Source organism: Myodes glareolus, chromosome 22 (genome assembly GCF_982192425.1).
Source record: "Myodes glareolus chromosome 22, mMyoGla1.1, whole genome shotgun sequence".
Classification (NCBI taxonomy): Eukaryota; Metazoa; Chordata; class Mammalia; order Rodentia; family Cricetidae; genus Myodes; species Myodes glareolus.
In genome coordinates, this window is record NC_142047.1 from 50,843,410 (window position 1) to 50,985,512 (window position 142,103).

General features: G+C 51.4%; 2 protein-coding genes and 1 non-coding gene across 5 annotated transcripts; 2 read left to right on the forward strand and 1 right to left on the reverse strand.

Moving 5' to 3' along the window:
• The first annotated feature begins 17,978 nt into the window (after nucleotides 1–17,978).
• Jph3 (junctophilin 3) lies at nucleotides 17,979–77,819 on the forward strand. Its single transcript, XM_048437429.3, has 5 exons — nucleotides 17,979–18,658; nucleotides 40,041–40,818; nucleotides 68,141–68,265; nucleotides 70,774–71,657; nucleotides 76,122–77,819. The coding sequence occupies exons 1-5, from the start codon at nucleotides 18,277–18,279 to the stop codon at nucleotides 76,200–76,202; spliced, it is 2,250 nt and encodes a 749-aa protein (XP_048293386.1). The 5' UTR covers nucleotides 17,979–18,276; the 3' UTR covers nucleotides 76,203–77,819.
• Nucleotides 77,820–83,264: 5,445 nt separating this feature from the next.
• Klhdc4 (kelch domain containing 4) lies at nucleotides 83,265–109,926 on the reverse strand. Of its 3 annotated transcripts, none has more exons than XM_048437430.3 (12): nucleotides 109,745–109,926; nucleotides 107,603–107,694; nucleotides 106,128–106,206; nucleotides 105,027–105,125; nucleotides 101,651–101,787; nucleotides 92,350–92,442; nucleotides 90,634–90,793; nucleotides 87,981–88,056; nucleotides 86,471–86,679; nucleotides 84,855–85,257; nucleotides 83,859–83,984; nucleotides 83,265–83,681 (listed from the first exon to the last, which is right to left on the reverse strand). In XM_048437430.3, the coding sequence occupies exons 1-12, from the start codon at nucleotides 109,841–109,843 to the stop codon at nucleotides 83,485–83,487; spliced, it is 1,770 nt and encodes a 589-aa protein (XP_048293387.3). In that variant the 5' UTR covers nucleotides 109,844–109,926; the 3' UTR covers nucleotides 83,265–83,484. The 3 variants fall into 3 exon arrangements, with proteins under 3 accessions (XP_048293387.3, XP_048293389.3, XP_085537948.2); XM_048437432.3 differs by lacking the exon at nucleotides 109,745–109,926 and adding an exon at nucleotides 109,228–109,292 and having other exon boundaries at nucleotides 106,151–106,206; XM_085681822.2 differs by lacking the exon at nucleotides 109,745–109,926 and adding an exon at nucleotides 109,228–109,292.
• A 1,043-nt stretch (nucleotides 109,927–110,969) lies between these two features.
• LOC146890191 (U6 spliceosomal RNA) lies at nucleotides 110,970–111,072 on the forward strand. Its single transcript, XR_014999231.1, has one exon. It is a non-coding gene; the product is annotated as a U6 spliceosomal RNA (small nuclear RNA).
• The last annotated feature ends 31,031 nt before the right edge of the window (nucleotides 111,073–142,103 follow it).

Sequence of the window (142,103 nt, forward strand, 5' to 3'; positions counted from 1 at the left end):
TCTCATTCTGATTTCTAACGAGCTAATAACTTAAATATTCTAAGTGTCTCATGGCATCTTGAACATTTACATATTCTAATGAGTCCTAAGCATTTGGGAGGATTTGGTTGGGAGTAATCCTATATTTGGGGTTCCCTTGTAAATATTTATGCACAAATGCCATTTATTTAGAAAGAGGTTTGCGTCAACTTGGGTGAAAAAGTTGCTTGTTGGGTTTTGTTTGTTTTGTTGTTTCATTTTGGAGTTTGAAATAGGGTCTCATATTGTAGCCCAGGTTGACCTGGAACTCATAGCACTCCTCCTGCCTCCGCCTAGCCTCCATCTTGTTTTTGTTTCTTGATGCTGTGGTAAAATACCTTTTCTTAAGGGAGAAAGGGTTTGTTTGGTTCACAATCCCATGTTACAGTTCGTCATTGCAAAGTAGTCAAGGCAGCAGGAACTCGAAGCAGCTGGTCACACCACAGTGCGGAGCAGAGAGGGAAAGTGTGCACACCAATGCTCAGCCAGCTCTCCTTTTCACTCCGTCCAGAAACCCACGCCCAGGGACTGATGCTGCCCACAGTGGGCAGGCCTTCTCGTATCAATTAACACAATTAAGATAATCCCTTGCAGATGTGCTCAGAGGCCTTCTCTTAGCTGATACCAGATGAAGTCAGATTGACAATTAAAAACAAATCGTTACCACTCCCAAGGACGGGGTTGACAGGAATGACCCCATTTTAAAACATGGGGTCACAGTTCACAGTTACTGAGCCCACGTTTCGGTGGCTCAGGAGGAGTCACTGAGTGGAGGCCTCAGGGAGGACTCCGAAAGTCCAATTTCAGCATTCGTTGGTTCCTCCACAACTTTGGAAGGAAAGTAAGGTTTTATCTTTCCACTAACCGTGTGTGCGTGTGTGTGTGTGTGTGTGTGTGTGTGTGTGTGTCTGTTTGGGAAAAAAAATCTAAGGAAGCACAATGAAATATAATACAGGCAATCACTTGGGGACAGAGGAACTTTGTGGTAAAATATTATTAAATATTTTAATTAATGTACATGTAGAAGAGTAGCTGAATCAAGAACATATAGCTGGATAGAGTCTTACAGGAGAAGGTTGGGCATGGTAGTGCATGCCTTTGATCCCAGAACTAAGGAGGCAGAGGCAAGAGGATCTCTGTGATCTACAGCCAGGGCTTTGTGAAAAGACCTTGTCTCAAAAAAACAAAACAATCTTGCTGGTGAAAATCCTCCCTGTGTATAATTAGTACCAGCTGAAGCCATAGAATGTTCCAGTTCCCCAGCTAGCCCTGACTCTTCCCCTTCGGGTAACCACCATCCTAGTTCTAAGTCCGTTGTACCCAGTCTGTGCTCTAAACAAACAACAGAGCCACCCAGTGCCTGGCTTCTTGCCCCCCTTCACTGTGTTTGAAGGAGGTTCTGTTTCAGGAAAGACACAAAGAAATATCTTTTCAGTCCAGACAGGGAGGGCATCCACAGATCGAAGAAAGGGTGCCACCCAAACATGGTGACTCATGAGCTTCCTGGAGTTACTTACAGGAGAATGGGCATCCAAAGGCAGCTGTGCCATCTAGAAGTGCCCCTGTCAAACCTCCAATCCACCATTCACCCCCGAGCCTCTGCCCGCCCTCCCGAAGGAATGTCAATAGGTCTGATGTTGGGAGGGTTTCCATCAGCAATCACAACCGCTCTGCTTCAAGATGGCCATGGCCACACCCAGCCAGGAGGGACAGCTCTAGCAGCCATTCTTCCTGCCTGTGAAGATGCGCTCAAATCCTCCCCGCGTAGCTGAGCAGGGAGGACTTCAAGTCCTGGCTTCTTCACGCACCTCCCTCCTCTACGGTGGATACAGATTTCTTACATATTGAGACAATTGTCTAAAATTCCAATAGGCAGCCAGGTATGAGGGTGCATGCCTGTGATCCCAGTACCAGGAGGCAGAGGCAGGAGGATAGCTGCAAGTTCCAGTCTAGCCCAGTATATATATCAAGTTTGAGGCCAGTCTGGTCTACATAGCAAGCTATATAGTGAGAGCCTGTCTTCTCCAATGAACAAAATAGAAACAAAAATAAGCTAAGGCAAAACAACTGGCTCTTAAGGAAAGTTCACAGGACTAAATGAGGTTCTCTCCTGAACTCCTGGGGCAGAAAGCTCTTGGGACATATGACTTCCGGCTGAGGCCAGGCCGTGTGTGGGCAGCTGTCATGGCAGGACCTCTACGTCGGGTGACATTGTGGGAGTAGATGAGCCTGGCTGAGGCCCTTCCTACTCCAGACTACGTCTATCCACCTTTGCTTTTCTAGAGACTTCCACAAAGACAGACAAAGGTCACCACCACACTCCCAAGGAATGGAGCCAGGCATGCGGTACCCTGGAGAATGGGTATCATACCAGCTGACCTCACTTGAGCACTCTTCCCATGAAAAGACACTCAGGCAGGTGGCTTGTTTCTCCCTGAGGCCGCTGGCCAGGAAGACCCAACCAGGATGAGTGACAATCTAGACCAAGACACACAGTGGAGGACTGGCGGCTCAGAGAGCCACCCCAGCAGGTCAGCGCTCTGGCACCAGTTAGGCAGCAAGTCAGATACGCTAGCCAGTCTACCAGCCCTGTGGTTTTGGGAAAGCCAGTCTGCTTCTCTGAGCCTCAGTTCCCTCAACTGGGAGGTGAGGATACCGACAGGCTACACCTTATGGGGTTGCTGTGAGGACTGAAGGGCTTAGCAAATAAAAATCCCTCAGAGCAATCTTGGGCTTGAGATCAACCCTCAGTCATTTTTATAAGATGCGAAAGCACATACACGTTAGTACATACATGTGTCCACACACACATTCACACCCATACACACAGATGTACACATACACACTTGTACACGTGTGTTACACACATGTGAGCCTGCACACCAGTCTACACACAAACACATGACTATGTACATACACATGCAGTATACACATGGACATATTGACACAACTCTCATGAGTGTGCACATGGCCCCTCTCTTAGGTTGGGGTCATCAGGACCTGGTGATTGCCTTCACTCTCCACCCCCACACAGTGAGTACCCGCAAACCTTCAGCCCTGCCTTGTTGCCTCCCTGAGCCTGACCTTGGTCAGGATCTCTCCTAAGAAAACAGGATGGCCGAGACAGCAGTGGCGTCTGCGCCGTGCTGTGGCTCCCACACTGGAAAATGGTTAACATGGTAAATCTGCCTGTAAGTTCTGTCTAAGTGAAAAGGAGCCAGGGTGGGGGTTTGCAACTCCAGTCTCTCAGGAAGCCACAGTGGCCATATGACTGGCAAGCCATCAAGGAACATGCTTGTGGCTCCTGAGCCCTAGGCTCCCTGATGCCTCCGGGTCATGGGCCTCCATGGGGTTGGCACGCAGTCTTCTGGTATTGTATCCCACAGATGACCATGTCTGAGGTGGCCTGGGCACTGAGGGCTCTTGCGTGACCACTCACACACTCAGCCCTCCTCCCTCTTGACTAGAGGAGAGAAGCAAGGCTTGGGGACAGAAGAGAAGGGGGAGCGGGTGGGACGTCCTGTCCCCCTAAGCCATCCCCCTCTGCTGCTTCTGAGGGACTGGCTGCTGGGGCTGGAGGAGCAGTGACACCCAACAGGGACGCTCACCCAGACGCTGGCTCTGCTGCCTCTGAATTCATTTCAGGATTGCAGTGCTGGCCGGATGTATCTATGATCTACTGCCCCCTAACAAATAGCCCCAGAGTCTGCGCTTAACACAATAGCTTATTATCTTGCAGTGTTTGTGAGGTAAGGAAGCAGGAATTGTCCTGAGCGTGTCTGGCCCAAGGAGTCTCTGGCAGAGAAGGCACCGGCCAGGGCTGCAGTCTGAAGCTTCAACTGGCTGAAGACTCCACATCTAGGGGGGCTCTGAGGGAAGCCTGTTCCCTGCTCTGTGGGAAGCTCGCAGCAGGCAGCTGGCTTCTCAGAGAGTAGAGAGAGTTCCCACAAGGAGGAGGAGGAGTGCGGGGGTGGGGTGGAGAGGGAAAGAAGAGAGACAGAAAAGGAGGCAGGAGGAGGGAGCCCCATCTCTGGAGGGGCAAAATACCCAGGGCTTTTCAGACAGCTCTTTAAAGTCAGAGGAGTCTTGATCATGGCTTCCAAGCAGTGGCTTTGCATCCTTCTTCGAAAAGCAACAGCCATTTTAAGAGGAAGCTGCCAAGAGGTGTGACCCAGGTGATGCCCTGTGAGCCCCTTGGGACAGCTTCTGGAGGCAGGCACATGGAGCGGGGGCAGGGATGTGAATGGGAGCACCGCACTGTCACTTCAGGGATAGGTTTCCTTGGTCGACCTGAGGCCTGGGGACAGTGCCAACGCTCTCCAAGTTTGCTCTCCTGAAAGAACACTCAAGAGCAAATGTGGAGAGACGAACATTTGTTTGCTCTGCTCCATGGTACATGCGTCAGTACATGTTGAACTCGTTCTGCACCGTGGTACATGCCATCCGTACATGTTGAACTGTGCATGATGGGACACCTTCCCTCTGTTTTGACAACAGGCCTCCCTGAGGATGCTCCATGGAGGCATGGCAGAGAGTGCCCCCCAACCCCCACCCCACACTGATCTTAGCCTCCCCAGCTGACACACATGTGTCATGTCTCAGCATGACAGCATATGTTCAGCATCCTGTTCAGCACCCCCGTGTGTTCATCTGAGACCAGGAAGTGGGCATGCAAGATTTAACACCTGGACGCTGGAGCAGGTGCAGCTCAGGCCCTGCACAGGTGCAGCAGGTCTAGGCAGGAAAGCTCTTTCACATACATGGAACCCTTACTCAGGCCACACCCCAGTGCAGCCATAGCTGGCTTCCTGTCTTTGATCCCTGACTTACATCAGGTGGGAGGCCATCCTGCTTCCTCACAAAGCCTTCTGTGGATCTGAACCCTTTCCTTCCCACTACGTCCCATATCTGAGTCTGACTTTGTTTCTCTCTTGTTTTGAGACAGGGTCTCATCCTTTAGGGCAGGCTGGCTTCAGACTCATAATAATCTTCCTGCCTTGTCCTTCGAAATCCTGAGAGTACAGGTTTGAGCCACTATGCTTGCTGAGTTCAACTTTGGCGAGAGTTTCCTGTGACCTCAGTGTGGTCACTACCCTGGGATGCCTGGACATTAGGTGGGCGGGTTACCCATCTGCCGGCCTTATCATCCATCCTTTGAAATCAGCCAAGCTCAACTCCCCCCTGGGGCTGACATTCTCCCAGGATTGGAACTCTGGCCTTGTCCTTCTACCCCTAAAACTCTTCCCCAGGACTGACCCTCAGAACTTCTGAAGAGAAAGAAAGAAAACCAGGGCCAAAAGGGCACTCAGCCTGCAGCACATGTGAGGACCCAAGTTCAATCCCCAGGTCACCTGGGAAAAAGCTGGATGTGGGAGTGCATGCATATAATACTAGCACTGGGGAGGCAGACACAGGGGACTCTCTGTGGCTCAATGGTCAGCCAGCCTAGCCTAATTGGAAATCTCCAGATCCCAATGAGAGAACGTGGCTGTGCTCTGACCTTCAGTTGCACAAGGACTTGCACACTCATTTATACATACCCCTTCCCAACACACACACCATGAGAACATCAGGTCTGCTCCTCTCTCCAGAAGACAGGGGTTATGTCTTCATAGCTCGTCAGTCCTGCCTACATGTGCTGCTGTGTGCCAGAAGCCCCTCGTGGTCCTTCCATCGCTCCTCAGCCTATCAGTCTATCCCCTGTCCAAGGATGAGGGGTCCTGCGCCCTCCTGCGTGTGACGTCTCAGATTCAGTGGCGTGTGGTAAATGTCATCTGTCACACGAGCAATGTGTGTGACTGTGCACCCTTGCATCAGCATCACACCTCCCAGGGATCGGGAGCTCACAAAGCTGCCTCGGAGGTTTGCTGGAAGTCGGGTGTTAATGTTAAACGCTGTGAAATTTCTCTTTTGGAGACAGAAAATGCCCCAGAGCCAAAAATAACAATGGTTCAAGTGGAAAGTAAAACAACCTAAGTAATACCCTCCCCCAACCTTTGCCTGAGCATAAAGCCGGTTGTGGTGGCACACGCCGGTAGGATTTGCCGAAGGAGGTGGAGGCAGGAGGATCACGAGTTTGAGGCCAGCCTGCACTACACATAAAGCCTTCCAAACGCAGAGCATGCAGTGGGATGTGCAGTGGGGGAGGGAGGAAGTCAACTGGCATAGCACTCAGAATGCTCAGGCTCCCACAAGGCTGTGCCTTCAGGACAATGTGGCTGGAGCTGCAGTGTCACTCCTGGGCCAGAGGGGGTCTCCCTCGATCTGTGATCCTCTGAGAGCCTGATCAACAAGCCACCAGAGAACCAAGGCCACGGGGCTCCAGCTCCTACTGACCTCATGGATTCTTCCACCACCCAGCCTCAGTCCCTGTGCCTCTCTGGAACTGGTCAAGTTCAGACATTAGCTACACAAATAGTCAGGCCGGACTGGAAGCTGATGGCAGAGTTTCAGGCATCATGGAGAGGGCAGGAGCTGAGCCCGGACATGAGCAGTGTCCAATACTGGCAAGCACATGTCTGGCCTGGCTATTGACATGCTGCTCTGGGCTGCTGCCTGGACCAGGCTTCCTGCGTGACAGGTGGTGGGAAAGAAGCCGCCCGTACTGGACACACTGGGTGCACAGAGGGTGCAGTCTGTGGATGGACTGCAGTGGTGCAGGAACTTGGGTCTCAGCAGAACCAGGGAATCTGCGATGAAGCCACAGGGTCCAGCTGACCCTGGAGTGGGTTGTGCTAGTTTATGGCAAGTGGACCACAGACAACAGACAGCAGCTGTACAGACTGCTCACGCCCTTTGGCCTGTGCGTTTGTGGTTTAGAATTGGTGGAAGCAGAACAGACGAGGTGACTCAGTGGGTAAAGAAGCTCGGACTTGTCACCAAGTCTGAGGTCTGAGTTTGATCCCCAGAACCCACATGGTGGAAGGTGAGAACTGACTCCTCAGGTTGCCCTCTGACTGCCACACACCCACCACCCTGTTGGAAAGGAGCAATTGTGTGTACGTGTGTGTGAGTGTGTGTGTGTAGTGTGTGTGTGCGTGTGTGCATGTGTGGGGTGTGTGTGAGTGTGTGTGTAGTATGTGTGTGTGTGGTGTGTGTAGTGTGTGTGGGGGTGTGTGTAGTGTGAGTGTGTGTGTGTGTGGTGTGTGTGGTGTGTGTAGTGTGTGTGTGGGGGTGTGTGTAGTGTGAGTGTGTGTGTGTGTGTGTGTGTGGTGTGTGTGTGTGTGGTATGTGTGTAGTGTGTGTGTGTGGTATGTGTGTGTGTGTGGTGTGTGCGTGTGTGTGTGAGAGCCTTTGGGACAGTAACTGGGTGCGATGGGGCTATTACTGTCCTCTACAAGCACAGCAGATAGTCCCATTTCACCTGAGAGGTGGCTGCTTTGATAGAGAAGACACAGAGGCTCTGATTTGGCAGAGATTGTAGTTAATTGTTTCCATGTCTTCTGTCCCCTGCCAACTATCTCCACTACATCCCTGGACAGCATGCCCAATGCAGTACAGGTTTGCACGTGAACAAATATCATGTGACACACATACTTGATCGCCTCTCCTGTGCAGCAGCCTGATGGCTAGCCTCTCCCCCCACCCGAAGACTAGCCCCTTCCCTGATGACTAGCCCCTTTCCCTGATAACTAGCCCCTCCCCTGAAGACTAGCCTCTCCCCTGATGACTAGCCCCTCCCCTGAAGATTAGCCCCTCCCCTGAAGACTAGCCCCTCCCCTGAAGGCTAGCCCCTCCCCCGAAGACTAGCCCCGCCCCCTGAAGACTAGCTCCTCCCCCTGATGGCTAACTCCTCCCCTGGTGACTAGCCCCTCCCCCTGAAATCTTTCCCCTTCCCCTGAGATCCTTCAGAGAGGAAGACAACTGCTCTGCCCACAGAGGTTGCCCTATGTCTTGAGCCATCGCTGTCTCCACTGAAAAGCACACTCTGTGCCAGCCTACTCTGGCATCATGAGTAGCTGGGAGAGTCTCATTCCAGACCTTAGTGCTTGGGATCAAGGACGGAGAGGAGTTGAGAGCAGAGGAGGATACTGCCCCTGCCTCGGTGTCTGCAGATACAAAGACTTTGAGCTTATTTGGTTCCCTGCCTGTCCTTTGGATATACATGTCCATACGGACAGGCATGGCCTCCACCACCCTCACCTCTATGCCAACCCCTGCCCCTCAGCCCTGGGACTGTGGTGGCTGGTATGCACACCCCAAAGCTGGCTAGCTGCTTTCTGTCCACCAGAGACCCACAGTAGAGGTTTGTCTGTCTCAGAGCTGCCCATGCCCACCTCAGTGTAACCCCCTCCTATGCTGTCCTTTCCACTTTGCCCACAGTGAGACCACATGGACTCCAGAGGCCAGTTGCCCAGGTTCAAGTCCTACCTTGAGTCTTAGCTGTGTGAACCTGGGCAAATGCCTTGCCTCTCTGAGCTTCCTCCTCCCCAAAGAAGTCAGTAATTAACTACTTCACATGCTGGAGCTGGGAACCGGAGTTGACTGGTGCACATATGGACAGCAGTTAGACAGTGTAAGCAATCACGTACACATCTCAAGTACACGCAATGGGGCTTGGAGGCACTGAGCAAGTGATAGAGATTAAAAAAAAAAATCTGCCATTTCTGCCTCTGTGGAAAGATGCAAGTCACCGATAAATTCAGCTGAAGATGATGTGATGAAGCAAGGAACGGGGAGATAAAGGACCAGGAGCACCACAGATCAAGCCATCCTGAAGGAGATTGGGTATGCCAGGGTTCTCTGGAAGCCCCAGAATGATAGAGGAGACACAGAGGCTCTGACTTGGCAGAGTTTGGAGTTGTTGCCATGTCTCCCATACCCGCTATAGGGCAGTGAGATGGCTTTGAAAGTAAAGGCGCTTGCAGCTAAGTCTGATGACCTGAGTTGACCCCCAGAACTCACATAGTGGAAGGAAAGAACCAAGTTCTGCAAGCTGTTCTTCGATTTCCACATGGACGCCATGGTGGATGCACATGCACAGTGGATCCCTCCAATAAATGTAATTTAAAAACTCCTTCAAAAAATGAAAAGAAAAAGCTCGTGTTGCAAATAATGTCATGAAGAAAGCCGAGTTCCAGGTGCTATGTGCCCGTCTGTGATTCCAGAAGAGGGAAGACTGAAGCAGGAGGATTGCCATGACTTCTGGGCCACCCTGGAATACAAACCAAGATCTATCTCAAATAAATAAATAAATAAATAAATAAATAAATAAATAAAAAGAGGAAGAAGAAAGAAAAGGTAGGGAAGGGAGGGGAAAGATAGTTCACAAAATAGGTTTTGCAATCATACATTCAGTGAGACTCTTATATACAGAAGGTGTAAAGAACACAACAGAAATACAAATTAATGCATTTCAGTGGGAGAAGGACCTGAACAGACATTTCTCCAGCGAGGACACACAGATGGCCAGGAAGCACAGGAGGAGATGCTCAGTGACTGATTGCCAGGGAAGCACAAATCACAGTCTCACAGAGGTACTGTGCCGCACGCTGCAGGGACAGCATCATCAAAAGGACCAACAATGAGTACGGAAGGTACCGAAGACACAGGAACCTGCTCTCGTGCCCTGCTGGTGGGAATGCAACACGAGACCGCCATGGTGAAAACTGCTGGGCAGTATGTCCAAAGACAAAACACAAGCTTGTCATGGGGACAGCAGCTCCTCTCCCAGGTCATACAAGAGACATTGAAGTTCTGAGTCCATGTAAAAACATATGCATACCCGTGCTGAGCAACCTCAAAGCAGAAATAGCCGAATGTTCTGCCTCTGAGGGATGGACAACGGGCAGAAAGTGCATCATATCCACATGACCGACAAATGCATACTCGAGCTTCGAGAAGGAGAGAGAGCACAACCTGTCCTCACGACAGCATGCTATGCAGTTATGGAAAAGAGTAAAGCATGCCCAGTGTAAATGAAGCTCAACCGCACTGTGCTGAGCAAAAGCAGCCAGGCTCCCAGGCTAGGTGCCACTCGGTGCCACTTATGGGAAGTGTTCAGAAGACCATAGAAAGAGAAAACAGCGTGGTGGGTTCTTGGAATGAAGAGGAAGGAACACGGGGAATGGCTGCTCACGGAGACAGGGTTTCTGCCTAGGATCATAGAAGGGCTAAGCGTTGTGACATGGTGGCTCATGCGGAATGAATCACCATAAACATCAACAGTGCCCTCGAAACGGGCGACAGATACAGCAGGTGGGTCACATCTGCCTTGGTTAGGGTTTCTGTCTCTGTGGTAAACATGATGACCAAAAGCAACCCAGGGAGGACAGGGTTTGTTTGGCTTACACTTCCGCATCACAGTCCATCACTGAAGGAAGTCGGGACAGGAACTCAAGGCAGGAACGTAGCGGCAGGACTGAAGCAGAAGCCGTGGGAGGACTTGCTTTCTGACTTGTTTCCCGTGGCTTGTTCAACTAGCTTTCTTATATCATTCAGGACAACCTGCACCACCTGCAGTAGGCTGGGCCCGCCCCACATCAACCAAGACGATCCCCGGCAGACTTGCCTACAGGCCGATCTAAAGCAGGCATGTTCTCAGTTAAAGTTTCCCTGTTTCAGATTTGTCTAGTTTGTCAAGTTGGCAATATGCCAACAGCACGTCTCCAGGAAGAATTCCCTAAAATATCCTTTTAACTGACACAAAACCCCCTAGGAACGAAAACAGGAGACACTATTGGTGTTGAATGAAGTGCGGGGTGTACTTTCAGAAGTCAGTTGACTTGGGGTACTGATAAATCCAGGCTCTGAAACGTGGGTAAAGCCCACCCAAGCTGTGAGCTGAGGACGGAGAAGTCTGAATGAGTCATCTTTGCCTAAGGGGCTTGGGTCCCAGCACCCTTTGTGTCCTGAAGATTGGGCAAATGGCACAGGATAGGCAGAGGGGATGCCTTCCTCAATGTGCAGGCAGAAGGCAAGGTGGGGAGAGGTGTGACACAGGAAGGGGGTGTCCCCAGCCCCTCATTCCCTCTCAGTAGCTCTGTTGTCACCCACTCAGAGGCTCACACACAGTTATTGATACTGAGTTGGAGACAGATGTAAACATGGGGACTCAGACTGTGTCTTTAGTCTCCCAATGCTGATGGTGACCAGACTGGGCCATGCAGAGAACCCTGTACTGTGATATGGAGACACTGGGCAGGAAGAATGGAGAGGTGGAGGGTAGGCAAGCTTCCTGGAGGAAGGGGGCTACAAGATGGAACCTGAAAGGAAACACCAACAGAAGGAACCCAGTAAGAGAAGGCAGAAGCTGGCTGGAGTCAGGGGGAAACAGGAATTGAAATATAGAGGGAGTGCAGGGGTCACGTTAAGAGGGCCAGATGTCCTAGATCCAGGGAGCTGTGGGTCCTTCCCTGAAAAGCTCCCCTGGGCGCCTGTATGTGTGATGGAGCTGGTTCGTGCCAACCAGGCCCCAGTCTGCCATTGGGATTCCTGACTCTTGGGCCCACTTTGCAGCCTACAGCAGCCACGGTCCCCTGCAGTTCTCTCTCAAACCAGCCTTTCCACATGTGTGATGAACCATCAGGCTCCTGGGTCTCTTTCTTACGGTCCCCTCCCTCAGATGGATCCAATCCACAGTGGACAGGAGAGTGGACAGGAGACTGGCATACAGAGCCTCTGGCCGCTGGTCCTCATGATCACACTGATGGGCCGTGGGAGCAAGGCAGAGGGAGTACGTAAAAGTCACGTGCTTGAGAGCAACCGCAGGGAGGCGGTTCCTCAGATGGCTTGTATGTCCCCCACACCATCTGCTGAGCAGGAGGGGTGAGCAGGGCCCCCATAGTCTCCCCACAGTCCGTACACTGTGTCCCCAAGTGTCTTGTTGACGATACCAGCTGGAGTCTACCAAGTATGAAACGTGGTTCAGAAGTAGCCTGCGAAGCACCTGGAGCTGTGCCTTTCACTCTAGGGCAAACTTCGGTTCCGACTGTTTTCAGGGATACAGGCTGTTGGCTTGTTTGCTGTTCATCTACCATTCAGGCTAAACCATCTGTGCCAGGCGTGGGGCTCAGTGCCATGTGACAGATCTACTTGGCCATGCTCTCCAGTCTCCATGGGAGTGGACGAGACCCTGACTTAGAAGACGGTCACATGACAAAGTGATAGACGTGGTTCAGTGCGCTGACCCAGCTCAGCAAAGAGAGACCAGGCTGACCTGGATCCCTCTTGGCACTGGAGGTGAACCCCAGTGTGTGATGAGTGCCCAAGAGCTGAGCACTTGAGCAAGGCTATGGGAGTGGTGTGAGCAGAACAGCAGTGGCCTGAGTGTGCGCCTCCCCAGGGTTCTTTGCGGTTGAAGGCTTAGTGCCCAGCGTGAATCTGCTGGAAAGCATCAGGACCTTTGTCAGGTGAGGTCCAGTGAATGGTCCTTGACCACTGGGAACGTGCTCTTTGGAGGGGAATTATGACTCAGTCTCTCTGGTTACACATCTGGCAATTTAAATTCTTCCACGCATATCCATGCACCTCTGCTGGTATATAATGGCTGAGAGAAAGGGTCCTCCCCAAAACTGAGCAGAAGCAGGCACTATGTCCCTGAGCTTCTAGCACCTAGAGCTAAACAAACCTTTTCACTTGATAATGTTAGCTGCCTCGGGTATTATGCTATAGTGGTTTTGTTAAAGCTTAGTAGTACAGCCGCAAACACTAGAAACAAATATATATTTGTGGCAGAATGGGGGAATCAAGAGGTACAGCTGTGCAGATGAATCTTAAGCACAAGGTTGGGCAAAAAAATTGGATATGACATGATTCCACATGCATGAAATTTGGAAGCAAGCGAGACAAAGTCAACTAGCACAGGCTGTTGAATGATAAAGAAAAGCAAAGATCACTAATTTAGGTTCATGGTTTTGTCTGAGAGGAGCAAAAAGTAGGCTATGAAAGTAGGTTATATTGGGTTTGGGATCTCGAAGATAAGGTTCAATTCCCAGACCTGGGAGGTCCTTCCATGGGCATTCACTCTACAGTGATTTACTAATTATACAAAAATGATTTTGGCCAAGGGTGACACTCGCCTTCCCCAGGGAGTAGACACATGAGACAGGAAAGTGGTGGCTGCAGAACTGTGTTGTGATGCCCATGGCTCATGTCTGCCTTGGGCCAATGATTTGGCCTGTCTGAGCCTCAAGATTCCTCATGTATAAAGGGGGAAATGACAGTAATAATAATAATGATAATAATAATAATACCTGCCCCATAAAGTTATTTTAGGATTAAAGATAACAGCAAATGTAAAGTACTGACTATAGTCAAGGACATAAGCTTAAATTTCCTCACCACCATCACCACCATCATCATAATCTCTATCACCACCACCCTAGTCATCACCACCATCACCACCATCATCATCATCACCACCACCACCATCACCATCACCACCACCACCATCACCACCACCATCATCATCACCACCACCATCATCACCACCACCATCATCATCATCATCACCACCATCATCACCACCACCATCATCATCACCCCCATCATCATCACCACCATTATCATCATCATCATCATCACCACCATCATCACCACCACCATCATCATCACCATCATCACCACCACCATCATCATCACCACCATCATCACCACCATCATCACTACCATCATCATCACCACAACCACTACCACCATCACCACCAGCATCATCACTACCATCTCCATCACCATCACCACCATCACCACCATCATCACCGCTACTGTCAACTTGTAATCAACCCTGCTGTCCACAGGACGCCCATCCTGATTTGGTATTGCACTTCCTCTAGGTGCACTAAAGGAGCGGTCACACTTTCTTCCTGCTATCACAGGCAAGACACTATTCCTTGACTGGGGTTCCTGGGCCAGGAGTAGACATTTGGCTTTCACTGGCCCACACTGAATCTGTCTCACATGATTCCATTCAGGAGTCTGTATAAGCAATGCTTATGATGGGGAGAGAAGACTGCAGCAGAGAAAACAAGAGCACAGAGGGCACAGAAATTAAATGTTCACTTCAGGATTCAGAAGAAGGCAGACTTAGGCTCCAACACAGTGAGAAGGTGGCCATGACTGCAAGTCAGGGGGAGAAACTGAGTCAGTTGGGACCTTGACTTTGAGCAACAGATACCACTGCATAAGCCCCTTGGTCTGTGATCATTAGTTATGGCTGACCCACAGCCCAGTCACTTGGCAGATTAGCAGAGTGTTTGCCTTGCATGTGAGAAAGCCTGGATTCAATCCCCAGCAGCACGTAACACAGATGTGTGCACACCTGTAATCCCAGCACTCAGAAGGATCAGGAGTTCAAGGTCAGCCTGGGCTATGTAAGATCTTGTCTGAAACAAACAAGCAAAAATCACTCAAGTAGGAAATGACATCAGCTTTGTGAACGCTGTAGTGTCTAATAGCACTGCTCAATTAGCCTGCTTGAGTGTCCGTGTTGATAAAGAGTTATGGAGATCCTAAGTGGATGGCCATAGCTGTGTTACAACAAAACAAAACTGTAGAAAAACAAGTTAGAGTTTGTGTGACCCCTTTCTTAAAACAACAGCTCGATTTATTCAGAGACTACGAATCCGAAGAGATTGGAATAGGAAGATTTCCTCTCAGGACAGTGTGTGTGCATGGTTCTTCCTGGATACTGGCTGTCTCTGGGACACTCTCTCTTCCTCTTTGGGCTGTCTTACAGCAATGGCAACTGTTCTGAGCCCCAGCAGCTTCTCAAGAGTTCAAGGCTGCTGCTCACTGCTCGAGACCTAACTTCTGTTGTGTGTGCAAACTAGTGGGGGTTCAGGGGACAGGAAGGCAGAACCCACCCCTGGAGGGCTGACCACACACCAAAGAAGAATTCATAGGGGAGATTTTGCTTCGAGGGTGCAGAGTATGGACATGGTAAATACAGGAGACACTAGAGGGTGGCTGAGTTCTTTTCTAAAATATTTATGCTTTTATTTTGTGTGAGTGTGTGTGCATCTGAGTGTCTGTATATATGTATATATGTCACATGCGTGCAGTACCTGTAGTGACCAGAAGAGGGTGTCTGATTCACTGGAACTGAGGTTGCAGGTGGCTGTGAGCCATCCCAGTAAGGATACTGAGAACTTAACTTGGGTGCTCTGCAAGAGCAGCAAGAGATCCTAACCTCTGAGCCATCTCTTCATACCTGTTTCTCGACAGTTTGAAATAATTTCCAGTCAGTTCTCAGTTCTACCTTAATTAGCATCTCCTTCTGGGGATGAGCAGGTAACAGATACCAAACCCATGACCTCCTGCATACTGGACAAGCATTCTACTACTGAGCTAACCCCTCAGTCCCTCGGCTGAGTTCCTTCAAGGAGGCAAGAGGCTCATGTGGAGATGAAAAGGGGACTTTCTCTACACAGAGAAGCCAGAGTGCCCACCACCAGGTTACAACCAGAAAACATCCTGGGCATGGGAGAGACCAGAAAATAAACAGTGATGCTTGAAGCTCGGGAGGGCTGGGACCTCACTGTCATTATTTTCCCATTAGCAAAGCTCTCACCCAGAATGGCCAGGCAGTCTTCTAGACAGTGTGTGACTCCACAGGAGGTCACAGAGGCTCGGTTTCCAGCCAAGCTCAGCACCCAAAGAGTCCTTGGAGGACTAAGGCCACAGCTCAGTGGGAGAGCACCTGCCTAGCACAAACACACAGAGCCCTGGCTTCATACCCAGTGAGAGGCTGCAGAATCCTGCTTGCGAGGGGGAGCTTTGCCTCTTCCTTGGCTCTTGTCTGAAGTTGCTGGGTGGTATTGTGTTTAAATCACTTTGGCAAAATTCCTCTTAGATGCAATCAATACCTCCAGCTCTACTTTATGGGGGGAAACGGTTTCAAAGTGCACAAACATGCCTCAAAGATCTGCACTCCAGAGAGGAGAGCAGGTCACTGCCTGAGCGACCCTGGGAGTGGGGGAGGAAAGGGGGTGTGCAGGGAAGGGTAGACAGAATGGCAGGGAGCAAAAGGCATGCATGATTGGGGGAGCAGTGCCCTGCATCTGGCTTGAGGCCATCACCTCTTCCCAGAGGGAACGTGTTTGCCATGCAGTGCTGTGCAAGCAAGGGCTGCCGAGTCAGCAAAAGGGGGCAGGAAATAAAATGAAGAAGACGCAGTGTGTTGCCAGAGTGGCGGCATGGTTTATTCCTACATTGGAGGGGAAGGGAGCAGGCTGAGAGTCAGGTCTCTCCATCCCAGCACCACAGTGACATACTCCTTCATACTTATTAGATGCTGGACACCTGATCCTCACAGTGACCCTATTGGAACTGTCATTAGCCCCCATTTTACAGGTTAGGCGACTGAGCACAGAGACATAAAGTGGCTACCCCAAGCCACACAGCCTGGAAACTGGAATCAGAATTTGAACCCGTGCCTCCTTTGACCACATATTCACAATCGACGGTTTTTCATTTACATCTAACAGACTCAGCATCCTATTCCGTACCCACTTAGGTGAACAAAACACACAGAAGCAAAGTTAAGCCTGAGGATGGATAGCAAGCACTGTCTGGAAGAACGGCGATTCTGTGCCCCCCAGGCGTATGGCAGGACGTTGCCAACCTCCGATGAAGTCCAAGATGTGCTGCACCCAGCCGCCCACCATAGGCATTCAGAGGACCACCTGAAGGGGAACCCTGAGCCAGGGACCAGAGGGACAGAAAACTATGGACCCAAAGCTGGAACTGGCGCTTTCCCAAAGTCTTGGGAAGAAAAGAGACTGCCCCTTGGCTGGTGGTCTTTAAGGAGAGGATGTTGTGCCTAAAGCAAGAGGTTGGGGTTGAAATCTGGGGTTCTGGAAGTGCCCCTATGATCCTGAGAACTCTTTTAGCCGCTGGCGACTCTCCCAGTAGAGACCCTGGCTAACTGCAAGTGCCACTCTACTGCTTCTGCTCTCAACCTGGGACCCCACCGCCTGGGCCGCGATTCTGAGCTTACCGCCTATCACCACCAGTCCCTAACTAACCCCTACTCTGTGCAGCTGTAAAGCCATTCAACCCCACTCCTCAGCCCACTGCACCACCCGCGGCCATTCCCTGTACGCTTTCCGGGAGTGCAGGGGATGCGGGCTCCTGTCTTCGGATTGATGATCCAGGAAATGCACTTTCAATTAGTCCCAGGATGCTGAGGTCCAAGAATCAGACATCATCTCTTGATGGGGGTGGGTAATGAGTGGAGAGAGACCTAGTAACCGCGGCGTAGGGACCCCAAGGAGCGACTGCTTCTGGAGTGGGGGGAAAGACCTGTTGGCCAGGGCACAGGGCGCACAGGATTTGGGTGGCTTTGCTCCAAGATGCAAACGTGTGGCCCAACTTTCTATTAATCTTTGGAGGGGGCTAAACGCTGTTCGCTAAAGGCGTGTTTTCCTAGGTGAGCGCCACCCTAGGGACCACCAGTGGCCCTGAAGGAGGAAGGAGGGAGTTGTGTGTCACAGGGAGAAACCACCTGTGGTTTCCAGGAGCCTCGCAGCCAAATCGTGGCCAGCGCGGGCCGCGGTGCTGGCATCTCCTGAGCTGACGGGGTGGGGACCGCGCGGCCCTCCACTGCCTGCGGCGCCCGCGACTCCTCCCGGTTCCCGGCCACGGCGTGCGCTCGCGGTGCCCGGTTCCTTCCCGTTACGCAGTTCCTGTCCCTTTAAATCCCAACCCCTGCCAGGGGAGGCTGGGGTGCGCCAGCCGGACCCCGGGCCGGGGGAGGGGCAGGGCGCCCCGGGGTCCCCGCGTGCGCGCGCGCGGCCGCCAGCGCCCCTCTCTAGGCGGCCGCGCGCTTGCCGGGGCCCCGAGCGCACGCCGCCGCCGCAGTGCCGCCGCCCGGCCCGGCCGGGATCGGTGCAGCAGCGCGCGCCGCCGCCCGCGGGCCCCGCCGCCCGGGCCTGAGCCGCGCCCCGCGCCCTCCCGCTCCCGGGGCGCGCGGCGAGGGGCCCTGGCGGCGAGGTGGAGCCGCGGGCACCAGCCGCTCCCCCGCCCTGCGCCGCCCCTCCCCCGCCTCCTCCCGGTCCTGTCTCCAGCGGGAGCGCGAGACGCTGGTCAGGCTCCGGCGCAGCTCGAAAATGAACAATCGCCGCGGGCGGACCTAGACACCGCCGCCGGTCCGCGCGCGGGGTCGCGGGCGTGCTCCGTCCGTCCCCACCCCCTCTGAAAAGAGCATCGCAACAAAAAGCCAGCCAGCCAACCAAGACTCCGGTTTGTTGATCGCCTTGTTTTTGGTGTTTTTCTTTTTTTCTTTCACCGCTTGCGGGATTCGCAAACCGCGTTACATGCATGTCCAGTGGGGGTAGGTTTAATTTTGACGATGGAGGGTCCTACTGCGGAGGCTGGGAGGACGGCAAGGCGCACGGCCATGGCGTCTGCACCGGCCCAAAGGGCCAGGGCGAATACACCGGCTCGTGGAGCCACGGCTTTGAGGTGCTGGGCGTCTACACCTGGCCCAGCGGCAACACGTACCAAGGCACCTGGGCGCAGGGCAAGCGCCACGGCATCGGCCTGGAGAGCAAGGGGAAGTGGGTGTACAAGGGCGAGTGGACGCACGGATTTAAGGGGCGCTACGGTGTGCGGGAGTGCACGGGCAACGGGGCCAAATACGAAGGGACCTGGAGCAACGGACTGCAGGATGGCTACGGCACGGAGACCTATTCGGATGGAGGTAGGTGAGGGCAGCGGGGGCGGGGGAGGAATGGGGACCGTCCGCCTCTTTCTCCCTCTGTTTATCTCCCGGGAAGTTGAGCCTCGCCTTCCAATTGGGCTATGGGCTCCTGGGGCATCTCTTAGGTTCCCAGGAGGCCTCAGCGGGCCCCTGGCCACAGGTTGCCCCACGCTTGATGGGGACAGTGGCCCGTGCCAACCCAAGGGTTGGGGGCTCTCCAGCAGCAGGGCCAGGCCCCTGCTGCAGCAGCTGAGCCAAAGTCTCAGCATATCCTGAGGAGCAGGCCTGAGATGTGCACCTGCGGGAAGGCCAGGCCGGGCCCTCTGCCACCTCTGGGACCCGCTAAGGCAGGAAGGGTCTAAAGATAGACCCTTCCCCTCCCTGTAGTGTTGCCCGCCTGGTGTCCTCAGAGTCAGGCCCCGGTTTGCTTCTTATTTTCCTGCGGTGCCCAGGGCCTCCCTCAGTCCTAAGCAACCCAAGCCAATGGAGAGGGAGCGCTGGGAGCGCCGGAGGCGGGGGATGCCGACCAAACCAAACAGCAAGGCAATAAACTTCTAGGTGGTTGGACACAGACTGTGAAGCAGGCTGCTGGAGAGAGGGAGGGAGAAGGCCCATCTGTTTAGCGGGAGCCCAGGAATCTGGCCGTTCAGTGGCTGAATCATTTTCACCTTTAGTTTGGGGATTCGCTCTGCGCCTCCGGTGTAAGATGCCACCACAGTCCGGGTAGAGCCAGTGCTGAAAGCCAGGAAACTGCTAGTGTGATGATTTCTGTTCAGAAGTCCTGGCTGGCTTGGCAGCCACCACCTTATCTGGACACTCCCGTGCCCACTCCTCAGCAGTGCTGAGACCTCAGCCATAGTTAGAGGTCCTGGAAGTCAGACCCCCAAAGCCGACTCTGCCTGGAGCCCGCCCCCACCCCCTGGCGCTCATCCCAAGAGGCTGTTCTCTTGCCTCCCTCTGGGGCCTGGGCGGTTCGGATTTTTCGGGCATGGATGCCTGGGAAGGGAGTGAGATGCAGCAATGACTTGGGCTTCTGCCGGGGGATCCATCCGATGGAGCCTGTGTGTGTTCTCGGTGCCTGAAGCCAGCTCCTGCCTGAAGCCAGCACCTGCTCCCGGACACATCTAGGAGTGATCAGGGCTGGAAAGTAATTATTATTTTGGCTTATGCAACTGAAAGGCAGGGTTCGTTATTACCCGAAGAGGAGGCGGAGTCTGGGCAGTTAATTATATAATGCTCCTGCCTGTCTGCGCCTTGCCCAGCCCTGGTCCCAGGTGGCCTTTTCTGTACTGTTGTTTTCGTGGATAAGGCTGAAGAGTTTCCCTGACCCTAGGGCATTGAGGCCCTCCTGAGGTTCCAGCTGTGTGTGTGTGCGCGCGCGCATGTGTGTTGTGTGTGTGTGTGCACATGCACGTGTACTCACACAGTCTTGGTTAGGTCCTTGCAGCAGGTGTGGGTGGCCAAAGTGGGTGGCCAAGCAACCTAGTGTTCCCAGCAGGAATCCCTGACAAGCAGTTGTGGCCCAGGGCAGTCAACACTCAGGGCTTTGGATAGACTATTTTGCAAAACTGTCTTCTAGAGGTTTCTGCTCTGAAACAGTTGTCTTGGTGCCCTGGGGTGACTGGACCCATCAGAAAGGGAGAATCCCAGAACACTTGAGGGTGGGGCCCTGTACCCAGGCCTGCCCACACCCAGACATCTGTCTCCATTGGCTTAAAGAATTCTTACCTCCTATCAACAAATGTTTATTGAACACTTAACTATGGCCAGATGCTGTAAGCTCTGAGAACTCAGAAGTAGGCAAAGCAGGCATGATCTTTCCAAGTGTTCACTTAGGAGGATGGTAGTGATTCTCCATGGGGAGTTGGGAGCAGGTGCTGGATCCTCCAGGGACTCAGAGTCTGGTGGGCTGAGAATATCCCATAGATGACTTCCTGAGGATCTTGGCCCTCTCCTGGGAGCTCTCCAAGCCATTGGCCTCTTGTAGTCCTTCCCTGCTCCCAAATCCTGCCTGATCCAGCCTGCTTTGGAGGTGAAGTCAGTTGGGTCAGGGTTGTGTGTGAGCGGAGGTTCACAGCCTAGCCTTGTAGCAGAGCCCCATGGGTCTGGGACCACGATCCCTTGTTTCTCACGACCCAACCTTGCCCGGATGGCTCCTTTTGTCCTGCACCCCTCAAGAGGATCCCTTTCCCTGGAGTGCATGGCAGGCACGTGGGTCTGGGCTTCAGGGCCAGTTCCCCAGCTCTTGGATGCTGACAGCGCATGACCGACATCAAGCTGGCCCTTCTTGCTCAGGACATTCAGGCACAGGTGTCCAGATCTGTTTTTCTGAGCATGATCAACTTTTTATTAGGAAGGGGTCATTTTTGAGACACCCCCACCCAGTTTTCCCTGTGGAAATCCTTTTGTGAACCCTGGCTGGGGGGTGATTAACTACGGGGGCAGGTCAGGGCCTGGGAACCACATCCCCTTACCTGGTGGGCACACGGTCCTCAGCTGAGGATGACTGGCTCTCTTGAGTGAGTCGTCCCAACTTCAGCGCACCTCGGGCTTTCTACAGAGGTGAGAGTTTGGGACAGAGAGCCACGTAACTCCACAACTTCTGCTCTGTGTCCAAGGCTGACTTGGAGAAGCGGTGATTGCCACGAGCAGAAAATGTACTCTGCATTCAGCTGCGCTTGGTACGGAATCCGCTTCGACGAGGGACACTTCTGCCAAGTCCTCCTCCGGCTTGCTCTCCCCCAGGCACAGTTAGGCACTGCTCCTGATGTGAGCCCAGGGAGCGACTCCTGAAGTCCATATGAGGCCCCAGGGACAGGGTGGGGGGCCACAGGAGGACAAGCTTTTGGGGCATTGGCCACCTGGCCTTGCGTCCTGGCCTTTCCAAAGATCTGCTTTGTGACTCTGGGCAAGTGGCTTAACCTCTCTGAGCTTCTGTCCCTTTGTCTTGACAAAAGGATAGTACCAAGGAGTGGGCAAGGATGAGCTGAGGGTGGAGTCCCAGGCTCTGCCAGGGACCAAGTGGGCATTCTTTTTATCTTTCCAGTTCATGTGTAGAGAACATATCTGCTAAGAGCTCCTGGGAGAACAACAGACAGGCAGGATTGAGGTGACCGTACAGGTGACAGTCGGAGGTGACAGGAGATATTTACCGTGTCTCTTACACTTCCCATGTCACACACTGGGCAGCAGGGACTCGGAGCCAGCAGCCTTGGGGAGAGCTGGGACTCTGAGTTAGCTTTTATTTGCTTTGCCTTTTTATAAACTCCCTTTGTGAACTGCCTGCTGCCTCTCCTACATCCATGTTTCCCATGCTGGGGGCAGCACCCTGGGTACATGCAGATGCCTGCTCTGGCACCCGTCACTGGTCGCATCGAGACCCTGGGACCTCCTTTCTTTCTGAAGATAAACAAGGCTTCCTCTGGATGCCTTGGACCAAAAAGTCAACCCCCCCCCATAAACCCTCCCACACTGAGAGATGAGTCATCGTACGCCCCGGCCTCCCCACTCCCCATACGAGCAGGTCCCGTTCACCGGCCCAGATTCCACAGCCCACACACATCACACACACCCACAGTAAGAACTCAGATCCACCCAGGCGCCTGCGCACGCACACACACACGCGCACAATACACCTGCCACCCTCGGATCTTCCACCCCGTCCCCCGAAGCAGCCACATGTATCTCCTGGCTTTGTTTGCTCTGCCATAGCTGAGGGCTGGGAGTCCCTGCCGCCCTGTAAATGTGGAGTTCTGTTGAAAAGGTGGTGCAGCTGCTTCCATTTTAAACGTAAGCCTCTGGCATTGCTGCCCCTTGTGAAGAGAAACTGTTATCAGACGATCCAGACAGAACCCAGGGCCTTGCTGTGCTGGGTGGACACTGCCGCCAAGCTCTATCTTCAGCCCTTTTTCACTTTTCTTTTTTAAAATTTATTTTGGATAAGGTATTGCTAAGTTGTTTAGGCTGGCCTTGAACTGATGATCCTCCAACCTTAGTCTCCTGAGCGCTGGGGATTCCAGGTCCATGTTACCATGCCCAGCTACGTAAACTACCTTCCATTCTGGACTGTGAGGGAAGCCTTGATTGAAAACTTCCAGATACCTGGAGTAAGCCCATCAGCCCATCCACACAGATGTTCCACCCCGGACTCTGTGTCTCTCTTCACTGCTGAGGCAGGGGGATGGTGACAGGCTCTGTCAGGTGGAAAGAGGAAGAGAGCCAACGACTAGTTCTGTGTTCCAGTTATAGCTGAGAAAGAGGAGTCGGTGGGAAGTGTTCCCTCCCCCACCCCAGCCCCAGCTGCTGGCACTGGGGTCCTGATGTCAGCCTTGAAGGTCAGCATTTCCCTTGAGAGTGGTATCCAAGAGCACCTAGTGTGGACTCTCGGGTGACCTGAGGTAAGGTCCTCTGTGAGGACCTGGGCTAGAGAGAGGGTGACTCTGAAGGAGGTAGCGCCAGTGTCCTGAATGAGGGCATGTCCTCCTCAGCACGCTAGGACTCCACAGTTCTCGGTGTAGCTCCTGGGCTGTGCTTGCCAGTGTTCTCCATAGGAGTCCCTCCCTGCTGACCTGGAGATGCCACTTTATAGGATTTTGGGCATAGTTGCTGTGTTTTATTTCTTTTGGGACGGGCTCACTGAGTAGCCCAGACTGGCCTGATGTTCACTCTCTAGCCTAGGCTGGCCTGCATCTTGCAGAAATCTTTATGCTTTAGCTTTTAAGTAGCGATCCCCCTTTTTAAAAATGATTAGCAAGTTTTAAATTTGTCATTATTGTGTCTGTATGACATGTGGGCAAGTTTGGTTGTGAACCTACCACGTCATGTGTGTAGAAGTCAGAGACAACCTTTTTCTTCAGGCTCACACAGAAGGTGCCTTTGCCGACTTGTCTAGCTCATTGGCCCTTTGGTTGTTGTTGAGACAGGGTCTTGTGTAACCCAAGTTGGCTTTGAACTCTCTATGCACTTGTGGATGACCCTTTAACTTTTTTTTAGTTTCTCGAGACAGAGTTTCTCTGTAGCTTTGGAGCCTGTCCTGGAGCTAGCTCTTGTAGAGCAGGCTGGCTTCAAACTCACAGAGATCCGCCTGTCTCTGCCTCCTGAGTGCTGGGATTAAAGGCGTGCGCCACCACTGCTTGGCGACACTTTAACTTTTTATCATCCAACCTTGACCTCCTGAGCGCTGGGATTATAGGTGTGGGTCACCACACACAGTGTATGTGTTGCTGGAGATCAAATCCAGGGCTTCTTGTATGCTATACAACTGAGCTACATCCCCAGCTCTGGGGTCCATTTTTTAAAAATAGGATTGATGTGTTTGTTTGTTTGGGCCCCTGTGTGCCAAGCTCCATGTGTAGAGGTCAGGGGACAACTTGCAGGAATTGTTTCTCTCCTTTCAATATGTGGGTCCAGCAGAATGGACACAAATCATCAGGCCTATCAGCAGGCCTGTTTACCCAATGACCCATCTCTGACCTGGGTTTCAAATTGAGCTGGCTGACGTCTGGGTGGGTGGCTCCTATGAGATGGACCGAGGACCTTCAGCACCTTGGAGAGTACCCCGGCTCACCTAATGCTCAGGACTCAGAAGTCAAGCAGGTGACTTTCTGGGGCCAGACCCACTGGACTCAAGAGTAAACCCTTGGCCCTGAACTCTCCTGTCCGTTGTGTGCCTAGTCAGTGTGTCTGCCACTCTGTCCACTGTCTGTTGCTCCAAGAAACATGACCAGGCCAGCTGCTGTTCTGTCTCACCCCATGCTACACCCTGCTCACCTTCTAGTGCTGTTGGAAGGCTGACTGCCCTAAGTGCAGTCCAGGGTTTGCTACCCTCTTCAGTTGCCTCCTGGGGTCGTGGCATGTGGCCGGTGTGCAGCTGAAGGCAGACGGAGGAATGGTTCTGTCTGGTGGCTGACGAGAGAGCGTCTTGTGCTTTCTCTTTAGATTGGCCTTAATGGATTAATCACCTAGGCCAGTCCTGCCCACCCCACTGGCCTTGGCCTCTAGCCACGTGCAACCATTTGCATTTGAATCTAATTAAATGCAATGCCATGTAAGGAGTCAGCTCCTTGGTGCAGCAGCCACATCTCAAATGCTCTCTGGTTTGTGGAGCAGTGGCTGCTGAGGTGCACAGCAGACAGAGGGACTGTTACTGTCACTGCAGAAAGGCCTGCAGGATATGACGGCCTGGCGTGTGCCCCCCTTGCAGGAAAGAGGGTTGCTGGTGGGCACTGCCTTGAGGCCAGGGACTAAATATTGCCAGCATGTGGTGGTCATTCCGTGAACTTGAAAATGACGGTAACATTTACTTTCCTCATTGTTCCCAATATCCATTTCCTCTGGACAGCTGGAAAAATCTTCATGCGATGTGTGTCTGTAGTCAGCCTCCCATATGGCCTCTTTCTACCATATCCCTGCTATAGTATTTTGTTACTGGCTTGGACAACCAGCATTTGAGACAAGTCAGTGGTACTGGGTGAACAAATTATCATGATACTGGCCTAACAGTGAGATGCACTCATGTCTGGAGATGGTTCTGGACCCCCGCTGAGGAAGCACAGTCCCTGTAGGGTGCTGGAAAGAGGAGGCCCGTGGCCCTCTCTCTGCCTGTGTGAGAACCACCTCTCGGCTGCTGTCCTCCTCAGCTGGAAGCATCTGGTACATCAAGAGACTCACAGAGCACCTACTGTGTGCAGGACACAGTGCAGCCACAGGGCCTGCCTTGCAATGGCCTGTGCTTGTTGCCTGGGCCTGGCTGTGTGCAGGGCCTGGTTTGCAGGAGCAGAGGAGACCAGATAAAAGAAAGAAACAAGAAATAGGGTGACATGGTCTCTTGGGAAAGCAGGCCGTCTGGATACAGATGCAAAAAATATGTACTATAACTTGGTGTCTGTTGTGCCGGACTTTAGGGACACTGAGGGCAAGTCCCACAAGCCAGTGTTTCACGTGCACCCTGAAGGAGCAGCAGAGACCTCCCAGGGCAGGGAGGCTACAGCTATGTCTGGAAGCCCACCCCAGGTTCCTAGCTTCATGAGAATCCTCTGCTCTACCTCAGTTTCCTAGTCTCTGGGGTGGGCATTGACCTCGTTCTGCACAGCAGGCGCTGTCTCCCCACTTCCCAGCAATGTTGCGGGTAGTCACCCGAATCTAGGAGGGGCTCTAAGGTGCAAACGCCGTCCTGAGAACTAAGACCTGGTGTTTCCTGCCAGCCAGCAAGGCATGGGCTGCCTCTCTGAGTCTAGGCCAGCATCTGTGACAGAACCATCCAGAAGGAGAGCCTGAACACAGATTGTCAGCCTTCTTGAATTTCTGGGCTGGGATGTCACTCAGGAACATAGACATCTTCCAGACTCAGGTGAGGCCGGTGCCAGTCCAGGGAGTGCTCTGAGAACCACATCTTGACTGGGTCCCTCCCAACCCTGCTGCATACTAGAACCACTCTGTGTGGTCCTGGGGTACCCCTATCTCATCTGAGTAGTGTCTGGAGCACTTTGTGGGACACCTGAGTTCACCCAGAAGTGCAGGTGAAGGAGAAGCTGAGCCCTGGGCTCAGGGCTGCCCCATGAATTCCCCGTGTGAGGCTGATTCTTGCCTCCAGAGAAGCCCTGTTGATCCAGAACATTCCAGCTTGCATCAGACCCTGAGTGTGCATCCTTCTCTGCTGGTGCCCTGGTCCTATTTCAAGTATTTCAAGGCCGTGGAAACGAGACTCTTAGGGAGTGGCATCCCAGGTTGGTGTTTGGGAAAAGCAGATGGACCCCAGAATGGTTGTGGCAGAGGCGGATGTCAAACCCTGGGTCAGTGCTTCTGGAAGCTGCTCAGGGGCCTCCTGAAATATATGCAAAGCAGACTAGGCATTTCCAAGCTCAGTGCGATGTTGTAGTCTCTGCCACCATCTTCAGGTGGCCTTCTCTGTGGCTATGATGGTTAATTTCGATTGGAGACTTGATTGAACTAGGACACTGGTGAGACCACCTTTGGGTGTGTTTGCGAGAGCATTTTCAGAGAGAGATAACCGTGTAGAAAAGATACCTTGAATGTAGGAACCATCAACTTGTACTGAATAAAAAGGAAAAGGGGAGATGAAAGTGAACCTTCCTCTCTCTCTCTCTCTCTCTCTCTCTCTCTCTCTCTCTCTCTCTGCCTGAACTGTGAGCAAGCAGCCCCCCTCTGCTGCCACAGCCATGACCTCCCTCTCTCAGACCTGTGACCATGTGCACTGCCTCACCCATAGTGGGACCGAGTTGACAGTCACAGCCTAGAGCCCCCCAAACTGTAAGCCAGAATGCATAACTTACATACTGCTCTCTTCAAAGAGATTAGAATAGTGAGGGCAGGGTGTGTGTGTGTGACTTGCTGAGGTCATGTGATTGGTAGACAGAAGAACCCAAATGGTTTCCACACTCTTGCCACCATCCCCTAGTTTCCTGATGGAAGGTCATGTGTCAGCCACCCCCTTCCTTAATAGATAAGGGACCAGAGCAATGAGGAGCTATGGCTGTGGTCTCAGCTTAGCAGCAGCAGGCTGATCTCTAATGGGGCTTTGCCCAGTAAGTGTTAAGCCCCTTGACAAAACCACTCACTCTCTGGCAGAAACATAAAGGCTCCTGCAATCTCGTGGTGCTCTGTGCCCTTCTAGGTGTTCATAGAGCCCCAGAGAGGAACACTGTGCTCACCACAAATGCTTGGACCTGTTCTACTGGTTCTCATCTTGCACAGCAAGGACAAGAACAGGTAGATGGCCAGAGCCAGAAGGGCTCTTCAGGAGCATAAGTCTGAAAGTAGGGGCTGAGGCCATGTGGCAGAGGCAGATTTTGCCTCCCATTGCATCTGCCTTCTCCACTGGACACCCCACCCCCACTCCCTCTCCACAGCATAGGGTACCCAGCATCTTTCTTGGGCCCGAACCTGGCCCCCAGCTTGGCAGCATGGACTTGAATGTTCCTTTGGGTTGCATTAGCAACTTCCCAGACCTTGGCTGCTCAGTCTCCAGGCAGGGAGAGCGGAGCTTCCCCCACCCCACTGGGCAAATGAGCAGCAGTTGCTCCGAGAAGCCGTGGAAGTGAGGGAGGCTGGGTCAGGGACACAGTCTTTCCCGTTTGGGGGATCTGGACAGGCTGCTTGTACTGTGCAGGGTCGGGCAGTGGAGACTCTCTATTATGGCAGTGCTGAGGTCCCAAGGACCGTCACCCCTCAAGAAGCACCTGTCTCCTGCCTGTTGTCCCTGGGAAGGGGAAGTGTTCATTTCAGGAAGAGCCATGACTGGTTTCCCCAGGAAGGGTTTCCAGCACAGAGGAAGGCCAGGGGAGCCCTCCCAGGAGTTCCGAGTGGAGTAGCCTCTGAGGCCAGCGTGATGGTTCGTTTTTGTTGTCCACTCTAACTAGCGTCACCGACAAGAGGAAACCTCGATTGAGGACTTGCTGCCGTCAGGTTGTCCTGTGGGCAAGTCTGTGGGCCAGCTTCTTGATTGACGATTGATGTGGGAGAGCCTAACCCACTGGGGGCAGCGCCATTTCTGAGCAGGTGGTCCTGGGTGCTATAAAAAGGCAGGCTGAGCCAGTCATGTAGAACAAGCCAGTAAGCAGTGTTCCTCTGTGGGTTCTGCCCTGACTCCCCCTAGTGATAGATGTGGCAAGGAGGTGGGAGCCAAATGAAGCCTTTCCTCCCGCAAGCTGCTCTTGGTCAGTTATTACCACAGTAACAGAATGGAAGCCAAGGCAGTCGGTATCACAGCCCTGCGGGCATGCTCAGAAGCTGGTGTGTGTCGCGCTTTGCACCTGAGTGGGAGAAAATGGCATTTTGATAACATTTTTGGCGATAACTTTATTGAGATATAATTCACATAAAAGTTCATTCTCTTCCAATGCATGCATTAGTGTTTTTATTTTGTTTGTTTTTGAGTATATTCATAGTTGGGTTCTCTATGTCTAACTTTTTCCCTTCACTTTTGTCTCTGTGTGTACATGAAGGTGCATGTATGTGGCAGTCAAAGTCAACCCCAGGCGTTCCTCTTCAGGGACCGTCCTTGTTTCAGATGAGATGGGGTCTCTCACCGGCCCAGGCATTGTTAGCTAGGCTAGGCTGGATGGCCAGTAAACTCTAGAGATCTGCCTGTCTCTACCACCCACAGTGGGCATTACAAGTGGGTGCTTCCATGCCTGGCTTTTCTCTGTGGATTCTGGAGAGTGAACCCTGACCTTTGTTCTCCCAAGGTCAGCATTCCACAACTGAACATTCCAGATATGTGGGGTCATACCTGCGTGCCCCAGTGTGACCAGCCCTTTCATGGGGCATGGTGTTCTCACTCCTTGGTACTGGTACTTTGTTCCTTTTCCTGTCTGAGTGTTACTCCATTGTTTGGTGGACACACGGTCCTTCCTCTCTTGGGCCTTTACATTGGTCCCTAGGGCAGCATGTGTGCTGCTGTGACTCTCTGTGTGTGTATTTTCAGTTCTCTCAGGGGTGCCGGAAGTGGACTCTTGGGGTTCTGTGGGGTGACTGGATCTTACCTTTGGAGGAACCAGCTGACCAACCGCACAGCCACTGCTCTCTCTCCCATTCCTGCCCGCAGTGTGTGAGGGCTTCAGTTCCCCGTATCCTCCCCCCAGGCTCACCCACACCTGTTATTCCTGCCCCTCTGTTTGCAACCATCCAGGCCCACTGGAGTCCTACTGTGGTCTTATTTATGCTGCCTACAGTGCTGGGTGCTGGCGACTCTTGACACGCAGTGTGTGCTCTTGCCTGGGTTTCTGTCTGGTTAGCTCTTGCTTCTTTTTAAACTGTATTGCTTGTTTTATTATTGGTTTCTACGGTTTTCTGTAGATTGTCTCTGTGGGTGCTGGTTGGGAGGAAGGTAGACTGCCAGGGATCTCCTCAAGGTTGGTGTCTTTTTCCCAGAGCTCCTGGCACCATGCCAGGCACACAGTGAGTGCCCAGCAAGAGCGTACAGTGACAGGCTCAGGGTTACTGCTCAAGGCTTGTGGTTCTTGTCATTAGAGGCTGTGACACACAACCAACTGGCTCTGGGGATGAGTGGACAGAACCCAGGATGGTTTGACTGTTAGTCGCTTTGGGGTCCGTGTCAGTTCCTTGCTTGGTGTTGGTGGAGCAGAGGGCGCAGGAGACAGGGTGGTGTCTGTGACCTGTAGAAAGCCCATGGGGAAGTAACTTTGGATAGAGAATCAGGGCGGCAGGAGCAGGGTTGTTGGGAGGGACAGGTGGTCCTGCTAACTTGCAGAAGGAGCCTGTGGCATCTCAGGGACTGTCTGGGACTCACTTGTTGGGCCACAACTGTCAGGGCTCCTTCCTGACCATCTCTGTGAAGGGCTCGAGGGACCGCACCGTGTCTGGGGCACTAGACTTAACTATGTGTCTCTGAGAAAGTGCGGCAGAGGAGCCACAGGCAGTGGGTGATTGGGCTGGAGCTGGCTTCAGCAATACCAACCCAACCGTGAGGTGGCTTGCAGGAGAAGCATCCGGTCCTGTTAACTGAAGAAGATGTGTGAGCCCTGCGGAGTGGGCAGCAAGTCAGGGAACAAGAGCTTGGGAGGGGAGGGAGACAGGTGGGCCCCCCAGTCCTCCTGCCAGGACCCAACTTCTTGTGTCTCCCTCCACTCTATCTCTTCCAGTGCACCTGTACCTGGAAGCCCAGGCAGTATCTTGGCCTGCTGTGCAGGAGCAAGAGATTCGGAGACGAAGCTGTGGCCCAGAGTGTCATAGGATGTAGGGACAACCTAGGATCTGGGTGTTTTGTGGCTTCAGGAAATTGCCTGCCTGCCTCAGTTTCCAGCCCCTGGAAGGGCCCATCTGGACTATTAGCACTCAGTAGAAACTGGGTCCCTCAGTACTGGGAATTGTAACCAACTCCCCTCAGGGCTAGCTGCCTCCAGCTCTGGCCCCAGGAGGTGGTGGGCCTGGGTCTCTAGAGAGGACTTCATTTGCTGGATCCCAGGTGCAGCTGGCACCCTGGGGAGATGGCTGCCCTGAGGCAGAATGAGGTAGGGGAACTGAGCTAGTCCCTCGGGACCAGGCCTAGGATAGGTTCTTGGCTTCTATGAGTCAGAAGCTGGTTGGCTTAGCTCTGTAATACAGTTCCATGTCCCACCCATCGGCAGGTCTACTGACCTACCCCAAGCTTTCCTCTTCACTAGCTGTCTCTGACAGATGACCAACTCTCCCATGGCCAACAAGGTCCATCCACAGAAAACCCCAGAATCCTCCCAGCCCCTCCCTGCCTTGCGGACATCACCATGGGTGAAGGTTTGACCTCATTCCTGAAGTGAGGATGTGTTGTAAGGAGCCACTGAAGGACTTGGGCTTTGAGGGGCAGGTGTTGGGGAGGCCCTAAGCATTAGGGTCCTGTCTGAAAGACAGGAAGCTTTCTAGAGAGGGGACTGTGGGAACAGGGCTGTGACTGGCTGGAAGCCTCTATCCTTTGTTTTTTCTAGAGAGGGATGGTTGGCATTTGTGGGTGGCACAGTGACCTGCATTTGCTCATTATCCTGCTGGTGGGGTGGCCTTGCCTGCAGTTGACATTCTAGAAGGCAGTTCACACCCAGAAAGACATTGATGAGGGTCAGGGGCACGGGGGTGGGGGTAGCACGGACATGTAGGTGGCCAGTTGATCTCTTTCACTGATGGCGTTAGGGCCACCTCAGGCCTGCGCTCTGCCTCCCGTCTCCTTGCTGCCCTGTCCTCTGCCCCTTTCTGGCATCCTCAGTGTCTGCGTGTTCTGATTTCATAACTGAAAGAAGTTCCCAGAAAGTCCACCTGTCTCCTCCTCTCTTCCTGGCTTGAGTCTGAGCTCAGCTGCCCAATGAACACTCAATCCCCCTTGCCTGTCAGGCAGCAGCCAGAAAGAACCTCTGTACCTGGAGACCTCTGGGGGACCCAAGAAGGCTGACCTGGGCTTCCTGAGAGCCAGGCTTTCTTCTGCCCTCCCTCATCGAAGTCGCCCTGTCCCTCAGCTTCTCCACATGGATGTCCCTTTCCCTGATTGGTGTCCCTGGGGGCTGCAGGGGCAGATGTAGGGTACAACCTCTGCTGTCCTTGTCCCTGGGCCTCCTTGGCTGGACACTCCAGTGTCCGGCAGAGTGCGTGGGAGGCTGATCCCCAACTTCACAGCCAGGGCAGGCCACCTGTGCAGTGCTGTCCAGGATTGTTTGTGTTCACTGGGAATGGACATGCCATCTCCATGGGGGACAGTCACAGGTCTGGCTTCAAGTTGAGGCCAGTGAAAACAGAATGTGATCTTTGCCCACTTCGCTTGATCAGCCGCTGCCCATCCTACCTCTCCTGACGAAAGGCCAGGTCCGGAATCAGAGACCAAGGCTGGCCTTAGCCCCAGCCTCCTCTCTGCATGAAGCTGATCCTCTGGGTGGGTTTTGGGTATTTCGTGGAGGTTTAGAGGTGGGACTGGGCCACACCCCTGGCCTGCAGCACAGCTTTCTGGAAAGTCCTTGCCCTGGGTGGTCTCCACAGAGCCCCAGAACGGATTGAGTAGTTGTGAGCATAATGATAATAGAACATCACTGTTTGTTCCCACTTCTAGGATAGATGGAGGACTTTGATGACCAGCAGAAGGGAGCCGGACCCCTTCACCCCTTTGGTCAGGGAAAAGGAAGGCTGTTGCTGCCTCCCCAAACTTGGTGAAACCCACCCGAGGCCCAGCATTCCTCTAGGTGCAGATGAAGGTTTTCCACTGACCCATGGCCTAAAAGCAAAACAGACACAGAGGATTCAGGTTCAGTTCCTGGCACCCAGGCAGCAGTTCATAATCGTTTGTAACCCCAGTGCCAGAGGGTCTGACACCCTTTTCTGACTTCCAGAGGCACTAGGTACACCTATGGTACACAGACAGACATGCAGGAAAAACACTCGTGTGCATAAAATAAATTAATCTAAAAAATAAACTCAATTTTATTGACATAAAATCTACATCATCCATAGTTCACGTACTATGTGAACTTAAAATGTGCTGCTTGCTGGGCGGTGGTGGCATCCATCTTTAATCCCTGCACTCGGGAGGCAGAGGCAGGTGAATCGCTGTGAGTTTGAGGCTAGCCTGGTCTACAAAGTAAGTTCCAGGACAGCCAGGGCTACACAGAGAAATCCTGCTCAAAAAAACAAAAACAAAAACAAGCAAACAAATAAACAACAACAACAAAAAAATGAAGCACATGTATCTTGGTGGTTTCTACAGTGTCCTGAAGTCCCAGATCATCAGCACAGGCTGTCGCCCAGCAGTTTGTCCGTCTCAGGAAGAAACCTGGCACCGAAGGATCATTTCTCTGCTTTTCAATCTCAGCCCCCAATGGCCACCTGCTCTCTATCCTCTGGATCTGCCCAAGCCGGGGGTGGCTTTGAGCAGCTGGTTTCTGTCACCAGTGTTCATGTGTCCAAGGTTCATGCACTTGGTAGCACGCGTCAGAGTGGTGTTTCTTTCCATAGCTGAGTAATATTCTGTTGCCAAGACAGACCACACTGTTTTTGTCCTCCAGTGGTGTACATGTGGGTGGCTTCTGTCTTTGGGCTGTGTGGACATCATCGCTGTGGACCGTCATGGTGAACATTCATATGGAAGATGTGTGCATTGTGCTTTCTTTTCTCCGGAGTAGGTCTCCAAGTGCGGTGGTTCACTTCCTGTGACTGTAATGAGTTTCTGAGATTAATCAAAAAATATATATAGGGGGGGGGGGGGGCTTGGAGATCCCAGGCCAGGATTGGCCTCCATGCCTTTGGGCTTGTGGGAAGGCATACAGCATGGTGGGAATACCATTTGCCTCATAGTGGACACACGGGAGGAAGGGGCAGCCTTCGAGGGCACACCCCAATGCCTTAAAGGTCCTGCCACCTCCCTATAGCTCTCTGCTAGGGATTTGACCTTTAACACCTGGCCTCGGTCGTATCTGATGCAGACCGTGACACTGGAGTGGAAATGAGTACCACGGGGTGACTGAGGCTGAATGGTTTGAAGAGCTTCTCCAGTCACATCTCATGTTCTGGAAACTGAACCTGCCCCAGGACCATGTTTGGCAGAAGCTGTAAGATGATGGGCTGGCTGGGGTTGCCAAGCACGTGGTGCATGGTAGGGAAACCCGTTTTGAGTGCTCAGCTCCCTCCTCCTGGCATGGGCCTCTTCCTGTCCTCCCTCCATGCCCTGCAGCCCAGCCCTTGAGGCAGGTCAGCTACCCACTGAGAGTCCCTGGACCTTGGGTGCTGAGGACCACAGCCTGCCATGTGCACGATGAGCTGAGCCAAGGTCACTGTGGGTCACATCTCCATCCCCGAGGTTCTGAGTTGCCAACGACCTGCTCTCTGTCAGATAGAGGGAAGTTGGGGAAGGGCGATAAGGATACAGGACACATGGAGTCTCTGGGGTCCTCCATAGGGACATACAGAGATCCTGGGGACCTCCACAGGGACACATGGAGACCCTGGGAACCTCTGTAGAGACAGAGAGACTTTGGGGACCACTGTGGGGAAACACTGTACTTCTCTAACCCCGAAACTGCTGTGAAAGTCACGTCAGTTACTTTACTAGGACTATGAAGAACATCCCCATGCTTCCCCAGTGTGGACAGTGGTCAGCCAAGAGAAGTATTACTGTGAAACCCACATGCTCAGGCCACTGGAGTGTAGCCTGTCATTCAGAAAGCTAACTGCATCAGGCTTGTCCTTCCCCAAGCTGAGGTGGACCACACAGGTAGCTCCTCAAGCCACGTTGACCCTACGCTGTTCATGGTACCTCTCGTCCAGGCAGCGTGGAGGTGAAGATGTGGTTGTGTTCACACTCCGCTGGATTCTGGTTTTGCTCTTGACCTCTCCCGACTCCATGTTTGTGTTATGCAAATGTGATGCACGTGTCCTCCAAAGTGGCCACCTTCTGGTCACCTTCCTGCTTCTTCCATCTGCTGTCTGACTCTTCCCTGGTGGTTGCTTTCTCTCTTGTCAGTTCTGTCTTCTCCTGTCCCTAATCCCTTCTGAAAACACATGTGCCCACAGCTTAGGAAGACCGTATGTGGTAGACTCAGAGTTCAAGCAAGCCATGCCACCCAGGTATGCCACATTCCACGACCAGATACCACATTCCTTCTGAGGCTGACCTTGCCCCTGAAAGCGTGCGCGGTTGGTGTCAGATCTTCAACATCCTACCCCAGAAGACGGAGAACCTTGGATTCTTGTCCCCATCCCTTCCCCTGGCCACCCCAGCGTTAGAGCACAACTTTAAAGCGGAATCCATACTTGGTGTTTTTCATCCTTGCGAGTGCAAGCTTGATTACTGCTGAGCCAAGCAATGTTCCCCAATGTACATTTTCCATGCACAATTTGAGTTAGCAATCGACTGTTTTTTAATTGTATTGTTTTATTTAAATCATTGGTCAGTTTTCCCCCCACCCTCCAGATGCTTAATAAGAAAACCTCTCAATGCAGCTCCTCCTGTCAGGTCTCTGTCTGTAACCATGTGGGTCCAAGTCTGTTTCGAGGCCAATTCCTCGTCTCGGGACCCCTCCAGCATCCCCACTGATCACCCTGCCTTCCTCTTTCTTAGGTTCTTCCTTCATTTTGGTGGACTGCGTCCTGCAGTAGCTTTCTGAGAAAGGATGCCTAGAAGGTCACGTTTTTGTGTCTTGATCGCTTGATTGACATGTTGGTGTAGACTGCAGATGAAAAATCATTTTTATTCAGAGTCTGTGCCTTGTGGGGGGCTCAGTTTCACATCAGGGAAGCCTTGTTGTTGTGCAGTCCTGTGTCATTCTGTCTGTTGGATAGTGTTTCTTTTGTTTCGTTTTTGTTTTTCGAGACAGTTTCTCTGTGTAGCTCTGGTGTCCTAGAATTCCCAATGTAGACCAGGCTGGCCTTGAACTCAAAGATCTGCCTGCCTCTGCCTCCCAAGTGCTGGGATTAAGGGTATGTGCTACTGATATACGTATCTTGTATGCTCCATTTTTGTGTTTTTCTGGAAACTTCCTGCTGCCAAGTCCTTCCATTCATTCTGCAGGGATATGGGTCTTCAGTCAACACCTAGGCCCTTCCTGTTCTGGGAGACCATCATCTCAGTATTTGGTTTTTCCTTTTAGTACTTTCTTGGAACTTCATTTTAGGGCTTCCTGGATGAAACCTTTGGTGCCTACCTCAGTGTCCTGTCCACTTCGTTTCCACCTTCGTCTCCTGAAAGAGCGTGTCCACACAGTTCCATCCCTGGGTTGGAGGGATCAGGTGAACACACTTCTCCAGTAGCCGTCGCTCTCCAGAGCCGCGCCAGGCTTTAGAATGTCACTCTGTGGTTGGTGATAACAAGGATGTGGTCATTCTCATGGCCTTTTCTAAGGATAACTTGCCAAAGATCTTGAGAAAACCTTCCTTGTGACTGAGAAATTTAGTTCTGGGGATGTGTCATAAGGACAAAGTTTGATACCGTGTATGAATATCAGCCCTTATAAATAGGCAACGCATGGGTGAGGGTTTAACTTGGTTTGTAGTCTGTGTTTGGTATGTGCAAAGCCCGGGATTCAGTCCGTAGTGCCATAAATAAATAAATATGAAGTAAGTAAAACAAGAAATAAGGCAAGACCCACAGATCGGACCCAGTGGTGAGTTCTGTGGTAGGAGAGACCCATGCAATGCATTATTACACTGCCATTATTAACAGTGGGAAGAGGTCCTCTGTGAAGTACAGAAGGTTCTAGAACATGCTGTTATTATGTGCTATGCTAGACACGGTCTCCCTACCTCCCTGTCCTGCCTTTATGCCTAAGACACCGGGGCATACTTTTGCGATGGTAGGATCCACACCATCGAGGCCTTGGACTGTTGTGCTTCTCGTCTCAAACACAAGCTCAGCAGGTGATTTCCATCCTCAGGGGCAGCACTACGGTGTCCACAATGGTCACTTGAGAGGCCTGCCTGGCACCGTCCCCTACTGTGACAGTGCCCCAGTATCTTCTTTACTCTGGGTGACATGGATTCAGCCTGCTCCCCAGAATGGTTGGGAAAATCACTTCTTGGCTGAAGCCCACGAGGCACAGCTTGAACCCTCGGTGCCATGCACTCGCTGGCCAAGACAGCTGACACCCCCATCCTCCCAGCTTCCTAGAGCATCCCATTGGCCGCTGTGGGCAGAGGGCTGCCAGGCAGCAGGCTCCCTGTCCTTTATGGATGAGAATGGCTACAGAGCAGGTTGGAGGCCCTTGTAGGGGGACTGCAGGAGGGATAGTCACATAGCCTTGTCCTCAGGCTTCCAAACTTCCGGGGAGGGTGCCCGCCCCGGTCCTCAGACCAATGACCCCCAACCTTTGTGGCAATGGACTGAAGGGCTGGTCCCTGAGTCAGCTGCTTTCCCTGCAGGTCTCCATCCCAGCCCAGCTTTGAGACTACATAATGACCCATGTGCGAGTACAGAGAGGTCTGCCCCTGCATCCAGGTGGGGTGGATTCCAGTGTGTGCTCCGCGTCTTGTCCCTTCTCCCTGACCCCACCTATGTGAACCATCACGAATAGCTGCATCTAAGGCTCTGCTCTGGAGTAATCAACCTTGCTATATTGTTATTGTTGGCCACTTTTTCTTCTCTTCCTTTCTCCTTCTGTTTGGTTATTTTGGCTTGCTTTTGTCAAGGGGTCTCACTTAGTAGTCAGGCTGGCCTCAGGTATGCGCTAATCTTTCTTCTTTAGTCTTCCCAGTACTGGGATTGCAAGCATGAACCACCATGCCTGACTTTTTCTTTTTCTTTCTGTATAATGTTTGGGTTGGATCCCAGGCCCTCGCATGTGCTAAGCATGTGTTCGGTCACTGGGTTGTGCTGTTGGCCATCAGTTATGTTTCACCAAGGATGCCACAGCTCTGGGCAGATTTTTCCAAAGCTCTGAGCATCTGTTACTGCAGAGAGCCACACATCAGTAAAAGCTATGTGCCTGCAGTGTGGAGTTGGTGCCTGGGTAGCCAGGAAGGTCCACTCTGGGCCCTTTAGGAACCTAGTATTAGTCTGGGCCAGTGTAGTATGTGGACGGTTGGTCCAAGTGACTGGTGTGTTGCTAGTGGCTAGGGAGAAACATGAGCTGGGTTGACCTGGAGGGCTTGATTAGGGAGACACTCTGTGAACTCAGTCTCAGTTAACCTGATCTCAAGTCTGATCTGGCTGGGACCACTTGACTTGGGGGCTGTGAGGGGAGAAAACAGCTGAGAGTGATGATGGCACGCGCGTGGACCCTGAGTGGGGTTGCCTGGCATGCATTTATCTCAGGGGTCTGTAAATGAGGAAGGGGTCCTGGGTGATGTGTGTGGTGGGGGAGAACAGACCAGAGGAGTCATCTACTATGGACTCCTGGTCATATCACATCTGAAAAGAAAGGTCCTGGCCTGCTGTGTCTTTAGAATACATGAGAGAACCAAGTTTGTGCTGAAATCATTTGGTTTGACACCTTGTGCCTCAGAATGATACCAGTGTCCGCCTCGGGGCATCTGCTGTCATGGGCTGGAAGAGCCCCTCGCAGGATGATGAACCCTTCTGCTGGGTCTGCAGAGAGGGAAGCTGAAGGGGTCCCAGACCTTGCCTCCAGTCAGACAGTCATAGCAGAGCAAGACAGGAACGGGAGTGGGGGTCTGAATGTCCCCTTGTCCCCTTGTTGTTTTTAGTGCCTTCTTAACATCTTGGGGCTCGGGAGATGGCTCAGTCAGTACAGTGCTTGCCATACAAGTGCGGGGACCTGCGTTCAATCCGAGCACCTATGTAAAAAGCCAGGTGTGTGGCACATGCCTGTAACTGCAGCACCGAGCCGGTGGATCCCTGGTGCTTCCTGACCAGCCAGTCTACCTGAATTGGTGAGCTCCAGGTTTAGCGAGCTCTTGTCTCAAAGGGTAAGGTGGAGCATCTGGAGAGACGGCTCAGTGGCAGAGAGTGTGCCCTGCGCTTCCAGAGGTCGCAAGTTCAGTTCCCAACACCCACTTTAGGTGGCTCTCAACCTCCAGTTCCAGGGGATCTGATGCCCTCTTCTGGCCTCTGCACGGCATGCATGTGGTGCACAGAGTACACACGGGGAAACACACATAAATGAAATTAAAAGTTAAATCTTTTAGAACATTTTAGTTAAGATACTTTAACTAAAAATCTTAAGTCTTAATAAAGTGGAGAACAGCAATCGAATCAGCCACCAACAACTCACCTCTGCTCAGATGTGCACACTTGCACACATCCATGAATATGTACACACACACACACACACACACACACACACACACACACATTCTTACATTTTTGTTTTGTTTTTTCGAGGCAGGATTTCTCTCTGTAGCTTTGGAGCCTGTCCTGGAACTTGCTCTTGTAAGCCAGGCTGGCCTCGAACTCACAGAGATCTGCCTGCCTCTGCCTTCCGAGTGCTGGGATTAAAAGCATGCACCACCACCACCTGGCCCTTAACCACCCTTCCTTATTTAGAGAAAGAATTTGGCTGTGTTGCCCAGGTTGGCTCTGAGTTTCTGGGCTCAAGTAATCCTCCTGCCTCAGCCTCCGAAGCACAAACCGTGGCACCTTTCAGCATGCTGTTCAGTGGTATTAAACATGCCACCATGTAGTCACTATCTACTCTAGAACTTCTCCATCACCCAAGTGGAAACATGGTCCCCAGTGAGGGGCATTAGCCATGATCCTGTTCCAGCCCCTGGGTCTTTACCCCTGTAGGTGGAACCAGGAGGATTTGCCCTTTGATGCCTGGCTGCTTTTACTTTCATGGTGCAAAGGTTGTGCCTTGGTATGGTGACATCAATACATCCAACTTTTCTTGGCTAATTTTCCATGTCATGACTTTGCCACGAGGCTGACCATTATTGACACGGAGTTGTTTTAGACTCCTGTGGACAGTGCAGTATAGAGGTGGCATGTTTCTTTGCTCCTGATTCTGATGTGTGTTTGTGGTCTGCTAATTTTAATGTCCCTTCCCCATGCACCTGATGCTCTTCTAGGTGTGCCCACCGAGTAGACTGGCTAGCCTTCTGGACACCTCCAGTAGCAGCAGCGGGGACCTCACTCTCCCTAAGTGGTGCCCTCAATAGACTCGTGGCCTTCAGCATTCTACAGGCCATGCTTCCCCCCCTCTTTTACCTCCCTCTGAAGGCTCCCCAGGGTCACTCTGGACTCTACCTCTCTGTATTATACCCTACTGCAGTCTCAGAATCCAGCCATGGGATACAGGACAGGGGCGCCTTTGAACATGACCACCAGTGAGGTCAATTTGCAGCCTCGCTGTGGCTCCTCTGCCTGCCTCTGTGCCCAGGTAAACCCACTTGGGAGTCACCCTCAGTGAAGAGGTTCTGAGGGGCAGGTGGATGTGGGTGTTCCACACACCTGTCGCCCACACCCTGCTCCAAGAGCTCACCCCTCTCTCTTTTGTCTCCCCAGGGACGTACCAGGGCCAATGGGTTGGTGGCATGCGCCAGGGCTACGGTGTGCGGCAGAGTGTCCCCTATGGCATGGCCGCAGTCATCCGCTCGCCCCTGAGGACGTCCATCAACTCCCTGCGCAGCGAGCACACCAACGGTGCGGCGCTGCACCCGGATGCCTCCCCGGCAGTGGCCGGCAGCCCAGCCGTGTCTCGCGGTGGCTTCGTGCTGGTGGCCCACAGTGACTCGGAGATCCTAAAGAGCAAGAAGAAGGGGCTGTTCCGGCGCTCCCTGCTGAGCGGCCTGAAGCTGCGCAAGTCTGAATCCAAGAGCAGCCTGGCCAGCCAGCGAAGCAAGCAGAGCTCCTTCCGCAGCGAGGCGGGCATGAGCACCGTGAGCTCCACGGCCAGCGACATCCACTCCACCATCAGCCTGGGTGAGGCCGAGGCCGAGCTGGCCGTCATCGAGGACGACATCGACGCCACCACCACTGAGACCTATGTGGGCGAGTGGAAGAACGACAAACGCTCAGGCTTCGGTGTGAGCCAGCGCTCCGACGGGCTCAAGTATGAGGGCGAGTGGGTCAGCAACCGGCGGCACGGCTACGGGTGCATGACGTTCCCCGATGGCACCAAGGAGGAGGGGAAATACAAGCAGAACGTACTCGTGAGCGGCAAGCGCAAGAACCTCATCCCGCTGCGTGCCAGTAAGATCCGGGAGAAGGTGGACCGGGCCGTGGAGGCAGCCGAGCGGGCAGCCACCATCGCCAAGCAGAAGGCTGAGATCGCCGCGTCCAGGTAGGGTTGGGCAGAGTGTCCTACAGTACCTGTCTTTGGTCACCAAGCAGGTGTTCATGATCTGCTCTGCCCATAGGTGCCTTGCCCCATGTGAGGCCTGCACAGTGGTCCTCTCTCTGTCCCCCACAGAGTTTTGGTGTTCCTTGGAGGTGCTCGGGTGATTATGGGCAGAGGTGGGGCAAGGAGATGGTCTGAGAGGGCTTGGGGACCTGCAGCTTCCTATTCAACAGGCTAGGAGGGAGTCCAGAGGCTGCAGAAAGGGAGGAGATGCCTCTTATCTTTTATATATGTCTAAGTGTGTTTTGTTCCTGTGAACCACTGATGGACGGAGAAGGCTGCTGTTCTGTTGGCATGCCTCCTGCTGGCTGGTGCCCTCTGCCTCAGGGACATGGGAGGAGACTGGAAGCTACTTCAGTGGCCCAGATCTGTGGCTGGGGGGTCCACAGGGCCCCAAGAGACATCTCTTCCAGGGGGACAGAACAGCTGAGGTGGCAGTGAGGGGCTGCCCCACTCAGACCATGCGGCATTAAACTTGGGGTTCAGGGGGGCCATCGGACCCCAGGAAACATCCTGTGGTTTTTATTGCTCGGTGTCAGTGCATTGTGTTAGCCTCAGGGCTGGGGAAGGTGCCCCAGGCTGGCTCCCTGGAACCCACAGAGGCAAGTATAGGAGCCTGGGCTGGTCTCAGCCAGTCTGTGAGGGTCAGGAGGCAGCAGACAGGGGAGCCAAGGAGCCACAGTCTCAGGCTTGAGGATTGTGGGAAGCCCAGAACTTGCCCGTGTGTGCCTCTGTGCTATGCAGTGACGTACCTATTAGATAGCTTTGTGAGGGTGTTGTACAGGGTTATCCACTGAGCCAATCTACCACCGTCTTCACCAGATCACCTGCGCCCACTTGCAGGAGATCATCACGGCTCAGTTTATTGGTTGTTGACTTTCTCTTAGAAGTGGGGTGAGGAGCCCTCACCTGAGTAGCCAATTCCCCCATTGCAAATAGCTGTGTGCTCTTCTGCCCTGATTGCACGTGCTCTGTAGGTCTTGGGGGAGGGCTAGAGGATGTAGGTGGGGGAAGGATTAGGGGGGCAGAGGCTCCATCTGTATGGCTATGGGGAAGCCAACAGCTGTTCTGGGTAAAGACTTTTCAGAGTGGCCTTTTGGGGAAAGCACCCATATTCCTGTCAGTAACCTCCACCCAGGCTCTGTAAGGAAACCCAATAAAGTTGTTGGTTCCCCAAGGTAAACTTTGGTGGTATGTACCTTTGATCCACAGTCCAGAGCACAGGTGTCAGCTAGTGGGACACCTGTCCGCCCGTGGTGTCTGTGGTCTAGAAGGGAGCACAGTAGCTTTAAAATGCTGAAAAAATTCTACCTGGCAGAATTCTGCTGGCAGAATTTCTACCTCAGTATTGCGGTCGGACCCTACCCTGTGTTAGCCCCTCCCACTGCCCCCAACACCACCAGGAAGTGGCTGTGAGTGGCAAGTGTGGCTGCTCATCAGGGATTTTAGGAACCTGCTCAGCTCTAGGAGTTTTTACTGTTGTGAACATAAGCAGCGCCTTTACCGCATACAGAAAGTTGGGAAATAACAGCCAGAAGGCCACGGTGCTGGCTGAAAGCTGATATGTGCACCCCAGCACCCCCAAGCATCCAAAGAACTAACTTCTGGTTGTTTTGTTTTACTGTCTCCCTTGTATTTTGGAACCCTGGTGGATGAGGGACAGCTCAGAGGCTAGGGTTGCTGGCCACAGCCCTGTCAGGCCCCAGATGAATTCTTTGTTGTTGTTTGGTTGTTTGCTTGAGACAAAGTCTCTCTATGTAGCTCTGGCTATCCTGGAGCTCACTGTGAAAGCCAGGCTGGCCCTAAACTCAAAGAGATCTGCCGACCTTTGCCTTCTGAGTGCTGGGATTAAAGGCACATGATGCCGTGCTTGGCTTTAGAAGACTTCATGAATGAGGATTTGAGAAGCAGGAGCAAGTATTACGGGATACCTTCCACAGACCTGATGCCCCATGTAACCCACCACCAGATCCCCAGTGTTAGGCATGAGAACAGGGGACCCAAGGTAGTTTCTATATAGATGCCATGGGAGCCTGGGTGAAGCTGGTCTCCCTGGAACAGGGAGGCGGAGTTGGACCCAAGCCCATGCGGGGAGAGCCCTCAACCCTCGTAGTCGGTGTTTCTCTCTGAGCCTCAGTTTCCTCAGCTATGGCAAAGGAGCCATGCTGTTCCCAGCACCTGCCCCTGGCCTGCTTTCCTCAGAGTGTGAGAATGCCAAGCTATACAGAGGTTGGCACACAGTGGCCTCCACACCTCAGGAAAGCCCAGAGGCAGGCATATGAGGACAAGGAGGACTCAGAGAAGTTGGGATCAACCTGGGTGTGAGTGAACTCTGAGTCACTCACCAGGGCCTTGGGTCCTGGCCAGTCAGCTACTGTTTCTGTCTCCTGTGGTTCCTCTGTTGTGTTTTCCCTAGTGGGCAAAGGGACGAGTGGAGGGAGGAGGCAGGGAGGAGACATGTGTATCCTTGTGCACCAGGGCACCAACAGACCTACATGCACACCCACGGGCTCCAATCTAGTCTGTTGAAACCATGAAGCACATCCATGTGCTCCACTCCCAATGAATGCCTGACCCTAGGCTTGTTTTCTGCATGGCTAAGGTTATAGAGATGGCCCGGTCCTGTTTCCTTATCAGTGGCATGACCATGAGATGAAATGGACCCTGGTTCTGCATTTACACAGATGCAATTTCAGAGTCTTTTGAGAAAGAAGCCAGTTGATGAAAGTGTCCCCCATTCTACCCCCACACAGTATGGGACCCATATCGTGTATTATGTACAGGTATGCCCGTTCCCTGGGTGCCCTCCAGGCTAATCTTAGGTTATTGGCATGTGCCATGCTGTGGAGTCTGGCCTGGATGTGGCTAATAGGAAAGACAGGAGGCATCAGACCCTCACCAGCCGTCAGGAACCAGCTTCTTAGACTCTGGCCTTGAAAACAGCAGGGACCTGTGCTCAACTCTATTGTCACTGCCAAATGGTCAGGGCAGGCTGCTCTATAAGCAAGCGTTCCCACTAGAGTGGTGGTTATCAACCCATGGGTCATGACCCCTTTTGGGGTTACATATCAGATATCCAGCCTATCAGATATTTATATCACAGTTTACAACAGTAGCAAAATTACAGTTGTGAGTAGCAAGGAGGTAATTTTATGGTTGGGAGTGGGTCACTACAACACAAGGAACTATTAAAGGGTCACCGTACTAGGAAGGCTGAGAACCCCTGCACTAGAGGGTGGTGGAGCCCATGATGTGGGGCCCGGTTTACGGCTGGTCCCATCATCATCGCTGGTGTCATCCCAGCACTGCTCCGAGTGCTGACTCCTGGTACCCAGAGTCTTGTGTTGGAGGTGGGGAGGCAGTGAAGCATCATCTAGAAGGCAAGCCACCACCCCAGGCTGTGAGCCTGAATCCATGTCTCCTGCATCTTCCCAGTGAGCTTAGAATGTGAGAACCAAGGCGGGGAACCAGAGGCTAGTGCTGATAGGGTGCAGATGGCAAGGGACTCACAGAGCTTTGAAGATGGCCAGTGACTCACGGAGCCTTGAGTCCAGCAAGAGCCATAAGCAGCTGTGCTGCCACTGCAGAGTGTCCATCCCTGGGATCATCATGGTTACCATCAAGATGACAGAGTCACGGGGCCATGCTGCTCCATTCTCAGCCTGCATGTCAGGGCTCCTTCGGTAAGTGTAGTGAGAAACTGCCCATGGCATCCTTATCAGACATTCCAGGCCATCTTGGCGACAGCTCCAGCAAGGCTGGGGACAGGCACAAGGAGAGTTAACTCTGAGAGATGCCTTCACTCTTGGAGAACCCCTCCTGAGGCCCATCTTAGTGGAGGCAAGGGAGCTCTGGCACCTTGAAGTACCCTTTAAATACAGCGCTGGGGCTGGGGAAATGCTTGGGGGTTAGGGGGACTCAAGTTCAGTTCTCAACACCCACATCAGGCATTACCCACCCACCTATAGCTCCAGCTCCAAGGGCTCAGACGCCCTCCTCTGGTCTCCATGGGTACCGCACACACAAATACACATTAACACATGGACACAAAGCCATTAAGTGAGAAATAAAATATGAGTCTTTATGCAACACTACCTCTGGGAAAGTGGGTGTGTAAGCCTGTGAATAGGCCCACTCAGGAGAGTGTCCAGCCCCTGCCAGTCCCCATTATTGTACTCAAATAACATGTCCTTGTTAAGGGATAGGAAGTCCCTGTGTACCATCTTGAGCTAAGCCTGTCCCCTCAGCACTGCATGCAAATGCCATGGTCCTTCTCATCCATGCATCTTCCTGTGATCAACTGTGGTCTCTCCGAAAGTATCTTACGGAAAATCCCATAAGTAAACAATTCATGAACCCCCCCCCAACCTTTGGGTCAGGCTTTCCCTGTGTTCTCCCAGGGCTTTCGCCAGGCACCATTCTGAGGTGAGCGGTGCTGTCTGGCACCACCCCACTCCACCCTTCCCAGGCTGTGACTCATCCCATGACTTGTTCTTGTCCATCCTATCTATGCCATGGGTGATGCTCACCCGTGAGCCTCCGAGTTGCTGTCTTCAAGTGACCCCGTTTGACTTAATAGAGTGGCTGTCCTGTCACTAATAGTTGTCGTGGGTGCCTGGAATAAGTGGACAGACAGGTTTAGGGCTGGAACCTGAGATCTCAGCCCTCTTTGTGCCAAGGAGACCTGCTGTACATGTGCCACACTTGCCTAGTGAGGCTGGCATTGCACTGTGACTGGTTCTCTGAGCTTGTCCCTTCTTGTCCTCTCGTCCCAGGAGTCTCCCCACTGGTGCAGCCCAGTGTACCCATTTCTTCACTGCCTGAGATGTGGGTGTTCATGTGGCTGGAGCCCTTGCTCTGGAGCCCTTCCTCGGTCGGAATGTTCTGGGCATTTCTAGTCTTGCAGTCTAGGAGTACGGCTGCAGAGGACATCCTGCTACCCTTCCCATTTCTGCACCGCCCTCCCCTGTAGCATTATGGTCTGCTGAGAGATGCAGGCTGTGAGCCTGTGGCGGATGCAGCTCCCAGGAGGAGGCTGAGGGGTCCTGGGATTATGGATGTGTTCCAAGGGGCTGAACAGAGACCCCTGAAGTGCACCCACTTCTCAAGCCCAGAACCTGTGACTATGTCACCTCTCATGGCAAGAGGACTTTGCAGATGTTGTTGAGGATGTGGAAGTGGGTGATTATCATGGACCTCCCCCCTCAGATGGCCCGGTGTCATCACAGGGTCCTCGCACGAGGGCGGCTGTGAAAGCAGAGGTTAGAGCTGTGAAGTACAAAGCTGGAAAAAGAGCCCAGGAACAAGGAATGCAAGCAACGTCTAGACATTGGACAAGTTAAGAGAAGGGGTTCTTCTGGAGTCGATCTGGAGGGGCCCGATGCAGACCACACCTCGATTTCAGCTCTTCTGTGTTTTGGCAAATCTATGTAGCTGGTGGAGCTCGAGGTTTACATGCTTACTAATCTGGCCACAGGCCCTGCCTGCCTCTGAGCACCCCAGAGAATACTCAAGTCCCCTTGTTCCCCCACTGGCAGCTCTGCCCCCCAGTATAGCACTTCCTGGTCCAGGGTTAGGCTCCTGCCCCTGTGGGAGGCCAGTCACACCTCTGGTGGGCAAAGGCCCATCTGTTTGTGCTCAGACATGCAGCTTGAAACTGAACGGGGGGGGGCATGTTTTGGGGTCCTGGGAAGTGACTAGATGCAGGAGCAGCTGAGGGGACACTGGAGGCGAATGGCTGGTGTACACCATCCAGGGTTCTGGGTTTACCCAAAAGCCTCAGTTCTGCCTCGGTGAGCTGGGATATCGTGACCTTGGCTGTCTGGCACCTTCTGTGGTATTTCTCATAGGCCCATAAGCTTGGGAATGTGGGCAGGCTATGCCCATGCCAGCACTGCCTCCTGGTCCCCACCGCAAGGGCTCTCACCTTGCTGTAAACAAATAGACCCTGTGGTTGGAAGCCACAGTTAGGACAGCTGTCACATGCCCTTCCTATGGAACTGCTGGTCACATGGTAGTCTAGGATCGCTGCACAGTCTCAAGCAACTGTCACCTGGATTCTCAGGGGCTCAGCAGGATTCAGAAGAGAAACAAGTCAGCTGGGGCCTGCTGTGTCCACAGCTCACTGGGCCTGAATCCTGCAGTCCCGAGCAGGTGAAGGAGCTGTGTCCACAGCTCACTGGACCCGAGTCCTGCAGTCCTGAGCAGGTGAAGGATCTGTGGGACTCAGGCCCATAGCACTCTCCTTTTCCTAAATGAGCCTGTTGCTGTTTAGAAGATCCCTGGGATGGGCTTCCATGGGATCTTAGTGGTCTGTCCTGGGATTTGGTAACATCATGGTGTCTCTTCTGAATCCATTCTGACCTTCTCACTAAATGCCCTTTCCCCATCTTCTTGCAGAAGTGCTAAGTGGCTCAGCTGTCTGTGACCTCGGCAGGTGTCTAAACTCTGTAGGATGGCAAGTGGAGTCCTGTACCACATGCCATACATATACCATGTCACTAGTGTGTCCGTATGCTCATCCCAGGGGTCAAGCTGACCCCAGTGGACTCAGCCTGGGGTATCGAGACATCAGCTCCTGTGCCCTTTGTTCCCAGGGGCGGACGCTGTACTGGGTCTCTGCATCTTTCAGTGACAGGCTGTCGTCACAGCGGGCTGTCTTTGTTCTTCCTCTGCCTTTGTTAGGCCTACCTGTACCTTTTGCAGGGAGCTCACAGTGCCTCTGCTTGCTCAGGCAGTTCACATGCCTGAGAAAGGGGCTGTGTTCGAGCCTACTGCCGTAGCCTGAGTCTCCGGAGTGATGGGTGGCCACTGTCAGGCTCGGCTCACCCTCTACTTTGCACTGGTTCTTTGTGAGGTTGATGCTAGACCTTGCTGTGACATCTGACATAGCTGACCGACCGGTCCTGTGGTCTCCTCACACACCACGGCTCCAGCCACACTGACTCTTCCGAGAACCTCTTCCTCCTGCTAACAGAGCCCCATGGCCACTATGACAAAGTGCCCACTCCCAGAACAACCTCATCACCTCAGGTGCAGCACTACCCACTCTCTGTTCCCAGTCCTCAGCGCAGAACTTGAATCTGCTTCCTGTCTCTGGACTTCTCACATAACCAGCGTCCCACCCCACGAGGCCTTTTGTTCCTGTATTAGCTTTCCGTTCATATCACGCTCTCAGCGGCCATTCCTGTTGATGCTCAGGTGATAGTCCATATGTTTAAGTACCCACTCATTATCCCATGGACGCTTGGCGTGTCTCCACTCTTGTCTGCTGTGGATAAGGCTGACTTGGATGCTCATGGACCTGTGTGCCGTTTTCCCGAGTCCCGTGGTGACTTTGCTGATCTGTTTGTACAGCTGCTGGGTGACGTGGTGTGGATCTCTCTATTCCTTGCCAGCGCTTGGTGTCAGCCATCTCCTCTATTCTACCATTCCAGCGGGTGGGACGTGGTGTCTCTCTGGGGGTTTGTAGTTCAGATTGGCCTTGAACTGTGATCCTCACCCCTCAGTTTTCCTCCGTCCTCCCTAATAACCGTTGGCGCTAAGTCTTTCCCTGGGTTTATGGTTCACTTTATACCTTATCTGAGGGAATCGCTCAGTTTGGTTTTTCAGTACATATTTGCGGCCTTTGAACGTTAAATCCATGCAAGTTGCAGCTAGGCTCCCTGGCGTGAGGCTGAGCTCTCCGAGAGCACAGTGCTGCCCAAGACGGTGCCCTGGAGCACACACGAGGGCACTGGCAGGAGGGCTCCTTCAGGAGCAGAGCCATACAGTTGGTCCCGTGTGTTGACTCACCTAACTCAGAACCCTCCCTGCAGGCCTGTCTTTAGTGACCTCTGAGACACGAGGCAAGGGGAAGGAGGCAGATGCTCCAGCAGGCAGAGCTGTTCCTTCAGCAACCCAAGGTTGCTTCACCTCAGGACCTGTTCGTGCTGGGCAGAGCTGTTCAGTGAGGTTGAGCGCCCAGGTCTCCAGTAGCCCCCCACTAAGCATGGCCTCAGTTCATGCCGTGATCTCAAGAAGGAGGAGAGAGAAGGCGCGGTCACATTGTGAGCACACCCAGTTGCAAGAGAGGCTGGGAAACATGGTCCTAATCCAGGTCACAGGGGTCCAAATCAGTGTTGGTGGCTTTAGTCTAACGAGAGAGAAGGGGTCAGCACAATGGGGAATCGACACCCACATTTGCCACCCTGACCGGGGCAGTCACTCTCAGGGCCTATGTCCCTCAGCCCACAGTCTCCCCCTGGGTCTCTGGCTGCCACACCTCTGCATGGCAGCTGCTCTGTGGAGCCCACTTGTTCTCTGAGCCAAGAGTCTGCCCATATGCCCTGGGGCCTCCAGGTTGGTGTCAGGGTAGATGTTCCACAGTGAGGCATGATTGTGGTGGCTGTATTAGATTTCTCCAAATCACAGAGGTAAGGGACAGCCAAGGCCTGCTGTTCCCAAACCCAGGGCAGATGAACAGCTGAGGCCTTCTGTACTCTGTCTTTTCCCTCTGAGTATGGAGGTGAGGGTGTTCTGCCTGTCACCAACCCTGTCTCTGTTGCTGTATCTCTTCATGTCTGCCTCTGCCTCTCTCTCCTTTTATCTCCCTACCTCCCTTACTTCTTCACTCCTCATCTCGGCTTCCTTAGCTTTCTCTGTCAGCCCATCCCCTCCATTCCCTCTCCCTTTCTCCTTCTTTCTTCACCTGTGGATTCCCGCCATGGAACCAGGATGGACACAGTGAACTAAGTCAGGGCCTTTACCACCCGGCTGACAGACACATGTGGGGCCTTTAGAAGGTACTAGCTCCCAGCACGTGGAGGGACGTGTCACCCCTGAATTGGCTGAGAGACGGCCTCACTTCCCCAGCCCCCAAGCTGAGGCCCATTGACAGGACTGGGCTGCCATGGGAGCCCACTACCTTCCACAGTCCCGAGGCCTCCCCTTCCCAGCCCCAGGGCTCTGTTAGTGATTTTCCCAGCAGGGCGGCCCTGATGGCTGGTGCCTTGAGAAGCAATTATGTGAAGTGGCTGAGCAAAGGAGCTATTACCGGCAGGGCGCCACAGTTGCTGTGACCTCAGTTGCCACTTAGCTGTGCCCAGCTGGAGCACCCACAGCAGGCCCAGACACCCCGCCCTGGCGTCGCAGCCTGCCTCTTGTGGAGACCAGCTGTTGGGGAGGCTAGGGTGCTGGGCTCAAGGCTATCACTGATTGGACGGCAGTGGCTGCCTAAGGCATTGGGTCGAGAAGGGTTAGAAGGTAGAAGGCCAGATCTGGGTGGGAGGTGGGTCTCCGTTGATTAGGAGCTTCCGTTATAGGCTCACCTGTTTCTAGGGGAGGGTTGTTTGTTGTCTGAACTTTGTTAACTTAAAGCTCTAGAGGTAGGTTTTCCCAGATGCCCCAGCATTGTGTGTGTGTGTGTGTGTGTGTGTTATCATGTGTGTTCACATGTGTGTGCAAGTGTGCTCATCCATGCCTCTGTGTGTGTGGAGGTCAGAGGTCAATGATAACTTCATTGCTCTTGACCCCTGAACCATCTCACTAACTCTATGGTATTTTGTTTGCGATTTTTAAAGATTGTGATGCAAGCGGCCAGGGAGATGACTCAGCTGGCCAAGCGCTTGCCTCGCAAGCTCGGGAACCTGAACTCAATCCCTAGAAGCTCCATTAAAAAGGCAGCCGTGGTGGCTCATACTTGTTCCCAGCACTGGGGTGGTGGAGGCTGAGGTCTCTGAGGCTCACTGGCCAGCAAGTCCAGTTTAATCTGCACTCTTGGGCCAGGGAGAGAACATGTTCAAAAAAACAAGGTGTCTGGGCAGTGGTGGCGCATGCCTTTAATCCCAGCACTTGGGAGGCAGAGGCAGGCGGATCTCTGTGAGTTCAAGGCCAGCCTGTTCTGCATAGCTAGTTCCAGGACAGCCAGCGCTATTACAAAGAGAGACCCTGTCTTGAGACAGACAGACAAACACACACAAGGCAAGGTAGACAGGAACTGAGGAAGAGGCCCAGGACTGATCTTTGACCTCCACATACGTGTGCACATGTGTGAACACGTACACATAAATATTTTTATAAAACCCACAGAACAAAATTATCATCTTGTTAAGTTCATGATGTCAAATACATGCAATCATCGCCAGCGTCTTTCTTCAGAATGGCACCTCTGTGCCCAGCAAACATGGCTCCCCTCTCACTCCCAGCCTGCTGGCCATCATAAAAGCTGGTTCTTGAGGGATAGCAGGGTTGAGGAAAATGTGCTCTCCCCTCAATCATGACTGGTGGGACACCTGCTCAGACAGAAGAGAACCCCGGCCTTCCTCATCTCCAAGTTCCAGCAGTCCCTCACTACCCATGTCAGAAGACATAGAATGCACCTCTGCACCCCGGCTTCCTGCACCCTAGGACTCGCCACCCAGCCCAGCCTTTCCTCTAGACCCGTCACAGCAACTTCCCAGCAGCCCCCAGAAACCAGTGTCATTTCCAAGTTCAGGGGATGCTTTCGTGGGTGTGTCTGTGTTCTAACCCTGCTAGATTTTTTTGGTTATTGTTTTGTTTTTTCCTTACAGGGTCTCTCTGTGTAGCCCTGACTGTCCTGGAACTGTAGACCAGGCTGGCCTTGAACTTACAGAGATCTGCCTGCTTCTGCCTCCCAAATGCCGTGATTAAAGGTGTGCGCCACCGCCACCACCCCCCCCCCCCGCTTGGCTGACCCTGCTGTGTTGTTATCAGCTTCCTGCCCTCCTGTGTCTCTCCAGCCCCATCTACACAGCCGCGTAATTGTGGTGCAGTTCACCCGCCCATGCTATGGTGTCCAGATGTGCAGGCATCTGTTTTAGCGGTGTCCCTGTTCTGTGGTGTGTGTGTGTGTGGGGGGGAATGGCCTTGCGTTGAAAAGTCATATGGAAGTGTTGAGGGGTTGAAAAGAAATGCCTCACAGGGACCTGGACTCTGGGTGCTGGCCAGACCTGGACTCCTTCCATGTCTCGGGGGGCTTGAGGGATATGATGAGGAGCTGGAGGCAGGTGGAGGTGGGCTGGTGAGGCAGGGAGGTGAGGGCCTATCACTGGGCTCACCTTAGGCTTACACCCCATGGAAGGTTGTTTCCGTCGCCTGCCTGGGCTTGCCCATGTGTTGGCGGGGAGTGAAGGCTGAGCTTGGGGTGAAGGGCCAGGCCTTGTCTGGCACTCTGGGCCCTCCTACACCTCCCAGCCTCCTCCTGTGGGGCTCACCTGAAGCGTGTGTCCACTCATTCATTTAGTTAGCTACTGAAATTTTGAACATACTCTTGCCATGTCATCCTGGCCAGCCTCAAACTGACAGTAATCCTCCTGCCTCAGCTTCCTGAATGCCTGGCTGTCAAACTCAATCTTTCTGATGTTTCCCTTCATCCTCCCAGAGGCTCTGCTCTTTTATATAATAGAGGAATTAAACTTTCTTAGACACAGACAAAACCAGATAAAGCCAGCCTCCCTGCCTCTGCCGGCTCAGTAGTGCCCCCACCTGGCGGGTCCTTACGCTGTTCCTCGAGGTTAGTGGATAATGGGGAGATGGCAAGCTCGGCTGGCAGGCACGCAGCTGGTGCTCATCTAGCCTGGACTGCATGTCTCCTCCACAGTACCGGGACCCCAGGCTCTGACACAGGTGCCCTGTCTGTGTCTTACGGCACCTCTACACCCCCCCATGGGCCTGTAGGGTCTCTAAGACCCATCTCGGGCAAGTGCTTGCTCTCCCCACTCCTCCGTGTGTGTCCTGCGTCCTGTGTAGATGAAGAGGCAGACACACAGCTGGGAAGGTGCCTTGAGTCTTGGTTGCTCGTGGTTACAACCATGCCATCTTCATCTTCTGCCCGTCACCGGGTGTGCAACTTGGTGGGCACCTGCAGACTGGTCGAGTTGGAAATGAAGGTCTCCTGAAGGCAGGAGTGAGGAATGGAGCCTGGGCAGGAATCTTGAGAGTGTTCTCGATGGGGCAGAGTCAGTTGACAGTCACCCTTCGGCCAGTCAGCTTAGAGGGAGGAGTCCAGTGCAGCACCCCTAAGTTCTGTCCACTCCAGTTTCTCGAAGCCAGGACTCCCAGGGCAGAACTGTGACCTAGCCAGGCTGGCAGCTCCTCACTGGCTTCATCGGACCCCTGCCTGGTGTCTCGGTGAGCTCTATGGCAGCCAGCTAAGTGCTGTGTGTCAGGGTGAGTCTCAGTCCAGATCTGCACTTTGAGGGATTCCAGCTGTCACCTACACTCACACATCAGCCCCTCTGGACTTCTGTCTTGTTGACCCGGGCAAGCAGATGGTGCTCAATGCCGTTCCTCTCAGGGTGACACACAGCAGCCAATGCTGCTCCGCTTCCTCCCCAGTCTGGCCCTGCTCTCATCCCACTCAGAGGGGACCAACTAGAACCTTCCTCCCCAGGGTAGCACTTGGGTGCCTATCCAGGACACCTGGGTCAACTAGCTGCCCAAGGCCTGTGAGTTGCAACGCTGCCTTGCCTGGATGGCTTTGGCTGGTGACCACATAAAGTCCAAGCAGGCTTTGGCTGGTCCAATGTATAAGGTCTCAGGGCAGGGCGGGGGCGAGCCCTGGGGCCCCCTTGAAGTCCCTTCTGCTCAGAGTGCTGCCCCAACAGCCAGTTCATGTCATCGGGTTCTGAGACACTTCCTTTGCCTGTGATTTTGCAGGTGGCCGCACCTTGCAGATGCTGAACCAGTCAGAGAGGCAAAACTCAGCCAGCCCTCTTCCCCTAGGCTCAGACTTAATGTGCAGGGGCAGGGCCTGCAGAAACTGGACTTGACTCAGTGATGGGGAAGCCTGATGCCCCTCCCCTGCCACACTGAGTCCACAGCCGCTCTTACCCCTGTGAACTCCAAGCCTAAATTCCATCCCTGTCGGCGGATGTGGATTTTGATTGTCATGAGGGCTGTCATCAGCTCTGAAATAGCCCTGGGTACCTACTCCCTCCTGTATCCAACCCCTCAGCTCCTTACCTGGTTCATCCTCAGGTGCCCAACTCAGATCTGCAGACAGAGGCAGCGTCTACAGACGTGGAAAGCCAGATAATTTGATTTCTGATGAACGTGAGTTACGTCTTGTGTGAGTATGTAGAAACCCCTGATTTCCCTGTGCCCACAAGGCCTTGTGAGGTAGACTGTCTCGTCATCTACCTGTCACACCAGCTAGAAGGCTGAGGCATGCACCTGGTTACCCGTCTGCAGCCTGGCAGTGCCAGCGCACACTGCAGCAGCCAGTGCTGTGACATGGTCCCCACTGTTGTCCCTGTTGTTTTCTGGGGCTCTGTAGCAGAGGGTTGATGACCGAAGGCTCAGTGCAAGCAAGGACTGTGCTCTCTTGGTCTGGACCGTCAGAGGCCTGAATGAGGAGATGCGGGTCCACAGAGGACCACACCCCCTTCAGGTTTCAGGAGAGTCCTTCCTGCTTCTTCCAGCATCCATAGCATCCTTGGCATCCCTTGGCTCATGGCCATACCAATCCAGTCTCCGACTGTCTTTACATGGCTTCTCTCTGAAAGGTACCCTCCTCCTCACCCTCTTCCTCTTCCCTTCTTTTCTGTTGTTTGTTTTGAGACAGGGTCTCATGTAGACCAGGCTAGCTAGATTCTGCTGTAGCTGAGGCTGACTTTGAACTCCTAATCTTCTTGCCTCTGCCTCCCAAGTGCTAGGATTACAGATATGTGTCACCATGCCTGGAATGAAATCTGTCTCTTAAGCACACTAGTGGTGACAGCTAGGGCCTGGGTGAACTCACCTCAAGGTTCTCCCTTTGTGTGTGTGTGTGTGTGTGTGTGTGTGTGTGTGTAGGTCAGATGATAGCTTGGAGGAGGTGATTCTCTCCTTCCACCATGTGGGTTCTGGGAATTGAACTTGGGTCGTCCAGCTTGACGGTAAGCTCCCTTTACCCGCTGAGCCATCTTGCTGGCCTCTCTAGGTTCTCCCCTTAATCATATATACAAACTCTCTTCTGAATGCTGCAGGTCATTCATTGCAGGGATGGGGGAAGAGGAGGGTGTATCTTTTAGGGGGGCCACCTCGTCTGGTGTCAGGTAGGAACTGAATGAGGAGAGTGGGCATGAAGTGACACCTAGTGATGCTGGAGTAGTTCACAGCCAGGGTCCCTAGCTCTCTCTCTGGCTTTGGCACAGTGGACTGGGATGGGCTATGACTGGGCCTCCCGGCCCTGCTTCCGCACCCCACTCCTTCCACTCCCTGGATGTCAAGCTCAACTCTGGCACTAACTCCAGTGTGCTCTGGGTTCTGGTCTCTAGAGACCTGGTGCACATTACAAACACCTCATTAATCCTCTCTGAGGCCCCTGGAGGCCAGGCCTTTGGAGAATTCAAAAATCACAAAGAAATGGTTCCTGGCAGCCCCTGTTTCCTCTTTCAGGAAGCTCTATGTGGGTGTTTGAGTGTCTACCTGCTGGGTGGAGATGGGCAGTGAGCTGAGGGTCCTACACAGTAGGGACAATGACCTCTGTGTCCAGCTGTGGGGGCAAGGAGTCAATGAGGAAAGGGCCTTGGTCACATTTGAACAGCACTCAGGTTCACACCTGTGCTGTGGGAACAGGGTTCCGGGACTTTGGACCCCAGCCCCTGTCCCCCTCTGGCTCCTTGTCTGCCATCTGAGCCATTGCTGATCCCCTACAGTTCTTGGGGTGACCCAGACATGGTACTCAGGCTGACACCACTGGAAGTGAGAGCTCTGCCCTGCTTCGTGCTGCTCCGATGGTGAAAGAACTGGGTGCCAGGTGGCATTCAGGCCCGGGTCCCTGGCAAACCCTGTTCAGGACATTAGTTTTTTTCCCAGAAGCCTAGGTACAGAGTCAAGGCTTTGATTGACATTTCTGCTGTAACCTGAGGTCCTCTGAGGTCCTTGGTTTCCTCTCTTCTGTCAACAGTTGTGTTTCAAATCCAGATCTGAGTGGTGGAGCCCAGAGCAGCCACAGGCCTTCCAGTCCTGCTCAGGCACTGCCTTCCTTTCCCCCTCCTCTCTGCCCAATGCCCCCCCGCCCACTCTCTCCTCCTCCTTCCCTTTCCCTCTCCCTTCCTTCTGCTCTCCTCTCTCTTCTTCCCTTCCTTCTCCCCTCCTCTTTCTGCTCCTCCTGTCCTCCCCCTCGTTGGACTGGGATCTGCGGCCCTACTGTGTGAGGAGTTGCGGACAGGTCTCTGAGCTCCACCTGACTCTGTCCTCGGTTGCTGCCTGCCTGTGCAGACAGCGTTCTCGAGAGTGGCCTTCATCTGTTGACTGCATTCAACCAGTACCTGTGGGGCTGCCCTAGACTCACCCCACCCTTGGCTCATTGGGGAGCATCCTGCCACATGCCCCGCTCACATGGGAGCACAAAGGTGAAATCCAGGGACTCCATCATGGTTGGCAGGACAGGACCTCAGAGATGAGGTTTAGCTCGGGAATTTGGAGTGTTGGGAGACGTCAGAACCTGTCACTAGGTGAGGTCACAGGATTGGTCTTGGGCCTGTGCTATGCAGTCACCTCAGCCTGTGCCCGACCCGGCTTGTCTCACAGAGAATACTCATGGTTACCACCTTGAAGTTCCCAGTACTTTTATCTGGGCGAGGAAGCCAACCAAGGCAGGGAAGACTGCTGATGACCTGAGTGCAGCTCACTCCCAGACAGTCCCCTGGCCCTGGGTTCAGGCTCCTCTTGGTCTCAGTGAACTCCTGCGAGGATGCTGGGGTCCTGCTGATAGAGAAGGCCGACTTCCTCTCTGCCCTCTGCCCCATGGGGATCTGGAACCTGGTGGCCAGGCAGTGCCATAGCAGACATGTCCTCATGGTGTGGGGCTGCTGCTGCTTTGCCTGTTGGCTATGGGCTGGTGCCAAGGCCCAGGGTAGAGAGAGAAGCGGGGTCATCACATATGATCCGCTTGGACTTCTCCTGGGGAGGAAGTGGTTCTGCTCGAGACCCCATGTGTGAGGTTTCCTCTTCCCCTGGTGTTGCCTCATCACCTGAAGTTTGAGGTTTCTGTCTGTAAAGGCCAGGGATTGGGGGCCTCTCCAGACACACGATTCCACTTTTAACTGAGTAGAGCAGAGTTACCCAAAGATTAGATGTACACTCGGCACTAGGAATGCATAAGAGGCTGGAAACAGGTTTAGGCTACTGTGGCTCCATCCTCACACATGAGGCTTCTGCTTTTACGTAAGCCCGTGCCTGACCCCTGCCCCAATTCCTGTGTCCAGGATCCACGCCGTCCCCTGGGGAAAGACCCTGAGCTCAGCCTGGTGGGAGGACTGCCCTCTTCAGTGGGTCTCTAGGCTGTTCCTCATACAGTTCACATGGTTTGCCTGCTATTCCTGGGCACGGGGGTGGGCTGTGGGGTGAGGGAAAAGAGGGGGTGCTGGATCTAAAGATAGATAGGAGGCCTGAAGGTGAGGGGAGGCACCGGAAGGAGGGTGAAAGAATGCTTAAAAATCGACCTGCCTTTGCATTTCTCAGGCTTCCCGAGCGCCTAGAGCCCTGGGGTTGTCATGACAACTGAGATACATCCTCTCCATCCTTCCCCCCACACAGAAACTGGTTGGTGTGAGTGGGGCCTTTTCTCTGACTGGCCAAGAGCTCTCTGACCCCGGCGGACTCAGCACTGGAGGGGATGAGCCTTCGCCCAGCTTCCCCTCCTAGTAACTGTTTCTCTGCCTGTGACACTGGGTCACCCCTGCAGCCTGTATGTTATGACAGCAATATTCTGAGCAGAGCCCTGCCCATGAGGAACTTCAGAGCTGCTAACTGCCATTTCTGCCAGTAAATCCTTGCCCTTCTCTTGTTGGACCGTGTAGCATTATAAAATTGGTTTTCTAAGCCCACTTCGGAAGCCAGCCCTGGTCTTCTTCATCTCGGCAGCAGTGGCACTGGTGAGGTTCCAGTCAACAAGGAGGTGTCCACAGGAGGCTGCGCTAATAGGGCAAGAAAGGAGGCCGTGGGGGACATGACTTTCAGATGGTGGCACTTAGCTGATGCAGATCGTGTGTGGTATTCATTGACTGGGCCAATTTGAGCTCCATGTAGGGCATAGGAAAATGGAAATCTCTGCCTCACACCTCACTCAGAAGTGAACCCCAGGTGTGCAAAATGAAGCACAAAGAACTTGATTTCTTTACTATGTGAAGCCTAGCTCCGAATTCAAACTGCCGGCTGTGGCAGTGAACTCTTTTCGTCTCAATACCGGGGAGGCTGAGGCAGGACTGCAACTTGGAGACCAACGAGATTCTTGCCACAAAGCAAGAGCCTGTTTCAGGCGAGGATACAGCTCACCTGTAGAGCGCGTACCTACCTGTACAAAGCCCTGGGCTCAAACACCAGCACACCATCAGACAGTCAACCCAACTACCTCACGCCAAGCCCTGGGTTCAACCTCTCGTACTACATAAAACCAGGTGTAGGTGTTGGAGAGATGGCTCAGTGGCTAAGAGCACTTCCTGTCCTATCATGGGGACCAGAGTTCAGATTCCAGCATCCATGCTGGGCAGCTCACAAACACCTGCAACGCTAGCTCCGAGAGGACCAATGCCCTCTTCTGGCTCCCAAAAGTTCTCATGTATACACATGAGACATTGATATACAGAAACACATCAATAGTAATAATAATAATAATAATAATAATAATAATAATAATAATAATAATAAATACAGGCACGGAGGTACGTGCCTATCACCCTAGCATTCCGGATTTAGAGAGAACTGTCCAAGGTCATCTTTTGCTACATTCTAAGCTGGAGGTCAGCCTGGGTTACACGAGACCCTGTCTCAACAATGATAAAAAGGAAAAACAAAAATAGAAATACAGATTAAAGCCACGTTGCGGCGATGCCCCCTAGCTTGTCAGCTTGGGAGAGATGGGTAAGCTTTGCTGACCCACCCAGCAGGAGGGCTGTGGACAGACCTTCTGAGAGAGCTCTTGTCCTGCCCGACACAGCACAGGCCTTGGTGTCCCCGCTGTGCCTTAACTTGGAGATCACACTTACAGAAATTTATCCCAAAGACAGATTTGTGTTACAAAAGTCAAACACACAGGTCATCGTTGGGTCAGGACTTGGAATTATAGGAAATGACGTGTGGCCACACCGAACTTGGGGCAACTCAGTGACCAGAACCGAGAAAGTCTATAGTTAACTGATAGCACACAGATGCCAAGGGGTGGTGTTAAGTGAAAAAGCCAGGAGTGAGGCAGAGCAGGTGACGTGGCTCTAGCATCCTCATGTCCCATGTCTGACGTGTGGGAACCACAGAGCTCAGAGCGGCCAGGATGCTGTGACCGGAAGTGCTCTAGATTGCAGGCTTTATTGAGTTTTAGAGTATCTGCATATCCACGGCGAGGTTTCTTGGAGCCACTCTGGAGGCTGAGACAAGAGGATTGCCCATTTGGAACGTGTGGGGTACATAGTGAGACCCCCATCCCAAGAAACCAAAGCCAAACAAAGCAAATACTTCTTGGAGAGAGAAGCCAAAATTTCACTTATGCCTCCAATGTGCTGTCCACAGGGCCCAAGGGTGATCTTCTACATATTGTTAGTGTGTCTACTCTGTGACCCGGTCTTGCTTCTCTGTGTGGCCTTCAATACTGCAGGCCACTGTGCCAGCCTTCTGCTAGTCCTTCCCTTACAGGACAGGCACTGTTCTGTGCCCGGGCCCTAGCACCTGCCTGTGTCCAGCATCTCTGTCCAGCAATGGACAAATTGGTTCAGTGGATGCTTCCGTGGAGAACTGGTGCCTCCGATGACAGCAAAGATGTGGGGCCTCTGCTCCACTCACCACGTGTGACTGCTTGCAATGAGGGCTTTAGAACTTCGTTATTTTCTTTTCCCCCTAGGTGGGTTTCTCTGTGTAACTCTGGCTGTCCTGGAACTCACTCTGTAGACCAGGCTGACCTTGAACTCACAGAGATCCACCTGCCTGTGTCCTGAGTTCTGAAATTAAAGGTGTCACTAAATGCCTTTCTTTCTTTCTTTCCTTCCTTCCTTCCTTCCTTCCTTCCTTCCTTCCTTCCTTCCTTCCTTCCTTCTTCCTTCCAGCAGAGAGTTTCCTCCCACTTAGAGAGGAACCTTTGAGAAAAGTAAGGGTGGTGGCCCCTGGTGCTGTGGGGAGCAGGGGGAGAGGTGCCACGTTGGCCCTGTCCCCCAAGTCACTGCTGACCTTAAAGAGGCTGGTAGGTAACTGTTCTGTCCCCAGATTGCTATGCTCTGAGCCTCCCCCCACCCCTACCCCAGCCTACCTCACCTCATACAGATGCTGCCAACACCAGCCCCCCTCCCTGTGCCCCGACTCCTTGATTTCTCCAGAAAGACCTAAAAGGATGCAGGTCAGCTGTTGCCAGGAGCTGAAGCTGGGTGTGTGCGGCTGCTTGGGGGGGCATCAAGAGAAGGTGAAACTGGACTGTGGGGTAGACTGCACACCCCAGAACGTACCCAGCACCTTTGAATCTGATTGTTGAATGAACATGGCATGTCAGGGCAAATAGGCCAGGGCTCTGTGACATCACTCAAAAGTTGATGCACGATTAATAAAAACTCAGAGACAGAAATTGGGGTTCAACTAAAGTCTAGGAAAGCAAAGCAGCCAGCCACTGGCTCTCACCTCGACCTCAGTTTGAAAATGGCGATCCTGCCTCCAAGAATCTCAGAATGAGGGCTGTCTCCTCTCATCTTATAATCCTCTCTAGGGTGGAATTAAGAGTTTACACCACTACTGCCTGTTTCCTATGGCAAGCTAGTGTGGCGACTGGAACTAAAGGTGTGTGTCACTGCGGCCTAGTCTGTAAGGCTGTTGTACTTTACTGATCCTCAGGCAAGCTCTATTTATTAAAATACAAATGAAATGCCACTACAAAAAGTGAGCCCCGAGAACATCCACAGTGGAGCAGCAGGCCCCACTCCAGGCTCTGTTCCCACGGAGACCCCTCTCTGTACCCGTTCTATAGCTGAGGACAAACGTCCTGGAAACTGCAGCCCCTTCCACGGCAGAGTGGCCATGTACTGACCTCAGCCTGCCAGGGCTCCACCCATAGTCACACTGTGGAGGGCTGTGATCAGGATGACTGTGTGTGTATATGCACTTTGTACTGTGTTGTGTAAGGAGGGCTCTCTGTGTGAGTGTACACACTGTGGAGGGCTGTGGCCAGGAGGGCTCTCTGTGTGAGCGTACACACTGTGGAGGGCTGTGGTCAGGAGGGTTCTCTGTGTGAGTGTACACACTGTGGAGGGCTGTGGTCAGGAGGGTTCTCTGTGTGAGCGTACACACTGTGGAGGGCTGTGGTCAGGAGGGTTCTCTGTGTGAGCGTACACACTGTGGAGGGCTGTGGTCAGGAGGGTTCTCTGTGTGAGCGTACACACTGTGGAGGGCTGTGGTCAGGAGGGTTCTCTGTGTGAGCGTACACACTGTGGAGGGCTGTGGCCACGAGGGTTCTCTGTGTGAATGCACACCTGTGAAGGCCTACCATCTCCCCTGGATGTGGAGCAAGCCCCTGGCAGAAACAGTGGCTCTGACACTGACTGCCGTATGCGAAGACTTTCTTTGCTGTAAGGAAAGCCCACAGGCACCTTGGTGACCATACTCTGACCTTTGCATGAACACTCAGTGGCTGCATCCAGGCATGGTGCACAGGCCCACAGATTTAGACAGGAAGACCATGTTTAAAGTCTGGAAAGGCCACTTAGCAAGACTGTGTATGAAAGATAAGTTCAGACAAGCCACCATGTCCTGTGACTGTCACAGAGGGAGGGGGGCAATGAGGTGAAGTAGGGGTGCCTGGGAAACCCCAGCCTCTGTTGGGGGCTGCTGGGTCTTTATCAGCCTCTTCTTGTGGTCCCTGGCAGGCAGGGTGTAGCAGACATTCCTTCTAATTCCCATGTGTGAGCACCACAAGCGGCCAGTTCCTGAGGAACCATGACTGTAGTGGGTGTGCCACCTGGTCCCTGGCCCTGGCCCTGGCCCTGAAAGTGTCCCAAGCCTTGTGTCTAGGAGCACCACAGAAGTCTGCAGCACAATTGGCAGAGTGGCTGAGCAGTTTCTGGAGAACAGAGCCAGCCTGAGTCCCCTTGGGTGTGACATGAGAACAGCTCCATCATTCCTGTGCACAGTGCCTGGCGTCAGCACCGCCCAGAGACCCCATACCTGTCAGGATAAACACCAAGAAGCACTGGCCTGTTCACAGGGCCTGACAAGCCCTGGTCCAGTCTCTGAGGGCTGTCCTGAGAGTCAGATGCCTAAGCATATGGCGCCCGTCCCTAGTGGGTACCTGTGTGGGGGCAGGGCCTGCAGGCACCCTGTCTGGGTACAGTCCCTCCCTAGCAGCCTCCCTGGAGGAGGTGGGGTTGCCTTGACAACTGTAGCCCAGAGAGAGAAACTTGCTGCAGGGTTGGGCACTCCCAACAGAGTCTCTGGGAGTCTGGCTTCTGGGGAGGGAGTGGGGTTCTCTTCTTGGCTAAGTATCCAGGACCACATATTACTTCACCACAAGCAGTGACTTCAGGGGGACCATGTGTGGATACAGATCTGTCTCACACTCTTTCCCAGGGCTGTCATCTTGAAGCACTACCAGCTTGGGCCCTGACTCTTCCATCATGCTGGGAACAGGAGTCTGCGATGAAGGTGAAAGGGTTGGCTCCATGGAAGGCTGGTCCTGCCTCCATCCTTTTCTAAGATGGCAGCAGGTCAGTTGACTTCATGGAGCTCTCCCTCTGTCTATGTTCAGGTTTTCTCTCTGGGCCAGTGTACTGGATTAGGGCCCATCCTGATAACCTTACCCTCCCTGAATAGAGTCACAGTCACACATAACCTGGGACAGGACTATAATATGTCTGCTAAGGCTATGACCCAACCTATTCTCACACACTTGACCTTTGAAGTGTAAAGTTGTTCTTAGAAGTGTAAAGAAAAGCCGCATCTCTCTAAGTTCGAGGCCAGTCTGGTCTACAGAGAGTTCTAGGACAGGCTTCAAAGCTACAGAGAAACCCTGTCTCAAAAAAAAAAAAAGAAGAAGAAGAAGGAGAAGAAGAGGAGGAGGAGGAGAGAAGGAGGAAGAAGAAGAAGGAGAAGGAGAAGGAGAAGGAGAAGGAGAAGGAGAAGAAGAAGAAGAAGAAGAAGAAGAAGAAGAAGAAGAAGAAGAAGAAGAAGAAGAAGAAGAAGAAGAAGGAAGCAGAGCCACATTTACAGTGTAGTGAAAGCTCAGGATGACACTAAGCTAGGGAGGCTGAGGCAGGAGAATTATGAATTCAAGCTCTGCCTGAGCTACAGAGTGACACCTGTCTTAAGAAATGAAACAAACAAAGCGAAGCAAGCGAGGGGCAGGGTAGGAGGCGAAGAGGACCATCAGACTCAGCTGGCCTCACGTGGGATGGAGTCTGCCCCAGTGTGGCCCTGCCTGCATCCTGCGTTTGTCTGTGCCCAGCACTGTCGTTGTCCCTCTGACGAGTGCTGATTTGTGGGGACAGACGTTCAGAGCAGCCTGTTCAGAGTGTGTGAGGCTGCACACAGAGGGTCTATATCTCAGCTCTAGGGTACTAAAGGCCTTGGGTTGTGGGAGGAGACCTGACACAGGTTTTCATGAGGGGGTAATAGGCTGGGCCAGTGGCAGACATGCACATGGGTGATGGCGTGGATTTTCAGGAAGGAAGAAGAGCCAGAGCCTCGACAGGTACAAACCTCCCTGAGATCCAGTGGAGTCTGGGGACCATATCTGGAGGGACCCCAGCATCTGTTGCCATTGCTGAGAATGACCCGAGGGCATGTGAGCACCTGAGTCTGGTAGAGATTAGCAGTGCTGCTGTGGGCAGTGGAGGGGTCAGGAGTATACACACAGCTGGCCTGGCCTGTGGTACGAGCATACACAGTTGCCACCATGCACCATTCTGTGAGATCCCAGACGGGTGAAGGGACAGAGGAGGGGAGCTGGGGTGCCTGTGACCCTTTGCCCTCCTTCTCCTGCCAGCCCAGACCAGGTGTAGATACAGAACAAGAGATAGAGTGAGGCGCTGGCCAGAGAAGATAGGGTTCCTATGATCTGGGGGAGGAGGCACTTATTATAGAAAAACAGAAGTGCCAACACAAGGGGGAGATAGAAGGCTTTGGAACTCGAGTGCCTTTCTCCAGAAGCTCACTCTGGCTCCTGACCCTCAGGAGACCTAGCTGTCCTGTCTCTTTGGTGCTTCTCTCTACCCTGCTTCTCTAACACTGGCCCTAGGCAGGCAGCAGGAACAAAAGGCCTTCTGTCTCAGAGCATGGCAGGCGCACCCCTGTTAGCCCAGCATTGCGGTATCCCTGTGTAAGCCAAGCAGTTGTAACACTGAGGTAGGAGGGTTAGGAATTTGAGGCTAGCCTGGGCTACAGAATAAGAGCCCTTCCTCCTGCTTTCATAAACACACACACACACAAACACACAAACACACACACACACACACACACACACACACAGCTGCTGTGGTCCCCAAAAGCCTGCCTGGCCCTCCCAGGATCTGACTCCAGTGTCCAAGCATCCATGATGTGTCTGGCCAGAGGAGAGGAGAGGAGAGGCATGTTTTTCTCGTGACACTGGATGGCTTCCTTTGTGGTCTGCATAACCTTCAGTGGTCTGACTGATCACATGTGTGTCCTGGGCGCCCAGCATACGCTCCGAAGATGCCTTTAGGGGAGGGTCAGAGGCCTTATTGAAACACTGTGCTGTGGAATCAAAGGGTTTGCATCTTTCGGTTGGCCTGGGTCTCCTGGTCATCCACTCTTTTCCTTTTTTCTTTCTAAGAGAGAGTCACCCATGTAACCCGGTGATCCTCCTGCCTCAGCGTCGTACATGTTTTGTGTGATAGGAATGCGAGCAACATCCAGCTTGCACAGCCCTACAACTGGTCCTTCAATGGCCTGAGTCCGGCATCGCCTGCTGGCTGCCCCTCAGTTCCAAGGCTTTCCCTCGATCCCCACCCCACCTGCTGCCTGCAGCTAGCTCCTCACCGGCCCTATCTGTCAGATGACTGGCCCTCCCTGGCTTCTTGTCAATCTTGGTTTCCTCTATATCCAGGTGGGGTTCATGAGTCCTAGATCACAATTAGTTGCCTCTCAGTTGCTTTGGGTTTTAAGTTGCTAGCTCGTCTCTGGGTGTCTGAGCCTATGAAGAGGGCTACAGGTACAACTATGCCCATACACAGGGCACCCATGCAGGAGGAAATGTGGGTACAACCATGCATAGGAACCAGCAAGTGATGTTGGGTACAGGAGAGCCCCTCACAGCTTGAGAGCATCCTATCCTGACACTGCAGCCCTACCTCATAGGCATGAATTCAGACAGTGGGAATCCCCTTTGGAGGTTGCTGTCCCCTAGAGTACTTGCTCAGGGCCAGGTCCCACGAGTCTTATTTAAAATTACCCTTTGCCGCGTGGGGTGGAGTCTTTGCTACCCGGTGCTCGTCTCAATTGATTTTATTTTGGGGTTGGCACAGTATATTCTTTTTATGTGTGTGTGACATCCATATGTAAATATTCACACGGTGTTGGTGAATTAATGGTGTTTTTACTAAGTGAGGATGTGGGAACCAATCACAGCCCCAAAGGGATGTCAGGAAACCGACCATCACCAGCGGAGCACTGTGAGCCCAGAAGGGTGAATGGAGCTGTGTTGCGAGTGCCAACATTGCACCTGTGCAGAGCGAGCCCCGCATCCTAGCTGCCTTCTGTGGGCCTTGGGGGTAGGCACTCTCCCCTGCTCCCCAGGACATTTCAACTCAGCAGCTGCTCTGTCTGGGCTGTGTTGCTCTGCTCTGGGGCACTGCAGACCCTCTGTGGGAGCTGGAGAACCTGGCAGAGAATTTGGGACAGTTTCCAAGGTTGCAGATTCTCAGGGAGATCATTCCAGAGTGCCACGAGCTATGTTGGGATCACAGAACAGGATAGAAGGGGACCCTAGCTAGGGGACATAGGCTGTCCTCCAAGGTCCCTGGGCAGTTTCTGCAGAAGAGTCCTGAAGCCAGCAGCTGTGAGTCCTCAGCTGGTCCATTGTCAGTAATAAATCAGGTGTTGGCTATTATATTATGCTATATTACTATATTGTATTATACTATATTAGTGGGTCCTTCTCAGTTGTAATGACAAATACCAGATACCCAAGGAATATTCTAGAAGGTGTAGTTTTCTTATGTTCCATGAGACATGAGGTCATGGCTCTGTTGAGAAACAATCGTTTTTTCCCACTTCTAGGAACCAAAGTGCTTCAAGGAATAGAAATTTTTAAAAAATATTTATTTATTATGTATACAATATTCTGTCTGCGTGTATGCCTGCAGGCCAGAAGAGGGCACCAGACCCCATTATAGATGGCTGTGAGCCACCATGTGGTTGCTGGGCATTGAACTCAGGACCTTTGGAAGAGCAGGCAATGCTCTTAACCACTGAGCCATCTCTCCAGCCCAGAATAGAATTTTATTAACACTACATTTTAGCATGGTGGATTTTCTTGGCCCCTTGCATGGACTCCTTGGTGTATGGCAGAGAGCAGGAGGTCGTAATGCTTGGGGAGTCACATTAGAGGAGAACCTATGGGCTGGATCAGGCGTCCCGGTAGCCTGCTTCCCTTGGACACATATTCATGGCTTGGCCTTCCACGTCTGTGTCTGGGTAGCACATTTTCTTCTAATATAACCATTTAAAAAATGAAGCGTCAAGCTGCAAACATTTTGAGTGTTTCGGGAGTTAGCTTGGAGGCTCCAAGGCACAGGTGCTGTGTGTAAGACATGGGAGCCCGGCTGCTGAACAGAGATCGTCCCCAGAGCTGCGTGATGAAGCGCGGTCTTCCATGCATTCGTTCTGGGCGCCCATCTCTGGGAGATGATGAGATTACTGGGGTGGGGCCATCCAGAACAGTGTTAGGACAAAGCATGAGGAGACCTTCTCTCTTTTCAAGGACACAGCCAGAAGGTACTGTCTGTGCGGGTCTTCCCCGATAGCATCCTAACTTTGGACATCCAGCCTCAGAACTGGAAGAAAGTTAACTCTGATTGAAAGCTGTTGTCCTCTATGCTTGCTCCGGCGGTTACTGGACCACAGGCAGGAGACCTGTGAGGAGAATGCCACTTTTATCCCAGGGACTGGGGACCACTGTGTCCAGTGTTGGGGAGGTGGTATTCATGTGTGGCCTGATCCAGCCCTAGAGTCAGAATGCTGGGAGGAAGGAGGAGCTGACGAGGAGCTCTCCATTCTGCCTTGGAATTCCAGCCTCTGCTCTTACAAGGACAGGGTGGCCCTGTGGGACTCAGCAGAGCATAGCAGAGCTGGAGGAGTAGATACAGGTCCTGGTCCTCCACCCGCAGTGTCCTGGTCCTCCATCCCCACAACAGGGGCTTCCCCACCCCTGGACCCTGGAGCGGGAGGAAACGGTTCATGTCGCATGGACTCAATGGTGACCTGTTACCACTTCTACTCTGAGACAGGGGTTGCCCAGCTTAGCTTTCCACAGTGTGGCGTGTTCATTGATAAAAGTAACATATTCAGGCTGGAGAGATGGCTCAGAAGTTAAGAGCACTGACTGCTCTTCCAGAGGTCCTGAGTTCAATTCCCAGCAACCACATGGTGGGTCACAGTCATCTGTAATGAGACCTGGTGCCCTCTTCTGGTCAGCAAGCATACATACAGACAGAACACTGTATACATAATAAATAAATAAATCTTTTTTTTTAAAGTAACATATTCTAGGACGGCTTAAGAATGTGTCCTGTCCCTTCCAGTAGACCTGAGTTCTATTCCCAGCACCCATGTCTCTCAGTTCACAGCTACCTGCAGCCCCAGGGATCTGACACCCTGTTCTGTCCTCCAGGGACCCTCCCCAACATGTACCATGTACTCACAGACACAGACACACTTATACACACATGTAAAAATACAATATTTTAAAAAGTGGGATGTAGGGGTAGCTTGATGGTGAGAGCACTGGCTGCCCTTGGCAGAGGAGCCAGGTTCAATTCCCAGCACCCTCATGATTCACAGGTGCCTGCAACTCCAGCCCTAGAGGATCCGGTGCCCTCGCTATACACTACACACACACACACACACACACACACACACACACACACACACACACAGCCAAAGGCACCCATATACATAAAGTAAAAAATAAAAAAGAAATACGCCACCCCATCTCCAGAGGCTGCTGCACAAAGGCTGGTTGGTTGGTGCCAGCGATGTTTGTTGAGTGAATTAATGAATGAACAGGATCCAAGGGTAGACACAGGGTCCCTTCTGAGCCTCCGCTCGATGCTCACCCTTTGCCTCCTGTCTCCCCCAGGACCTCCCACTCCCGGGCCAAGGCTGAGGCAGCACTCACGGCCGCTCAAAAAGCCCAGGAGGAAGCGCGGATCGCCAGGATCACTGCCAAAGAGTTCTCGCCTTCCTTCCAGCACAGGGAAAACGGTGAGTTCTGCCTGAGCCAGTGGCTCTGAGGGGCAGGGCCTGGGCAGTGGCTCCTGGTGCCACCTGGGGCTGATTGTGACACCCTTGCTAAAGCCGATTCAGCAAACACGTGGGTGTGTGTGGATGTCAGTGTCTTGATTCCAAGCCCTCTACATGTGTGGACACTGCTGCCCCTCTTCTGGGTCCCTGGTGTTGTATTCTATAGCCATCTGCAGTGGTGGCTTTGTTCCCACTGTAGCAAGGGCGGCTGGGGGGCTGACTCTAGTCTCATTCAGCAATTATTGTTGCTTGTTTCTAGTACAAGATTTTATTCTGTAGCCCTGGCTGGCCCATCGCAACCCTCTTGCCTCCTCCTCCTCTGTGCTGAGTTTTATTTAATTGTCATGTGCACTCGCTGAAGTACAGACATTCACTTGCGGCCGGTGGCTTCCAGGTTAGAGAATCTAACGAGTAGGAGCTTCCTTTGGAAGTTACCGCCCTTCCGGTCTGGGAGCTGTGTGAACACTACGTGGAGGCGCAGAGCCTCCGGGGTGGGACAGTCAGCTGCCCCAGGGGTTGTGTTGTACGCACCCACCCCCAGAACACAAAGCTCTACGGTACATCTCTCCACTTCACTGGGAAGCATCCTCATCCCAATGAGCCTGAAGGCAGGGTTGAGGTCACGGTCCCTCTTGTCTGCTCCCAGCTCCTGTATACTAAGGGTCAGAATAGAAAGAAGAGGGAGGCTAGGGACTCAGGTGTGCCAAGCCCATCTGTGTTCTCACACAGTCATGAAGAGGCTTTTGGGTCCAGGCTGAGGGGCAAAGCTCACATAGAGGCACTGGGCCTAGCTAGGTCAAATGAGTCTTGCTGTCCACTCGGCCTGCGGCTCTGCCCAGGACCCACTCTGGTACCCAGCTGTGACCACCACCTCCTCTTTCAGGTGTTTCTGATGTAGAGGGGGAGGTGGCCATCAACGCCCTGCATAGTCTTCTCATCCAGCTGCTCCCAGCTTAAAGAAAAAGTCAGAAAAGGCCACGGTCCCCAGTGGAGGACCTGCCACCCGAGACTGAGGTGGCTCTTGTCTAAGTCGGCGGGCCACACGCCCACATTTGGACTGCTAGGCACCTGACTGACCTCCAAGACAGGTGGTCCACGTGTAGAATATGTAGATGGACAAACATGCTAATAATTCCCATGGGTCCCCAGGCCCTGGCCCTGAATGTTGCTGATTCCTTCCTGGGGTTCTACTGTACTCCTCCAAGGAGCTTTGGTTGGAGGGAGGGCAATACTGTCTGAGGCGCTTGTGTGTGGAATGATGACCTAGGGGTTTGTCCACTGGATGCTCTGAGAAGCCTAGGCAAAGCCCACAGAAGTCAGCCCTGACCCCAGCTGAACCAGATATGTCTCTTTATTCTTGTGTATGGGGGCCTCAGAGCACTCAGCTGGTAGGTCCAGGGTGCTTCTTCTGCCAGGGAGGCCTCGGCTGAGATCGACTGACTCTGTCCAGCCTCCTTGAGAAACATCTATGAGGGAGGCCTCAACTCGCAGTACCTCAGCTGCCCCTTACTGGGATGGGACCAGACCATGGACTTGGCCGATGCAGGACCCCTTCCTGGCTGTTGCTCCCTGTGGTCTCTGGCCATGCCTGCTGCCTGGGAGGCTGCCATGGCCTTACCTCTCCAGCCTTGTGTGACAGCCAGGCGCCCTTAAATCCCTTCTGGGAGCCACTTGCCCATCAGGGCATTTCCTAGAATACATTATTGGCCCAGTGGGGTCCATGCTAGAAGGGACTGGGTGCTGAGTCCCCTACCTGGTCCTCAAGGCTAGCAAGGAAGCTTTCTCATACAAAGAAAAAGTTTCTGACTGCCTGAGGTCTTGTGAAGATGGTGGAAGAACTGACATTCCCAAGGGGTCTTGTTTCACAAGCTATGGCTGCCTCTGGTTCTAAAAACATTACCAAAGTGCTTTGGGGCAGAAGGCTACCCTCCTATGGGCTGGCTGCTTGGAGAAGACCCTGCTAACCAGTCCGAGACTGCCTGAGGCCAATGAGATGGAAGGGGGGTACAGGATGAATCAGAGCAGAACCCACGATACCCATCCCTAAAGCCTGCGTATCTATGTACCCAGGACACAGGCTGGAGAGAAGGCTCTGGGATTATGTCGCGGCTGCTGCAGGTTCCTTCTTGGTCTTCGTAATGGTCTTCCAGGGACAGCACATGCTTCGCAGCTAATTTTAACTGAAAATGACCTCTGTGGCACTGGCAGTCAGGCACGAGCTTCCCTCTGAGGTGCTGGTCTAATGGGCAGGCGGCCTCACCCTTGTGAGGAAGGCCACAGGGCCACCTGCAGGCTCCTGCCCTGACTTTCCAGGTCCCTGATGTCCAGCCAAGGGACTCTGGTGACAAGAAGTGCCCAGGCTCTAAGGTCCTGCCAGGTGTCTTTGCTGGACGACCCAATCCACACTGGCACAAGGCCTTCCTGCAATGGGCTCTGTGTAACCCCGTGTACTTTTGTCTCCCACCCAAGGGCTTGAGTACCAGAGGCCAAAGCACCAGATGTCCTGCGATGACATCGAGGTGCTCTCCACCGGGACACCCCTGCAGCAGGAGAGCCCTGAGCTGTACCGCAAGGGCACTACCCCTTCTGATCTGACCCCCGACGACAGCCCCCTGCAGAGCTTTCCCGCCAGCCCCACGGCCACCCCTCCGCCAGCTCCTGCCTCCAGGAACAAGATGGCCCACTTCTCCAGGCAGGTCTCCGTAGATGAGGAGCGAAGCGGGGACATCCAGATGCTCCTTGAGGGCCGCGGAGGGGACTATGCCCGCAACAGCTGGGGCGAGGAGAAGGCTGGGGCCTCTAGGGGTGTCCGCAGTGGTGCCCTGCGCAGCGGCCAGCCCACTGAGGACTTCCGCACCCGGGGCTCGGGCCACAAGCAGCCTGGGAACCCCAAGCCCCGGGAGCGGCGGACGGAGTCCCCCACCACGTTCTCGTGGACTTCTCACCACCGGGCAGGCAATCCCTGTTCTGGGGGCCCCAAACTGTCAGAGCCAGACGAGGAGCAGCTGAGCAACTACAAGCTGGAGATGAAGCCCTTGCTAAGGATGGACGCCTGTCCACAGGACACGCACTCCCAGAGACGGCGTCACAGTCGGGGTGCTGGGGGAGACCGGCGCTCCGAGGACCGGGGCTTTGGGCTGCAGAGACTGAGGTCCAAGTCCCAAAATAAGGAGAACCTCAGGCCAGCCTCCTCTGCAGAGCCCACGGTGCAGAAACTAGAGAGCCTGCGGCTAGGGGACCGGTCCGAGCCCCGTCTGCTGCGCTGGGATTTGACCTTCTCCCCACCCCAGAAGTCCCTGCCTGTTGCACTCGAGTCTGATGAGGAGACAGGGGACGAGCTCAAGTCCAGTACGGTAAGTGCTGCCCGCCTTCGCAGGACAGAGGCAGTGGGACCCAGGGCCGCCTCCTGGTCACTCTGCTTTGTGTGCATGTCCTGTCCAGGGATTGGGGTGCAGCTAGTGTGGGCATCTACAGGTAGCAGAGATACTCTGTCATAGGGGTCACTTGCTTTCGTCTACTTTGAGAAGGCTCCTCCTGGGATCGACCCTTTAGGAGCAGTGTGGGCGCTGGAAAGCTCCTGGAGAGGAATGGGTCTGCCTGGGATGGCATCCTGCCCCTGACTTGTTCAGACCTTCTGCTGTTGGTGGCGGCCTGTTCTCTGGACCTGGGCTAGAATAGGACGCTCTGTCCAGACATCTTTTCTTCCCCGAGAATATTCCATGTGTGCCAGATGCCAAAACTGGTTAGGGTCCAGCTCCTAAGAAGATGATTTACACGTGGGACAGTGGGATGGAACCCTGCAAGCCTGCCCTACAGCCAGGCCCTCAGGTCTCCCCTTCTGTAGGCCTGTATTTACCCAAGCAGTAGGAGGTTGTTAGGAAGCCATAGCGTTGAGGTTCCTGGGCCCCATGACCTTTGGAGGTTTATCCATATCCCATGAGTTACATATAGGTCAGACTCCCAAACGAGTTCCCTTCACTGAACCCCAAGAACAACTTTTTGCCTGGCCAAACACCCCCTCGTCTTCTTTCCCTGCCCTAGGATGGGCCAGAGAGGATGGGACATTTACGGGGCCTCCTGGGATCGCTAAGCCCACCGCTGGCTCTGTAACAGAAGGCATGGGAGGGATGATGGCAACACAGAAGCCTGGTGCCCTGTGCACCAGTGGCCTCAGCGAACAGGGCCCCATTTACCTGCTGTGGCACAGATGACCACCCTCCAGTGCCTGGGCTTTATGTGACAAACTGGGTTTCTGAGTATCTGGCTGTGTGTGCAGAGGTTGCAAAGGCGCTCCCCACAGGAGTGCTCTATGGGATGTATTTTTATGGGTCCACACAGAGGCTCAGAGGGACCCTCTGCAGGGTTCGCGTTGCTGCTGCAGCAGGGGTCGGTGTCCCTCTTAAGGGACCTGGGGATGCTGCGGTTTCATCTGACAGCCCCAGCAGTCACTTGCCCCAGGCGAGGTGTTATCTGTGGCCCTCGATTCTCCTTGAAGTCACCGATTAACTGTCTTTCTCACAGGTGCGATTCTAAGACTCTCCTCTGCTCTGGTTGCTGCTGGAACCACAGCACTAGCTTGGGCCTCACCCTGCCGGCACACAGCCGGCTGTGCAGTTGTGCGCATGCGGAGTGTGTGGCTATTTCAGGAGCAGCACAGCAGTGGGCAGGGGGTGGGAGGTTCAGGAGTAGTTCTATATTTAGCCCACATCACCGTGTCGGCTTTTTTGGGTGCTTCAAGACAGAGCCTCTGGCTCGGAATGTATCTCAATGGTAGAGTGCATTTGCCCAGTGTACATACGGCCTAAGTTCAGGCCCCAGCACCACTGAACAGGAAAAAACGAAGTTTTAGCCACACCCATAACCTCAGCATTCCGGAACTTGCTACGGAGGAGCACCAGCCTGGGCTACATAATACTGCTGTCTTTAGAGGGAGCACAGCATGGGAGATGCTGCGTGAGCCTCAGGGCATGAGTTTGATCTCTGGAACCATGTTTTTTCTGTTTTGTTTTTTAAAACATCAGCCACAGTGGCACATGCTTTATAACCCCAGCACTGGGGACAATAGAGACAGGCAGATCCTCTGAGGTCAGCCAGGCTAGCCCACTTGGTGAGCTCCAAGCCAGTGAGTGCCTATGTCCAAGTAGAATGAGGTGCGAGGCTCCTGAAGAAACCTGGGATTGTCCTCTGACTTCCATATGCATGTGAATACATGTTCACCCATGCATACACACATGTATGTTCATGCATACATGCACACGCACGAACATCCACACAATGCACATACACATGCACAACCAAAATAAGTACCCAGAGTTCCCTAGATATGCAAAACTCAGGGACTAGCCACAGGCTGGCCTTAAGTGTTGGGTGGGAGAGCCAGAGGCTTACAGTGCAGGGTCCCTTTACCCTAGGGCTTCCAGCTGGGATGAGTGACCTGGGACATTCTTTCACTGCCCGAGGTCACCCATACTCCGAGGACAGAAATTGAAGAAAGAACTCCAGCCCATTCTGTGGTTCCAACTTCCTTAGAAAGTAGGCTGGGTCTCTGTAGGTGCCACGCTGTCCTATGGGCCTGAAGGGAGGTTAGGCAAGGCAGATGGAAGGTGAATGTGTCAGTGGTGACCAGGAGTGGTCTCTGGGAGGTTGGTTGTCAGGCATCTCAAGACCTAGATGTCCCCTCCTAGTGCATGGCTCTGTACTGTATGGCCCATCCTGTGTTCTGGTCTGGGAAGGTGGCTTCTGATTGGTAGCATCACCACTTCCTTCAAGTTGTTTGGCAGTGGCGAATGGGTAGGAGAGACCCAGGGCTCTGGCTCATAAAGTTCCTGGCCCTGGTGAACTCTCTGTGGTCCTCTCTCCACCTTCCAAGACCTTAGAAGCCTCACACTCCTCTGAAGTGATGGGTAGAATACGAGTCACCTGACCTAGACTTACCATTCCTGGGAGAAACTACAGATGACTCCTGGTGGTCAGTTCACTTTGTTGACGAGTATGGCCTGGTCCCAGAGCTATCCTTCACCTCTGCCCTGTGATATACCTTTGGGCCTGGGGCTCGACTAAACATCCCAGAAGGGTGTGGAGCAGCGGGCTGGCATCGAGGCAGGGCCTACCCTTGGCCAACTCTAATGTTAAGGCCTTTTCCACTTCCTTGAAAGGCTCACTCAGGCAAGATGTCATGTAAGTACTTGTCATAAAAACACTAGAGTTCAAAGGTGACTCTACCCTAGTAAAAAAAAAAAAAAAAAAAAAAAAAAGGCCCTGGAGGCAAACCTCCTTGTCCCCTCCTGCCACACAGAGCCTGGGTCTCCAGCCAGTCTTCAGCAAGGTGATAACAGGACAATGGGCTGGGTTGCTGGGTGCTGGACCCAGGCAGGACTAACTATTGTTACATGATTAATAAAAAACCCAGAGACAAAAATTGGGGTTCAACTTGAAAGCCAAAAAAGTAAAACAGCCAGCCACTGGCTCTTACCTTGACCTCAGTCCGAAATGGCAATCCTGCCTCCAGAATCTCAGAATGAGACTGTGTGTCAGAGCTGTCTCCTCCCGTTTTATAATCCTCCCTAGTTCTCTGATCAAGGACGTGCACCACTACTACCTGGTTTCTATAGCAAGCTAGTGGGGCTACTGGGATTAAAGGTGTGTGTCACTATGGCCTGGTTTGTAAGCCTGGCCAGTATGGCTGCTTTACTCTCTGATCCTCGGGCAAGCTTTATTTATTAAAATACAAATGAAATGCCACTACCAAATACTTGGATTTTTTTTTTTTTTGAGACAGTTTCTCTGTGTAGCTTTGGAGCCTGTCCTGGAATTCACACCGTGACCATGCTGGCCTAGAACTCAGAGATCCGCCTGCCTACCTGCCTCTGTGCTGGGGTTAAAGGCGTGCGCCACCTTTGCCTGGTTCCCCAGGGAAATTTTTAAAAGCCCTTGCTTTTTTTTTTTTTTTTTTTTTGAAGTAGTTCAGTAGTGTAAAGCACTTGTCTAATGTAATCATTAACATCACAAAGTCAAACATAGGTATTTAAGAAACCTTCTCCTTGGCCAGCCATGTGGCATACACCTGTAAACCCAGAATTCAAAAGGCTGAGCCAGGAGAATCAAGAGTGAGTTCCCTCTAGGCTGTCCAGCAAGAAGGGGGAAAGCACCCCGAAGCCTACGGTCTAGTTGAGCAAACTCCTTGGTCTATTCTAAGCCAATGTCTCTGGCAGGCAAGGAGCACACCCCTTTTGTGTGGAGTCTCGTGGGTCTAGGATGTGAGCTAGAAGGTGCTTGTGTGGTCAGCAGGCTGGGTACTGGTCTACTCAGAGGATGAACTGCGGAGCTGGAGGGTGGGGCCAGATGTGCTGGCCTCATACAAGCAGGCTTGGCTGAGACTTCTGCAGTGCTGGCTAATGTGCCTCTCTCTCAACTGCTGGCTGTCCAGGGCAGAGGCAAAGCCTCCTCTAGGATGGGCCAGTGGAGGCAGGGTGCAGGAGCAGGCAGCCGGTCAGGCAATGGCTGTGATGGGGGTGACAGTGAGCCACACTGAGAAAGGCGGAGCTAAAGGCTTCAGGAAATGCTGGGGGAAACTAGGTACTGTAGGCAACAAGTAGGCCTACACATAGGTGAAGAGCAGGTGAAGATTCCAGGTGACCCCTTGGAGAGCTTCCCGCTAGGTTCACGAGAAAGATCAGTGTAGACAGCAAGGGTACCAGTGAGCAGCCCTGCAGGAGGGTGAGCCTTCTCTGCCACAGCTGTGGGCGACTCCCATTCAGGCACCAGTGTGGAAGGAGGCCCCGCATTGGCATCGCTCTCACCTGTCTCCTCTGTTCCAGGGCTCAGCTCCCATCTTGGTCGTCATGGTGATCCTGCTCAACATTGGAGTCGCCATTTTGTTTATCAACTTTTTCATCTGACGAGATTGTTGTGACCACGGAAGCAATGATGTACAAAAGGGACGTTAAAAGCAAAACAAAAAGGGGAATCTTGACTCAGACAGCCCCATGACTCCTGTCTTTCCACGGAAGAACAACATGACTGGGTATCACTCACAGTATGCCTTTTTTTCTGGGTAATGTTTTTTGGATTTTAGCCAAAATTCTTTGCTTGTATAACACGATGCTGTGTGGCATGGCAGGAGGAGGCCGGCATGCCATCCCTCCAGCGTGGTGTGAAAAGGGTCCCGGGGATCTTCTTCGTGTTTCCTGCCGGGTGTGGAAGGTGTGAGAGGGGGCACCTTCACCAGGGTGCCCGTCTAGCCGGGGGAGGGGGAGGGCAGCAAGGTAGTGCAGCTGTCGAAAGCGAGTGGCTCTGCCCTCCTGTCTGGAGTAGCTGCTGGGAGTGTAGGCCCGGGCCCAGGGACAGGGTGTCCTGGCCTCTGTCTCCATGGAGTCTGTGTGCTGCGTACCTGTGGAGGGAGAGGGAAGCCCCTGCTCTTCTTCCCACAACAGACCATGATCCCTCTTCTCGGCACTGCCCCACGGCCCTCTTAAGGAGGCTGCCTCCCCACACTGAGTCTTACGGCAAAGTCTGTTCCCCTGCTGTCCTCTGCTCACTCACTGTTGGCCCTGTCCAGCCATGCTCCCTCCAGACCCAGGGAGGCCATGCTGCAGACGTCCAGGGCTAACCCCGATCTGGCCAGGCACATCTAAGCCCTGATGCCAAGGGGCTATGGCCCACATGCCCCGGACAGCCTGACAGCACGCCTGGGCTGAGCATGTGGCGTTTTGCACCTAGTATGCAGGATGTATATTCAGGCTTCCGTGTCCCTGGCAGTGACGCCCCATGGAGGACGTCACCTCTCACTGACCTCCACGGGGTCTCACATCTTTGCACTGTGCCTGCCTCGACTACCCCGACAGATATGCATATTCCCTCCAGATGCCTCAGTGCTACTCCAGAGCGAGTCTGGTCCCGGGACAGGAATGTGGTTGAAGCCAGTGGCTTGAATGTCCTGGAGACTGTTGCATACCCAGCACTCCCGGATGTACAATGTAACTTGTTTCAGTCAAACAACAGGTTCCTCATGTCTCTGCCTTCTCTACCAGGGTTGTTCCCTCATCCAAACAAACGAACAAGGGATGCCAGCTCGACTGGTACCCGCGGCTCCGTCAGTCTTCTTGGGTGCAGCCCGTCTGTCTTATGGACTCTGCCTTGCTTTGCTCGTGTTCAGCTGTTCTCTGCTACCTTTCGAGCAGATTTCTTTACTACAGTGCACTGGATTGCTATATTTTTAACCAGAAATAAACTACAGATTAGAGCATGTTCCAGCGACACTCAGCTTTATTGTTTCCGTTATCCACCCTGTTCCCTAGCCACTGCCTGTCCCTTCTTCCAGGCTGGTGTGGATCAGGGGTCAGGGATCGAGTGGGGGTGGGGGGAGAGAGGCTCAGCAGGGGCCCTGATGCATTTCTGGTGTTTCTAAAGGGTTCCATCTTTTTGTACAGCTTACTTTTCCATTCACTTTTTTTAATATCAAGAGGTTGCTGCAGATCTGGCGTGAACCAAATAAAGATTCCTGCTCTTTGCAGCCACGAGAGCCGTCCCTACTGGACTATGTGAATCGTAATTCTGTCTGCTGAGGTGAGGGGCCCAGTGTGCATGCCAGGAGCCGCATGGCCCAGAGGGGTGCCGACTCATGAAGGTGGCATGGTCACTCACGCCACCCTGGCAGATGCACAGCCCGCACGTGCCTAAGAGGCTTTCCCAAGGCACAGCACTCATCCACACATCCGCTGTGACTAATGTTACCACAGAACCCAATCCACAGCCTGGCACTCCTCTGGCAGCCTGCAGTACATGCAGCAAAATCACTTCTCTAGTCCTGGTGGATTCTAGGCAGAGGTGATGGAGCCCAAGACGCACACTGGGTTCTGGGGGCTCTAGCAAGCTGCCCTGCAGTGAAGGAGACACCTAAGGCTACTGTTCTCCCATCTGTGCAGAGCCCACTCCTCCATGAAGGCAGAGTGGATGCAGCATGTTGAGCAAGAGGAGGAAGGTGGCTGGTGGGGACAGAACAGCATGTCGCTCTGGCTCCCAGGGTACACAGCATGTGATGGGTTTTAACTAAGATCCAGCTCAGTCTCCGAAGACAAACACACTTCCAGAATGATGAGAAATCCTTCCTGGAAGAGGCAGAAGACACCCAAGGTCCTTGGTGCCTATAGCATGGCTGTACGGCTGGGGAGCATTGAGTCCTGCACACTGAAGGCTCATGCTGGCACATATGGGGTACATGGATGAGTCTAGACATCACAATACTAAGTTCTAGGAGTCCCAATGTCACAGACCAGGCAACAGCACAGAGCCCAGGATAACCAGTCATGATGGTGATGGTCAGAAATTCCACACAGCACCCACAATGCAAGAGTCACACACAGGATCTCGGGGAGCACAGAGAGCAGATTGATTTCCATGAGTTTCTGCTTTGAGCCCAACTACTGACAAACACCCGACACCAGGCTCCTCCCCATGCACACTGCTCCCAGGAAGCACAGCCATGGCTACCTCTGGCCAGGTCGGTTCCCAGGGCAAGCAGAGCGCAGCCACACATCCCAGTTCTAGTTTCTTCCTGCTCACTGGCCAAACAGGTCCAGTTTAGACAGAACACAGGGCCACCCTCAGGGAGACTGAAGACACTACTTGGAGTCTATAGAGTGAGCATCAGAGATAAACATTCAGGAAGACGAGAGGTTCTGGGGTGAGTCTTGGTTGCCCCCCACAGCCCTTGAATGGCTGGGCAGTTCTAGGCAGTAACCCTTCCACAGACAGCAGGCAGGCCCTGTCGTACATCTGCGCCTGCCCTGCTCAAGGGTCTCTTAGCTGTTTGTTTTGTCCCCTGTAACCTTCCTCAAGACGATGTGGGACGTTCTGCTCTCTTCCAGCTTAAGCTCAGTTTTACTTCCTGCTCTTGTCTTCCCACTATTGCAGCCTCCGGTCCTGGAAGCTCAGCACAAAGTACCTCCTAGAGTCCAGCATGTCTCCACGCTTTGCGAGCGACTGACAGCCACAGGCTCTGCACCGTTACTTCACCATAACAGTGAGTTAGCATACAGATGAAGAAGGGATTGTGAGCCCTTAGCTCTGTTGTCTCACTGAAGTCAGCTGCAGGCCAAGCACTCACCAAGACAATCAAATGTCCCCAAGTGCCAAGAACTGTCTGTCCTATGTACCTTGGCCTTTAAAGAAAAGGTATAGCTGTCTTTGTTGAAATTACAAACAAAACCAGCTAAGCTGCATTCCAGTGTAAATTCTGGGAACATGCCCACAAGACCCAAGCTCCCTCTCCCTGGGGAGCTACACGAGGCCTTCGTGGCAGCATGAGAACAAGGGTGCAGATAGTGGCAGGAAGGGAAGCCCTTCAAGGGCACTGGCAGCCCTCACGTGGCCAAGCGCTCTCCAGCCCTAGTAGGCACTGCTTCTGGAGTCTGCTTCTTCACACACACACACACACACACACACACACACACACACACACACCCAGTGTGGCTAGGCTGAAATGCTTAGTTCCTTACCGAACCTCAGATAAATACTGGAACTACATCAAGGTGGGAGGTGGGTACATTCCACAGGAGCTGGACTGTGGGGACACGGGTCAAAGGTTTCCAAGGTTGTCTGAACAGGCAAGGCCACACACATCTACCTCACATCCATCCCAGACGGCACATCAAGATGCAGACACCCATGTGTAGGGTAAGCACTTCCGGCTGACTCATCCTGCCCCTTTGTCCTAACCCACCCCGCTGCAGATGGGTCTCCGTTAGGTGCTGGCCCTGTTGACACTGCCTGCTAGCACGCTGCTTTCTGTCTACCTTGGTGACCCTGACTCAACTTTGGTGAAGGTCATCCCAGCACCAGAGCTCTCTACGGGTGCTGTCTGAGGCTGTTAAGAATCATGTTCTAAAGGCATACATAGTAGCCTTCATGTTGCAGCCTCCCCTGAACTGTGCAGAAACTGTGGGGTACACTCAGCTCTGCCCACCAAAGGGGCTCTGTTCTCTCCCTCCCACCGCAGGCCATTCTGAGTCCACTACTATCCAGGGAGGGTGGGCAGACACTGGGTAGAGGCTGAGGACTCAGGGCACAGGGTGGCACCAGGTGCATGCAGCATCACTCCTTCCTCCAACCATGAGACCCAATGGCTGGCAAACGCCGCCAGCCCGATCACTGCCCCACTCGGGGCCCAGGTATCTGTAATGCTGTAGATGCAGGTCCAGAGACAACACCCTCCTACACAGTGGCTCTCTGGGCTGGCACTCCTGAGCCTGCTGTTGCCCACTGGTCAGCCCTCCCTTCCAGCAGGCCAACTTCTAGCCAGCTGACTGCACCATTCAGCACTCCCGAAAGGAAAGCCACCCAGGTGACCTGAGGACTGTGTGCTGAGCTTCACGTGGCCACGACACTGGTGGAGATGCATTTTTGTGACTGAGGCAACAGTTTTCATCCGCTTTACCCTTTTCTGCTCTTTTCTCTTGCTGCATGCAGACCACCCGCTAATGCAACTGCTCTGTGGGCAAGGCTGTTCTGGCCTTGGCCGCCTCAGCTGGAAACAACTTGGTTAATCAAAAACTGGAAACAAATCCTCTCTAACGAATGTAACTTTCAATCAGATTTCACACCGGAAGCAAGGGACACTAAAGAATCACAAGTCTCTGCTCCTTTACTTAATAAACTCATTTGAGACCACAGGAAGCTCGTCTCATTTCATTACAAATCATTCTGAGCGTGCCCCCCCCCCCAGGTGCGGTCCCTAGCAGCCTGGAACAGGACCCCCGACAGAACACCCTGCCCGGAGGTTCTATACTGTTAACTCCTCGTTCCAGCACCAGGTGGGAGCACAGGGTGCTGGATCACTCACAAAGCACTCCACCTTTGGGGGCAGAAAGAGGGTAAGACAGGGCTGAGCCCTCCTATAGCCTGAGCCTCCTCCATCAGAGCAGCGCACCCATCTCCCTCATCCTGGACAGGCCCCAGAGACTCTGAGTCCTGCTTCTGGCACCTGAGACCAATAGTCAAGCTCAAGGACGCTCCAGCTGTCTCCACCCCTCCACTGTGCCTACCGCTGTGCCGACAGCTACCTGGGTTTCCACAGGACACGACTGGATCAGAACACTGAGTCAGACCGTGTGACCAAATGCTGAGTGCACTGGAGAAACGGGACAGTCCCTTGGGGAGTGCTTTGCTCTACGTTGCCAACTGACCCATGACAGCAGCAGCACTTAGTTCATTGGCACACGGATCTGAGTGACAGACGGCACACTGACCTAACATTCCTTCATATAAAGGACCAGCTGCCCCTCCCTGGAAACCCGTGTCTCTTTCCTACATACCAGAAAGGGGGTTCTACGTGCAAGGCTAACTTCTGACTAGACTGGTTGCTCTGGCAGGAAGGCTTCTTCTAGCCTTGACATCTTCCCTGTAGCAATTCACTCGGAAAAGTCAGAATAAACATAACTATCAAACCATTTTTTAAAAAATCATACTTAGAATAAGGGTTTCCAGCCGAATGTAGTGACACATGCCTTTAATCCCAGCACCAGGGAAACAGAATCAGGTGGCTCTCTGTGAGTCCAGCCTGATCTAACTGGTGAGTTCCAGAACAGCCAGATCTATATAGTGAGAACCTGCATTCAAAACATAAAAACAAAACAACAACAACAAAAAAAGGGTATCCAGCCGGCTTGGTGGTTCCCTTTGCTATGATTCAACTCTACCAACCTCAAAAGATCCAGGGCCTTTAAGTGATCCCCAGCCTCAGCTAGGGGCATAAACTGGGTGGGTGGCTTGCTCAGCTGCTCCTGGGGATACCATTCCCAAACCTCCCCAAACCCACCTGGGGCCACAGACTACTGACAAGAGGAGGCAAAAAGACACAGGTGCCATGCACTTCAGGTGACCGTGCTCCAGCAGCCAGGCTGGACACACCCTAACTCTGCCCTGGTCACAGTAGCCACAGTGATACTGGACATCCCCAAAAGATGGTGGCAGTGGCTGTGGAGCCATGACCGTTCTGAGATCTGCGTGCTTGGATGTGCCCTTCGCACCACACTGCTGATGGTGGGTTCTGTCCTCTTGCACTCAGCCTTGCACCCCATTCACCCTGTGGACCTGCAGCCCAGGAGAGGCAGCAGAGTTCCCGACAAGGAGCCGTTCCTCAGAGCTTTTCTGTTTCACCAGCTATGGTCTACAATCAGTCTCGCTATGGAGTTCAGCCTGGCCAGGCACTCTCTCTCTCCCTGCCTCAGCCGTGGACTAGGCACTGGTGTGTTGGGCTACTTAGACCCAGGGCAATGGAGCCCCCACTCCATGCCAGGTGGCAAAGGGCTGATGAGATGAAGGGCTCGGTTCTTGCCCTGCAGCCTCCCTATCATTTCACAGGACACAGCCCTGTGCCCATGGGAAGGTGTCACTGCTTCCTCCTCAAAAAGACTGCAGTGGAGGGGCTGGAGAAGGCAACACTCAGAGCTGAAGAGCCTCTGCTGCCTTTTCACAAGACCCAGGTCAATTCCCAGCACCCGAGTCACATGGCTGACAACCATCTGTAACTCCAACTCCAGCGATGTGACACCCTGTTCTAGCCTCCGTGAGCACCAACATACACATTCACATAAGACGAAAATACATGTCTAAACCAGGCGGTGGTGGCACACACCTTTGACCCCAGCACTCAGGAGGCAGAGGCAGGCAAATCTCTGCACTCAAAGCCAGCTTGGTCTGCAGAGCAAGTTCCAGAACAGCCAGGGCTACACAGAGAAACCCTGTCTCATCCCCTGGCCCCCCTCGATACACATCTGAAAACGAGGGAGGAAAAAAACCCTACTAACATTGCAGTGGAGCCAATGGACATATCCATGCATCCATAATATTCTACCGTGAGACTCACAGCACCAAACCAAGTGGCGGAGGAGGCCAATTGGCACAAGAGAGTTAAGCACTCCACAGCAACTCTGGGTGACCGATGGCACATACCCATCTCCTCGTTCTGTGAAGAAGGAAAACCTTGGGGCACATGGCCCAGCTTTATTAGGACAAGAGCACATATCCTGTGGGTCCCCCAAATGTCCATCTCACTCTAACCTTCCCTCAGTGTGGACAACAGCTGCGGTCAGGGCAATGCGTTCCTCCTCAGACTGCAGCCTCTGCAGGGGCCTCCTCACGCCTGGCTTAAGGACACCAGTGATGTTGAAGTCATTGCTCAGTCTAATGTTGGGCCCGTGCCATGTCTTGACCTGCATCATCAATGAATGCTTTCGCCATAGCATGAGCTACTTTCAGCACTTTCTTCTCCTTTGCATCAGGGCCCATGTGGCTCCGGGCAAGCTTCAGCCAGTACTGTTCAGTCCGGGACAGGTACTCTTCGTCCTGCTCCCCAGGCGCCACCTCTGGGTGCTGTGGATCTTTCCATCCCAGAAGGAAGAATGACACAGAGCATGCTCAGTCAGGAAGTTCAGAGGGATCAGGGCACTGCTGCACTGAATGGCAAGCTACCCAGACCCACCCTAGACACAAGCAGTGTTAAACAGGTCTCCCATGAAAGCACAGTGCGAAACAGTCAGGGCTGATGGGATTCTCACCTGCTCCCTCCTCAGCACTGTCCTCTGGACTGTCCTCTTCCTGGTCCTCATCGCCCCCCTCTGCACCCTCTTCATCTGAGCTGCTGTCCTCTTCCGAGTCTGTCTCCTCCAGCCACTCCTGAGATTCTGACAAAACAAAACCAACACGGGGTTCTAGCTACAGCCGAGGGGTCACGGGAGGGCACCACCTCATAAAACCCCTCCTTCTACTCGACTAAACAGGAACCCCAACTCTCCTGCCCTGAAGCCTGGGATTAACAGATCAGTACATGCCTCTCAGACCTCAGAGCAACTTGGGAGTGATACTGTGGTGGGCACCAACTTCAGCCATACTGCCATTGTGGGCACCTGAGTGGAGGCTGCCTCTTCCTGGACCCCTACAGCTCCAGGGGTACCCAGAAGACGGTGACAGACCCTGCACTATGGGTAGGGCCTCTCCCTAGACATGCACTGCAGGTTTAGTCTCGGATCTCAGAAAAGTAAAGAACAGAAATGAGGGAAGGGGGCAGGAGGCAGACTGGTGGATGTATTGAGTTCAAGGCCAACCTGGTTGTGATAGCAAGTTCCAGGTCAGCCAGGAATACACAGTGACACTTTCTAAAAAATAAATAAATAAAAAATAAAGGATTTGGGGCCAACGGCAGTCTGGATAAAATGGGGATGTCATGATTTCTGAGCAGTGATGGAGAGCAACCACCTCAGAGTACCAGCCACCAAAGGCAGGCTCAAGTTCTGCTTGCTCCGCACTGACCTGGGAGAAGATGCAAGGCACATGTGGAGCAGGTCTGACCCGGGTACCGGTGTCTTGTGCTGTGACCCACTTTGCTCCTGCTAGCACTCAGAGCACACAGGTGTGTGCCAAGTAAGTCCCCCATCCCCCAGGCTCTTCTCAAGGAAAACCTGGTCCAGAGTCAAGAGCAGAGGTCCCTGCAAGGCAGGGCACAGGCTTTCATAAGAGTCTCATTCCATACAGAGGTCTCACACAACCCAGCTTACTTGGATCCATCTCTACCAAGGTTTTCCATTCTTCCATCTTGTGAAGGTCAAGGCAGTAGAAGTCACTAAGGGTCACCTGGCGATCACCAGCTTCAAACATGCCACCATAGACATAGAGCAGTCCATGCTTGACGGCCAGCATGGCATTTGAACGTGGACATGGCTCCTGCCCAGTGCTGCTGGCCTCCAGAGCACTGTCTTCAGCCTTAGGTGGGGGTCGCACCGGCAGTCCAGAGGGAGCAAGCACTTGTTTGATGGTGATCACTGTCCCATCTTCAGCCACCACCTCTTTTATCACCTCCAGTGGCTCGGGGGCACCAGTCCCCCCACTCTCCTCTTCAGTGGCACCTTCCTGTTCCTCTACTTTGCCCCGCCTCCGTTTCTTCTTCTCCGACTTGGGGCCCTGTTAACACAACTCAAGCTGCAGAGCAGGGCAGTGAGAGCCTTCCCTCTACCACGCCAGTCAACATTCCATCTAACATGCTACCCCGAAAGAGGTGTGGAGCAGCGCAGGCATGAGCAGACATTGCAGGTAGCCAGGACGGCAGCGAGGAACGGCCTCCTAGCCTTCACTGTAATGAGGGACAGTCATTCCTGAGTCCCACATTGGGAAGCACCCAGGTGAGACCAGGCCCGGCTAAAACGCAGACAAAGGTGTCTGAGGCTCTTCTTGGGAAATCCTACCCATTCCTACTGTCACTCATAGAAGGGATGCAGATCACTCCCAGCCAACAACAGGCAGGATGACAGAGGGTCAGCACTCCACTCTGACCCTCAAGACCATGCAGGGCCCTCCGTCGCCAGCTAGCACTGAGCTACCCTCCTACAGGAGGACATGTACTCTGTCTCCCTGGCCACTCTGCAGGAGTATTGCTGAGTGGCTCTGTAGTAGTCTCTGTCATCTGGCAGAACACCATGCTCACAAGATGGCATTTACTGAGCTATATTCAAATATTCCAGCTATGACCACTTCCAGCCAACCTGGACACAAGACCCACTTCATCCTGAGGCTGTAGTGGGCGTCTCATACAGAACAGTCCCTGAAGGACATCTTAGAGCCCGAGGACCAAGTAATCTGAAAATAAGGCTAACCTATATATGGGTTCAATGCTCAGAGACTGAGTGGCCATGCCTGGTATAGCTTCTCAGCGCAGGGGCAGACGTGTGCAAGGTTTTCTATCATATCGTATCTATGTCTATCATAGATCCCTCCACGAGGCTGAGCCCACAGCAGGTACTAGAGCTCGCATACTGTGGGCACTCAGAGCAGTTTCTCTGTGCAGATGCCAGGGCGACCTGGGATTGTTACCTGCTAGTCTGTCTGCTCCAGGTAGGTCCTGGGCAACAGCTGCACTGACAAGGACAACAGAAAGGGGGATGGAAACAGGGCTGAGCTCAAGCAACAACAGACATTAACTGGCTCAGAGAACCTGACATGCTCAACATCTCGGCCCTGCCAAGGAGTGGTAGGTGACATCAAGAAGGAACAGGGGCCACAAGCCTAGTCACCCAGGACCCACACAGAAGAGTACATGGGCCTTAAAAGGAAGCAACAAGGCTTGAGAGTGGGTAGGAGACAGAAGGTAATATGGAAGACTCTCAGGAGCCTAGGCTACCTTTAGCTGTGCTGCGAACCAGCGACTCCTGGCAGGATCGTAGATATATAAGTCATTAAAGAATGAGCCCTCCAGGCTCTCCTCTTCCTCCTCATCACACACGCCCCCGAAGACCAGTATCTGATGATTTGGAGCCAGGGTCACAGAGAAGCCAGACCTTGGAGTAGGCTTGACCCCTGAAGGGTTAATCCGGGCCCAAGTCCATTTGCCTGCCAAAGAAAACAGAGGAAGGGGTAAGAGGGGACACTAAGAGCCAGAAAGGACACACGAGAGCCTTGGGCACCTGGGATGAGGCCAATTGTGAGTGTTTGAAATTATTTAGGCATGGAAACTCACTTTGTTCCCCTTGTAGGAAGAGGGGACGCCAGTCAACCACCCTCAGAGTCCATCCTTCTCAAAGCTCAGCTGTGTGACACCAGACCTCACTTTCTAAGGGACCCTGGAACCAAGGGTCGAAAGGCAGAGAGACAGATGTGGAGGTGCCGTCTTGCTAGAGGAGGATCATGGGCTAAAATACCTCACTAGGGTCCTAAGCCAGCTCACCCAGCCCTGGACTACACCCCCTCTCATCGGGGACAGCTGAGCTCAGCTTTCCCAACAGGTGCCAAATTCTTCTGACACATGGAAAATGTCTTCCCGTTACTTCTAGAAGAAAGAACTGAGATTGTCCCTCACTAAACATTAAAAAAGTGCTGGTGACCATGCACTGGAGGTGACTGACTAGGCCCACAGTGCAGGTAGGACTCTGGGCCTGCCCACTAGTGGTCCCCAGTCAACCCATCACAGCAGCAGGTGCTGTGGGGAGGGACTAGAGCCGAAAACACTAACATGGAGTTAGCGAAGCCCATCATCTCACACTGTGCATCTACAGAGGGAGTGCTGCTCATAGCACAGGACTCCCTTATCATGGGGCTACTTGCTGGACCCAAGGGACAGCCCCACACTGTCCAACCTCCAGTTTCCTGCCGGCAGTGGCAGATGACTCACATTTGAGCACACAGAACTACATATCCTAGTAATGTCTGTGTGCTCTTGAGTAAGAAAACACTCTTTAAAATGTCACACAAGGACAGGACCACAGCAGCTCCTCCTTCCCATCTCCCCACTCCTCATCTGCCCTCACATATGGCTCCACACGTTGGGGCTGAGCATGCATGTTCAGGGAGTCCGCCCAAAAGTGTCATCCCCAATCTTACCTCTAAGCATGAGACTATACCTGAGAATAACAAATACAACACAGGGTTTTCAAGGGGGACACAGTGGCTGAGTGACTTGGGCTCCTGCTGCCTTCCAGGGCACACTGAAGGCTCACCCATGTCACATAAGGCACCACAGTTCAATCACTCCTGAGAAAGGTGGTCTGGTCCTTGGCTCTAGGCAGCCAACAGGGAACTCAATGCAGCTCCCATTTTGACAAAAGGGACACATAGTCTTTGCTTCTGCCCAGAGGCTAAATGTAAGCCACCCCAAGGCCACACACCCAGAACACAATCCTCAAGCACTGCAGTACCTTCTCCCCCTTCCTCGGGCTTCAGCAGGAACATGTCTGAGTGCTGGGTGCCTTTGTCCACGTCTTTCTTGACTCTCTGCAAAACACAGAAGTCATGAGAACCAGCCAGGCTGCAGCAGCACGTAACAGGAGCTGCAGTCCCACAGAGAGCACAGGTATGGCAGACCGATTTTAAAGACACCACCAATGGCCAGTCATGCTGGAACATTGCAGTATGCTCTGCCACAGAATTCCTGTGCATCCACAGGTCTGTACCACATGGATGGACCCACACACAGCACAGCTCAGCCATACCTCACTCTGGCTCCTGCGTGTCAGAGGACACAGCTGCACTGGCACTGTGTAGAGAGAAGCAAGCCAACACCATTGACAGACCTCCTGGAGCCTTTAAACCCACAGATCCCGGGTCCTTAGCTTTCACCTTCAAACAATGATGCTGACCGGCTGTCAGCCCTGAGGCCAGAGCACACACATCTACTCAGCACCCCAAGGCCCAAACCACTGATTGGCTCTGAGGCTGCTCCACAAGAGGCAATTCATGCCTGGTACTGCAAACTCGGTCAAAGGCCCCTGGTTCAGGAGGTCACAGGACCAAGCCAGAAACCTACTACTGTTCTGCTAAATGGACACATTGCCACTCTGTCTTCTACCCACAGATCAGTGCTGCCCTCTACCGTGGTCAGAGAAGCATCTCTCTGCAGTGGGCAACAGTAAACACAGGAGCCTCACAGCTAGTCAGAGCTGAGGATAAGTGGCTGTTAAGTGCTTGGCCCTAAATAGGATACTGAGAGCAACCCCACCTCCTAAGGCTCAGGAACATCACTGAAGAGGGTACAGAGAGAATGTGAGAGCTAGGGAAGGGGGAGGAGTACTGTGAAACGCTGTCACATGTTTAGGACACAACACAACGTTACACTCATGAAACTCAGAGCAGCTGTGGTCACTTGCACAGGACCTGCGTAAGATTAAGCCAACAAGGTTTATCACTATTCCGGTAGGTTGAGATAATTGGACTCAGTGGGTTACAAAATGCAAAAAAGAGCGAGCATTAAGGTGGGAAGGGGCGTGCTGGGAGATGTCCGGGATGGGGAATTGTAAGACCTGGGTTTGTTCCAGATGTACTGTAAATGGATGTAATTGTCAAAACAATAAATAAAAGATATTCTTTTATTTATTTATTTATTCATTTATTCATTTATTTATTATATACACAGCCTTCCTTCCACGTGCACTGGCACAACAGAAGAGGGCACCAGATCTCATTACAGATGGTTGTGAGCCACCATGTGGTTGCTGAGAATTGAACTCAGGACCTCTGGAAGAGCAGTCAGTACTCTTAACAAATGAGTCATCTCTCCAGCCCAATAAAAGATATTCTTTGTGTGTGTGTGTGTGTGTGTGTGTGTGTGTGTGTGTGTGTGTAAATGTATACAATATTCTGTCTGTGTGTATGTCTGGCACCAGACCTCATTACAGATGGTTGTGAGCCACTATGTGGTTGCCGGGAATTGAACTCAGAACCTTTGGAAGAGCAGGCAATGCTCTTAACCACTGAGCCATCTCTCTAGCCCCCAATAAAAGATATTCTTAAAAAAAGAAAGAAAGCAAAGAACTGAAAGTTGTAGACTACAGACCTAGTAGGGCAGAAAGGACTACGTGGGGGCACCGAGAGAAAGAATGGCCATGCTCCAGGACTGCCACAGCGGGTTGTATTCACTGCATTGCAAATAAACCACGTGACAGTCAACACCGACCTCTACCTGACTCCCCCCCCGACATACATGAAAGAGCATGCACACAAACTCATGTTCAGGCATGACCCTGTACTTTTCTATGAACTACACAAAAGATAATGGAAGAGTGAGGGATACAGCTGCGTGAACATACGTGATCAAACAAGTGTGCTGGAACAGGAAAAGCAGAGTTCCTGGGCATGCAGGTGGTCACTGAAAAAATTCACGTTAATTATGTGAGAATGTTTTAAAGAAAAAAAAAATAATGAGATAGTCTTTGTTTTGTTTTTTTAAACCCCTGATTTACAGCAATGTCAGGAATGGCACAGTACCAGTACAGAGCAGGGCAAGTGGCCAGCACTTGCAGATACACGCACTCCAAAAGCAGCAAGAGACTCCTGAGCACTGGCTTGGGAACACAGCTACAACACTGACTGCAGACACAGGGAGAGGACACTATGCAGTCCTTATATCGGCTACAGTGTAAACACAGATTGTTCACCTGGCAGTGCTCCTGGGAGGTTGGCATGGCATGAACTAAGTTTGCATCCCCAACAAACACATAAAAGCTGGGCTTGGCAGCCAGCATCTATAACCCTAATCCCGGGAGATAGCAGAGGCACAACCAACTGACCAGCTCCATGTTCAGTGTGAGGCCTGTCTTAAAACAACCAGGTGGAGAGCAGCTGAGAAAGATGCCTGATGGTAACCTCCAGCCTAAACACACATCCACACCCACACAACTATAGACCCACACCCACAACTACATGTGTGCACACACACGTGTGGGCACACACACAAACCCATCTCTGTATGTTTAAAGAGGAGCAGAGCCATTGCCACTGCAGCTTATAGCTCAGAGCAAGGCTGCTCCCATCTCAATGGATGCCCCTCTTAACTCTAAGCACAGGGGCCCTTACCTGCTTTGAGTAGCCCCCATAGATGGCAATGCTGCCCTGGAGGGTGACAGCCATCAGGCAGCCTGATCTGGGTGTGGGCCCAGGGCCTGAAGGGGATAGCTTGCTCCACTGGAAGGTATCCAGGCTGAAGGAGTACACGTCACTATAGTAGATATAATCCCTGGTGGGAGAAAAGGACACAGGTCACCAGAGAGATGGCAGGGGAAGGCAGGGTCATTAGTGCACCAATTATACTGAAGGCAAACTTGTGTTTCACCTAGCCATCTGCTTCAAGTCTAAATCCAAATGAAAGACTGAATCCTGAATTTACAGAAGAATCAGAAACAACTCCAGTCGCAATCACAGTATAGTTTACTATGAAAGTTGTCCATTTCCTACCCCGGTGACAACCACTACCTTCATCAGGCACATGTGGCTACTCAGTGTGACAATGAGTGTGATAACAAGGCAGGAGACTGACCATTTGGTAAGAACTGAGGCAGGGACGGGCAGGGACAGAGCGATGCACACAGCCCAAGGGCAGGAACAGAGCCTTCGCACCTACCACCAGGCAGGACTGGGAGGCTCCACCTAATGCTCAGTCTGCTCAGAGCCAGGGACTCAGACACCAGAGCACTCAAAGTACATAGGAGTCTTGGAAACAAAACAAGGAGGCTGGCTATCCTGGGGTGCCTGTCACTGAACAGACGCTGGCCTCAGTTGTGAAGAGGAGCTCAACTGTCCACAGAGGAAAGGCAGGAGAAGTCAGGACAACCATTGCTCCACACAGTGTATCTGAATAATCCAAGCCTGGGGCTCTGTAGCCACTGTGAGCTCTGAAGGCTGTAGTGGGAGAGCTGTCACAGGCAGGCTCTGCCCCCTCATATGCACAAGGTGGAGGGCTCAAACTGCAGGGGCAAAGCTGGCACAAGGCTGTCTGCCTCTTCTGCCCTAGAGAAATGCCAAGAAGCCATGGGAACTGCTGGTTGCCCCTCAAACCCACAAAGTCCTCTCCAAGAGCACATGAAGGATGGGAGGCTCCAGGTTTCTAGGAGAATTACTATAATCCAGTTTTCTCCAATTTCAAACTCTACTTTCAGTTAAAAAAAAAAAAAAGTCTACTCTGAATTGGAGATAAATAACAACTGTCTCAAGGAAAATTCAGAATGGTGATATTTAAAAGTCAAGCTAATTTAATACAGATGGTGACTCCATTCACTGTAGGACTGTCATTTTGTCTGTATGCCTAAGTGTTTCCTAAATAGGTTTGTACTTAAAAAAAAAAGTTTATTCCCACTTATGTGCATTTCTGTGTACATGTCTGCGTGGGCACGCAGAGGCTGTGAAGGCATTAGACATCCTGGAGGTGAAGCCATAGGCAGCTGTGAGCTACTAGACATGAGTGCTGGGAGCTGAACTCTGGAGGAGCAGCAAGGGCTCTCCGGTCCCCGAAAGAATTTTTAAAAACCACTGTGAAATGGCGGTCAGCAATCTACAGATCTGTAAGAGGGAAGGGTTACGCTGGTTTGCACACAACCATGCACACAGTAGGTGCTGACTTAATGTAAGGACAAGCCCATGTTTTCCTCAATACTTCATGTGGCTGTCACACACTGTCGCTGCCAAGCCGTGTGCCCAGGAAGTTGTGAGCAGTGTTCCTACGGTGATCAGATTGTTTGGCCCATGCAGCCTCTACCCTGTGCTCCAGAAGAGGCCCAATCTGCTCTGAGTACCAACCTTGTGCTTTCATGGAAGCCACCAAAAAGAATTAACTGTCGCTTCCAGGCCACCATCCGATGTCCACTACGACCAGAAGGACCACCTGTTGATCTAAAATGACGAGGAGGAAAAAAAAAAAACACTATTAAGTTAGATATTTCTTATCTAGGTTTAGAGTTTTTTTCACTGTTGCTGTTTTCATTTTTTGAGACAGGGTTTCTCTGTGCAATAGCCCTAGCTGTTCCGGAACATGTTCTTTAGACCAAGCTGGCCTTGAACTCACAGACACCCATCTGCCTCTGCATCCCAAGTGCTGGGATTAAAGGCATGTACCTCCATGCCCGGCTGATTTTTGTTTTTAAGATTTATTTGCATTTTGTGTGTGGGGGTGTTTAGTTCACATGTACATTTGTGTACTATGTGGGTTCCTGGTGCACTCAAGAAGCCAGAAGCGGACATCAGATCCCCTGGGACTAGAGTTACAGCGAGCGTGAGCGGCCATGTGGTGCTGGGAACTGAACCCTGGTGCTCGGGAAGAGCAGCCAGCACTCTTGACTACTGAGCTATGTTCAGCTCTTGATTTTCATTTTCAATACACTTAGTAAGTTCCCTTCATTATCTCTTCAATGACCAGACTCAACCTAACAGTCCTGCCTGATGCTATAGGACTTCTGGAAGATAAGAGGGTAGATCAGTGGTAGAATACTTCCTCAGGAGTGTGTGAAATCCCTGAGTTCAACTCCCAGACAGTAAAGATTTCCAGAAATAGCAGAATCTCTGACTTGGAATAAATGTTTTTCAGGCAAAAAATAATAGGTTGGGTTCTGTTAAATAAAGAATTCAAAATACGCTATTAAATACATATATGGGGAAAGCCAGGTATGCCAGGCAGTGGTGGTACACACCTTTAATTCCAGCACTTGGGAGGCAAAGCGGGTGGCTCTTTTTGAGTTCAAGGCCAGCCTGGTCTACAGAGCAAGTATTAGGACAGTTAAGGTTACTTAGTGGTAGCACAGGCCTTTTATCACAGCACTTTGGGAAGCAGAGGCAGGTGGATCTCAGTAAGTTTGATGACAGCCTGGTCTACAAAGTGAGTTCCAGGACAGTTAGGATTGTTACACAGAGAAACCCCATCTCGAAAACAAACAAAAACAAAACAACACACACACACACAGAGAGAGAGAGAGAGAGAGAGAGAGAGAGAGAGAGAGAGAGAGACGTGGTTGCCCACATCTTTAATCCCAGTACTGCGGAGACTGAATTAGGCAGATTTCACTGAGTTCAAGACCAACCTGGGATGCACAGAGAGATACTCAATAAATAATAATAATAACAACAACAGCAATAATTTTTAAAAGAGGGGGTCAGAGCACTGGTTAAGATGCTGGCTGCATTTCAGAAAACCCTGGTTAAATTCCCATCAATTCCCATCACCTACACAGTGGTTCACAACCAACCTTCTCTAATTCCAGATACAGACATCCTCTTCAAACATTTATATGCACACCAATCAAAACATTCACATACATAAATGCTACAAAACAAACAAACAAAAGAACCAGCATACAATAGGTTAGGTATGGTGGTGCACATCTTTAATCCCAGGCATTTGGGAGACAGAGGCAGGTGTATCTGTGAATTCAAGGTTAACCTGGTTTGCATAGTGGATTCCAGTACAGCCAGGACAAAAAAATGATCTTGTCTCAAATCCCTTCACCAAAAAACAAAAAAAGAAAAAGAAAAAAAAGAAAAAAGTCTGAGCCTATAGAATGGTTGTCACACAAGCACAAGAACCCAAAATCAGGGTGTTTTTTTGTTTTTTTTAAACAAAAAACAAAAACAAAAAACCCCGCCAAGTTCAGTGGTGTGCACTTGTGATCCCAATCCTGAAATGGAGATGGGTGGGTCTGGGGTGGCTGGTCAGGCTCCTTGCCCACTGGTGAGCTCCATGATCAGTGAGAAACTGTCTCAAAGTATGGTGGACAGCATAAAGAACATACCAAAAAAAAAAAAAACCCAAAAACTTTCCCAACTGCAAACTTAAGTGGGAATTCCACTTTATTCTATCAGACAAAGTTGTTCTTTTTTTTTTTCTTAAAGAATCAGATTAAGATATTTCATGTCAGAGAAAAGTGTTCATAAGAATGAAAGACAGCGTTACAAAACACATTACATAAGATTCTAATCCGGGGTTTTGAGCAGTTTTATTATTGTCTGTCTTCTACATTCCACAAGCTTTCCACAGTGAACACACATCACTCTGGTAAGCAAAAAAGGGAAGACAGAGAGGAGTGTGGGAAAAGGGAGGCAGGAAAGAGTGCCTGTCACTGTAAAAAGCTGCTGGCTACCAAAGGCAGACCAGAGCCCAGACAGGTTCTCTGAGGTCTGCTCCGTCAGAGCCTCTCCTCCTGCCGACCAGCCCTCCCACTGCTCCCAAGTGGAATGCGGGAAAGTCAAGTTGCTACAGGCAGTTACACAGGATTTTATGTGAAAACCCCACAAAGTGGGGGCTGGCTCAGAGGAGAGATGTCTCACAAGTTAAAAGCACTTGTTGCTCTTCTAGAAGATCAGAGTTCAGTTTCTGGCACCCACACTGGGTACTACCTGTAATTCCAGCACCTGAGGATCCAATGCCCTCATCTGGCTTCCACAGACACCTACTCCATATCCTCCCCTGCCCCCCCACACACATAAGGAAATAAAACTTAAAAAAAAAAAAAAAAAGAAAAGAAAATCCCACAAACAGCAAGATTCCTAACAAATGCATCCGCCCAGAATCTCAACACTGAAAGGATCCTGTCTGGAGGCTGCCCTTTCCGAATTTCAGATGCAGCATTTGAAGCACAACAGAAAGTGCCCGCTGGGGTCTTCCCTAGCTCAGTCCAGAGTGAAGACTGTCCCCAAATGCTTGACTATACCCATCACATCACCAGGATCCTTGCTAAAGTCACCCAGGATGGCCAGTATGTCTACCAGAAATCAGTACCTTCCAGACACCATTTTCTAGGGACTCACCCTCAGGCCCCCTTTTGGGTGGTCGCATGCGGCTTACCCGCTACACTATCAGGAAGGGCAGCTTTAGAGCCAAGTCTGCTTCACCCTTACTTACAGCCCTATACAGAAAATCTCATTAGACTGGGGGATACACAATTTGTCAACCAATTTATTTGCCTTTTCCTAGCTTTGTATTACTCGTAATTTAATAAGTATGTTCTAGGGTCAAAATTCAAGATTAAAAACAGCAAACATCTGTTTCCAGGCTCAAAAGAGTCAGTCTAGAGCACATCATCATGCAACATGAAGGCTTCCTTAGACCAAGAGGACTATGTGGACCATAATACAGAGGGACCCTGAACGTACACATGGGAAAAGGCCACATCCCAGGTGAGCAGACAGCATAACCACATCTCGCACAGACACAAGGACAAGAAAGAAAGTGACTGCTCGGGCCAAAGGGCAGCTCCCGCTGAGTGTTCCAGCCGCCCTGCTGTATGAGGGACGTGGAGAAGGAGCTCACTGCACAGCCGAAGCAGCACATTCACATACACCTATTTCTACTATAGCATCCACAGAAGAGACTGGAAATCCCAGTGCCACCCAGTGACAGAGGTCAAGGCCACTGACAAGCTGGCTATCTATAACCCCAGAACCCTAGAGACTTAGGCCAGGTTCCCAACAGCTTCCTGAACAGGAACCTCACCAGGTCATCCTCTGGCTGAGTCAGATGTCACGGACACAACTCACTTGTGGCAGCAGCAGTGAAGTAAGTACCACTGTTCTATAACTAAAAACAAAGGGGGGTGGGCTATAAAGAGGTTCCACGTTCCCTCTAGAAAAATAAAGCCACCCTCCCAACAGCCCATTTATATTCGAATTTCCAGTAGGCTTTCAATTGCCGTCAATCCTAAATATGGAGTTGCCCCACTCATCAAGAAGCCTATGTATAGCACAGAGACACGCACGCAATGGTGTGGGTGCCAGGCTCTTAGCTCTTCTGGGCTGTGCACAGAATGGCATTCCCATAGGGCATGCTGCCAGCCAGCATCACCAACTCCACCACCCAGCCGCTGTGAGATATGCATCAGACACCAGTGCAGGCTTAGAGAGTGAACAGCCAAGCAAGTTCTGTTCATGTTTATACTGACAACACTCCACAGTACCTGGTGACAAGCTTAGCTGACTGAATTCTACTGAAATTCTGAGTTCAAGGTCACAGGGCCCATCACAGAACAGAAACACTCCCTGCTCCCATGACGGGCGCTATGTGTGGCATGTCCTCTCTTTCTTAGAGCCTTCCGCCACCCGTGCAGACACCTTGCCATACTTAGCTGTCAGTCCCAAGAAAACCAGTCAGGTCAGAAGCCAACCGCTAACACGCCAGATCACCCTCTTAGCTTTCCGTAAGTCAGCCACACTTTACACACACGGCCCTCGCTCTTTCCAAGTACTCACTGGCACAGCACAGGTGCACAGCTGACTTTGGATCAGGGTCTCAGGCACCTATTCAGAAAGCCTTACAGTGCTACAGAGCCAAGAGGAGGGCTTCAGGCACCCAGTCCACCTGGCCACTGTGAAAAGGGGCCAAGGGCTTCCTTTCCTGGGCACAGGGACTTCAGACCCAAGCTGTAACCAAGGACAACTCCTTGGAGGTATAACTGGTGTAATGCTCCTGAAGTAACACCAATAAGAGCACCGCTTGGCCAAGTGAGGCTTAGAATATCCGGCTGTTGTTGTCCATTATCTAGGGTGAAAAGCTACAAACGTCTCAGGAAAAGTCATGCAACACCAGGACTCTGAGGCCTTCATCAGTGAAGTGCACGGCTTCTGCCACCTCCTCCTCCACACAGGCCAGAGTATACTTCCTCTCTAGAAAACCAGTGGGCCTGGGTGTAGACTGAATACGGGCTATGGGCTCCCTCCTCCATCAGGAGGGACAAAAAGCACACACAGGCCACATGCATTTTTACCCTTCTAATCAATTTTATTATCTACTGAAGGCATTAATGCATATGAAAATGTAGTAACAGCCCAAGGGCCCTCAACAGTCAAATGGATCAATAGTCTGCAGGATAAAACACCGACACACATTCCAACATGATGAACTTGAAAAACGCACACTGAAGGCCACGATATTCCAGAATTCTGTTTACAGCCAGAAGAGGCAAGTTCAAAGACAAAGTGAGGGCTGGGTGGCTGAAAGGTAAAGGTTTCTTTTTAGGGGCTAGAAGTCCTTTAGCCTGCGACGGCAGTATTGCTTGCACAACTGAAGATGTTAAGAAACAATCATGCACTTTATGTGTGTGGTGTTAGATGTGTGCATTCTTGAGCCTTTGTGTGCACACATGGATCAATGATGGCATCTTCCCCAATCTCTCTCCATTTATTACTTAGTCTCCCTCTGAGACAGGATTCCCTGTTCCAGCTGGTCTTGCTGGATGGCAAGCTCCTGGGACTTGTCCCCTCCACATTCTCCCTCCAGCATACAGGCCAAGTGTGCACCTGACTTGTGTATCAGTGATGGGGATCTGCACCCAGCATGTTTGGGCACTGTGATGGCTACTCTTGCTTGTCAACTTGACTCCATCTAGAATTAATGAAAACCCAAGTTGCTGAGTTCACCTGTGAGGGATTTTCTGGTTCTGCCTCCCAAGTGCTGGAATTAATGGTGTCACCACCACCATTTTCTTCTATTTTATTTATTTTATGAGTATATGCACATACCAAACACGTATGTGGGAGTCAGAGGACAGCCTGAGAAAGTCAGTTCTCTTTCCTCTGCGTAGGTCCCAGGGATTGAACTCAGGTACTCAGGTTTGACAACAGGCATCTTTATCTGCTGAGTATCGTGACCCTGCCCCCTTTCTTTGACAGCTTTTGTTTTGTTTTCTTGTTTGTTTGTTTGTTTGTTTGTTGAGACAGGGTTTCTCTATGTACTTTTAGTGCCTGTCCTGAAACTAGCTCTTGTAGTCCAGGCTGGTCTCAAACTTACAGAAAGATATTCGGCCTGCCTCTGCCTCCCGAGTGCTGGGATTAACAGCGTGGGTCACCACCGCCTGGCTCTTTGGCAGTTTTTTATGGACACTTTTTGCTTGCTTGTTTTTCAAGAAAGGGTTTCTATGTGTAGTTCTAGCTTTCCTGGAACTCACTCAGTAGACCAGAATGGCCTTGAATTCAGAGAACTGCCTGCCTCTGACTCCCTGCCTCTGACTCCAGAGTGCTGAGATTAAAGGTGTGCACCAGCACTGCCAGTTTATGGACACTTTTTTATAAGACTGTAGAGATTCCTAACAGAAATAAACAAGTAAATAATAAGCTGAGCACAGTAGCATGCGCCTAAATCTCAGCCCCTTTGGGAAACAGAAACAGGACGATCAGGGAAATTCCAAGCCAGCCTGGGCTACACAGTAAGAGCAATTTGACTAAAAAAAAAAAAAAGACTGGGAAGATAGCTCAGTGGGAAAGAGAACTTGCTGTACAAGCACAAGGACTCCCCAGTATTCCAGTATTTAACCCCCCAGCACCCATGAAAAAGGCAAGTGGCCACATAGGTTTGTAAACCCAAGCTGTGGGAGGTGGGGCAGGAGGATGGCTGGGACTGGGACATGCTGGCAGATAGCTTAGCTCCAGGTTCAATGAGAGACCCTATCTTAAAAGAACTAAGATGGAGGAGAGTAATAGAGCAGGGCACTCAGCATGCTCCTCTGACCTGATCATGCACACAGACAGACAGACACTGAAATCCAACACATTAAACACACCATCCATCCACCCATATCAGAGGCTAATCTCAGATCCACCTCAGATCCAAATGGAAGATTCCATCCAAACTGATTGGTGTCGGGGTGGGAAGCACAGAACTTTGCCCTTCCTGAACTTCTGGGTGTTTCCTTACATACTTCAGACCCAACACCAAGGCAGATCTCCCCTTGCCAACCGCCATCCTAGACTGGGTGCCATCCACTCCTGTTGGACAAACCCTCCACTGTTCTGGAGGGCTCATTCCAAGCACCACTAAGACCAGAATCAAAAACATGGACCCTGCACTGTGGCTGGCTTCCAGATCTTTCCATCAAATTAGACAACTGCTCACTCAGTAAGACTGCCACAGCCGTGGTGTCTGTCACAGTCATGAGGTCAGGGGGGCGGCCAGGAAAATGGGAAAGTCTCAAAGCATGGTAACCCATGACTTTAATCCTGGTACTTGTAAGGTAGAGGAAGGGCCAGTAAATTCAAGGCCAGCCTGGTCTACAAAGAGAGTTCCAGTCTAGCCAGGGCTGCAGGGAGATCCTTCTGGAAAGAAGGGAAGAAAAGCCCTGAAACGCCCCAAACCAAAAGGGTATCAGCAATCAGGCCTCTCAGGATCTGGGACTTGGCAACTGAGTGGAGGTACAGGCTCTTCCATTAAGGTCCTCAACACATTGTTGTTCTGCATTTCATCAAGAGCCTTAAACAAGAGTCAGACTCACATCAACACAAGGAGTGTAAACATCACAAACCCCTGACACAGTGGCACTGACTAGACACAGATAGCAACTACTAGGCAAGTGTACAGCAGGGCATAGCTGTGCAGTGCACACTCCTAACTTCCACACCCAAACTAACTCAGCTCCAGGGACGGATCTGACTGGGGAGGCAAGGGAATGAAGAAAAAGACAGACACAGACAAACACAAAAAGGCTGGGACTTGGTGGACTAGGATCTCTGATAAAGAAACCACACCACCCGGAAGTTCAGAGTGCTTATTCTATAGAGCTGAACAGGGAGTCAGGGCTATTGCATTTTGCTGAACAAGCAGGTGGGGTTACTCCATACAGATGTGCAAGGAGCTGGATCAAAAAGACTGGTTTAACTAATCTCAGCAGCAATGGTATTGTAAATATCTGGGGGAAGAGAAGCCATGGTGGACATTTTCTACACACAATAACATCCACACATGGATCAGAGGAAGGAATTATTATCTTCCTCCGAGCTGCACCTCAGGGGCGTGGGGGCAGGGCTTTACCATTCTTCCATGGGTCAAAGGCTATGGGGTCCATGGCTTGGCTGTGCCCATATCAACAATGCACTTAGGACTTCGGGCTTCCTAAAGGAGCCAAGAATGACCTGTGAAACAGTCATTACACCTGGTTAAGAGGCAAATATCTGAAAGCACATTCTGCTGGGTCTGAATCAGCACTGTCCCCTGATAATGCCAGAGGCCGCTGAGTCTGAAACTGTCAGCAGAGGCTCCTCTGACAGGCAATAAAGCACATAAATAACAGCTTTCTATCTACGACGGATCTGCAGCTGAAACTCAGAGGCGAAGATGGCAACCAAAGTCAGCAATGGTGGCGCACGACTTTAATCCCAGCGCTTGGGAGGGAGAGTCAGGCAGATCTCAGTGAGTATGAGGTCAGCCTGGTCTACAATAGCTAGTTCCAGGACAGGATCCAAAGCTACAGAGAAACCCTGTCTTGAAAACCCAGAAGAAGGAAGAAGAAGAAAAAAGAAGAAGAAAGGAGGAGGAGGGGAAGGAGGGGAGGATAGGGAAAAGAAGGAGGGGGAGGAGGGGAAGGAGGAGGAAGAAGAGGAGGAGAAGGAGAAGAGGAAGAGGAAGCAGGAAGCAGGAAGCAGAAGAAGAATGGCAACTAGGTCACAGGTGGTAGTGTGTGACTGCCATGCCAGCATTCAGAAGGATCAGGAATTAAAGGCACCTCAACATTCTCTCCAGTGACAACTAAACCTCTTCCAGTCAGAGTCCCAAGATCAGGAAACTGCTCCCTCATAATTCTGCTTTACTGCTTTATTAGCAGAGAGGGAAGGACCCTCACACTGCGGCATGCATATCCCTGGCAATAGGGCTAGGGAGCACCCAAAGAAGATGAAATCACTAAGTCTGCTGGCAATTGGCCATTCTGCCAGGCTCCTCTCTGCAGTAATTCTCATTCAGAGACAGACACACAGCAGAGGCTCCCAGCAGAGAAGCAGGCACCAGCACTGCAAGCTTGGCTTCCGAGAACCATGAAGGTTCCTCCCTCCTCTGACCAGCTCTGCTATTTCTCCATCATCTAAAACAGGGCCATCTCCTGGTCTTATCATGAGCGATCTCCATCGGGATCAGCACTGGCTGCAGTAGCCCTGAACCCATACTGGAGGAAATGCACGGAGAGGGTGACTCAGGCCTGACACACTGCTCGCTGCTCAGCATCCTAAACAACGCCTCCACCAAAGCCCTCACCCCACCACACAGGAAAGTACCCTGCTTGTGCTTCACCCATAACTCAATCCCTATCAGAAACACAAGCTAAGACCAGGGTTCAGGCTCCCACCCAGATCTTACCGAATCTGTTCCCAGATCTTGGTGGCCAAGTGCAGGACCCAGAGGTCCTTGTAATGGTAGAACTGCTCGCCATCAGGAGATGCAAACTCCCCACCAAAGACCCACAGCTGTCCACCGCTTTGGGGCACCACTACAGCCTGTTAAAAGAAAGCAAACAGATTAGGTGAGTCATGAGACAGCACAGCTGGTCCCAGCATGACAAACAGCATCAACACCATCCACCTAGAACTCCCTCAGCCATTGTCTCCTAGAACAAACTTCCCGAGGCATATTAATTATATTCAAGGATCTAATGCATCCATCTTTCCCTAGACTGCAAGACAGACACCTATTTACATTCAGACAATGTACTGTCCTATTAAATGAGCAGTTATTGCAACTTCACATAGGTTATCAAGGAACAAATACTATTTCTGTTTATTAAAGAACAAAAAAGCGCTTCAGCGCTGTTTATTATTAGTTATGTATATGTGAGGTATATGCACATGAGAATATGAGGTGTAAATATGTGAGTTATATGCATGTGTGCATACATAAAACATATGTACTTGTGTTGAATACTCACAGGGGTGTACGGTGTACGCATATGTACATGTGAGGCATATACATTTGTGGATGAAGTATGCGGACATGTATGTGGGGCATATACACACTATGTGAGGTGTGTGACATGTGTATGAGGCGTATGCACATGGTGGATGCGAGGTATATTTACATGAACACATGTATGTGTATAAGGTATATGCATAAATATGAATGGGAGGTATGTGGACACATACAAGTTCTACGCAACTGTAAGGCATATGTGTAAGCACATGTGTATGAGTGTGCAGGATGTATACACAGGTGTGTGAGTATCTGAGGTGTACACACACTGGGGGGCTGTACTTGCCTGTGTGTGGGTGCAGAAGTAGGAAAGGATGCCGAATATCCCGTCTATCGCTCTCACCTTATTCTTAGACAGGTCTTTCACTGCACCTGGAGCCGGGCTTGTGTTGCAAGCTCCAGTGATCCCCCACCTCAGCCACTGATAAAACCAGGGTTACAGGCACGTGCCACTACGTCCATATTTTTACATGGATGCTGGGACCCTAACTCCGGTCTTCATACTCATGCAACAAGAGAGCACTCTCATCCTCAGAGCCTGGGGACTCAGGGTGCACCTACCCCGGGACTGGGGTAACACCTGTTGATGAAAACAGTCAAACACCTGCTACAACTGATTCCTACAGCAGCCTCCCAGCTCAGAACAACCTCCTGGAATAACAGCACAGGCTAAGGCTACTGTGTACCTCAGGGCAATCCCAGCTACTCTCTCAAGAGACTAGGAGTCCTCGGGCTGGCCTGGCTGAAAGCCACTTCCCCGGTCATTGTTGGCTCCCTCCCATGTAACTGAAAGACCTCAGGCAGCTTCACCTGTACCCTCACTACTGCACTTGGCTGAAAACGAACCAACAACAACAACAATAAAACCTCAAAAACACAAACGTTGCATGTTCCCAGAAACCATGTGAACTGGTGGCAATCACCTTTCCCGCTGTTAGCCCAAACAGAAGCCAGGCTGGTCCACATCTACACAGAAGGTGCAGAGCAAGGACACAACACAACACAGGTTTCTGACACCAGCCTCACTCTTCTGTCCAGGGAGCCCAAGCGCTACCCAAGCCAGACACCCTCAGGACCAAACAAGGTACAAAACAGGGAAACAGGGAACTCCATTGGGAAGGCCAAGTGTTCTCATTGCTGCATCCCAGCGCCCAGAGGAGGCTCTAACATGACCCAGCAGCCAGCAGGTGGTGCTGTCACAGGCAATCACAGTGTATTCTAATCTTTCCACCCATAGCTCACTGTTCACTGCCACACTGCACCAAGGAAAATGCAGCTTTTGCTGGGTGGGGAGGGAGCCAAAGTCTTTAATCCCAGGACTCAGGAGGCAGAGGCAGGCGGATCTCTGTGAGCTCAAGGCCAGCCTGGTCTACAAGAGCTAGTTCCAGGGCAGGATGCAAAGCTACAGACAAACCCTGTCTCAAAAAAAAAGAAAGAAAGAAAGAAAGAAAGAAAGAAAGAAAGAAAGAAAGAAAGAGAGAGAGAGAGAGAGAGAGAGAGAGAGAAAGAAAGAAAGAAAGAAAGAAAGAAAGAAAGAAAGAAAAAAAGAAAAAAAGAAAGAAACAAACAAAAAAGAAAAAGAAAGAAAAGCTAGCATTCACTGAAACCCACCGCAACTCGTCCTTTCTTTTCATGAGTGTTGTGGTCTGTGTTCTTCTGCTGTGATGAAAGGCAGAGCAAACCAACTTGGAGAAGAAAGCTTTCACTTTATACATCACCAAGGACAGCCAGAGCAGGAATTTGGAGGCAGGAACTGAAGCAAAGGCCACGGAGGAGTGCAGTTTACTGCCTTTCTCCCCACAACTTGCTCAGTTTTCTTCCTTATATGACCCAGGGCCACCTGCCCAGGACCAGCATCAGCCACAGTGCTCTGAGCCTCCTACATGAATCATTAATCAAGAAAATGCCCCACAGAGGTGCCCCCAGGATAGTCTGCTGGAGGTAATTCCTCAACTGAGGCTCCTCCTTTCCAGGTCACTCTAGTTATGTCAAGTTGACAAAATCAACCAGCACAATGGGAACACACCTGACTATTAATTGTTCTGGGGACAAACCATCAAGTCACCAGGCAAACACAGCCCTCCCTCCCCTTTTCCTGACATCAAGCCTCATAGTCAGCTGCCTGAAGCCTCCTGAAGTCCACACAGAAGAGCTGTCCCTCATTTCACACCCACCTCCTCCCAGGAAAGGACAGCAAACTGTTCTGAGAAAGAACTGGGGTGTTGGACAAGGGGGAGAACTACACCAGAGCTCAGGGGATACCTGACACTTGGGAAAAGCTTTCCTGAGAGGCAGAGCAGCTCTCACCTGCTCTCTCATCTGCCAAAAAGCTAACTATGAGCTTATACCATACAATTTATCCAACGTGACTCTGTTCCCTCCACCACCTGACCCACTCCTGAATACTGCTCTGGTTAGCAGCAGCCCAGCCCTGCGGCACACATGGAAGCTCTAACCAGCAGACATGGAGGTTCTAACCAGCAGGTAGTATTTGCATTACACTCAATCACTGCATTCAGAGCAGGGGCTCACTCCCTTCTCACAGAGGAAGAGACCCGTGCAATGAAACACAGTAAGGTGTCCAGGGAAGATGGCAGGGCCCAGGCTGGTGGCTCCAGCCTCCTGTTCCAGCACACAGGAGGTTTAAGGCAGGAGGATGCTAAGGCACAGAGTGAGATCCTGTCTTAAAGACCCAGACGGATGTAACAGGAGGGAAGCAGGAAGTGGCCTGTCATCTGTAGATGACTGTGACAGACAGTTTAGGCATTACCTGATGAGCACAGCGCCTTGGAGGTGGGCCAGGGATGTCAACTTTAGTCCAGGTGTCCTTTCTGATACTGTAGACGTAGAGTTCGTTATACATGAAGGTCTGCAGGAAGGAAGTGACCATCAGTGCCACAAATGACAAAGCACACAGCAATGCCACAGTGGTGAGTATGCTCCAGGGAGCTTATACACCAATCACACCAGTGCAGACAGCAATGGCAGCGGTGAGAACACTCCAGGGAGCTTATACACACCAATCACACCAGTGCAGACAGGCCATGTGTACGCCCCAAGGCTGCCTGGGAGGACATGACAGACGCTCCCAACCTGCCACATGCTTAAGTCTCCATGGACTTATGAGCAGGTAAAACACTAACGGAAGACGTTGTGCATACCTAGTCCCCAAACCTCCCCTTCTCAGGCCAGCCTGCTGTAGCATGGTTTCACAACACCAGCCACTGGCTGGCAGCCATCTAACACACCACCTTTTACAAAACACTGCCACGTCCCAGAAGGAGGTTCTGAAATGACAGACATAACGGCAGTATCAACATCCTCTCACCAATCTAAGCTCAAAGCTCACAACAAAACCCTCAAGTCGGAGCCAGCGTCACCATGTCAACTGATGGCTCAGGCCCCAAGAGTCTGCAAGACTCATCACTCTCTAACTTTAAGCCAGCTTATAAGTGGATGCAAACACAGAGAGTGAGCTGGACGAGGAAGGAAGACTTGGAACTTGTCACAGGCTACTAGAGGAGCCCATGCTTTCAACCGCTTTCCTTCCACATTCCAAAACTCTGGGTTTTCTGGCCCCACAATTCACTAACATTTTCTCTACTCAAAACAACTCTGTGCACCCGTATGACCCAGTGGAGCTGGCTCTGCGGACTAGAAGAGACCAGGATCCCTGCAGCACTAAAGCCCCCGCTGCCAGTCCCAGAGGGATCCTGGTGACTGGTCAAGCACAGCCTACATCAGGCCTGATACTTAGAATGTGGGGGTATGAGAGGGAAGAGACAGGACAGGGCACACTTGTATCATAAATTTACATTCACTTCAAATGAGCCCTAAAAAGTTGGGAGAAAAAGAAAAACATATACTTTACTTTTTGGCCATTGAAATATTCACCTCCGAAAAGGATTAATTCATCTTTCTCAGGGTGAGCAGACAGAGAGGCATTTAACCTGCAAGACAAAAGCCACAGAGGAGCAACATCAGAGAACATAGCACCAGGCTAAGCACAGACTCCCCTTCACATTCCCAAGCGGCCCAAAACCACAAGCTCTGGCAGCCCTTTCCTCCTTCAGCTGACTCTCAGATATTTTGTCACAGTGAAAGAAAGGTTGAGAAACAAGGTCTGAAAACACAACTGAAAGGTGGGAGGTCAGAACATGTTTAGGTCATCAAGGAGGACATAATCTCATTACCACAGTTCCACCTCCCGTTCCCTTCCACCAGGAAACGTTCTCTGCAGGCATTTTAAACTATGCCCTGACACTGAACCTAACTTTCAATCATTGCTGCTTTATAAAAGTTCCAAATCATCATCAAAAGAAATACTCCACATTCACGGTGAATATGAACCATCCACACTCAGAGGGGACTCTGGAGTGAAGGTGTTGGGCTTGCTGCAACAACCAGATGGGTCCAACAGCACACCAACTCAAGAGAAAAGAAAAAGAAAGTGCCAGCAGAATATACCACCACCACTTTACTTCAGGGCTCAACACTGACACCCTCCCACACCCTAGAGAGGTAAAGGCCATGTGTGAATCAGAGAGATTCAGGTTCTGAAGCATCCAATTATCTCATCTCAATGAGTCCCGTCCTGGGCTTCCACTCAGGCAAGTTATGATGGGATAAAATCAATCCCAGTCTGGGAAAGTGAAGAACTCATTTATCAACGAAACAAAATGGGGCTAGAGGCAGAGAGGCTTGCACACTTTCCTTGTCTGAACAATACAGCTTATTACACACTTTCCCAAATGACAGTCCATGAAGACCCTCTCCTGATGATCCTGAGCTTCAGTTGAATGGCACAGACAAGTACGAGGGAGCCATAAATCAAGTCAAAAAGGAATCCAATGTTAGAAGCTGAGGAAGCAATCTGATGGAGACCCAAGTTGTCTATTCAGCCCATTTGACAAGTGTATGAATTCTACATATACTTGGGACCTTGCTCATAAGTTATAAATTCACTTAGAATGACAAATGTAGAGTTTCTGTTTCATAAGCTTTGCACACGTAAATATAAAAGCATTAAGAACATCAAAAACCTGAGGTGCTCTTCAGTCTACACCTGTGACACTCTTCAAATACTCGCAAGGCAAAGGGAGGCTCACTGGGCCATGTCCCTGCAGCAAGAGCAGAATGTGAGACCACCCCCCTACCCCCTCTGCAGAGCTGGGGATGACAGCCAGCTCGTCCTCGCATTTGGGAGGCAGAGGCTGGCAGACACTGTGTTCTGGGGCAGCCTGGTCTACAGAGACAGTCCCCAGACATCCAGGGTTACACGGAACCCCTGTGTTGAAACCCCCTAGCTTTCCCCCACAACAGGAAACACAAAGTTTTGTCACTTACCGTGGCGTGGGTGGAGAAGATGGTGTCTCTGTGACCTGGGTCTTCTTGGCATCCAGGGTCTGGAAATGGGCTATGAGGGCCTCCAGGTCTTCCTAAAGATACAAAAGTAGCTACATGTGAGACTCTGTCTAACCTGTCGCAGAGTCAAAGGCATGGTCAGCTTTTGTCCCACTGGCCCTACTAGACTGGGATTCAATCACACCTGAGTCCTAAACACACAGAAAGTAATACATCCAGGAAGTACTTGCTGTGACACCAACGGCGGCTTTCCTGTAGTTGTAGATGCATGTACTGCCCTTTCTACCAACCAAGGGCTTTCTGTGAAGGGGATCCCACCCTGGCCACTCTGCCTTCAATGGCCTCTGACAACCTGTTTGTGCCAACAGCCTGCCTTGCTGCCTACATAGCCATGCCTGGGATTTCTCTTGGTTATTGGTTGTCAGCTCCCACACCCAACCCCATGATAACATATGCGCTCCAGGAGAACAGGGCTTAAGTCCTTTAAAACAGTGCCTGAATGATGGGGCTCAGTGGTACCTTGAGCCCACCACTCACTGGCCCCAATTTCCCAGATGTCGCACTAGACCTAGAAATTAAGGTTTCAGTTCGCAAGTATGCTGGACAGCACTGAAACCAAGCCTGCCTTACCACCCCGACCCAGTGCCCACTCCCCAGCATTTACTAGGCTGTCCTTGCTTGCTTTCTATTGCTGGGGAAGGAAAGAGTCTCTGCATCTTACAGTTTATATTCCAATATGAAAGGAAGTCAGATCAGGAACTCAAGACAGGAACCTGGGCCCAGGAAAAGAAGCAGAGACCAAGGAGGAAAGCGACTGACTGGCTTGTTTTCTCTGTGGCTTGCTCAGCTTGCTTTCTTAACAACCCAGGACCACCTGTCTAGGTATGGAATGCCCACAGTGTAGACCCTCCTACATCAATTACTAAGCAAGACAAGACCACCACAGACTTGCCTACAAGCCAACTTTTTTTATGTACGGAGGTATTTTGCGTGAATGTTTGTAAATGGAGCTTATGCCGGGCAGTGGTGGTGCATGCCCTTAATCCTAGCACTCGGGAGGAAGACGTAGGTGGATGTTCTCTGTGACTTTAAAACCAGCCTGGTCTATAAGCGTTACTTCCAGGATAGGCACCAAAGCTACACAGAGAAACCCTGTCTTGAAAAACAAAAACAACAACAACAACAAAAAGATATAAAATGATGTCTACAAAGGCCAGCCAGTTGTAAGCCAGTGGGTACACAGAATAAACCCCGGATCCTCTGAAAGAACAGCACATGCTCTTAACAGCTGAGCCACCTTGCCAGCCCCTTACAGGTCAATGTTACGGATGTATTTTCTCAACCGAGGTTTCCTCTTCCCAGGTTATGAGGATGGGAGCCCAGGAAATCTTGTGCCTGGAAAACTAATGGACAAACCCTGGTCAGCATAGTTGCCCCGTGTGAGAAAGACCTAAGACAAGAACAAGCACGGCACATTGCCCAAAGTTCAACACTGATCCATCTGCAGTTTCTCGGATATTGGGAGTGTGTGAAAATATGATAGTCGGGGCCAGAACCAACTGTTCTGAAATACCCCACAGTTCTAGCGACTTATCTGGTTACTTAACTCTACTTGTTCCGCCAGCGGTGGTGGCGCACGCCTTTAGTCCCAGCACTCAAGAGGCAGGGACAGGCGGATCTCTGTGAGTTCGAGGCCAGTCGGGTCTATGTAGTGAGTTCCAGTACATCCAGGGCTACATTGAGAAACCCTGTGTCGAAAAAAACATTAAAAATCTTACTTGTGGCTCACTCCCCTAAGGCTGTTGGAGGAATATCTGCCCTCCTTTGAAGAAAAAAAAAAAGCGCAGTACAGTTAAGCCTTTACTCCGAGAACGAACACTTGGACAAAGCAGGGGCCACTCAACTTCAGCTTCTCCTCCACTAAACCCCACCACGCTGCTCCACTCTACCAGAGGTACCGGTGCGCGGAGGGGCACCGGAGAAAAGGAAAGGCCTGAGGGCGCCGGGCTCGGCGCAGGACCGCCACCCACAGACCCCGGCATGACTCCGGTTCCCGGCCTCCCGCCCGCAGACCCAGGCCACGCCACGCCTCCCTCCACGGCCGTCCCTCTGAGCCTCGCTCACCTCCTCCTTCCGCGAGCGCTTGGACACCTTCTTCTCCATCTTGGCGGCCGTCTTCTCCGCGCCACGGCCCTTCTTCTCTTTCTTGCCCTTTTTGCCCATTGCGCCGGTTCTGAAGCGGCACCTGGAGACGACGGAAGGAGAGTGAGCAGCGTTCTGCCACGGTCGGGAACGAGCGGCGCGCTAAATAAAGGTCACTTCCTGTCCGTTTCTCTGGTGTTCCGGCGAGCTGCCGACTCCACGAGTATTTTGGGTCCGCCTTGCCGGCGCATCTTGGGACGATTTAGTACGCGGCTGCTCCTGGATATACTAGCTCAGTGGGGCCCTCTAGACTGGAGCAAGTGGGCTTCTGGGCGTCTCATATCCCTAGAGAAATTTCCGTGCATTTAAGGGATTTCTGACCCAAGTTAAGGCAGCCCCATTCTCTACCCCATGTAAAATGTGCCAGTCATTGTCAGACTCTCGAGGCACTGCCCTGAGCGAGAGAACAGCCCTTGCCCTTCTGCCGGCGTGGCTCCGCTGACCCACATGTCTCTCCAAGGGGAGGCCGGGACTGATAAGGTCAATATACCCAACCAACGGTGCTCAATTTATAGTATGAGAAATATGTGGTAGGAAAATATGCTCCAGAATTTGACTCAAATGGCAGAGTGGAAGACAGATCCTGCGGTTTGAAAAGGCAGAAAGGAAATGCTCATTGCCTAGAGGGTGTAATCTTTAGGCTGTACTCAAGGAATGCCGCAAAATAAGGATAAGGGCAAGCAAAATATCGGCAAAGGGAATACAAATGAACTTCCTTCTCCATGGGAACGCCGCCAAAGCACCGCCTTTAAAGAAACTGGCTTGAATCTGGCAACCACTAATCACTGAAGCGCTGAGGAAGCATGAGCTCCCAACTCACTCAAGATTTTTCTGTAAACCTAGTTCTTTTATTTTTTTTTTTTTATTTTTGAGACAGGGTTTCTCTGTAGTTTTTGGTGCCTGTCCTGGAACTAGCTCTTGTAGACCAGGCTGGCCTCGAACTCACAGAGATCCACCTGCCTCTGCCTCCCAAGTGCTGGGATTAAAGGCGTGCGCCACCACCGCCCGGCTTGTTAAACCTAGTTCTTAAGAAGGAAAAAAAAAATGCTTTTGGAAAAAAAAAATAATGGCGCTGTGTGATTTTTTTCCGAGAGATTCCCAGAAACAGCTTTTTACCCCAAATAGGACGTCAAAAGATAAAAGAAATGCGTTCATTTTGGCAGCAGATACACTAGAATTGGAGCAATGCAGGGATTATCATGACCCCAAGAAAGGACGACATTCTAATTCATGAAGCGTTCCATATTTTTCTTTTTTATCCTTTTTTTATATATTTTTTCCATGGTTCATGGAGGTCACTCATGAACCCAGAAGTTTATTAACATTCAGCAAATGAAATATACCTTGTAACATACAGGCAATTATCAAGATATCCAGATTTCAGTGAGTACTAGGGATGGAGAGGTCACGAGGCAGATGATTCCGTGATGTCTCAGGAATGGGAAAGGGGAGCTCAGGCACAACAAAGAGCTCCACTCCCCTTTCTCTACTGGAAGAGAGAACTCTTAACCATGGAGTAAGGATGTACTGCAATTCCTAAAATCTTTCTGTTTCCCCCAGCCATTTTATTTAACATGACCTAAATATACATTCCTGGTTTACCCCAACCCTTCCCCACCCCCATATATAGGAGGGAAAATAATCACCAATAGTAATAGGAATAATTAAAAGCCCCCTCTTAATAAACCCAACCTCACAAATATACATGCCATGTGGATTTTCTTCTTTGGAATGATTATAGGATGGAGAAACCATAGATCAAGCCACCCAGCCATCATGGTAACTAACAGTCACCATTCCCAAAAGTGCCATCCTGGCTAAAGAGGCGGCTCGGCCATTAAAGGCTAAGGCTTAAAAACCAAAACGCAAGATTTCGGTTTCTAAAAGTACCATCCACTTGTGAGTTGGAACAGGGAAGAGAAGAAGGAGGTAGGAGGGGGGGAAGATTCTCCCAACATAGCAAGAGCGAGTAAGGAATTACCTAATGTCTTTTCTGGACAATGTCACAATCTACTAAGTTCCTGGTAAGTACCATTCAGGGGTTTCCTCAAGGAGACGAACAATTCCTAGTGTTTCAAATATCATTGTCAACTGTCATCCCAACTCTCTTGGTGAAGAGTGTACCCAAATGCTCCTTTGGGGAAACTTAATGCAGCCAGTCACACAATGTGGACACGATGCTTTGCAAACGGAGGCATAAACCATAAAGAAAGGGAACGTTCCATATTTTTTAAGGCTGAAGTTGAGATTGTTATCCTCAGAAAGCTCTTCTGGGCTAGAACCTGTCTGTAGTACTGGCCTTGGACTGCATCCCCAACAGCCGCACCTCACTGCTCCCAAAGGAAAAGCCAATCAGGATGGTGTCTTTGCTCCCTCTTCAGACCTGTGAAAGGGAGAGCAGATTCCCCATGGAAGATGTAGAGGGATCTGAAAGAGGCAGGGATTGATGCTTTTATGGTCTGGAAGAATCTCTGCGCTAAGTTGGAAAGCTCTTGGGTGATACGGGTCACAGGGATTCACAAGAGGTTGAAATTTTCCTTACCAGGACCAGGGTTTTTTTTTTGGGGGGGGGTTATTGTTGTTATTTGTTTGCTTGTTTTTTTGAGACAGGGTTTCTCTGTGTAGCTCTGGCTGTGCTGGAACTCACTCTGTAGACCAGACTAACAATGAACTCAAGAGATCCACTTGCCTCTGCCTCCTGAGTGCTGAGATGGGAATAGCATGCCTGGAGGACAGAGTTCCACTACAAATGAGAGAAAAAAAAGAGGTGGAACCAGAGGAAGGCTCCCATGGTCTCCAGCATTGCTTGCAGATCCTGTGTGATGGCAGTGGGAAAATAAATAAATAAATAAATAAATACAGTTACCTGATTAGACAGAGACAGCAATTCAGGCTGAGTCTCTAGACATCATCTTCATTGTAGCAACAGATTGTATCCTGCCCATTGCCCGGGGGAACATTATGTCCCCTTCTGTCCCGTTCTGTCCCCTTATGTTGTCTCCTTAAAAACATTCCTTATCCTCCCTGACTTTTATAAGAATATTAGGTAACTTCCAAGCAGCAGTACAGAGGGCATCATGTCAGTACGCGGTATAGAACCGCACTCCCTCTTCAGGCCTGTAGAAGGGAGCGTGTATTCCCTGTGGAAGATTTAGAGAGATCTGGAAGCAGCCGAGATTAATGGTCTTATTATCTGAAAGACTCTCAGCGCTAAACTGGAGAGCTCTGGTAATACATGTCACAGTGATTCACAGGAGGTGGAAATTTTCAGTGCCGAGGAGGAAGTGGAATAGAACAGCTAAAGTGAGATCAGAATCCTAAAATAGTGGAAATATTAAGTACCAAGTCCTATTTTAGTAAAATTCTTACTTTTGAAAATTTAATAGCTTGTCTTAAATGTAATGTCACTTTTAGACTCTTTGATGTAGGTGGCCAGGCGCCCTCTGCTGCCTTCAACTTGAAGTTCAGAGAAGGAAAAAGTCCATTCCTAATAGGGGGCTTGAAGGAGAAGGTAACTGACTGCTAACCGCCTTCACCACAAATAACCAAGGTGACTGGAGGGGTTGAGTCACTTCAATTAACATTTACTGTTATTTACATTAATTAATTGTATTAATGTAATTGTATTTACATTAATACAATTAACATTCTACAGGGTGAGAAATCATTCCAGACTACAGGAGGCACACCAGAGAGCAGGCTTACTCCTGTCCAGACAGACAAACATAAAGACACCCGCCAAAGAAGTCAAGTGCAAATAAATCAAGTCTTATTCTTATGCAAATAAGAATGGGGGCTGGTGGGGATAGAGAGATGGCTCAGCAGCTAAGAACGCTGGGGCAGTACCCCCCTCCCCACACACACACACCAGCACCCATATGGTGGCTCAAAACCATCTAGCGCCCACTCCTGGCTTCTTCAGGCACTGCATGTTTAGCATGTGGCTCATAGACATGCATGCAGGCAAAGCACTCATACACATAAAACAAGAATAAGTAAAATAAAAAAGAGGGGCTAGAGAAATGGCTCAGAGGTTAAGAGCATTGGCTGTTCTTCCAAAGGTCCTGAACTCAGTTCCCAGCAACCACATGGTGACTCGCAACCATCTAGAGTGAGATCTGGTGACCTCTTCTGATGTGCAGGCAGAACACTGTATACATAATAAATAAATAAATCTTTAAGAATAAATAAATAAATAGAAGAAACCAGGAAGTGGTGGTGCACACCTTTAATCCCAGCACTCAGGAGGCAGAGGTAGGTGAATCTTTCACTTAAAGGCCAGCCTGGTTTATAGAGCAAATTCCATAAGAGCGAGCCAGAGCTACACAGAGAAACCCTGTCTCAAAAAAAAAAAAAGAAAAGAAAAGAAAGAAAGAAAAAGAGAAAGAAAAAAGAAAAGAAAAGAAAAGGAAATAAAAAGAAAAGAAAAAATGAATGAAAGGAAGGAAGGAAAGAAATAAAGGGTAGAGAGTGATGGAATGCAAAGAGAAAGCCACACGATAGATGTTGTGTCTCAATTTCTAGTTGTTTGGGGTGGAGGGACGTAAATCCATCTTGGCATCACCCTGAAAGCTAAATCCTTCCTCTTCAGGGCATTACTTAATGACCTGCTCTCTGGAGATCTTTTTTGTTATCCCCGGGCCCTGTGCTAGGCAAGTTCTCTCCCACTAACCACTAACCTACATCCTAGCCCTGTCTCCTTATCTTTTTGTTACTCATCTCTAATCCCTGCTTCTGTAGTTGGAAAATGCACTCTGTTGCTCCAGGTCTGCTCCAGGTGAGTTTGAGGATGTTTGCTGTACTCTTGGAATGATGGATTCTGCCACGGAGTTCTGCCACTGTCATGTGTAGTTGATCGATTAACTGATCGATTAGAAATTCATTGTTTAGACTTTCCAGGGTAGTGGTCCTCAACCTTCCAATGCAGCAACCTTTAACACAGTTCCTCATGTTGTGGGGACTCCCAACCATAAAATTATTTCCATTGCTACTTCATAACTGTAATTTTGCTACAGTTATGAATTGCAATGAAAACATCTGTGTTTTCTGATGGTCTTAGGTGACCCCTGTAAAAGGGTCGCCAAAGGTTTGAGGCCCACAGGTTGAGAAACACTCTTCTATGGCCTTATATATTATTGTTGACTTCTTCTACTTGTTTGAGTCAAACCCGGAGAGGGGAATATTCCCAACCCTAGAAAAGATTTATGTAGCTATTTTTGTAAACAATAAACTACATGTGCCTAAAATATGCACACGTGGATATGCTGGAGCAGGTAGATGCTGAGAAACAGGAGGGACCCACCTTTGACCCTGCCTTTAGGGAGGACACACCAGCTCGGGCTGGGGAATGGATGGAGGAGAATAAGCAAAGAATTCTTTTTTTAAAAAAAAGATTTATTTATTTATTTTTATTATGTATACAACATTCTGCCTCCATGTATGCCTGTGCACCAGAAGAGGGCACCAGATCTTATTTCAGATGGTTGTGAGCCACCATGTGATTGCTGGGAATTGAACTCAGGACCTTTGGAAGAGCAGCCAGTGGTCTTAACTACTGAGCCATCTCTCCAGCCCCTAAGCAAAGAATTCTTGAGCCCTGGAATTCCAAATTGGAAGCCTAGGTGCAAGTGGGTCATCTCTTGTTTCTTTTTAAAGGTTTATCTTTCATTTTTACGTATGTGTGTGGATGTGTGTGCAGTTCTGAAGAAGTCCAGAGGGGATATTAGATCTGCAGGAGCTGGAGTTACAGGTGGTTGTGAGCCACCAGACAGAGGGCTGGAATGGAGCTCGTATCTCTGCAGGAACAGCGTACACTCCCAACCACCGAGCCACCTCTCTGACCCCAGGTATGTCCTCTTTTTAATGGACATTTTCAAACTTCCTGGCCCAGGGCTACCTGTGCTTTCCTTCTAAATAAAAGAAAAAGACAACAAATAAATAAAAGTGTAGAATTAAATATACATTGGCAATATGTACGTTATGAGGCCACCACCACAGCAGCAAAACACTCCTGTCCCCCATACACTTCTCTAGTCTCTTCTTCCCTTCTGCATCCCTACCCCAGTGCTCGCTGGTAGGGATTGCTTACCATCTCCAGGGTTTTAGTCACAGAATCAATCATAAAGTGACTCTGTCTTCTTTCCCTGAACCTAATTCTTTGGAGAGTTGCTTGCTTCTATGACTATTTTTGAAATTATATGCATGTATTCTCATTCCTGCCCCCTCTCATGATAGGAACCAAACTCAAGGCCTCCTAGGCTAGACTAGACAAATCCTCTGCCACTGAGTAACACCCCAGCCTAATGAATTCTTTTCTGGGCGCAGATAGACCATACCTCATCATTGATGATGATGATCAATGACACAACAAAGCACCTGACATGGATCTGAGCCGCTTTTTTTCTTTTTTGTAATATTTGTTTATTTATTATGTATACAATATTCTGCCTACAGTCCAGAAGAGGGCACCAGACCTCATTACAGATGGTTGTGAGCCACCATGTGATTGCTGGGAATTGAACTCAGGAGATGCTCAGGAACTCAGGAACGCAGGCAATGCTCTTAAACACTGAGCCACTCCAGCCCCTCCGAGCTGCTTTCAACTTGAGGGTGTTACGAAAGTCTCTGCTTTGAACAGTCTGGGTCTGACTCTTACAACCATGTGGTTTCGTTTCCCTTGGGCGAGTGCTTAGGAGCAGAGCAGCTAGGTCACAGCTCGCTGGAGGTGTGTGTATCATCTTTTAACTGCCCAACCATTTTTCCAATGTCGATCGTACCACACGTTACGTCCGCGGCAGCAGCAGTGGGCAGTCCATCCTGTGCACACCGTTGTCTCTCACCATAGTGGGAGTCTGTCTGTCTTTCCTAATGAGTGAGGACCCTGCTTGTTCTTCATTTGGAAATGATATTTTTCGTATGTAGTTAAGACATACTTGTCTTTAATTTTGTAAAGTGTAGAAAAACAAAGCAAAGCAATGAAGGAAACTTTAAGTCACTTATGGGCTACTCTCCCATCCTGAGCAAACTTCTAACTGGGGAGCACATCCTGCTGGTGCTGAGCAGGGCCCTTCACTGTGCTTTCATTCTGCTCAAGGATGCTAGGACCCTCCTTTAGCCTTATGTTATTTGCTTTTATTATATGTTTTCTTTTTTCTCAGCTGGACATGGAACCCCGATCCTCACACATGTCAGACAAAGGCTCAAACTTCAAGCCAAGTCCTCTCAACTCCACCTCCTCAGAGCTTGCTGTGTTCCTGAATTCCTTATCAGGAAGTTGCGGGTCAAGGCCTGGTAGGATGCCAAGACAAGCAGAGGAAACAACAAAACCTAGAAGATAGCACAGACCATGCAAAGAGGCGCTGGAGCCGCCAACGCAGGTGAGCTCTGTCTGGTACTGCACACGGCACTGGGAGGTGGAGGCAGGAAGAGGATCAGGATTCAGAATCATCATTAGCTCCATAGAGAACCAGAGACCATCCTGGGATGGATGAGAGGCAGGCATGGCTTCCAGTCATCCCCCACTGCACCCTGCCTTCTGCACTGCCCTCGGCTTCCAGGACCTGTCATCAGGTTCTGGACTGTCCTGATCTAACAGGAGTGTCACAGTTTCTCTCACTCCTATTTAAATTTGCATTTTCCTATGCAGTGTATAAACTGCCTGTGTGGTGGTGTGCTGGCTGGTTTACGTCATCGACACACAAGCTAGAGTCATCCGAAAGGAGGGAACCTCAGTTGAGAAACTGCTGCCATAAGATCCAGCTATGAGGCATTTTCTTAATTAATGATCGAACTGGGAGGGCTCTGCCCATTTTGGGTGGTGCCATCTCTGGGCTTTTGGTCCTGGTTTTTATAAGAAAGCGGGCTGAGCAAGCCATGAGGAGCAAGCCAGTCAGCAACCCCTCCATGACCTCTGCATCAGCTCCCGCCTCCAGGCTCCTGACCTGTTTAAGTTCCTGCCCCGACTTCCTTTTAGGATGAACAGAGACAAGGAACTGTGAGCCAAGCAAACCCTCGCCTGCCCTAAGTGCTCTTTGGTCCTGGTGTTTGTCAGAGCCATAGAAACCCTAAGACACTCGGGAAAACATGTGATTCATACACTTATATCGACTGTCTGCCTCTATCAGTGTTGGAGGGCCCCTTGGGAGGCTGGGGAGTTGAACTGATTTTGGTGGGATGTAAGAGGCCAGCAGAGGGAACAAGAGGCTTTGACATACCTGGCAATGATGTCACCTGTGCCTCCATGTTGCCCAGAGCAATGACGCTACACTGAAACAGTGGTATTTCCAGGGGCCACCCCCAAGCCCCTCTGTGCTACTCCTTACCTGTCTCCTCAGACAGAGACAGGACAGACAGACCACAAAGAGAAGGAAGCAGAGGATATGAGCTACGAATCAGGAAGAGAGCTGATGCCAAGATCTTCTTTTTAAAAGCGATTTCTACTTTTTTTTGTCGTGTGTGTGTGCACGTGCATGCACACCACAGCGTGTGTATGGAATTCAGAGGACAGCTTGCTGGAGCTGGCTTTCTTCTTCCGCCATGTGGGTCCTGAGCTCGGGCTGTCAGGCTTGGTGACAAGCACCTTCAACTGCTGAGCCATCTTCCCAACCCAATATCAAACTCTTTTTTGTTTGTTTGTTTGTTTGTTTTTTGTTTTTCGAGACAGGGTTTCTCTGTAGCTTTGGAGCCTGTCCTGGAATTAGCTCTGTAGACCAGGCTGGCCTCGAACTCACAAAGATCCACCTGTCTCTGCCTTCCGCGTACTGGGATTAAAGGGGTGCACCACCAACGCCCGGCAATACCAAACTCTTTAACAGAGCTATTAAAGGTCAGAATCACTGATTTGTATTGAGACTACTATTAGGAATAAATCTGGGTCCTATAAAGAAAGGACCAACACTCCAACTGAACTGTCCCAACAAGTCAAAGCTTTGCTTTTGCTCAAAATGGTTCCAGGAAGAGCAAGCGCCCTGACAGAAGCGGTCTTGGCTTTGATTCTAATGCAAATGGTCATTGCATCTTTTCCACACCTGGTGGGCTCTGACCTCACAGTCTTTCAAGATCTGCTAGGTTTTTTTGTTGTTATTGCTGTTTGGGGGACAGCGTTTCTAGTTTGGGGGGGTTGTTGTTGTTTGTTAGAAAGGGGGGTGTGTTCTGAAAGAGAGACACAGCCTGTGAGGAAGGGTGACAGCTTCTGACGTCTTCTCAGTATAGTCAGAGGAAAAGCCATCAGAGGGAAAGGTTCGCCTTCCTTGAAATGAGCCGCCTTCCTTGAAATGAGACGGTAGGAATTTATTCCTAGGAAGCCCTTAAGACATTGCCAACCCCCCAGTTGGATTCCTGGTCCTCTTACCAAAGCCCGGAGCACCACTTCACTGTATTTCACTTGTTCTTTGACAATTGCATCATTCACACACTCAGCCAAGAACAGGGGATGTGGTTAGCACCCTGCCCAGAAGGAAGGTTTCAGAATCGGCTTCCATGACGGGCAAACACCTGGCCCCTCCAGTGGCCTTGATTGGAAGGAACCCATTGGCCTTGCTCGGAACCTTCAGACAATCAGCAAGAGAAATGCTGAGGGGAACTGGGAGTCTATTTTCATAGCCTGCAGCTGGTGCTTCGGGCGGTTGCCAGCAGCCCCAGCGTGTATGCTTGACGGCATGCCTGGGCCGAAGACGAGCTGGCTCTGGAGGCAGGCGGGGAGAAAGCAGCAGGTGCTCCAAACTCTACCGGAGAAGTCTTAATAGCCTACTGTCAGAGCCACAGCATCGTCCATGCCGCTGACCTAGGCGGGGTGTCTTTTAAAAAGCCAAACATATCACCAGCAACAAGTTTACATCCCTCAAGTACTGCCTGCTTCCCTACCTATACCACTAGTATCTGCATTCAGGGGGACAGAGACTACTAGGGAAGGCTTGGGGACACTCCAGGAGGAAATATGACCGAACAGTTTCATCACATGGGAGACACACAGGGTCACAGTTTCCCCACAGTGGGCCCAACTGACAACAGTTTTTGTGTTCTGTTTTTAGGGTCTTAAAAAAGTTGAGCTATAATTACATCATTCCTCCCCCGCTCCCATATCCCCCGTTTCCCCTGCTCCTTCTCAAACTCATGGCCTCTTTTTCTGTAATTGTAATTGTCACACATATCTAAATGCATAAATAAATTCATAGATACAACCTGCTTGGATCCTTTCTCGTTGCTTGTATGTGCAGGATCTCTAGGCTGACCATTTGGTACTAGGGGTCTTTTTCTCCCCAGGGTTTTGAGACATGGTCTCAGGTAGCCCACGCAGGCCTCCACTTCACTGTGTGACTGAGGATGACTGTGAACTCCTGACCCTCCGCCTCCATCAGGATTGCTGTCACGTACCATCATGCCCGGCTGTTAATACTACGACCTTAGAGGTTATTTCTCAGTTTACAAAATGCTCTGTTTTCACCAGGATCTAGCGACTCTCTAGATTTTAATTACAGTGCTGCAGTTAGCCAGCAGAGGGCGCCAGTCATACACCTCGTCAACAATCTGCTTTGCCTTAGGAGGCTCACAGAGTTCCACATCTAGGGAGGCATAAGGAGTCCAGGACTTGGGAGGTGGAGGCAAGGAGATCAGTTTAAGGTCATCCTTGGCTGTATAGTGACTTGGGACCAGATTGCAAAAGAGAGAGAGAGAGAGAGAGAGAGAGAGAGAGAGAGAGAGAGAGAGAGAGAGAAGGAGGCAGAAACAGACAGAGACAGAGAGAAAGCATTCACCACAGGAGGCATAGGCAGATGTGTCTCTGTGAATTCAAGGCTAACCTGGTCTATGTAACAAGTGAAACCCTGTCTTGAAATTACAAAAGCAAATTCACATTAATATATCAATATAATACAATTTCATTATGTATTCTATCAGGGGGAGGGTAGGAGGATGAGCTGCTGCTGCTGGGTACCATGTGAGCCAAGTATCCGCCCAATGTCATATCTGCTCCATCTCACCCTTGACACATCCCTAAAGTCTCCTCCAGGAAAGCTGCTGAGGGGGCTGTCACTGTTACCTTTGTTTCTTTGTTCCTTACAATACTAGTCATAGACCCCAGCTCAAGAGGTGTCTAGGCGAGGGAAACTGCTATATCCCTGCTGCCCCACCCCCACCCCTGACCCCTCTGAAGCTTTATTTCTGTGTGCACGTGTGTGTGTGTGGTATGCATGCATATAATCATGTTTGTGGGGGGGGCACCCGTGTGTGCAGGTTCACGTGCACTTGACTATGCCTGCAAGTGGGAGCCAGTGGTTCCTATCAGGTGTCTTCTTTGACTGCTCGTGTGTGAACAGAGCCTCTCACTTGACTCAAGCAGCACTTACCAATTTGGCTAGTCTAGCTAGGCGGTTTTTTTTTTCCCGGGGATCCCCTGCATCTGTTTCTCAGGAGCTGGGATTACTAGCGGGCAACTCTTCTCTTGGGTGTTTGCGCAGGCACTGGCTATCAGAACTCTGGTCCTCTCTCTTCAGAGCCGTCTCCCCAGCCCCCTTTTGTTATTATTATTTTTCATTTTACCTGTATTTATTCTGTGTATATGTCCATGCATGTGCCATGAGAGTTAGAGATCCGAGGCTTACTCACAGAAGCAGAACTTTCTGTGAGAGCCCTCCTTGGTCACCAGGCCCTGTCCATCAAGAACCAAGGACAGCCGGGCAGTGGTGGCACATGCCTTTAATCTCAGCACTTGGGATGTTATGGTGTCAAAAACCAGGAACTAACAGCAAGGTGTTGCAAAGTGAAAATGTAATGGCAGCCGGGCCATGTTTTCAGTCTCCCATAGTAGGAGAATGGAAAAGGCCCAGACTAAGGCAGAGTGGACTCTCTGTACTAAATGTACAAGTGACTAAAAGGGGAACGGAATTTTGCAGTTATTTTTATGATCACAGGAAAGGTACACGTTATGGTTTATGGGCAGATAGGTAACAATACCAAGAAATATCTGATGATTAGTCAGTTCTCAGAACAATAGAAATAGTTTACCAAGTGTAATTTACAAGATTATTGATGAAGAACCAGTCAAAGAAGTTGACCTTTAGCTAAAGACATGATCAAAGTCTAACATTATTTAATTAAAAAGAAAATGGAATCAACTGTCCCTTAACAAGGAGGCAGAGGCTGGTGGATCTCTGAGTTCGAGGTCAGCCTGGTTTACAGAGTTAGTTCCAGGATAGCCAGGGCTACACAGAGAAACCCTGACTTGGAGGGAAGAAAAGGGGGGGGGGGGGCAAGCACAAGCAGGAATCCCTGAAACAATGAACAATGGGCCTCAAATCGGGAAACCCGAGATGGTCTTGACATTTCGACTCTTCGCTACCCCACCCTTGCCACCTTTGGCGTTCAGGTGACTGTGAGCAGGCGGGCACGCCCCCTTAAGTCTTAAGTGCTTAGGTGTTTACAAGGCTGATGCAACACGGCGTGGAAGTTAAGTAGTATCCTCAAATCCCCAAATCCGGCAATGTCCCTGTTGGCCGCCAGGGGTCAGTCTGGCAATGCAGAAGAGACTCAGGGAGCCTTGTAGACACAAGACGCAAATATTGCATCATCCTGGGGGGGAGGGGGACTGAGGGGAGGGGAAGGGGGAATCCTGAAACAGCTCTCAGCAGGACTGAACCTGAACCTGAGGTTGGAGATTTTATCTACGGTAGTGAGAGTGTCTGTTGTCCTGTCTTTGGTGGCACAGCTAATACAGATAGAGATCGGTCTTACCTACAAGGCCTGGCCATGAGGAAGCCAGCCCGTGAGAAGTGCAGCTTTTATGATTTCCCCCTTTCCTCTGGGCAGTGTAGGAGAAACTGCATTTTGTTCCCTTCTTTTAAAGAGGGATTTAAAGAGGGACTTGATCATAGTTTTAAAGAGTTACAGGAAAACTTGCCATTGGTGTCCCCGGTACTCACACATGGAGCAGTTTGCTGTCCCTCCTTCCCAACACACTGGACAGCAGAGACACAGCTCTGCCTTCATCCAAGCCTAGCCACTGGCACATGGGGGCTCTGGGATCTCAAGAGGCCTGCTGATTTTCCCCATCCGGAAGGGCACAGAGACCAAGGAAAAGATACAGCGGCCATCCATACAATCACTGCTATCAAATATCCTTAGGTGCCCATGGGAAACGGGTAGATCACTGTTTGCTCACGGTCCTGGAAGCAAACGGAGCAGGAAAGCAGGCACATGTCCAGGGCAGGGCAGAGGCCTCTGTGCGCCTGTGCTTAATCCCGCCTGCATCTTCATCACGAACACAGGCACTCGCTGACCTCTGTACTCCATCAAGAGAACCCTGTGTACTCCAGGGACACCCTAATCTGCTCTGTCCCTCTCCCTCTACCTGACACCCTGACTCCTGTTGCTAGGTTCCCAGAGATTCTTCCTAGGGCTCATTTTCATTGTTTCTGCAGGAGAGCAGCAAACTGGGCTGGGGAGGTGGTTCAAGTGAAGTGTGTTGTGCGGGGGGGGGGGGGGGGGGGGGGGGGGGGGAGAAACGACACGACCCTCCAAGCCAAAGCGAAGCCACCCATCTTCAGCGTACCAGTCACCCCTCCCAGCCATTGTATGCAATTCCACTCTAATGCATATGGCCTCAGGGTCCCAGGAGGAGGCTGGAGCGTGTAGGTCAGGGAGGACTAGGGACTCTCTCTACACAGTTGGGACTCTCTCTACACATCGTCTCAGGAGTGCGGACTTTGCCGTCTGGCTGCTTTAAGGTGGTCACCATTAATTCCACCAGTTCACTGGTTCCCCAGTGTGAACTTTGGTGGAACCGAACTTTAGTTTGTCATTGGGACCTTATGAGGAAAGGGTAGATCTTCCCTAGTCCCCACCCACCCAACCAGGGTAAGAATTTCTGCTAGCCATTGGCATCGTCAGTGGGACTTGACAAAACCAGAGGTACGTTTTGGGGAAAACCCTGGCATTGCTCCTGCTAGGGGGTGGTGAGCAGACATCTTGAAGTTTTGCTGACCAAGGGTGCCGTGTCTGCAGAGGAAATTCTGATGGAGCTGGCAGCTGCGCAGGGGAGGGGGGGCATTATGCAAAATAGTGTAGAGAGGAGTAAGAAAAGAAACTAAGGTGGGGCCACTTGAAGGAGGGGTGTGGGGGGAAGAGAATCCCAAGATGGCCATTGTCTAAGGGGTATAGAGTGGTGTGCCAATGTGATGAGTGTGGTCCGCCCCGAGTACTGGGATGATTTGAGAATGTAACCCAGATTCTAGAGCCAATGTGAAGGTCCTTGAGAGAGAGTAGCCCGAGAGTCTTAGCAAGCAGCTGCAGAGGATGCCCGGCTGGGATGACGTGCAGTAGGAAACTATCTGACATCAGTGTAGCTGCCCAGAGGGAGGCTGTGTGTTTAAGGGAACAGTTATGACGGTTAGAGGACCAACAGCAGGTGTCCTCTGTATTAGTCTCTCTGTTGACGGGAAAACTGGAGAAGAAGGAGGAGGAAATGGATACATTGACTTATAGCATCCTACATGGAAGGACCAGAGGGTGCAAACCAAGTAGGTCTGTGCTAAGAAGCCATTCCCATGAAGTGTTGGCTAGCGGAGGAAGAAGACCCAGGGTAAAGGCAGTTCTGTAAAGAACTGGAGAGAGAGGTGGTGGTGGATGCGGCTCTTCATCCCAAGAAAGGACTGTCAGCCAGAAGGCAGACAGATGCTGGTGTCGGGGACCCTGGGACCCTGTGGAGTTGACAAGTCCCACTCAGCAGGCTCAAAAGCAAGAGAAAGAGGGTTGGTGATATAGCCAAAAGGTCTTGTGTCTATCTCTGGCACCCAAAGCAAAAGGCACTGAAAGAGGGAGGGAGGAAGAGAGAGAGAGAGAAAGAGAGAGAGAGAGAGAGAGAGAGAGAGAGAGAGAGAGAGAGAGAGACCAATAGAGTTCTTCCATCAGTTCAACACTAACTCAGGCCTCCTTGACTGAAGGTTTCTGAGTGAAACCGACCTGTTCACCAGGTTCATTGACAGTAACAAATGAAACGCTCTGGTGCAGGATGCTGGTCACAGGGTAGGCTCTGCATGTGGGGGGACCCTGGGGACAGGGGAACTCCCTGTACTTTCCACTCAGTCTCAGTCACAATCACCAGCCGAGTTGCAGCTAGAGTCCTTAATGTTGTTTTCAATAGGATTCCAGAGAAAGATCTCTCTCTCTCTCTCTCTCTCTCTCTCTCTCTCTCTCTCTCTGTGTGTGTGTGTGTGTGTGTGTGTGTGTGTGTGTGAATACACATATGAACACATGTGTGCGTGCCTGCAAACAAGCATGGGTGCCAGCAAGGTGATTCTAAAATGTAATCGAATGCTACCAGCAGCGTGAAGCTGAAAATTTTCCTCCCCAGCTGTCAACGCAGATGAGAGAGGCAATGTCGGGAAAGGAGATGGACATGTTCTCTAGTTTCATTTCTGTGGTAGTGAGAAATATCCTGACAGAAAGCTACTTAGGAAAAACAGTTTATTTCAGCTCCAAGTTCCAGGTTAGCATCCGTGATTAAGGGGAAGTGAAGGCATCACCTGGTCACACCACAGCCACAGGCGAGAGCAAAAAGACAGGAACGCGTCCCTGCTTGCTTGCTTGTGTTCAGCCCTACTCCTCCACTGTTGAATGGTCCAGGACCCAGACTCAGGGAATGGTGCCACCCACAGAGGGCTGGATCTCAACACATCGATTAACACAAGTAAGACAATCCCCAACAGGCCAATCCAATATAGACAGTCCCCTATTGAGACATTCTTCCTAGGCCATCTAGGTTGCGCCAAGTTGACAATTAGGGCTAACTGTCACAATATGCAGTCTCACCGGAGCCCAGTGGGTGTTCCTATAATCTTCAGTGGTCTCACCTACATGGTACATCCCACATTTTGCAAGTAAGGAGAGAGACAGTGCATATTCTGGAGTTTTGGGCACACCATTTTAAGACTTTAATTCTGCAGGAGCTCAGCTTTGGGCAGTCTTGAGACATCATCCCCTCCCACAGCAGCCAGGACAGATGATGGGCCTTAGGCTCTTCCTAGGGATTTGTCAGTTCATTGGCAGGCTTTTGCCATCACCGAGAAGCCTTAAGTTCAAAGGCAAACAGGCGGTGGTTTGTCCTTTCTGATGAAGAAATAATCTGCTGATCTTTAGATCAAAGCGTGACGTCAGAAGCTGCTGATGCTCTTTGATTGAGGGAGGAATTAGAGAAAAGGCCCACAGCTCTGCGCCAGGCCTCTTCTTGCTTCTGGCCCAGGATGTCTGCAAGGCCATGTGAGCATCACTGAACATAACGAGAATCACAAAAGGCAGTGGGACAGTCCCGGGAGGGGAAGGTTCTTCTTCAGACTTGTCCTGTCAGGTTGGGGAAGTCGTTAATTCTCTGGAGCAAGTCCCAGCTCTCTCAGGTCCCCCTGGCTGTTTCATTCTTTGGGAATTAATGTGTTAGACATGGAGTGGCTTACCAGGCAAGGCACGAGAGGGAACGGGATGTGCCCTGAGCTGGCCAGGTTCAGTCCAGGTGCTGGAGCCCCGGGGTGTTGCTTTGTGTGACTGGCAGGGTTTGTGGGTTGGGGGGGCATGCAGGGAAAGGCATTGTTATATTGTTATCTGGAGGTACAGAAGCAAGCCTGCTGGGATCCTCCAAAGGTACCCTATGGGGGAGTCCTGGTTTACAAATTTCAAATACCCCAGACACTCAGACACTCTTACTATCATAGAAAACCAGCCATTACTCCTCCTTGGCCAGGCACAGGAGCCCCTTGGTGAGTGAGTGTGTGTGTGTGTGTGTGTGTGTGTGTGTGTGTGTGTGTGTGTGAGAGAGAGAGAGAGAGAGAGAGAGAGAGAGAGAGAGGTGAATCTGTGTGTACTTGGGTAGATGTAGAGGCCAAAGGTCAACCTCAGCTGTACACCCATTTTGGGGGGGGGGGCAGTATCGGGGAGACTGAGATAGAATTTCTCTGTAGCTTTTGGAGCCTGTCCTGGAACTCCATCTGTAAACCAGGCTGGCCTCAAATCTACCGAGATCTGCCCTGTCTCTGCCTCCAGAATGCTGAGATTAAAGGCGTGTACCACCACCACCTGGCCCACGTTGTTTGAGATGGTCTCTCCAGTGGCCTAGAACTCACCAAAGAAGCTATGCAGGCCTCAGGGATTCTTTGGTCCCCACCTCCCCAGGGCTGATTGCTATTGTGCACCAGATTACCCCCAGCTTTTTGTAGGTTTTTTTGTTTGTTAGTTTGTTTTGTTTTGTTTTATGTGAGTCCCAGGGATCACACAGGTCCCTTTGGAGCAAGCACTTTGCTGACTGAGCTAACTCCCCAGTCTCACTTTGGCTTCTTCAGTCCCCTTTCTGGAGTCTCCAGGGTCTCCGGCACAATTCTCCCCGGATGAGCTTTGTCTCAGTAAACAGAACACCCCTGCTCCCCTAGCCTTCCGTCCACTTGGCCACCCGCTGCATCTTTTCAGCCCTAGGCCCAATAATTCACATAAAAATTCTCCAGCTCTGACTGTGTTTGCTGTAATTAACAACCACACCAAAGCCATACGAAGGCCCCACAGACTGGAAAAGGGATGTAAATGTGCCCAGACCTGCCTGGCTGGTGCCTCTCGGGCATCCCTGCCCTCTGTCCCTGAATAACACTCCCTTCTCAATATCCTGAGACTCTGCCAACCAGGAAGGCACAAGCCAGATTCTCCTGCCAACACATGAGTGTCATTTACCCGTGGTTGCACTGGGCCACTGAATACTACTCTCTGCTACTGACAGCCAAGGCCAGACTCAGAAGGAGTAGAGGTGGCAAGATGAACGAGGGAGTGGCTGGGTGGGTTCTGCAGAGGAGCAGAGCTCCCCTTGTAGAGAGCTATGACTTCAGCACAGTCAGGAAGAACTCCATCAACTGAAGTGGCCCCCAAGCACCCAGGCTAGGAGCTCCAGATGGACAGCAGCACACAGCCCCTTCTGTTCTCTCGGGCGGTGCCAAGGGCTCTTTGTGCCTCTGAATTGACAACTAGACCGAGAACCATGCCAAGAAACATTGGCGCGGGGCTGGAGCTGTCCCACCAGCTCGGTGGAGTCCTTACCTCATTCAGCACACTGCCGCTGGATTGCCTCATGTACTGAGAGGTCCCTGCACCCCTGGAGTGTGGTGTCCACTGTAGAGGCAGGAGACAGCAGCTTGGGACATGAGACAATGCTCATGTGTGAATGAACTGAACAGAGTTACGGTACAGGGGATGGAGCTCCTGTAGGTGTGCAGATGATGGAGTTCCTGTAGGCGTGCAGGGGATGGAGCTCCTGTAGGTGTGCGGATGACAGAGCTCCTGTAGGTGTGTGGATGATGGTGCTCCTGTAGGTGTGCGGATGACAGAGCTCCTGTAGGTGTGTGGATGATGGTGCTCCTGTAGGTGTGCGGATGATGGAGCTCCTGTAGGTGTGTGGATGATGGTGCTCCTGTAGGTGTGCGGATGACAGAGCTCCTGTAGGTGTGTGGATGATGGAGGGTGCCCTCCAGTGTTTAGTGCTGCTGTGCTACTGCACAGGGTGCAGATCAGAAAGGGTTCCACATTATGACCAGGATCTTCTTTTTTTTCCCCCTCCAAGACAGGGTTTCTCTACGTAACAATCTATCCTAGGCCATTTGTCACTAGAGCTGCTGCAGATCACGAGCGGTGACTTGAAAGCACTGTTGAAAGGAGCTGCAGCACCTAACTGTAGCATCGTCAGGGGCATGATGACACTAACAAGCTCCCACCTCCTGGATCCCAGAAGGGGCCTGTGGTCATGGCCTTCTAGGCCCAAAGGGCTTAACAGGTATGGCATAGTTCAAGATCTTGAAAGAGACAATTATCTTAGCTTATCAGAAGAGACAGGTAGGCAGGCAGGCAGAGAGAAAACATAACCTACATTTTTTTTGGTTTTTCGAGACAGGGTTCTCTGTAGCTTTGGAGCCTGTCCTGGAACTAACATGGCCTGTTTTATTTGAAGATGGAAGAAAGGGCTACAGGCCCAAGTGCTGAAGGTGCGCTCTTCCCGGAGCCTCTGGTAGGATCCAGCCCTGCTCACACCTTCACTTGGCCCACTGAAACAGGTGTGGAAGTCTGGCTTTCAGGGCTGTAACAGAATCACTCCCGTGTGTGTGTGTGTGTGTGGGGGGGTGTTTGGTGGCAGTGTAACATGAGGGCCAGCTTGTTGGGGTTTCTGTCCCGCCCGGTACCCCACAACCAGCAAGTCCCAAAGAAAATCACACAAAGTCTACATTAGGTTATAAAACTGATTGGCCCATTAGGTCAGGCTACTTATTAGCTCTTATAACACATATTACCCCATTATCCTTATTTATATTAGCCACATGGCTCAGTACCTTTCTCAGCGTGGCAACTCACCTGTTGTTTCTTTGGTGGACTGGGCAGGAATGGTAGAGGAAGCTTCCTGCTTCCCAGAATTCTCCTGTTCTCATTGCATCACCTCTACTTCCTGTCTGGTTTTCCCACCTATATTTCCTGCCTGGTCAATCAGCGTTTTATTAAAATACATGATCGACAGAATACAGATAAGTTTCCCGCACCATGGCAGTGGTGGTGGGTTTTTTTTTTATTTGTTTGCTCGTTTTGTTTTTTGTTTTTTTGCAACAGGGTTTCTCTGCTTTGAAGTCTGTGGGTCCTGGAACTTGCTCTGTAGACCAGGCTGATAAGAGATTCGCCTGCCTCTGCTTCCCAAGTGCTGGGATTAAAGGCATGTGCCATCACTACTTAGCAAGAACAAGTCATTTCTTTTCTTCTTCTTCTTCTTCTTCTTCTTCTTCTTCTTCTTCTTCTTCTTCTTCTTCTTCTTCTTCTTCTTAAATTTAGCTTTATTTTATGTACATTGAAGATTTCAGATCCCAGGGAATTGAAGTTACAGACAGTTGTAGATGCTGGGAATTGAACCTAGAGCCTCTAGAAGAACAGCCAGTGCCTTTAACCGCTGAGCCACCTCTCTAGCCCCACCCCTTGTGTGCCTTAAGACACTGTGGCAAAGAGAATGAACACAGGTGGTAAAAAACCATTGTTGGGGCCCAGATGAGCAGGCTAGATGCACAAGAGAGCTACAGGAGCACTCAGGTGATCAAGGAATGCCGACATGTTCCACCTCACAGAACACTGAGGGTCACAAGTGCACTGCTCTCAGCAGGTGGCAGAGCCAGACCAGCAGGGAGTCAGAATCTCACTTCCTCCGTGAACCAGAAGTTACAGTAGGGAGAACAAGTCTATAAAAGAATGGGAGGTAATGGCAGGCTTGGCCTAAGCTGGGGGGCATGGTGGCTCTCTCCCTCCGTCCTACCTTTCATACGCCCCTCCCCCCCGCCGTCTGTCCCTCTGTGCTCTAACTGCTCTAGGGATGTCTCTGTTCTTAAATTTCAGTAATGAGAAAATTGGGCTGAAGAGATGACTCAGCAGTTAAGAACACTGGCCGCTCTTCCACAGGACCCAAGTTTGAGTCCTAGCACCCACATGGTGGCTCATAACCATCTGTAACTCCAGTACCATGGGATCCGATTCCCTTTTCTGGCCTCCGTGGGCACTAGGCATACATATGGTGCACAGACATACATGCAGGCAAATCTCCCATGCACATGAGAAGGAGGAGGAGAAACAGCAACAACAGCAACAGCAAAACGACTACTTTGGGGGTCCCAAAGTCATATACTTTCCAGAGACCCCAACTGTATAACAAGACAGAGACAGGTGGCAAGACGGGCAGAGCCCACGACCACAGAACCATGACAGTAGCTTCTGAGACATACTCACCTGATAGGACCACCGGTCCAGCTGTGGCTTTCCTCTAATGGCAAAGGATTGTCATTACCCACAATGACCCCCCCACAGCTACCACTTCCAGCCTCCCCCATGACAACTATGACAGCCAGGCACATCAGTCTCCATCTTTGTGGATCTGCCTATCTGAGATATCTTGTGTCAGTGACTGATGTGACATGGTCCCTTGTATCTGGCTTCTTTCTTCAAGCATCATGATTCCTGGGGTCCTCTACATCGTTGTGTGTGTGGCAGGGCTTCAAGGCTGCGTAATCTTCCATCTTGTGGATGGGCCACTGGCCTAGCTTTGATCCTGTTGCCATAATAAAACACTTCGACAAGAGCAACTTTAAGAAAGTGTTCATTAGTCTCTGGGTGAGGTGGCTCAGACGTTTAATCCCCGCCCTTGGGAGGCAGAGGCAGGCGGATCTCTGTGAGTTCAAGGCCAACCTGGTCTAGAAAGCAAGTTCCAGGACAGCCAGATCTGTTACACAGAAATTCCCTGTCTCGAAAAACCAAATAAATAAATAAATTTAGAAAAGAAAGTGTTCATTTTGCTACAGTTCAGGGTACCATCCATCACTGTGGAGACAGGGCCTGAGCAGCTGGTCACACCCACAATTAAGAGCAGCCAGAGAATGAACACACAGTTATGTGTGCTTTGTCTCTGCTCTATAATCCCGGACCTCAAGCTCAGGGAATGGTGCCACCCACAGCGGGCAAAGGTTTTCTCACATCAGTTAACAATCAGGACAATTCGGCACTGAAATGCTTCCCAAATGATTCTAGATTGTGTTAAGATAACAATTAAAATCTTTTTGTTCTTTGTTTTTTCAAGACAGGGTTTCTCTGCATAGCCCCGGCTGTCCTGGGTATCCTGGATGTCCATTTGTGTGAAGGCAAAGTCACAAAATAATTGTCTCTATCAGATGTTGCTGTTTTGGAAGCTGCTTGACTGTACTTCCTGCCTGCTCAAGTAATATTATTTCCCTTCTCAGGCCTCCGATGGGGTTGAAGATTAGATAGTTGTAGTTACTGTCTGTCCGCTTATGATCTAACCAAGCCATTTTCTATACAAGACTTAGACTCCTTAGGATAGAATGCTTATTAAAACATTTAGCATACATTCCTTGCTTAATACTGTTTATGCTGGTTGTAATTGTAATCTTTTTCTTTTTCTTTTTTTGATTTTTCAAGACAGGGTTTCTCTGTAGCTTTGGAGCCTGTCCTGGAACTAGTTCTTGTAGACCAGGCTGGCCTCGAACTCACAGAGATCCGCCTGCCTCTGCCTCCTGAGTGCTGGGATTAAAGGCATATGCCACCACTGCCTGGCTGTAATTCTAATTTTATACTTGATATCTGTTCCTAGTGTATATAGTTTTGTATTGAGTTTGGAACTCTCTTATTTAAACAGAAGGGGGAAGTGCTGTAGGAGCACATTCTGCTCCATCAGCCAATAGCATTTAAGATACCAGCCACTTGGGCGTGGTCTCTTCTATTGTAAATGCAGCTGTAAAGCGTGCACCTGCGCTCTCTCTCTCTCTCTCTCTCTCTCTCTCTCTCTCTCTCTCTCTCTCTTCCGGCTCTCGCTTCTAGACACTGTTCCTGTTCTCCATTTGTGCAGAAGACTGTTATCTAGGACAGTGATCTGTAAGTTTCCCCTAAGTAAATAACCCTTTATTATTTATAATTCTGAACTAGTGTGGGATTATTTTGTGACATCCACCCTAATTTGTAGGTCAGGCTGGCCTTAAACTCAGAGATCTGCTTACCCCTGCCCCCAAGTGCAGGTAAAAGGCATTCGCCACTACACCCAGTAACTCATCACAACCTTATCTGTTTATTTGTGTGCTTGTTTACCTGCCCGAATGTGGATGGACGTCTGGACTAGAAATAAGAATAAACGGACCAGTATATAACCTCGCTGTCAGTGAGAAGTGTTAGAGCAGCATAGTAACATGCTAAGAAAAAGATGCTAACCCAGAATTCCATACTCAGGGGAGGAAGGCAATAAGACATTTTCCGAGAAAAGGAAATGAGAGAAATTATGATTCCCCAGGAGTCTCCTGCTAGAAAAAGAAAAGGATTAAGGCCTGGGCCAGGCAGCAGGGACACGTTTCTTCAGGAAAGAGACTCGCAACTTCCAGTGCACCTGAAGGAAAGTAGAGCTGGGACTCTAAGGAGTCAGGGACGGACAGGGCCGCACCTGGGCCAGGGATGCTTAGCTTAGCTGTGCTCTTGTCTTTCATATGAGCTTGGAACCTGAAGACAGACCTGGGTGGGGGGGCATCATTGACCCTCTTGGGCTCTCTTCCCAGTGTGCCATACTGAATGAATCTCTCTTGTCCCCCCCCCCTTTATTTTTCACCATTAACCAGGTTCTTTTAATTGGATTTTCGAGGACAGGGGCTGAGAATGAGTTGGCCAGGCTGCCGGGGACATAGCTTCAGATCCTACCTTGAGTAACATTGTCACTGTTTCCCAGGGCACGCATTTCCATAAGCCCCTGCTTGGTAACAGTTGCTGAAGTGTTTCCTGGGGTGGGGGAGCACATGACAGAGTCCCGACTGAGTTGGAGTCCATTGTGAGAGGGCACAGGGAAAGGGAAGGGGGTGACGTCTCCCTGGCCTGTGGTTCCAGCCCTCGCTCCTAAGCTTGTGAATGAAAAAGCTCTGAGGTGGCAGGAACCGGAACTCAGGTTGCTCCAGGGCACAGCTGCCCTTTGAGTAATCTAAGCTGTTACGTTTAAGACTGATCCATTCCAGCAGGCTTCCCCTGGGGCATACATTATTAAAGGTTGCTGACCACAGGAGGCCTGGCTACTGGGCACCTTCTCTGTGTAAAGACATAGCAGATGCCCCATCCTAGGGCTAAATAGGGTTCAGGCCTGCGTGTATAGGAGCAGAGGCTGGTGCCAGGTGTGCCAACTGCGCAGCCATATGGGTCAGACCTGCCTAGAAGCGTCACTGCCGGAGGAGGAGGGGGGAGGGACTTTTCAGGAGTGTGCTTCCTGTTTCTCCTCCTTGCCCCTGCCTTCCATCAGCTCACTGGACTACGGAAGGGCCCTCTCTGGAGAAAGGGAGATGCTCTGGCAGAGACAGACCCATACCAGAAGAGCAGGGGCTAGGGGGGAGCGGAGCAGAGGGTGTCTTGGCAGCTCCGAGAGCTGAGCTTCTCAACCCCGGGCACAGGCTGTACTCATGGCTTATCTGAGCCTTGGCCTCAGCCAGCTCTTGACGGTCAAAGCCAGGCATCAGCACATCTGACCTGAACAGAGTACCAACTCTAGCCTTTCTAGTTTGTGCCCGCTCCTACTGGAGGTCACTCATTATCCAGCCCTGCCTTACCCCTACCCAAAGAGATGTTTTCCTTCTGCCCTGTACATCCCATTTGAGGTTTCTCTGGCCCAGTGGCTCTGCCTGAGTTTTCCTGAGGACTCTTGAGTAGGACGGACTCCTCTGTGGCCCTCTGCAGAAGACAGCCCTGCATGGGGTGTACCTGACTCCTGTTCTTTCAAGGTCTGTCTCATGCTGATTTCCCAAGATGTCTCATGTCATAGATGCTCCCTGAACCCAGTGCTAGTGGGAGGAGAGGGTGGGGTTTGGACACAGTGCAAGGACACAGGCCATCAGCCACAAGTCCTACTTAGCTCTCAGGTTCGTGAATGGGATGGGAGTGAGCATGCCTTTCCCTATGGGCCCCATGCAGTGTCCTCTCTCTGCTGTGCCTGAGGGGCAGCTGTGGGGCTGGAAATGGCAGGTGTGAGGTGCTGGATGCTCATCGGAGCTGCCTTGGCATGACCACCCTTATCTGGTGCCAGCCAGCAGCTCTTTGTGAGCTGTGTGGGATGAGAGGTCCTGCTCCTAGGGAGGGCAGAGGAGCAAGAGGCCAGTGAGATTCCTGTTAGGTATCAGCCTCATCAAAACCCTCACAGAACAGCGGGAGCCAAAGGTGGCTACTTGCATTTTGCTAGAGGTCACTAAGCTGCCCAAAGCTGGTCACCTACAGTAATCAGATGCCTATCCAGTGCCCTGGACCCCAGCAGGCACTGCAAAGGTTTGACCTGTGCCAGCTATGAAGCACTGATGTGGGCTGAGCAGACCCCCGGAGTGACACCTGACAAATGGGAAGACATGTCTCATTTTTTCTCAGTTAACTAAGGAGAAAATGCTGGCATCTATCAGCGGAGGTCGTGACTTCTCAATATCCCAGAGCATGGGACACGATGAAGGGCTCGCTAAGAGAGAATTGTGGGGCCTAGAGAGATGGCTCTGTGGCTAAGAGTACTGGCTGCTCTTCCAGAAGACCCAGGTTCAACTCCCAGCACCCACATGGAGGTTCCCAAACATCTATAACTAATTCTAGGGGATTTGATTCCTTCTTCTGGCCTCTTCAGGCATACAGGCGATGCAGAGACATGGATGCAAGCAACACCCATACACATGAAATAATTTTAAATTTATGTATGTATGTATTTATTTATTTATAGGTTTTTCAAGACAGGGTTTCTCTGTGTAGCCCTGGCTGTTTCGGAATTCACTATACAGTTAGGTATAGACCTAATTGGCCTCAAACTCAGATTATCTGCCTGCCTTTGCCTCTCAAGTGCTGAGATTAATAGTGCATGCTATCACCACCTGGCAAATATAAATATTTTATTTATTTGTTTGTTTGTTTATTTATTGTTTTTCGAGACAGGGTTTCTCTGCAGCTTTGAAGCCTGCCCTGGAACTAGTTCTTGTAGACCAGGCTGGTCTCGAACTCACAGAGATCCACCTGCCTCTGCCTCCCGAGTGCTGGGATTAAAGGCATGCGCCACCACCACCTGGCCAAATATTTTATTTCTTAAAAAGAGAAAATTATGTAGCCCAGAGTTCAACTGCCAAGCTCAAGAAACGGGATTAGGAGTGCTGTGATCCATTGGTTATGCCTGCCACTCTCACAGCATAGAGCTGAGTTCAATCTCAACAGGCTGTCTATCTTCCACCTCTCTCTCCCCGTACTTTCCTGGCTCTGCCGGCTCTGGGACCCTGGGTGTGTGTTGGGGTGGGAGTGGAAGTGTACCTTGTCTGTCTCATTGTATAGCCCCAAGGGTTCTCCATATGTGGCCTTATTTAGGTCTGCTTCGTTGAGGGTGGAAATCTTAAGGGCTCCTGAAGAGAGGAGAGAAGCCTGAAGCGGAGCTGGTGAGGCAGCTCATCGGGTAGAGGCTCCGCTGCCAAGCTTGGCAGTCTGAGGTTAATTCCAGAGACCCAAATGGTGGAAGGAGAGAACTGATTCCGCTAAGAGTTGTCCTTTGACCTCTACACCTGAGCCTGCTTGCTCACACATGAATATACAAAGTAAAACAAAACGGTTAATTATGACCTATGAATTAGAGCTCAGATTTTAAAACTCTTTTTTAAAAGATTTTTATTTTTCGAGACAGGATCTCATTGTGTATGGCGTGGTTGGCCTTGAACCCACCAGAGGTCTTCCTGCCCCTGCCTTTAGAGCGCTGGGATTAAAGGTGTGTGCCACCACGTTCAGCTAATTTGTTTGCTTGGTTTTGTTTTTTAAGAGAGTTGGGGGTTGGAGAGATGGCTCGGCAGTTGAAAGCACTGACTGCTCTTACAGCCACCTCTGGTTTGATTCCCAGCACCTACACGGCGGTGGCTCACAACCATCTCTAACTCCAGTCCCAGGGGCTCTGACTTCCTCTTCTGGCCTCCACAGATGCTGCATACAGGTGGCGCACAGACAAGCATCAGGCAAAACACCCATACGTATAAAATTTTTAAAACAGGCAAAAAAAAAATTGTCAGAGGACTAAAGAGGCTCAGTTATTAGAGGACAAGAGAAGGGGAGAGATGGAGTGTCGATCAGAAAACACGCCCAGCGGAACGCGAGGACCTGCTGCCCCAGAGAGCTGTCTGTGACCTGGGCGTGGTACTGGGTGCAGCATGCTGGCCCGGGGTGAATAGGAAAGGTGCTAGGATATTGACACCCTGCCCCGGCAGCTAGCCAAGAAACGCTTGCAACCTTTTGCCTGTTCTCAGAAGTAGAGTTCATTAGATGAACACTGTGGTCACAGGGGAGAAGCAGACTCCAAGGCCCTCAAGGCTTCAATCGTAGCACAGATGCACGTCCTTGACACCTGGCCTCCCTGGCCACAGTGACACTAAGCAGAACTTCCTGCTCGTGGGAAATATTTGCTAAGCTCATCCTCACTGGCCTGGTTCCTGTGCCCTGGCTGGAGCCGAGGTCTGGCTGTGCTGGGGAGTCACTAGCCAGGAGGGAGGGAGAGTCGAGACTGGGCCAGGGCAAAAGCGCATCCCATACAGGACTCCAACACAACTTGGCAGAATTCTAGACGCCTTCAGAGTGCTACCCAGAGTGCTTGGGACACCTGCTCAGGCCATAGGCTGACTCCAAATGCCACATGATCGCCTGAATCAGATCATGGGTGTCTTCCCCATTTCACTAGAACCTCGTATGTGATATTATTTAGAAAGAAGCTCATTGGCCAGGGCATGGTGGCTCTAGCCTTTAGTCCCAGCATTGGAGAGGCAGAGACAGGCAGCCTTCTACGAGTCTGAGGCCAGCCTGGTCTACAGAGCAAATTCCAGGACAGCCAGGGCATTACAGAAACGCTGGGACGAGCTCTCTTTCCAAGGCTCTCACCCCACCAAGGTGCAGCTAAGCCCTGATGGGTTCAGGGAAGGTCTGCCAAATCCCACTGGGCATCAGACACTATCAGGACAAGTACCTTTTTCTTCGGGACTAAACACCATTACCTCCCAAGGTCAAGGTCTGTGCTGACCCAACAGCAGGTGCTGGAAAACACAAGAACTGGCATCAGAATCAGAAGGAGCTGCTGCCCAGGCCCCCAGACTCTGGCTTCCTCCTCCCACCCCTCAGTGAGCCCCATCATGGTACCATGAAAATTGTCATGTTGTGCTTTCTTCCTCCTGTTCTGGGCATTGAACTTAGGGTCTTGTATACACTAGGCAAGTGCCACCACCACATCATACATCTCTCTGGCCTTTCTTTACTTCTGAAACAGGATCTCACCAAGTGGCCCCGGGCAGGCAGCTGCTAACTCAGTAGTTGGGATTGCAGATGTGAACCACTACTTCCAGCTGAGAGCTACCTGAACTAACAAAGTCTTGCCCATCACACACTAGCAGAGTTGAACGCTGTCACAGTGGCCAGCACTTGTCTAGAGTGTTTGAAGCCTGGGTTTCATCCCTAGCAACACACATGCACACAACCATGCACATAAAATCTGACTTACACACCTACTACCACAAACACACATTCACATGCACTAACATGCACATACACGCGCACACACACACACACACACACACACAGATACACACACGGACACCTAATAAAATGGAGTTGGAGGCTAGGAGGGGGCCACCTCCTGGACCTGTTCCCATGGCAGGCCTCGTCACAGGATGTGAAGACCACAGCATTTTCATAAGCTGCTTGCACAAGGACAATAGTCCAGCCAAGTCTGCTAATCTCACCATCTCATGCAAGAGCCCCTGGAAGCAAAGTCTTTGTTAGAAAACTGATTGCGATTGTGTGAGCCTCTTCTCTTTGTCTTTAGGCATCTCCTCTCAGCTCAGGCCCTGCAACACACATCCGGATGCCAAGCCCAAGAAGGCTTGCTTTCCAGAGCTCCCAGGAGAAATATGGAGCCAGGGGGCTCCTATCTCTGCTAGCGGCACAAATGACCCATCGCCATGGGTTGAGCAAGATCCCTAAGTCAGAGTGAGTTAGCATCAAGGCTCAGGCCTGGAGTGGACCCCAGTGTGCAGGACTGAGATTCATTTCCACAGGAATCCAAAAGGGCCCTGCTGTCAAAGTCGAGGTATCATCAGCTGTAGTGATCCATGTGTGTACTGCTAGTCCTCAGGTAAGGGGGCTAGCCTGTACTACATGGTGAGTTTAATGTTGCCTGGGGTATGTAGTGAGACCCTGTCTCAAAAACAAATGACAAACAAAACCAAAAACCTACCAAACCTTCAAACCCCAAACTAACTAAGCTCTCAGAGAGTACTGGTGCTTGCTACCAAGTCTGGTAACTGGAGTTTGATGCCTGGAACATACATAGTGCGGATGAGAACCTGAAAACTGTCCTCTGACTGACACATGGCCCAGGGGGTCCATCTGCCCAACTCTGCTCCCTGCCTTTCTGCTGCTGACATTCCTGAGTCTGGCTTTTCTGTCTGTTCTGGAGCTCAAACCCAGGACCTCATGGTTGCACATCTAACTCTTTACCAACTAAGCCATCCCCTCAGTCCCTCAAAGGCTCCTTTCAACATTGCTTAGTTTGTAAGATGCCTCTTGCCACTATACCAAGCTGCCCATCATTCTCATCTCTGCATAGTGGTCCTCTAGTGGTTGTGTCTACCCTGCCTGTCACCTGTGACCCATGGCTGGAATTGCCAGAGCTCTAGCGCCCATGAATGTCCTCCTTGGGTGATGGGCTGGCCTCTACATCCTGCATGAAAGGTGTGCACATGAGTCCCTCATCCTCCTACAGCCAGAGCATCCCTGCTCAACCGGCAGCAACATCCAGGGAACAGGCATCCAAATAAATGTTTGCTGATTAGAGTTCAGAAAACACTGTAGAGACCTGGACTAAATCTGCCCCATGTGGGGATCACAGTTGTTTTTCCTAAGAGGCTTAAGGACTCTATACCACATTCTCACTGCCGGCCCTCACTGCCCGCCCAATGTGCTCTCAGAATAAACTTGTCACCATTGCCACCGTGTGGTCTCTTGGGGCTCTTAGGATGTGCCATGGAACCGAGCCAAACAGCCAATGTAGACAGGGAAGAAAGATGCAGGGTGGGAGAGAGCAGACTCTTCTCCGGAGCGGTAAAAGCCAGGTACCCTGGGAGGTAATGGGGGTTCCCTGGGATGCAGGAGGTAAAGATTTATGGTGGGGGCTGAGGCTGGGGCTGGGGAGCTGTTCATCCGAAAAGCTGGGCTGAGCAGAGAAGGGAGCAGCCACACCCACTGCTACCCTGTAGAGAGGTCCTGCCGACCCTAGGGGCACTCGGTTGCTAAAACTGTCCTGTTTGGAGCCATGGGATCCACTGCCATACGGTCCTCTGCTGTGGATATTAGCCACTGCTCATGGAAGAACTGTGGCAAGTGGCCTCTTCTGACCAATGGCAAGTTAGAAGGACTTAGCTTGAAGCCATCTGAGGTCCCTGAGGGGTGAGACTCAGTCCTGCCCACTGGTGTCCACTCCAGGCCAGAACCAGGCAAAGGAGGCAGCAAATACCACCCCAGAGCAGACCCCAGGGAGGACGGGAACCAAACAGGCACCGAAGCAGCAGCTCAACTCAGCTGTGGGTGTCCTAGGAGAACCTGGCTCATGTCCAGAGCCATGCAACGTGCCCCATTGCAGGAGCCTGAGACACTCAGGAGAGACTGCAATGGCAGCTGGGGACAAACATATCCTTCCTGCACTCTGTCCCTGGTGCTCTATCTAGACGCTAGCTTGGCGCAGCGGTCTTCCTCAGACTGCAGCCGGAACAGTAGTGGTGGCTTCACGCTGTGCCCAGCTGTGTCTTGGGAAAGAAACTGTCTTCCAGGAGTCTGGGTTACTAAGAGCTTTCCCCAGAGGCTTCCAGGAAATGTTCCCTCAGGTCTCTCCCAAAGCAAGCCCCAGGCAGTGTATGCTGAGCCAGGGAACAACTCCCCCACCAAACGGTCAGGCATCAGTGGGGCAATGGGTTTTAGGAAGCACCTGGGATCCAGAGGATGTGTGGTCACCTTAGCAGTCAAGGACAGATGAGGTGTGTGGGGGAGGAGGGAACGGGGCAGGAAGAGCCCCTTGCCTCTTCTTCATTTGTCCATCTACTTTGCACAACCAGTTCTCTCATTAAACCCACATACAGGAGCGGTATGTAGAGGCAGAGTGACTAACATACTTGGATGTTTGTGCCTGGGATCCTTTGGAATAGTTCGCACCCACTACAGTCTCCAGGAATCCCTCCAGCACATTCTTACCGGTGCCCAGAGGTGGGCAATGTGGACAGGTGGCTCTCAAGTGTCACAGTGAACTAAGGAGGAGGAAAGCAAGCGGGACCCCTGGGCTCTGCAGTCAGGAAGGGGAGGACTTACTGGGAACAGGAAAGAGGAGCTCAGGGAGGCACGCCGATGCAAGGGTCTTGAGGTATGTATGTTAGGGCCTGGAGTGCAGGGGAGGGGAGACAGCGGCTTGACAAGGGTTGGACAAGTGGACAGAGGAGTTATGCCAAGGCTCAGACCACCAGAGATGGGATCCTAATCACTAAAGCAATGGATACTACATTAAGTCCTGGAACCTCCGTGAATCTACCCAAGTCCTGGATAAAAACAGTGAGTGCCCAGGCTCGGGACAACCTCTCAACACTGACATTTCTTCTCTATGAGCATGGCAGCAGGCAGTCTCTCTGGCTTCCAGTTGCAGGCACCTCAGGGACTCTCAGCTCTCAACCTTCTGGGCTTGACTGCCTGTACCTGCTGGCTGTTCTGGGTTTGCCAGTACAGAAAATCAAAATCCTGCCTTCCTCCATGTACCGTACAGCTCTGGAAAACCTGATGGCCACATCCTGGGTACCAGAGCCCCAACCACTACCACCCCCTCCTATGAGCCACATTATTTTCCTGTGTTTCTTTGGTTAGAAGCTCATGGGGGTGGTCTGTGCAGCCAGCCCTTCCCACAGCTTACTGAAAGCCTTGAGGTCCTAGCTCCACTCTCATTTGAGTGACGCCCTTTCTCAATGCCCTACCTTAAATGGAGCTTGTCTAACCCTAGGACTTAAGCTCACTGCATGGTCCTAGGTGGGCTCCACAAGGGCCTTCTGCAAAGTCGGGAGGCTTTCTGGAGCCTTTTAGTTCATGCCCTTTGCAGATATTCCTGAGGTTTCCAAGTGACTCAAGGCTGGGGGCGGTGACTTTTGCCTAAAAGCCCAGCGTTAGAGGCTGAGGTAGGAAGATCTCTAGGGATTTGAAACCTCAGCTATCGAGTGTGAGTGAGCTGCAGGTTAGCCTGGACTAGAGTGAGATGCTGCCCCAGCCTTCACCCACAAAATTCGATTAATTAAAACCGTGGACCACACTCTTTGACTACTAGGCCAAACCCTGATTAGAGTGTGCACCCCACTTTGCAATTGTATAACTCAGCTGAGTCCATCCAAAGGTTCTCACTCTCCCTGGGCCTCAGTTTCTCCATCTGTAAAAACCGAAAGCCTGGGCCATCTCTGATTCTGACTCAGGAAGCCTAATGTTATGTCCACTTCTCACCGATCCCTCTCTTGCTCACAGGCTCAGATCCTGGTGACCTGGAAACCACAGGACAGAGTCCACTGAAGCTTGTCACCCACTGTGAGGACAGCAGAGGGCATCTGGAGCCTGCCTGCCCTTGTGGAGCAGGGATGGGGCTTTACAGTCTGCTCCTGGCCACCAAGTCTTTCCACTGCTTCCCACGAGAGGCCCCATCAGGATGGAAGGAGGCACA

What these genes read in the sequence shown, in the direction of transcription:
- Jph3 (XM_048437429.3), top strand. Translation starts at nt 18,277, where the DNA reads ATGTCCAGTGGGGGTAGGTTTAATTTTGACGATGGAGGGTCCTACTGC. An exon ending in GCTGAGATCGCCGCGTCCAG is followed by an intron (nt 40,819 to 68,140) that starts GTAGGGTTGGGC and finishes TGTCTCCCCCAG; the next exon opens with GACCTCCCACTCCCGGGCCA. An exon ending in CTTCCAGCACAGGGAAAACG is followed by an intron (nt 68,266 to 70,773) that starts GTGAGTTCTGCC and finishes CTCCCACCCAAG; the next exon opens with GGCTTGAGTACCAGAGGCCA.
- Klhdc4 (XM_048437430.3), bottom strand. Translation starts at nt 109,843, where the DNA reads ATGGGCAAAAAGGGCAAGAAAGAGAAGAAGGGCCGTGGCGCGGAGAAG. An exon ending in CAAGGCGCTGTGCTCATCAG is followed by an intron (nt 101,788 to 105,026) that starts GTAATGCCTAAA and finishes TTCTTTTAACAG; the next exon opens with GCTGTAGTGGTGCCCCAAAG. An exon ending in GGCTTCCATGAAAGCACAAG is followed by an intron (nt 90,794 to 92,349) that starts GTTGGTACTCAG and finishes TTCTCCCACCAG; the next exon opens with GGATTATATCTACTATAGTG.